The 143662-nt window shown below is 37.5% G+C and overlaps 3 protein-coding genes and 3 long non-coding RNA genes across 7 annotated transcripts; 4 read left to right on the forward strand and 2 right to left on the reverse strand.

Annotated features, from left to right (window-relative positions):
- Nucleotides 1-14969: 14969 nt before the first annotated feature.
- On the forward strand, nt 14970-43862 carry LOC139143664 (uncharacterized). Its single transcript, XR_011554650.1, has 2 exons — nt 14970-15160; nt 43011-43862. It is a non-coding gene; the product is annotated as an uncharacterized lncRNA (long non-coding RNA).
- A 6144-nt stretch (nt 43863-50006) lies between these two features.
- Nucleotides 50007-62560, forward strand: LOC139143665 (uncharacterized). Its single transcript, XM_070714177.1, has 3 exons — nt 50007-51462; nt 58393-58509; nt 59431-62560. The coding sequence occupies exons 1-3, from the start codon at nt 50391-50393 to the stop codon at nt 59604-59606; spliced, it is 1365 nt and encodes a 454-aa protein (XP_070570278.1). The 5' UTR covers nt 50007-50390; the 3' UTR covers nt 59607-62560.
- LOC139143667 (uncharacterized) lies at nt 55838-56843 on the reverse strand. The gene is made up of 2 exons (XR_011554651.1): nt 56663-56843; nt 55838-56094 (listed from the first exon to the last, which is right to left on the reverse strand). It is a non-coding gene; the product is annotated as an uncharacterized lncRNA (long non-coding RNA).
- LOC139143666 (optineurin-like) lies at nt 61600-75085 on the reverse strand. Its single transcript, XM_070714178.1, has 7 exons — nt 74998-75085; nt 73113-73277; nt 71748-71924; nt 71077-71307; nt 64143-64319; nt 63838-64014; nt 61600-62040 (listed from the first exon to the last, which is right to left on the reverse strand). The coding sequence occupies exons 1-7, from the start codon at nt 75025-75027 to the stop codon at nt 61888-61890; spliced, it is 1110 nt and encodes a 369-aa protein (XP_070570279.1). The 5' UTR covers nt 75028-75085; the 3' UTR covers nt 61600-61887.
- An 899-nt stretch (nt 75086-75984) lies between these two features.
- LOC139143668 (uncharacterized) lies at nt 75985-83994 on the forward strand. Its single transcript, XR_011554652.1, has 2 exons — nt 75985-76206; nt 83527-83994. It is a non-coding gene; the product is annotated as an uncharacterized lncRNA (long non-coding RNA).
- Nucleotides 83995-91654: 7660 nt separating this feature from the next.
- LOC139143669 (serine/threonine-protein kinase ULK4-like) lies at nt 91655-121064 on the forward strand. 2 transcript variants are annotated; one of them, XM_070714179.1, is made up of 27 exons: nt 91655-91907; nt 93157-93337; nt 93490-93589; nt 94332-94471; nt 95865-96033; nt 96489-96590; nt 97229-97388; nt 97992-98235; nt 98453-98619; nt 99323-99578; nt 100337-100585; nt 100995-101041; nt 101504-101582; nt 101913-102104; nt 102501-102662; nt 104737-104919; nt 107021-107148; nt 107684-107820; nt 110080-110201; nt 110797-110905; nt 111549-111695; nt 112100-112331; nt 112520-112674; nt 113506-113672; nt 116813-116911; nt 117308-117490; nt 117978-121064. In XM_070714179.1, exons 2-27 carry the CDS (start codon nt 93200-93202, stop codon nt 118134-118136), a joined length of 4026 nt encoding a protein of 1341 aa, XP_070570280.1. In that variant the 5' UTR covers nt 91655-91907; nt 93157-93199; the 3' UTR covers nt 118137-121064. The 2 variants fall into 2 exon arrangements, with proteins under 2 accessions (XP_070570280.1, XP_070570281.1); XM_070714180.1 differs by lacking the exon at nt 102501-102662 and having other exon boundaries at nt 91731-91907.
- Nucleotides 121065-143662: the final 22598 nt, after the last annotated feature.

Genomic DNA, 143662 nt, shown 5'->3' on the forward strand with positions numbered 1-143662 from the left:
TCATGACCTACCTAAAGAAGTCTTCAATATCAAATTTCAAAACAAAATAGGACATGAAAGACGAGACTTGGCCAGAGCTAAATGAACTCTTTTAAAAACTAATCTTTGACTAAATCACTTTTCACTGTGTCTATGAAATTTGTTGAAGCCAAAAATTTATTAAATTGGTCATCAACTTACAGATATAGGCCTATTTTGTGCTTTTTATTTTGAACGTTTGGAAAGGTGAGTCTGCTTGTGTTTGCTGTGATCAGGTGAGTCTGAGTTGCTTTTAACTCTGTTTGGCCTGTCTTAGTTTTAGGCCAAATATGGTTAAATTACATCTCTAACCAATTGTATCATATAATACATGTACACTAAAAGAGCCTGTGTAAAAAGTACTTGATTTCACTGGAATTTGATTTCACTTATTTGATATTTGCTTACACCTTGCAATTATGCAAATGTAACAATGTTTACCAAATTCGTAACAGGAACATCAATTAAAGTAAAATCTGGTGTCAAATCAGTACTTTTCATGGTGCTCTTTTTCTGCCAGGATGACCCTGTCATTCATATGTGCATTCAAAATAACCGTTCGTTCACATACATGTGAACAGTTCAAAATAACCATTCGTTATTCAAAATAACCATTCGTTCACATTTATGTGAATGGCTAGCTGAAATGAATGTGTACTGCCTAACTGCCTATTCCCTATGCACATACAGTTAGCCATGCCAACTAGCCATGTGAATGCTAATTTCACATGGTACTGACAGGCATTCCTGTTCTATAAGCTAGCTGTAGGTGTTACAAGTAGTAAAGCTTGAACATATGTTATTTTGTTTATTATTTATATATTTATTTGTTTGTTATTTATTTCAAGAATGCAAGAATGTTGTTTTCACTAAAGCATATATTAAAAGTTATAAGGATTATATATATGTGTACAACTTTGTACCCATGTAATCTTTCTTTTTTTTCGGGGGGGGGGGGCCACAAAAATTTTGTTGCCGGTGATGGGGGGGGCCACTAAATTTTTTGCTGGTGTTAGGGGGGGGCCTGTAAAAAATTTTGCACCACATATTTTCTCTTCCAGCCCCCCCCCCCCGCCGTTAATTGTGCTCGTTCCCTTAAGTTTATGAAATCGAATTCAGCACGATCGGTGCTTGGTGGTCTCCGTTTTTAAAGTGCACCATTCCTACAGGTGCAGCCAACAAACAATGCACTTTTAAAAAAGTCCTTACTATGATAAGATATATTGTGCATGACAAATAATGTGAACTGACTAATTTTAAGTCAAGAGGGTAATTAACTAGCTGTTCATAATTTGCCCTCCCACAGAAAATTTTTCGACTTACCCTCCCACACTCAAACTTCATTTTTACCCACTCCCCACTTATTTTTGCCTGTTTCCCCTCCCCACTGTGAATTTTTGAAGCTCCCTCGCCCTGTGGCGAAAAAAATCTTGCCAATTTTCCCTGCCCTGGTAACAATTCCCCTCAAAAAGTTTTTCGCCAAGCCCTGTCCCCAGGACAATCAACCGATATCCTCCCTGCCCTACAAAAAAACCCTAAAATTTGCTCCCCTACCACCTAAAAACATGTCCCCTGCCCTAGCAAAATTAAAATTTCCCCTGCCCTCAAAAATTGCTCCAGGAATAGCTTTCTCGATGAATAGTTCCGTCGGCTGCACCTGTTCCTAGTCTGCACTGCGTTCAGTGATACCGAGAAGCGACATCGGACCTGTGTCCCTGCAATTTTTAGTGACCTTTCAAGAGTACACCCCTCACAAAACAAAGTATCGCTCTAAATACATCGTTATCATTGTACATTATACCATATAACGAGAATAAAAATTCGGGCATGACATCTGTGATTTAATTTCAAACTTCAAACTTATACGCATGGAAAGAACGGTAAAATTTCGCACTTGGTTGCAAACACATCTTTGTGGTAAATCACAGTGATATTGGGGAAAGGGTGACGGACATCGTTTTCATTACCAGAAAGTCGCAATGAAATGTTACCGTGGTAACAGAGTGTTGGTAGACAAGTTTGCTACAGATGGGGTCATGTGGATGCGCTATCCAATCATGCGATCTCTAAGTAGGAAGCAATCACACTCAAAGTCCAAGCTGAAATGACAAAATAAAATATTATTGGCTGATAATTTTGTGCAATTATCGTTACCGAGCCCGCCCCAGTACATTTGGTCACGCGGAGACAAATGTTACACCTTAATTCCAACTCGATACAATTATTTCCGCCATAGTATCAAAAGATGCTGCAGCCACACCCCAAATGAAAGGGGAAAATTGGTTATTTGGTATATTGGAAATTGAAAAAACGGAAATAGTGCATTGTTGGAAATGGAGTTTGTCAGAGGGTAATTTTGATGGCCGCAAAGTGCCATCCTCACAGCAGTATATACCTATGTCCTACACTTCAATCTCAGACCAAAGATTTTAAATTTAAAAATGGGTCTAAAAGTTAATAACCAAGATGATGAAACCATTTGAAAATTAAAAATTAGCTTAATTTCGATTTTCTTTTCTGAAGGTGCAAATTGGTTTATTGGTTGGCCGAATTGTGCCCTGGTTTATTATGGTCAGGCAAAAGTCGACATCACACCATAGAGAAACTAAAATTATCGATCGACGACGAAGCAAACTGGCAATTATAATTAAATCAAATTGTATGATTTTGAGATAAGTCTCAGAGAGATTTCCAATCGGGGAAATGTTCCTGAATGACAGATTGGCAGATTTTACGTGTCTACGGGATTTGCAGACTGACTTAGTCTTTTCAATTTTTTTGAAGACCATTTATTTTTCACCACAGAGCTCAGAATGACTGCCGTTTTGAATTTCAAATAACTGTTGATGTGTTTTGCTTCTGGTCCAGAAAGTTGCCAGTATAGTAACTTCTCATTTTTATATCAGAGTGCGAAAGAATATTTGAAAGGCGTACTAATCTGATTATCATGGAGAGGATGTCATTCTGAGCAAGGAGTTCGCGCCTTTTTTTCAGATGGGAAGTATGATTGCCTTCCTAAAGGGCATGTCCACACTTGATTGATTCGAGACCCAAGGAGAAGTATGTGTAAAGTGCATGACACGGAAGGTGTGGTTGCTGACGGCTTCCCCCGATCCAACGAAGCAACTACACGACTTTCACAATTACGTCACCAATACTCAAAAGCAGAATGACATCATCATCGACGCCATTGATCTAGCCAACCAGGTTGAGCGAATCCTCCAAAAAATATTCTGAAGCGGTTGAACTGGCCCAGTATCCCCTAAAAACTATGTTTATGAATATGTTATCTTCCCTCGAAGGTAGAATGCACCTCGTGCATACAGAGTACTCACATATTGATAGGTGAGTTAAAAAGGCAATGTTTTCATGGAATACAAGTGAATATCAATAGTTTGGGAAAGCAAAATCATGCCATGGTCCCTATCACAATGTGCAAATAGTTTTGGGTAAAGTCGAAGCAGTTTAAATTTGTAAACATGTTATGAACTTACTATCGGCACTGCGATTCTAAGTCAACCACGCCTTTATATCGAGGTGACATCAGTAACATTGGACATCACATACGTACAGGTTTTGTTGACAAAATGAACACTTTGCATTTCGGTATGGTTTTATCAGTAGGACAAGAAGCTGTATTGCGTAAACAAAACAAAAATATCCCTGGAAAATACATCAAAAATTACTCCTATATTTTAGCTTTAATTGCAGCGGTGTCTTCAGGTGACTTTTGACAACAAAGTGATTAAAGGGCCAGTAATGCAAACTTTTGATAATTTTTTTTCACTATTTTTGTCTTTAATATCAACTATAATTTCAGTGTAATTCATTGGTCTACACGGCAAAGCATATTGATGTACACAGTATAGTATTCGGCTTGTCAACTCAGCCTGTACGTGAGTAAGCTGCGTTTTTATTGTTTACAAGTGAATTCTGATCAAAATAATGTAAACAATGAAAGTGCATTTAACACGATAGCCATGATATTGACAAGTTAAATAAAAATAATGAAAGAAACGTCAAAAGTTAGCATTACTGGCCCTGTAATATTGAACCTTTGCTGCATGTTTGCAACTTCATTGAAAGTATTATGATAAACATAATGAACAATATTCACCACAGATAAACTCTAAAGGTCATTAAGTATTCAAATAATTAGCTGAAATAAAAATAATTAATTTCTTTGACTGCTGTCATTGTATCACCACTTTATATAGCAAGTGTAATTGCCTTTGGTCAAATCCTTCAAACTATATATTCCAAACTTTAAAAGCTCATTAGATATGCAAACTATAAATTAGCTGACATGAAAACTTAAGTCACTGTGCGAAATGACTCCCAATATTGGCATAACCTGGTATAATCATCAATGTACGTAGCATGTTATGCCAACTTTGATCAAATAAATCCAAGTATATATCCCTAATTAGGAAAGTTCATTAAATACACAAATTAGGAATTGGCTGAAGCAAAAATGCTTAATGCCTTTCAATAATGTTAGCCTACATAATAGTATCTTTAATGTACATCGCAAGTTTCATCAATTTTGGTCATCTATATTCATATATATCCCTAATTTAAAAAATTCATTAAATATGCAAATTAGGAGCTGGATGAAGTAAAAATGCTTAATGTCAATAATGTCGTATCGTAGCATCTTTAATGTACATAGCAAGTTTTGTCAACTTTGGTTTAGTCAATACAGATAAATATCCCTGATTATGAAAGTTCATTAAATATGCAAATAAGGAATTGGCTAAAGTTCAAATGCTTAGTGACTTTCAATAATGTTCTATCATAGTATCTTTAATGTACATAACGACTTTCATCAACTTTGGTCTTGTCGATTAAGATAAATACCCGTAATAAGGAAAGTTCATAAAATATGCAAATTAGGAATTGGCTGATGTAAAAATGCTGAATGACATTTAATAATGTTCTATCATAGTATCTCGCATGTACATAGCAAGTTTCATCAATTTTAATCATGTAACTTCAAATATATATCCTTAATTTCAAAAATTCATTAAATATGCAAATTAGGATTTGGATGAAGTAAAAATGCTTAATGACTTTCAATAATGTTAAATCATAGTATCTTTAATATGAATACCAAGTTTCGTCAATTTTCATGGAGTAAATTCAGATATATACTCCTAATTAGGAAATTTCATCAAACATGCAAATTAGTAATTATCTTTCACGTCACCCCTTAATATCTTTCAAAGCTGATATATCTTGGTGTGATCAACATTTGTAGCGAATCTCATCAAATTGTGTGCAGTCGTTGTCAATATATATCAGCTTTTTTCTAAAATCATTAATTATGCAAATGAGCAAAGAGTAAGAAAGCCACACCCACCAAAAACTAATCAGTTCTTGCCATTTGCAAAATGAATCTATGTACCAGATTTGATTCTGATCTGATGAGCCGTTTTTTGAGATATTGAGTACACAGACAGACAGACAGACAGACAGACAGACAGACATCGCTGAGACATATGCCCACGTGTGTCAACACGTGAGCAAAAAATGCTCTCTGACGTCCCAAACCATTAGGGATGGACCATTAGATCTCGGGAGGTGGGGGTGGTCACGATCAGATTGTGATTGTTTTACAATTGTAAATTTTTGAAAGATTTTTCCCTAGTGAGTCATGATGTGCTGATTTTTTGCTCACGTGTTTACACACGTAAGCATATGTCGCAGCGATGTCTGTCTGTCTACGTGTCTGTGTGTCTGTCTGTGTGTCTGTCTATCTGTCTGTCGGTCTGTCTGTCTGTCTGTCTGTGTGCTCAATATCTCAAAACGGCTCATCAGTTCAGAATCAAATCTGGTACATAGATTCAGTTTGCAAATGGCAAGAACTGATTAGTTTTTGGTGGGTGTGGCTTGCTTACTTTTTGCTCATTTGCATAATTAATGATTTTAGAAAAAACGGCTATACATTGAGAACGACTGCACACAATTTGATGAGATTTGCTACAAATGTTGATCACATCAAGATATATCAGCTGTGCAAGTTATTAACGGGTGACGTGAAAGATAATTACCAATTTGCATATTTGATGAAATCTACTAATTAGGCATATATATCTGAATTTACGCGATCAAAATTGACGAAACTTGGTATGCATATTGAGGATACTATGATTTAACATTACTGAAAGTCAATAAGCATTTTTACTTCATCCAAATCCTAATTTGCATATTTAATGACCTTTTGAAATTAAGGATACATATTTGAATTTACATGACCAAAATTGATGAAACTTGCTATGTACATTAAAGATACTATGATAGAACATTATTAAATGTCATTAAGCATTTTTACTTCAGCCAATTCCTAATTTGCATATTTTATGAACTTTCCTAATGAGGGGTATTTATCTGAATTGACGAGACCACAGTTGACGAAACTGGCTATGTACATTAAAGATACTATGATAGAACATTATTGAAAGTCACTAAGCATTTGAACATTAGCCAATTCCTTATTCTCATATTTAATGAACTTTCATAATCAGGGATATTTATATGTATTGACTAGACCAAAGTTGACGAAACTTGCTATGTACATAAAGATACTAAGATACGACGTTACTGAAAGTCATTAAGCATTTTTACTTCATCCAGCTCCTAATTTGCATATTTAATGAATTTTTGAAATTAGGGATATATATTTGAAGTTACATGACCAAAATTGATGAAACTTACTATGTACATTAAAGATACTATGATAGAACATTACTGAAAGTCATTAAGCATTTTTACTTCATCCAGCTCCTAATTTGCATATTAATGAACTTTGCTAATTAGGGATATATATCTCAATTAACTTGATTTTAGTAATTGAAACTTGCTATATACATCAAAGATACTGTGATACAACATTATTGAAAGTCAAAAGACATTTTTACTTCAGCCAATTCCTAATTTGCATATTAAATGAATTTTCATAATTAGGGATATATATCTGAATTGACTAGATCAAAATTGATGAAACTTGCTATGTACATTAAAGACACTTGAAATTCATTAAGCATTTTCTCTTCAGCCAATTCCTAATTTGCATATTTAATGAACTTTCCTAATTAGGGATATATATCTGAATTGACTCTACCAAAGTTGACAAAACTTGCTACATATATTGAAAACACTATGATAAAACAATATTAATAATCATTAAGCATTTTTACTTAAGCCAATTTCTAATTTACATATTTAATGAACTTTGCTAATTAGGGATATATATCTGAATTGACTGGACCAAAGTTGATGAAACTTGCTATACACATTAAAGATACTATGATATAGCATCATTGAAAGTCATTAAGCAATTTTTCTTCAGCCAATTCCTAATTTGCATTTTCGATGATCTTTCCTCTGAGATTCACTTGATCAAAGTTGGTAAAACATGCTATGTATATTGATTATTATACCAGGTTAAAACAATATCGAAAGTCATTTCACATTTTCATGTCAGCTAATTTATAATTTGCATATCTAATGAGCTTTCACAGTTTGGCATATATGGCTTGAAGGACTTGGCCAACGGTAATTACACTTGCTATATAAAGTGGTGGTACAATGACAGCAGTCAAAGAACTTTAATATTTTCATTTCAGCTAATTACATATTTGTATACTTCATGACCTTTTAGAATTAATCGGTGTTGAATATTGTTCATTATGTTGATCATAATACCTTCAATGAAGTTGAAAACATGTGGCAAAGGTTCAAATTTACACGTAACTGCAATAATAATGAAACACGTGAGCATTTTCAGTTCATATCTGGTTTTCTAAGTAATCTGTCAGATTTATCTTTTTTTTGCATTCTGATTTTATTTTTTATTATTTTGCCAACTTGTCTGAAGATTTTTTTTCTAATTTTTTGCTTTGATTTTTTTTCTGTTTTTGACCACCCCCTCCCAAGATCTAATGGTCCATCCCGTCCCGTCAAGGGCCCAATGGCCGGCCACATCTCGCGTGAACGTATCTGTAATGTCTATGGACCTTATCAATCCAAGGTTCCCGCATTATCTCTTGTTGGCACTGACTGTTAACCTGGTGTTGTATCATTATGGTCCTTTGTTGATTGTGACCAGTGAATTAAACTGTTTAGAGATAAAAGTATAATTAAGGCACCCTGCCTCTTTATTCATCACAGTATCTACCTGATCTGACACTCGTAAAGAAGCGACAAGATTAAAATCCACCGATCACATAATTTGTCGTTTTTGCATATGTCGCAGCGATGTCTGTCTGTCTATCTGTCTGTCTGTCTGTCTGTCTATGTGTCTGTCTGTCTGTCTGTCTGTCTGTCTGTCTGTCTGTTGGTCCGATATCTCAAAAACGGCTGATCAGATCAGAATCAAATCTGGTACATAGATTCAGTTTGCAAATGGCAAGAACTGATTAGTTTTTGGTGGGTCTGGCTTGCATACTTTTTGCTCATTTGCATAATTAATGATTTTAGAAAAAACGGATATACATTAAAAACGACTGCACACAATTTGATGAGATTTGCTACAAATGTTGATCACACCAAGATATATCACAGGGCCTGGCGAGAATTATTAGTGTAGCAGTTATGAATATGACCAATAAATGTCTTCTATTAAACCACTTTTCATTATACAAGCCTTACCTGTGTGTAGTGTGTGCCTATTACTTTACGCTAGCTATCCCTGTATAGTATTTCAAAGAAAACAGTCTATATCTGTTAATTGCCCTCCCTTATCCCCTTCATTAATTTGTTCTGCCGATCACTGACGCGAGGGCTTATCGCCCTGGCCAAATAACTCGTTAGCAGCTCATAAGGTAACACATGGCCTGGCGAGAATTATTAGTGTAGCAGTTATGAATATGACCAATAAATGTCTTCTATTAAACCACTTTTCATAACACAAGCCTTACCTGTGTCTAGTTAGCTCACGTGTGTAAACACGTGGGCTATTGTCATAGCGATGTCTGTCTGTCTGTCCGTGTGTGTGTGTGTGTGTTAGTGTGTGTGTGTGTGTGTCTGTCTGTCTGTTTACACGATAACTCAAAAACGCCTGAACGGATTCAAGTCAGATTTGGTAGACAGGTACCATATGCTACTTGCAAGAACTGATTAGATTTTGGTTAGTGTGGCTTGCATATTAATGAAGTTATGCAATATCGTTTTTTTTCCGTACAATGGTTTCCCTATGGAGACAGTAATGACAGTGTAGACATATATCAAGAAATACTGCACAAATTTTCATGAAACTTTTCATAGATGACAATCTCAGAACATTATGATGATGCTATGAGTGTCATGTCAATTATCTCCTCATTTGCATATTTAATGAACGTTTGTTATTAGTGACATAACTCTGAAATTTCTGCACCAAACTTAATGATACTTGCAACAAATATTGATCTGATATATATCTAATTATACTTAGAAGCGTTGGGCAGTGTCCAGTTTATAAATAGCTCATTTGCATATTTTATGAAGTTTGTAATTAGTCATATAACTCCGATATAACTTCACCAAATGTGATGAAATCTGCTGCAGATACTGATCCGACTGATATCTAACTGTAGTGTAAAGCATTAAGTAGTGTGAAATTAATTAAGGGTTCATTTGCATATTTAATGAACTTTGTAATTAGGTATATAATTCTGAAATTACGGCACCCAAGTCTTTGAAATTGGGTACAGATATTGTTTTGATAAATATCTAATTGTACTGAGAAGCATTTGGCAGTGTCAAGTTAACAAATAGGTCATTTGCATATTTTATGAAGTTTTCTAATTAGTGATATAACTCCAAAATAACTGCACCAAATGTGACGAAATCTGTTGCAGATACTGATCCGACAGATATCTAATTGTGGTGTAGAGCATTTACTTGTGTGAAGTTAATTAAGGGTTTATTTGCATATTTAATGAACTTTGTAATTAGTGATATTACTCCAAAATTACAGCGTTAAATTTGATGAAACTTGCTACAGATGTTGATCTGATAAATATTCAATTGTACTGAGAAGCATTGAACAGTGTCAAGTTAATAATTAGCTCATTTGCATATTTCATGAAGTTTTATAATTAGTCATATAACTCCGAAATAACTGCATCAAATGGGATGAAAACTGCTGCATATACTGATTTGACAGATATCTAACTGTGTTGTAAAGCATTTAGTAGTGTAAAGTTAATTAAGGGTTCATTTGCATATTTAATAAACCTTGTAATTAGGTATATAGCTCTGAAATTACGGCACCAAATTTTGTGAAACGTGCTACAGATATTGATTTGATAAATATTTAATTTTGCTATGAATCATTGAACAGTGTCAAGTTAATATAGGGATTATTTGCATATTTAATGAACTTTGTAATTAGTGACATTACTCTAAAATTACTGCATTAAATTAAATAAAACGTGCTACAAATGTTGATCTGATGGATATCTAATTTTCCCATGAAGCATTGAGCAGTGTCAAGTTAATTAACAGCGTATTTGCATATTAAATGAAGTTTTGTAATTAGTGATTAAAATCTGAGAGTACTGTGCGATGTTAAAAAACCTGCTTCATTTAGTGATAACATATATCTATTGTTCTGTGAAGCGTACTACTATTAATGAACCTGTTGTAAAACACGTGAGCATATTCAGTTCATATCTGGTGTGTGCCTATTACTTTACGCTAGCTATCCCTGTATAGTATTTCAAAGAAAACAGTCTATATCTGTTAATTGCCCTCCCTTATCCCCTTCATTAATTTGTTCTGCCGATCACTGACGCGAGGGCTTATCGCCCTGGCCAAATAACTCGTTAGCAGCTCATAAGGTAGTAGACGGAAAGGGCTGAAACTCTCAGGGTCCGATTTCAAAAAATCTTCATTTTCGAAGGGTTAGGTGACGTAAATTTTCGAAAAAAGTCGGCATCAGCTTTGTACTTAAGCAAGCAAGAACTCTGACTAGTTATTTTCAGGATTCCAATGGCCGAAGACGGAGCACAAGGATCGACTGGTTCTACCAGTCGATGGCATGAGGATGGGAGTAACGCCGGAAGACGGAAGTTGCGACCTTTGACACTATGCTGGCTAATATCTTGTTTACGGGAGCCAGCAAATGGACAAGTTGTAAACAAAATTTGCATACTTCCACAAAAGCTTCGCTTAGTGTCAAGGTCGATTGATATACTATCAGTTAGTCTCCCCACTGTGTTTTAATGCATTAAAATACTCCGGCATCAAAGTTGGGATGTTAAGTTCGTTCAAATTTCCCAGGCTTTCATTTGGTAGACGCAACTAAAACACTAATAAGCCACAAACACTAAAAACACCGTGTGAAGTAATTGCAGTGTTTGCCCCGTGTGTGCAAAGTCGGGTTGATTAAATCATGATTGAATCTAGTGAACATTTCTAAAAAAACACGAATGTTTCTCGGATCGAAATGAACTCGTCTGTCTGTTTATGATTTGACCAAAGGCAGCATAGTGGACGACCATGCAGTTTCACTGCCAATGGCTTGACAGTGATGCCGCGCCTACTCGTGTCTGATCCGCAAAACAGAAAGGATCGCGTTGAATTTTCTAGCAGCAGGCTCAAGTTGGCAACAAGTAAATTGCTTTGTAGAGATTTATCGTGAAGGAAAGCCAACGGGTGTGAGAATGAACACGAATAGAAAACCAATACTATCACTAGGAAAATTCTCATGTCAATGAAAGCAACTCGGATCTACAAGTTACGCATTTGACATGCCTTCTTTTCGTTGTCGATGTTATGAAACACAAAACTGTTTCTTTTGACTCTTTGCAAGTCCCCCACCTTTCTAAAATGTCAACTGTCTGATTTGACCCAAGTAAAATTATTGTAGCTGGAGACATATTTTGGTGAAAATACATTGATTTGTTTGAGATTTTGCTGTGACATCATCGTGAAATAAATGATCGGCAGCGTTCTTTGTGGCGATGGAATAACCACAATTTCGTGGTTAGTTACCACATTCAATAACTTTCCTATTTTAAAGAATGTCCGACAGGTGCACGTGATACACCACGAGAGAGAGAGAGAGAGAGAGAGAGAGAGAGAGAGAGAGAGAGAGAGAGAGAGAGAGGGAGAGAGAGGGGGGGGGTTGTATCCAAGAAGCCGACTATGCTTGTCTTTGTAGTGACTCTCTAGGTTCGTTTATTTTTTTGCCTGTTTTTTTTTGCTTTTCTTTGCAATTTCGCTGGTTTAATTGCTTGTGTTACAGATTCATTGACGTTACTGGATCTTTGCGTTGTTCATTATGTTCGCATCCCTCCTTTGGATAAATGTAACGGAGATGGGTTTCGAATCAAGTATTACGCAAAGAAATGTTTGATTTATATAAGTGATGAACCTTTGAATAAAAAAACGAGAATATTTTGATCCATTTTGACTTTCCCCATTGATCCGGCTCAAAAGTCAAGTAGTAAACCCAGCGATGACTCGTCGTGGAATGATGGATGTTGATGTTTACTTCGGGAAGTGTTTTTGAAATGTTACGAAATTCTATCGGGAAATTAGTAGTTTATACCATGGCTACCTCCATGTTTATACTGAATGCTATATTTTTACGACCATGGTTTATTGTACAAAGGCAAAGGAAGGCATTACAAAACAGAATGGCAGCCTTAATTTCGTTTAAATTCAATTAAATTTCCGTTACCGTTTGCGCGACATCTCCGTCATAAGATCGTCATTGGTCTGTACGTGGTCTGTACACGGTCCTGTCGGCGAGACCGTGGTCTGCATATACACGGAGGTAGAAAGAAAGAGGGACCTCCATGGTCTGTACAATGACTGACGTAGAGAAAGGAGGTATAGCTACACTTGCCTAAGTCTGACGCATCTGTGGCATTTAGATATCAAAACAGAGTAGTAGAATTACAGGAATTGACTTCAGCAGACTGTCGCGTTAGTTGTGAGATGGTCGAGAGATAGGAGCAACACGTACATGTCGCGTAGATCGTGGAGTGTCGTTAGGAAAGCCATGCTATAGCGTCCGCCCGAGAAACTCCAAACGACCAGGGCCACCAGTCCATAATCTTGGAGGTAACATATTACACCTGTACGCTTCATAATCAGTTGATTTTCTCTCACAATGATAAGGAAAGTACTTCATTTGGCCTCAATTTTATTAGACATCAGGGGACAAAATATGTCTTCCTGACTCCAATATGTCCGTATCCATTACTTTACACGGAAATTCAAAGCGGACACCGCGGCACCGTCGCTGCTGAACTACATGTACTTAGAAGATTACGTAATGGCGTTCGCGCATACATGCATACCTAATAGTACACGTTGTTTATTCCTGTTTATCTATGCATACATGCATAAATTAAGTGTCTAGGTACTTTACTCCCATCCTCTTGCCAAGGACCCTGAGAGTTTCAGCCCTTTCCCTTATGAGCTGCTAACGAGTTATTTGGTCAGGGCGATAAGCCCTCGCGTCAGTGATCGGCAGAACAAATTAATGAAGGGGATTAGGGAGGGCAATTAACAGATATAGACTGTTTTCTTTGAAATACTATACAGGGATAGCTAGCGTAAAGTAATAGGCACACACTAGACACAGGTAAGGCTTGTATAAGGAAAAATAGTTTAATACAAGACATTTATTGATCATATTCATAACTGCTACACTAATAATTCTCGCCAGGCCCTGTGGATATATCAGCAGTGGGAAGCATTAAGGGATGACATGAATAGATCAAACTTGGTATGTATATTGAAGATAATATGATTTAACATTCTTGAAAGTCGTTAAGCATTTTAACTTCACCCAATTCTCAATTTGCATATTTAATGAACTATGCTAATTAGGGATATATATTTGAATTGACTGGACCAAAGTTGATGAAACTTGCTACATGTATTGAAGCCACTATGATACAACATTTTTGAAAGTCATTAAGCATTTTTACTTCAGCCAATTCCGAATTTGCATATTTGATGAACTTTTCCAATTAGGGATATAGATCTGAATTAACTTGATTGTAGTTGTTGAAACTTGCTATATACATCAAAGATACTGTGATATAACATTATTGAAAGTCAAAAGACATTTTTACTTCAGCCACAACCTAATTTGAATATTTAATGAATTTTCACAATTAGGGATATTTATCTGCATTGACTTGATCAAAATTGATGGAACTTACTATGTACATTAAAGACACTATAATACAATTATATTATTGAAAAACATTAAGCATTTCCTCTCCAGCCAATTCCTAATTTGCATATTTAATGATCTTTCCTAATTAGAGATATATGTCTGTATTGACTTGATAAAAGTTGACAAAATTTGCTACACATATTGCTGATACTATAATACAACATAATTGACAATCATTAAGCATTTTTACTTAAGCCAATTCCTAATTTACATATTTAATGAACTTTGCTTATTAGGGATATATACCGGGATTTACTTGATCAAAATTGGCAAAACATGCTATGTACATTGACGATTATACCAGGTACTAGGTCAAAACAATATCGAAAGTCATTTCACATTTTCATGTCAGCTAATTTATAATTTGCATATCTAATGAACTTTCACAGCTCGGCATATATGGCTTGAAGGACTTGGCCAACGGTAATTACACTTGCTGGTGATACAATAAGAGCAGTCAAATAACTTTAATATTTTTATTTCATCAAATTACATATTTGTATACTTCATGACCTTTTAGAATTAATCGCGGTGATTATTGTTCATTATGTTGATCATTATAATTTCAATGAAGTTGAAAACATGTGGCAAAGGTTCAAATTTACACATAATTTCAATATATAATGAAACACGTGAGCATTTTCAGTTCATATCTGGTTAACTGACATAGCCTATGATAGCATCGCTTCTACCTCTATGCGAGGTGCAAGGACGACGCCCGCAACTATTAACTTTGGGTCAAACCGTGGTCACTCCACCAAAAACTTGCATGCAGGTATTGATATGCTAATATAATTTGCTGTTCAATGAGGCAAAAGTGCCTTCGTGTTAGTTACTTCTTTAAAGTTCTGACTATAGGTATTCAGACCATGGAGGTAACAAGGCCCGGTACGTAACTAGAACGTTTCTACCCCTTGTCTCAGCAGTGTTACAAGGGCCTGAGGTGATACTGAGGTGAGTCAACCCTCTTCTACTGCTCAAGTTCTCATTGAACAATTGCAAAACCCGTATTCACACGCAATCACCAATTTGTACACAATGTGTCGTCCTTGGCGGCGAGGTTTACGGCAGTTTGACTGAAAAGGGGGCATATTCATCGGGGCGATATTCGAGATGTGGTATATAACAACAAACGTTGGTAAGTGCCGCCATTCGGGATTCTTGGTTGTGCCTGTTGCAGTTGTGACGTTTTCCGTTTTATACGGCCGCCCTTGATTTATATATAGGGATTTACGCAGAATTATTAGGAGCGAGAACAAATGGAATCCTTGAGTTCCTGTTTTCGTTTTTTGTCATTTTCTCGGCATTTGCGTTGACTTTTTTGTTTCCCGGCCCGTCTCCTTCATCTTTGTTCATTCTTCTCATCCCGTTTAGCTTGTTGGTACACTGCTTGATGGCGCCTCTTGGAGATAATTTTTAGCTACTATAGACTATAGTCTATAGAAGCTATTGGAATGGGTATCCGTCCGGCGTCCGTCGTCAGTCTGTATGTATGTATGTATGTATGTATGTATGTATGTATGTATGTATGTATGTATGTCCGTTTGTGAGGCGTCCGTCCACTCAAATATCTTGAGAACCGCAGTACTTACTGATTTGATATTTGTTGTGTAGATGAAAAATATGATTTTGAGAAACTATCTTTTTTAATTTTTTGATATTGTTGAAAATAGGCAAATTAATGCCAAAAAAGGTGTTTTTGGTAAAAAATCTTCTTCTTCATAACCGCTGGTCAGACAGCTTTGTTATTTGGTATACAGGTCCCTAGGGATAACCCAACTTAGATTTGTTCAAATTGTGATGAAATATGCAAATGTGTATTTTTAAGGAATTTTTTTGTCATTTTTGGTCAAAGTTTGACTTACATTGTATGTAATTCTTGTACTGTATAAACCCTATCAATTCACCCAGAAAAAAATAATTAATATGATTTTAAACAATTGAATTAATTAGGAAATCATCAAAGCCAAAATAAATTTAGTGTGGAATTATCAGAAAGTTCAACTTTTTTTGACAGTTCACAGTGAATTGAGGATTAAAACATGTAAAGGCAACTTTCCTGAATCCCAACTTTGATATATTCTGAACCACCATTTATGTTATCTTAAAGAATTTGCTCACAATAGTTTGTCATGACAGGGTGGTCAAATAAATAGAGATAGAGAAAGTTCTAATTTCCATTTATGGTTGACTTGGTAAGGATAAAATAAGATTACTTTTTGAGGAAAAAAAATAGAGTGGTCAATTATAAGAGTGGTCAAAATGATAGGGTTTTTATGTTAAAGCTCTGCTGTAAGATTCCTCATGTGCTATTTATAGCAATTATGCAATCTGTGTAAACAGTGCAATGAAAGTGTAACATGATTCCTTATAATGCTTTTGATGACCTTGAACTGCTTAAGTTTCAAACATTTGTCTCTTCAGTGTGCTTTCTCTGAGTACGTACAGTCTCAACTTATTCAACAGAACTTACTTACAATGTTAATTTGAAAGTTAAAATGTGCTTGGTTAATAGGATGAAAGTACTGATATTAAAAGATAACCAGCTCAAGATTTTTTATAACCTGACAGATATGCTGTTTTTTTATGACGTAAATCTTGATTTAAGCAAGTCTTGTTTACTTTAAGAATGTAATTAACTCTCGTTTATTTGCTATAATAGACTAATATAGTCTGATGAAAAATGCAAATCTGTATTTTTACGGAATTTTTTTCCATTTTTGGTCAGGCCATCCTGAAATGAGCTATCAAAGATATCCACCTTCTTCATCAATACATGTGTCACAAAAGGTTATTCTCTACATACACAGCAGAGCTCTGTCAACTGTTGAGTCGCTTGTTTTTTCAAAACCGCTGGTCAGACAGCTTTAATATTTGGTTTACATGTCCCTAGGATGACCTTAGTGAGATAATTTCATACAGTTAGGAAATACTTAATTTTGTATCCATGTCTATAGTAGCTTCAGGGACTTTGGCCCTATGTTTTATTTTAAGTGTTCGAAGTGCCCACTCTTGAAAATGGCCGATGGTGACGAGCCGAATCCGTGACAAATTGCGACCAACAACGAGATTTCAATAAAGGAATTTGAAAATATATTTTTTGTTGATTTTTCTTGTACTCTAAAAATCTACTGAATATTGAAATATACTCATATTTCTGTTTCCTATTAGTGTGTCATTTCGAAATAAGCATAATTGGTATCACAATAAGGGTGTCTTTTTTGTTGAAAATCCTGGATACCAGTAAGGGGCGTTTTGAAATTTTGCGGAACAATACCAAGCTTTTCCTGTGAGTGTTAAAGAGCCTTCCGCCTGCAAAAATGGTCCGCTACGTACGAGTCAATCATTTATCAAACCAAACGAATGCCTGGGAGAGCTGTTTTCTTCTTGATACGATTAGCGATCAAAGTCCCAACCTGTTGTCAGGGCCTGGTTGGGACGGGGCAAACAAACTGTGACTGTCGACTAGACTATTATCGTTATAGTCTCTCACACATACGGGGTTTTGGTGGTGATGGTGTCGCAAGCGAAGCGCCGAAGGCGCGAGTCGTGAATGCTGAATGCTGCAGGCATAACTGCGAATACCGAAGGCTTGCGCCCAGATAGAGCAAGGGGTATTGCAAGCGATATTCGTCTAAAAGTTATGAATGTGATCAATAAAATGTCATTAATATTAAACTTTTTTCATTATACAAGCCTTACCTGTGTCTAGTGTGTGCCCAGTACTTTACCCTCGCTATCTCTGTATAGCATTTCAAAGAAAACAGTCCATATCTGTTAATTGCCCTCCCTGATCCCCTGCATAGTTCTGCCGATCACCAACGTGAAGGCCTATCGCCTATCGTAGTTCGTCTACTACCTTATGAGCTGTAGCTATGTAGTAATATGTACACACTAGACACAGGTAAGGCTTGTATAATGAAAAAAGTTTAATACATGACTTCTAGGCGAATATTGCTTGCAACACCCTGTGGATATAGCGACCCTTTGACTCAGCTGTGTCCAGCGCTACTGCAGCGAAGAAATGGCGCAAACGACAGTCGACAGTCTCAACAAACTTAACGTTGCTTCGTTATCGAGAGTGTCAGATTTTTTTGGTCCATTTTTAAATTTTAAAGCGGGATCATTACTTTTCGTGCATGCCATGCCTATGGATATCCATGGAGGGGCAAAGATTACCAACGCGTCCTTCAAGTTAGAATAGGGGATGATTAATTGTTTCTCGTTTCGAGCTAATTACCCCAGCATGCGCCATCTTAAACAAGGGTCAGTATATCTTGACGCCAAAGTCTGTTCGATTCGCTGGATAATTTTTTGTACGACGTTTTTTTTACAATGTGATCATTATTTGATTATGTCGAACCACAGTCCCTCGTGGTCGAACTCACTTCTCAGTCTGGGTTGGCGGCTCTACATGTCGTTGCGCAATGTCTACACCAAATTGAAAACAGGAAATAGGCTGCATTTCCTATTTTCAATTGACGTGAGCCTGATAACTAAACTGGACTTAAGTTGACATACATTTCAGTACATGCCTGTAACAGGGTCTGATCAGTACCTGTAATAGTCCCAAAGAAATAACCTCTGTTACAGGACCCTGTAAAATTGATCAGATATCAGGCTTGTATCTGTATCAGGCTTGACATGTACAGTGACGTAATTTCTGAGTGTATCCAGTGCTGTGGCTACATGACTAAAATACTGGTGTACAAACAGTGGTGTGTCAGTGTTGAATTTACAGGGCCTGTTACAGGGTCTGAAAATTTGTCAGATTTCAGGGGTGTATACTTCAGAAAAATGATCCAATTTTGATGCAGAAATGAATACAGGCATTATTGTGTGCACAATAAAAATTATTGACCCTGTTACAGGTCTGTATTCACATTGCTGTGTTCAGTGACTGTCCTGTAAATACAGTGGTGGGACAGGAAGAATTTTCAGGCACTGTCACATCACTGTGTCTACAGCATTATTTATTACACCTCACGTATTATCCAGGTACTGTGATTGGCTGAGCCTTACTCACGTGATATAGAACGAAAAGTGATAGAACATGGCTTAGGTGATATAGCCCTGTCGCGTGCGCTCAGAACACCAGTTCGCGAGATAAGGAGACAGGACGTTTTCATCGCTGTAACGATGTCGGCCCGGCCGACATCGTTGCCACACTTCAAACAGTGGCGGCGCTCTCACTTCCGTTTCACTTCTGTTCTTGTCAGTCTCTTGCTACATAAGCCTGAATATGAACGTATCCTTGTAATGTTAAAGGGACAAAGTCGGCCATTTCTACATAAGTTTGTTTAATGCAACATACTACTTATATTGTTTGACATGTTGAAAGATAATGAATGGGTGACCATGCATATATTTGACCCCGGATTTAGACACGATACATAAACCATGATGACAATGAATTAATGGTCGTGACCATTAAATTTTTTTTGCCATGGCTTCATTACAAATTAGTAAAATCACTGCTAAAATGTAAAATGAAGGCCATATACTCAACGTTTTATATCACTTCGAATGTTAATCAAACGTTGTAGTTTATCTTTTAGGTAAAATTCGTATTGAAATTACTGGACAAGCCCACTACTGAAAAATTCATCCATGCATTCGTTACCTCCAGACTCGACTATTGTAACAGTTTGTTCTATGGTATTTCAAATGACCAACTAAATCGTCTGCAGTCTGTTCATAATGCAGCAGCCCGTCTAGTCACAGATACACATTAATATGACCACATCACTCCTGTTTTTATTGATTTACACTGGTTACCTGTGAAAGCGCGTATTAGTTAATAACTTGTTTTAAGATTGTTAGTGGCGATGCACCGCTTTATTTGAAATATCCAATTGACCTGTATGTAACGACAAGAGATCTACGATTTTCTAAGAAATTGCATGTAACTCCTCCTCACGGCTATTTAATAAGTCTTATGGTCACAGAGCTTTTTCGGTACGTACTCCTTTTCTGTGGAATGCACTGCCTTCAGAAATTCGTTGCACCAGAAATGTTACATCTTTAACAACAACAACTTTATTGTCTTCAGGCCTTCAGCCCATAACATCAATACAGATAAAAGAATTACATAAACATAAACAGATTACACCCACTACGTAAATAATACCAAGGCTTCTTTCCCTAATTCAAAAGCTTGATAGGTAAACTTTGCTAAATTACATATAATTTTACTCATGAAGAGTTTCGTTACATTTCGTAGACCTGGGTTTCTAATTGCCCAATTCGGTAGAAACTGAATCTGTAGATTGTCAGTGGTAAAGATTACATTCGAACAGAAAATGAAATTCACCATCAATAGAAAGAGTAGGCCTATCACAGATTTCACACGAACGTTCTGATCGCACTAAGTATTTACTACAACTTGAACAAGTTTCAATCAATAGTTTGTGACTGGAACAACGTAACTGGGACTGTGACAGTGCCTTTCGATATCTATTGATTTTAATATAAAGAAAATAATTCTTACAAGATGGCTTGTGTTTGATTTGACGAAATAAGTGTAAACGACGTATTCGAGACATCCTCCCACCATTCATGTTGCCAGTTGTTTTTGACTCTGTTCATAAAGGTGATAAAATTTTTTTGTTTATTACCAACACCTTGGCTGACCCACGCATGACCGAAGCCATACCTTAAGAGTATATTTCGTAAATATGTCACCAAGTTAGTTTTCCCTTTTTGATCTCCAACGACTAAAAGCGAGTAAGAATGCTTAGCAATTCTACTATTCGGCATAGACAGAAGTTTCACCCTCCATTCGATGCATCTAACATAGGTAAAAATAAATAGAGGGGTTCCGAATTCTCCAAGTACGGCAACAGTGGGAATGTTACGTTTTACACCAAGGAAACGTTTACAACAATTAGTGTACGGTCTCAATACATGTATACATTTGATATCCCCATAACTCAGCATCATACAGCAAAATCGGAAGTATCATTATGTCAAATTGTGTCCCATTTCTCTCCGAACTTTTTGGTAAAGCGATTATGAATACGGATTTCTTTTGTTTGGTCTGCTAGAGTTTTGGTGGCCTTAAACGAATCATTACGTCCAGAAAATACAATGCCAAGATATTTATAATACGATACAACATCACCTTTTCCCCTTTATAAAACCATTGTTCTGTCTTTTTCAATATCCCACCATTTCAGAAGATTTTTGTTTGTGCAAGATTTACTTTGCTTTTCCATTTATCAGCAAACAAATTGGTAAAATAAGAAGTCTTTGTAGGCCTACTACTGTATCAGCAAACAGAGTTATATCATCCGCATATCCATATAGCAGAAGAATAAAAATATCTTACAATTCTTGTGTTATCTGAACGTCCATGTGACCCGCGTTTTCAACAATACTTTGTAGTTCATTTATGAAAGCAGCGAACAAAAAAGGGGCTAAGGATACATCTCTGTCTTACTCCCATTAGACAATCAAAGTTTTCTGTGATATGCTGACCTGTTCTACTAACATCATTATATATACTATTAAAAGCATTTTACCTTGTACATCATTTGTAGGAGTAACGTAAATAACAGCGTATTGTTTACGGTATCAAATGCTTTAACAAAATCAACAAGAACACAATAAAATCTTCCTCCGTTCCTGCAAAGATATTTCTTGACTATGGAATATAAAGTAAAAATATTATATAAGGTTGAATATCCTTTTTTTGAAACCTGTTTGGCACTCTGACAGTTTTCCTTCTGCCTTGGCCCATTCGTTAATATTTCATTCAAAATAATGGTAAATAATTTGCTAAAGTTGCTTAAAGGCACTGTTTGCGATCCCTTGGATCGTCTTTGTTCTAGTCTGTAAGAGGATTATGGAGGTTTGATAGCCTTTTATTTTCTTTTGAAATTGTAATCTTTTGGGTAAATTTTCTGATGAGACAATCTGGTGCCAACAAAGGCCTTAAAAGCGTGATACCTGTATAATTATTTACATTTAAGTGTCTCCTGAATTATAAAGTGGATCGATAACACCCGTAGTCCACTCCTCTGGAAAACTACCGGAATTAAAGATTAAATGAAAAAGTCTAACAAGGTATGATAGGAGGACATCCTCAGTAGCTTTGAAAAATTCAGCCGGCATTCCATCAAAACCCGGTGTTTTCCTGGCTTTAAGTTACTGAATAGCTTTGTGAATTTTGTCTGCTGTAATAATACTATCTAATATCGAGTTATATTCACTATAGGTGTCGTCCATAGATAAATCAGGGGCTATAGTGTCATCCGACAAAGATTGAAATACTTTTTTAAATACTCAAACCACTGATTTACCGAGATTTCAGAGCTTAAACACTTTGTACTCAATGATTTAAACTTATCACTATAGGAAAAAACTGCGAGAAAGTGACGCTTGACCGGTGAGCTGCGAGAATGCACTCTTTGGTGAGAATAAAGTATGACAACAGATTCTCACCAGTGAAACTGTAAATTCTCACCAAGTACGGTGAGAATGGTAATTTTCACGATGAGAATGTATAATACTCATCACTCATCATTTACTGGTGAGAATCAAGCAGACTCGCTGTTCACCGGTGAGAATTAACCAGACTCGCCGTTCATCGGTGAGAATCAACCAGACTCGCTGTTAACTGGTAAAGTGAACAGCGAGTCTGGCTGATTCTCACCAGTGAACAGCGAGACTCAGTCTACTTGATTCTCACCAGTGAATGGTGAGTCTGGTTGATTCTCACTGGTGAATGATAAGTATGATATATTCTCACCATGCTTGGTGAGAATTTCCAGTCTCACCGGTGAGAATCTGTTATCATACTTTATTCTCACTAAGGAGTGTATTTCTCGCAGCTCAAGTTCTCACTGACTGCGGTGAGAATAACAAGAGACTCTCACCAATTGCGAGAAAGCGTCATTTTCTCGCTCCAGTCTCGCAATGTTTTCCTATAGTGTATCCTACAATGTTTTGCTATATCTACCTTACTTCAGTAGTGACAATTTAATGTTTTCGTGATACTCTTGTTTCTTTTGCATTCAGAAAGCTTTGAATTTACGTTTACTTTCTATGTAATTAGAAAGATCAGACTCTGTATTTCGTAAACGAAAGTTACGAAGATTTTTGTTTTTCACAGACTTCAGCTGTTGACACCACAGGTCAAACTGGCCATGGGGCATGTGTACTGATGAATATTGATGAATTTCGTTGTTCGTATTTCATTTCTTCAGCAACAGATTCAAAATATCACACATATACTTATACGGCTAGAATATCAGAAATATCAAACGCAAAACGTACATTATCCCACATTTCTGAGGCACTCATGCGCTCAATAAAAATATCTTTCAGATAATTTTCATTTAGATTTGACAGCCTTTCGTGTACCCTCATACTCATTTACAGAGGGCTTTTGAAGACTCTATGGAAGACACATATTCACTTCAATGTTTGATATAATCGGTAAAATGATCAGACAGATCAATATCAATAACTGAAAAATATGTTACAGCTCTAAATAAATCAGTAGAGATGATTAAATAATCAACAGCGCTTCACCCATTATTTGAGATACATGTATACTCTCCAGGAATGTCTGGTTCGAAACTTCCATTTACGATATGAATATCAAATATTTTACAAAGTGATAAAAACGACTTACCAAAGTTATTGATGACTTAATTTGTCTTTTGATTGGCGTGGAAAGGTAAATGTATCACAGGAATATGATTCCAATGATAAATAATCAATAGAATCATCTAAAATATTGCAATCCTCAGAAGAGGTTCTTGCATTAAATCTCCTGTTAAAATTTCATTTACATCAGGATAATCAGACAATATATCTGACATTCACTCTTCGAGGAGCACTATTCCGTTTACGTCAAGTAAACTATGGTATATAGTCGAGTATTCTAGTGCAGTGTAAACACAAAGTAAACAATATCTGTAGATGATTTAGAATGAAAGAAATCATTGTGAAACAGTAGTACAATTACATGTTGCAAATTGCATTTCAATTGAGTGACACCGTCTACAATATTATTACTAACATAGACAGCAACTCCCCTGCCTGCGCCCTCGTTTACATCGTTTTACCTTTGGCATATTAAAACCAACGTAACCAGGAATACATAGCATTTCATCAGATCCACTAAGCCAGGTCTCTACAAATCCAAGGATATTGTGATTTGCAATTGTTGATTGAAACTCATCTGCGAAAACCTTAGCCCTCGAATTTTAAGTGTCAGTGTCTTCAAAACATTAGTCGAAATATCAACAGCAGTATTAGAATGGTTTTCACAGATACAAGTTTTAGAGAAGACATCCTTATCATTTTTAGCTCACATTTGGTATACCAATGTGAGGTTATCGTATAAGCTGAATCAGTTCATTTGCATCTGATTTGCATGTCTGTAGATTTGTGGTATGTGCGGATGTATGTCCGTCACACACAAAGGCTCCCATACCGCCAAATCTACCGTCTCAGTATTTGGTGTACAGGTAGATGTAGGGGTTGAGATGTGAATTTGTTCAAATGAACACATCAGTGTCAAAAATGTGCAAATGAGGTAAGAAAAAGTGAAATCCTGCAAATGTGCAGGCCAGTAAGAAACAGGCCAACTCCACTGATCTTGAATCATTTCCTGTCATTGTTTATGAACTGTTACATATTAACAGACCTGATGAAACCATAGACAGTAGAGGGGGGAAGACCGTCTATACTCAAACTAAGAGGGGCTTGTTTCTGCTATGCATGTTGCTAAAGTTGACCTCCAGTACCTAAAGTTTCAGACCTTAATTACTTTTGTCATTCCTGTTTTTCTGGTTTAAATATTTCTTGTTGTTTTTCTGGTTGTACTGTGCAGAAATCATTGTCATAACATCAACATAGAATTTTCCTCCACTGAACAGATAGAAACAACATTTATTGTTGATCATTGGTAACCCATACTGGTATATACCAATTCTGATCAAATTTGAGCGACACCGTATAATTGCGGTATTTTTTATTTTATTACACTTTAGACCTTGGCCTAGACCCTATTTTGATCTACCTTTTGGTTTGATATCATCGTTAACATTGTATCATACACAAACACTTTACCTTCGATAATAATTCTGTCATATAAAGAAAGCCTACATCGTTGGTTGTTTTGCCGGGCTTGTCTAACAATTTCGATAAGTTCTTTCTGATGTTACGAACACGGATATAGAAATCTTCAGCAACAGGGTATTGTGTTTTAGAGTATTCGCATTTCCGTGCAGCTGTTAACACCTGTTCCTTCTATTTAAAACTTGTACACTTGGCAATGATTGGTCGCGGAAGGGAAGGGGTATTAAGCCGATGAGGACGTTCAAAGTCCACACCGTCAATGTTATATTCGTCTTTCAGTAGGGCTTCCACTTTCTCCTCACTATCACCCCAGCTTTCTTTACCGTTTGCAGGCTCAGGAACTCCATAAACAATGAAATCATTGCGTTTTGATTGCGATGTAGTACAGTCGGCTTCAGATTCGAGTTTAAACATCGTGTTCGTAGTTGTTCAGTTTCATACCTGAGTAATTTAACATGTTCACATTTCCGCTGTAGCTCTGACCTGACCTCTATCATTTCAGCTTCAATTTGTCCTATTTTGTTATTTATTTCATCAGAAAGGGATTCTATTTGACCGGAGATAGACAATTTCATAGTACCAAGTTCATCCATTATATCTTTTATCGTATCATCATTTTCTCCGGTTTTGCCGCTGTCAGTGTTCAATTCTTCAAGTGATATCAAGCGACTGCACAGTTCTTGCACCTGGTAGACATTGTCTCTGTAATGCTTAGTTGACTATGGCCCGGGATTAGATTCTATATCGCCACTTAGAATGAGTAATTATCGGAAACAACACATATAAGGCACACGTGAGGGCGTCAGGTAGTTCAATAGAGTGTTTGAAGTATGAATATTTTGAAGAAACTCAAAAAAAAAACACTCTAATTTGAAAAAAGACTGGGGCATGGCTTTTGCAACTATAATGCCCCATTCTCTCAAAAACAATAAAATCTGCCTCCGAAGCCAACCTTTGTCAACATTCCTGTCATATATATTCTAGATAAGTTCAATAGAGTGTTTGAAGTATGAATATATTGAAGAAACTCCAAAAACAACACTCTAATTTAAAAAGAGACAAGGGCATGGCTTTTGCAACTATAATGCCCCATTCTCTCAAAAACAATAAAATCTGCCTCCGAAGCCAACCTTTGTCAACATTCCTGTCATATATATTCTAGATAAGTTCAATAGAGTGTTTGAAGTATGAATATATTGAAGAAACTCCAAAAACAACACTCTAATTTAAAATGAGACAAGGGCATGGCTTTTGCAACTATAATGCCCCATTTCTCTCAAAAATAATAAAATCTGTCTCCGAAGCCCACCTTCGTCAACACTCCTGTCATTTGTTACCTACTTAAGTTCATTAGAGTGTTTGAAGTATTAATACATTGAAGAAACTCCAAAAACAACACTCTAATTTGAAAAGAGACTGGGGCATGGCTTTTGCAACTATAATGCCCCATTCTCTCAAAAACAATAAAATCTGTCTCCAGTGCAAACCTTTGTCAACACTCCTGTCATTTGTTACCAACGTAAGTTCATTAGAGTGTTTGAAGTATGAATATATTGAAGAAATTCCAAAAACAACACTTTAATTTGAAAAGAGACAGGGGTATGGCTCTTGCAACTGTAGTGGCCCAGTCTCTCAAAAACAATAAAATCTGTCTCCAAGCCCACTTTTGTCAACATTTATTTGTATCGTATAGACAAGTTCAATAGAGTGTTCGAAGTAAGAATATATGAAGAAAATCCAAATAGAATCGCCCATTCTCTCAAAAACAATAAAATCAGTCTCCGAAGTTAACATTTGTCAACATTCCTCTAATTTTTATCAGAATGGTGATCTTGGACCTGTTTCCAGGGAACTGTGGGTGAACAGGCTAATCTCTAGAATGTGAATGTCAAAGTCTGTATATTGACTCAAGGATGTTTACTGAAGATTGAAGTGAGCAGATATGAGATAATATGACAAATGCCTAGGGTCGTCTCAAATGTGAGAATCTAAAATATGAAATATGTTATTTTTATCGCTTTTGATGCCTAAAAGAGTATGGAAATCTCTGATACTTCCATTCAGTGCATCCTGCATGTTTCTAGCATCCATCTAACACTCATTTCTATTCCATAATTCATAAAACAGTCCAAAGTGCAGTATTGGTGTACCTTCCAAAAATACACATATGGAAGGCCCCTAAAATAAATTAGTAGAAAAAGAGGGTCAACAATTTCCCATATCTATCTAACCGCTGATTCGTTTGGCACCATTTTGAGGAATCGGAACCTTGAACATGGTCCTAACATCTGTACCAAATATCAACACAGTCTGTTCAGCAGTGTTTGACTTCTTGTCGTTTACGGACAATTTTCACTCTCCGACATCCACTCAACCTCATCACAATAACTTGATGACCTACGGTCATTATGTTAAAAATTATCAAATGTTACCGCTTCTCTCCCCCTACCGCGCAGAACAGCACTCTGAGAATCGATGTAGCACAACGTTATAGCAAGGTCTCATGCCATTGAGGAGGGACCCTGGTTATACCTCAGGTACGTGGAGTTGCCGTGTAGTAGTTTCTCTATCACGGTCCCTCCACAAATGTGGGGACCGTAAGCGTGTCTCTAAGCGTACACGGCAACTCCACTTACCTGTGGGTTTTGCTAGCTTACATTACACTTGCGGTCCGGTGTTAAAGATCGTATACAGTTTTTCGATTTCATGACGTGCAGCTGCTTGGGTAACATTTCGTACACTGAAAAATTGTAACATAACGTGATTCGACAGGATTCCTGAAGAATCAATCAAACGCAGGGAGCGTCGCCTACTACATATACGTCCTCTCAAAACGTAAGGCAGCATGGCAATAATCTGCGCATGCGCCCTGCAACGCTTTAGCCCTGGGCATTATTTTTGCGACCAATGAAAACGGCCTGTCTCCTTATCTCGGGAACTGCCTCTATCCTGTCGCGTGCGCTGATATAGCCTTTATTACACCTCACTCATTCAACGTGCACTGCCATTGGTTAAACACGACTCACGTGACATGTAAAAGAACGTGATGATGCCCTCTGCGAATGTGATGATGCCCTCTGCGAACTTGATGATGCCCTCTGCATTTGATATTCCATGGATGACGTCATTTTACTTACTGCGCATCCTTTCTGCGCAAAAACACATTGTCGTTCGCTTTTTTGCTCACGTGTGAACACGTGAGCATATGTCGCAGCGATGTCTGTCTGTCTGTGTGTCTGTCTGTCTGTCTGTTGGTCCATTTTCTCAAAAACGGCTGAACGTATTTCAGTCAAATTCGGTACACATCTTCAGAATTCAAATGGCTAGAACTGAAAAGGTTTTGGTGGGCGTGGCTTGGATATTAATGAAGTTATGAAAGTTTTAATTTTTCTGTTACGCCGCGTATGACAAGTGAAAACAATCGACTGTTTGAGGGCGCTGTGAAATGTGCTTGTCCAGGTTGGCTACAGCTGGATAGCTCTGGTTTCAACCACGGTCCCTCCGTGTTTCAACCTCGTATTGAACATTAAAAATATGATATTTTATTACTCATTCAACTCACTATTCAAGATAAAATATCGTTTAGCAAATTAGCTTTATCCTTGGTAATTGATTGTTTCCCTCGCTGCTCGATCGCCAGAAATGAGTACATACGTTCTCTACCTAGCCTCATGGCATGGAAGTGCTGATGAATAATAACTTTGGGTCAAAGGTATTGAAGAGTCCAATCAGGTTCGTGCACAGAGTCCAAGGCCATGACCTACTTCATGTACTTCTGCACTGTTTTGATTTTGCTTCGCCAAGAAACGTGTTCGTCATTGTCCATAGAAGTATGTTTGCTCTCCTTTTAGGTTGTTTGTGAACAAATTCCGGGATAGGCCTTGGAATGCATACGATCAGCATCGCGGCAGTGCATGTAGCTAGCCCTACGAGTATGACGAGAGTGTCCGGCTTTGGCTACGCCGCCTCCCACCTCCGGTAGGCGGCGTAGCCAAAGCCGGACACTGTCGCCATACTCGTAGGGCTATGCATGTAGCGTACCATGCTTGTGTAACTGCCGAGCTCAACGTGCATTCACGGTTGATACTCGTGTACAATCATGATGTGTTCAATTCTGATGAAGATTCATAAGTCTTACTTTTGCAGTCTTTTTTCCGTACGATAATCCGACAATACGTGTTACTGTTAGACGAGGTGGCCATTTTATGATAAGTTTCAATACTGCACAGCTACATAGCGTCACTATCGTGTGATCGAGGTACAGCGTTGTTGAACGGGATAAAGAAACTCTGCAGAGGGAGAAACGATCGTTGACATGAACAGTCAATGTACTTCAGCACGTAGTCCGCAGATAGCGGATCGAGAAAATAAACGTGTCCAGTAAATAACGGAATATTTATGTACATTAACTCGATATTAATCAAATTTCCAGCTCATCGCAAAAAAATGTATTGCAAAGATTAATTTGTCACTGACAAATACTGCACTGTATGGAAAAAACAGTCTGTAGAATACTTCAACTTCAAGTGGTATTACCCGAGACAAACACTTGTGTTGTCAATTTTGATTTCATTTCATAAACTTCATACTTCATCGAGTATCGTGTATTTCAGCCTTTGTGAAGCCATTTTATTGATATTTTCAATTTTGTCTTGGCTTTGTTGTGGAACATGTTGAATCGTCTCCGTGGACATGTAGGCAAAAGTGTGACGGGGTCGAAGTGACTTGGGTACCTGGGGCCGACCAAAACCAGTGTGAATTACTGGGGTCAAAGCGGACAGCGGCCGGGATGACGTGTTCCCCAAGCGAGCTACCTTCAGAAGTCTGTTTCATCGCAAAAAACGTCAACTTTTAAAACCCGTCATTTATTTACTGATGTTATTCTCAGCATCACAAACATATACGCCTCTGCTATGTATCACAGCAAATAGTTATATTTGAGCGCCCCGTAAATGGGATCCTCGTTTTTTTGCGAACCCGGAAGTGTGTCTTGCTCAATGCATTTCCTACCCATAGCGAGGGAAACTGCCCGCGTTCCCATGCTCCCATGCACCCTTTTTCAATGCCAGTGCAACGCCATCTGTGCAAAATTTGTGGTGGTATGCTCCCGTGTGATGGAAAACCTCTCTTATTCTAACAATGACGTAGTTGACTTTGGACTTCGATTTCGTAAATGTGATGTCCATGCAGTGAGTTTGGGTTGGCGCGCTTATAATGCAATCTTCGCCCGCCTGCGGTCCGATATCCCGCATTTATTAGCGATATTTATCTGTTTTGACTTGACCAAAGTTGGCAAAACTTGCTATGTACATTAAAGATACTATGATACAAGATTATTGAAAGTCATTTGACATTTTTTTCAGCCAATTCCCAATATGCATATTTAATGAACCTTCCAAATTAGGGATATATACTGGCATTTACTTGATAAAATTTGGCGAAACATGCTGTGTACATTGATCATTATACCAGGTTTATAACAGTATTGAAAGTCATTTTGCATTTTCATGTCAGCTAATTCATAATTTGCATAAATAGCTAACAAGCTTTCACGGTTTGGCATATAGAGCTTGAAGGACTTGACCAAAGGTAATTACACATGTTATATTGTGATACAATGACAGTACTCAAAGAAATTATTATTTTTTATTTCAGCTAATTACATATTTGAATACTTAATGACCTTTAGAATTGATCTGTGGTGAAATTCATTGTGTTGATCATAACACTTTAAATGTAGCAAAGCAATGTAGCAAAGGTTCAAACTTGCACATAAATGCAATATGTAATGAAACACGTGAGCATTTTCAGTTCATATCTGGTTGTACTTTGCAGTTGGCAACTTATGGCTGCGAAACGTCATGCAGAGCTGTCACCGGCACAGTTAGACGATATTTTGATGCAGGTAAACAGCAAACGAACGAAAATGGCAACAAGGAATGCAATTTCTGTGTTCAGCGACTATACAAGCAACAAATTTGGATACGCCACCGAGGAGATCGGCAAACTTTAGCGGCAACCCTAGACTCGGCACTGACAACATTTACGCTGAGGTTCGGACTCAGAAGGCGAACTGTACTCGAAGAAGTCTTTGTGTTTTTGTTTCTTTGCATGTTTGCTTGTTCTGTGTAATAAAAGTAATAACACATGAGAGCTTGGGCAAGATCACGATTTTTTGCCTGCCCTCGGGCTGGTGGTCATGATCGAAATACTGATGATGCCCGAGCCGTATCCCTTGGGCTGGCAATAAATCGTGATCTTGCCCTCGCTCTCATGTGTTATTATTTAAGTCGCGTGCACTGATATAGCCCGCTACCACGTTCTGGAATACCGCGCGTCGTTTCTGCGCGTACGCGTACCACATCATCGATCGCGTACATTTGCTCGGTATTTTCTGTAAAGCAATAGCTTTTGAAAAGATAAAAGAAATTAGCTCGACCTGAAGTAGATGATATTTAGTAAATTAAACGAGAAAAGCTTTAACAACACTATCTTTGATTTTAGACGTTACTTCAACTTCATGTAGCGTTGCGATAGAGCAACACATAGAACGTTTCACTGTGGCGAGTCTCGATCGACACTTGACTGCATTCTAAGCAAAGTTTCAAAAACAAAAGTGTTTGTTCGGTGTAATAAAATTAATAACACACGCCAGCACGGGCATGATCACGATTTGTTGCCCGCCCAAGGGATGGTGCTCATGACGGTAATATTGATGATGCCCGAGCCGAAGCGTGTGTTATTATTTAAATATAGCCATGCCATTGCAGCGCCTGCCTCAGACCTGTACATCAGCCCCTGTCACAGCTTGCTGACACAGGCCTGTGCCACAGGGTTGTGTCAGGGTCTGTACAGGGCCTGTCACTGGGGCAAATGTTTTTGCTGTGTACTCTACACATACTGAAGTCGGGGAATACTCGTCCGAACTTATAACCAGGCGGGCAATAGTTCCAAAAATGTTAGCCAAAACCTGCATCTTTTCCGGTATTAGCGCCAAAAGAGGCATACCATGTGACCGTATATTGGCGAATCACGACAGAGATTTCGGATAAGGTGTAATTAATTCAAGCATGTCTTCTCATCACGCTTTGCGTTTTCTCTTTTCAGACTTTCCATTCATGTCGTAATGGCAACTTTACGGGCGAGGCGTGTGTTGTTATGGGCCCATCCCCGTTCACGATCCACCGTCTTCGAATTGTCCTTGGCGAGTAGACCAGAAACCAAAGTTTTCCATGAATTATATACTCTTGCTCACTACAATAGCAACGACAGACATTCTGGAGATGCAACAGTAAAGTACCCAGGATATACATACAACGATGTGATTGAAACACTGGAATCAGATTATCCTGGAAAGGATGTCATTCTGAGCAACGAGTTTGCGATTTTTTTAGAAGGGAAGTATGATGATCTTCCTAAAGGGTATGTCCACACTTTCTTGATTCGAGACCCAAGGAGAAGTATTCCCAGTATGTGCAAAGTGCATGACACAGTAGGTATGGTTGCTGACAGCTTCCCTCCCACTGGAGGAATGAAGCAACTACACGACCTTCACAGCTACGTCACAAGTACACTGCAGCAGAAAAGTATCATCATCGACTCCACTGATCTTGCCAACCAGCCAGAGAGAATCCTCCGGAAATACTGCGAAGCAACTGAAATCCCATTTTGCGACAGTTACCTCAACTGGGAACCGAACAACATTGGCCATTGGCTAGCGATGTGGAAAGACACGCCACTTGCAGGTTATTTTGTAAACGCTGTGGAAAGTACCCACGTGAAGTCAAATTGTGAAGAAGACGATGACCAGCAAATAGATAATTCCAATTTACAACACCACGGCAAGTTAAACATTGAAGCTGCTCTCCCTTATTACAATGAACTCTTCGAGAAGCGGCTACGACCATAAAAACTGAAGATTAAATGGTAACTACAAAGGCGATGCGTTAGGACCATAAGACTACATTTTAGTCATCTGATAAGAATAATATAAAGCATTCCGGCAAATGAAAATAAAATGCGTCGTTCGCGTTAGCCGATCTTCCCTAATGGAGCCGTCATTCCTTACGGCTTGGGGCAACAGGAGTGGGAGGGAGTTATTCACAAAAATGAAAAAAAACCCAAAAAAACAGGGGGGGGGGGCACTCAAATGTTTTCCCATGTTACAATTGTTCTAAGAATTACCTTACTTACCCCAATATATTCACTGCTTTTAAAGTCGCCTTGTCTTTAAATGTACATGCTGGTATCCAATAATGCAGTGAATATAAATCAAATATCTGGTTTCGAACTGTACTTGCAGTGATATGCTTGCCTTTGTTTTCTGTGTATAGTAAGAGGACACTTGACGAGTTTAAATTTGTATTGATTCAGTGTGTATTAACATAAAACACATCAAAATGTTTGATGCACATCTTTAATCTTAATCCTGCCAGGCAATGTCACTTCCCAGTCCCCATAATTAGTAAAACTGGTATTTTTTAGCCGAATAGAATATCTTAACTAATTGGCATGGTGTGTTATGGAAGGTTTAGTTCAATAAAAGCTATGTTTACAGTATCTACATTTCAGGGGCCTTCGTGACGTTTCTCCTAAAATACGACACCAGAACACTCAATCACGTCTGACCTCCAAAAGATTAGTCGCAACTTTAACCCTTATCCTGCCAAGTTATGTCATAATCAGATCAAGTTGATTAATACTAGTGAACTTTACATTTGTTTTAATGTTGGCCTTACTGAAGTGTTCCACTACATATCAGTATCACCTTGCTTGTAGAGAATACGAACAGAGTTTTGGGAGCTTTTGTTCACCATTATTGGACACGTCTTTTTATTAATTACGAAAGAGTACGCGACTTTGAAGGATGCTTTCTGTTTCAAAGGTGATAAGTATAATTATGAAATATGTAATCTTCCTAATAATCTAGAATCCGCCTCGGGCATAGATATTCAGAGACCATATTTTTACTATCCGTTGCCGTTTTAGTGCTTGTATGTATCCATTTTGAAACTTGTAGACTAAATGAAGTTTTCATCATTTGTTTCTGTGAAAATCGAACACTTAGTTTTTTCGTCACGGTTGTGGACTTAAAAACATCAAACAGTAACCATTTTGAATTTCGAATGTTGGTAAGTTTAGGTAATTATACAGAAAATGATACATTTATTGCAGGTTAATGAACTTCAGAAAAATGAAGATGATATTGACAGTTAAAACTGTTATACACTAATTAGCAACACCGGCAAACAATATTTGGTAGCTGGAGATGTAGCAATAAAAATAGCTTCGCCAAATTTACACGGCATCTATAAATACACCAGATGTACGCCTTTACAAAGACGTCCGATGCGCGTATACGCGTCTATATGGTCAGCTGCGGACACGTGACCTTTTAATATAAAGAACACTATGGAGGTTATATTTTATTTGTTAGAGGTATTGAACTGTAATGTTTACGACTTTTGGATAATTATGTTCATATATTAATTGTCATATTTTACAAGCTTTCGTAAAATTGTTTATGGAAATTGTAGCCCCCCCTTGATCGTTTGATGACTTTTCAATGATCGCGTAAAGAAAGGTCTTCTATCTTTATTAGTGCAAACGTATAATGTCACATTTTAATTAGGTTAAGAAGAGTTGTAATTTTGGAAGGATAACCTTTTACCATAAACGGACACTTCTATGTGAATTGCTGTCAGTATGGAGACATGAGTAATGAACGGATGTTATCTTCAAAGACTGAGAGCCAATGTATCTCGAAGAACTCTCGCTGGTAATACCCGGATTCTCCACCAGATATTATGCAGAATGAGTTACCTCCATAACAAACTCCTATGCCAATATTTTATATAATTCAAGGTGGCGATGTAAAACGTCACACTTGCAGAATACTCACATATTGATGGATGGGTTTTACGAGTGAATAGCATCATTAAAGGCATGCGGACCAGGCACAATGTTGAACTGTATAATATAAAAGTAGTTTGGAAAACGAAATCGTTCATGGTCTCTATCACAATCGGCAAACAGGTTTGAAGAAAGTGAAACGGTTTTGTGTACATGTTTATCAACAGCATTACTATCAGCACTGCGATTCTAAGTCAACTACGCCTTTCTACCGCGGTGACAACAACATTGGAAAACTCATACCAGATGAAAATTCGAATGACTGAAACTTCAAAATTGTGCGCGAAATTAGACTAATCAGAATCAGAGTCCGAGTACAGCTGATCTGCGGTGCTTGAAACGCGGTGGTGCACGGACATCTGGCGAAGGTTGCGTAACTTATGGAAAGCCGTTGGGGACCCCTCGGCAAAAACTCTTTTTCCATTGAAAATGCATTGGTAAAAAACAAAAAAGTTTTGCGTCGAAATAAACGAAAAAATACCCCCCCCCCGGCTACAACATAACTTAAGCGGCGCCGTCAAATTCAAATGCGACTGCAACAACTTTATTTTGCGACAACAAAATATTAGTCAGCGTCAACATTGCTAACACTATGCAATTTTACCTTGGATTAACTGGTCTCAGCGGTAACAATCTATGAGATGTTTAACTATAACGTTGGTGGCGAATGCCTAACCGTGAGTGCGGAAAAAGCAAAAGCTCGTGAGGACGCGAAATCTCTAGCTGCTCATAACCAACATATGGACGTAGAAACTCCATGATAACGATTCCGCACTGAACTGCCATCGCGAAATCGTATATCTTTCGCGGTCGCAAAATCTCTACTCGCTCATTATCCAAACGTGGACGCTGGCAATGTGAAGCCAGTGCTGTAACCTTATCTACTCACGTTGCGGTGGGACAAAACTTACACCGTACCGACGTTGCGGAAAAATAACTACAACTTGAAGCTGCAACAAACTCTACTCTGGTTGCACACAGTCTGTTGCAAAACAGTATACGTAGGATGCGGAAAAATACAATTTGCAATGAGCATGTTTGGTGTGACAAAACTGTATGCTTGTCAGGAAAAAACGATATGCAATTACGGAGTACCTGCGGTGCGACAAACTAGTTCGTTCTGGTGCGACAAAGCAGTAGGCTTATCGTGACGTTGTGCGGACAAAAGTAATATACAAATGAGGAGTCATTTCTGGTGCTGGGGGGGAACGATATGCAAATAAGGAGTCAGTTCTGGTGCGGAAAAAACGAGATGCAAATGGGGAGTATGTGCAGTGCGGAAGAAACTAGTTCGTTCTGGAGTGACAAAACAGTATGCTGACCAGGACTTTGTGCGGACAAAAACATTAAGATGCAAATGAGGAGTATGTTCTGGTGTTGAAAAAGAAGAATATGCAAATTAGGAGTACGTTAAGTGCGACGACCTTTCCTCTGTCACATCGTAGACCCCTCTTTTTAGGGTCTATTGTCACAGTGGCTTGAAGTTGCTATAGATTTTGTGTAGGAAAAGACAGACTGGCCCCCGTCGCTTGGCTTTTCTAGGCAGTAGTTACCTTTTTTCTTTGAATTTACTATTGTCTTTGATATTTTTATGCCCACAGATTTGGAGCAAGCCCCCCCCCCCCAAAAAAAAAAAAATATATATTTATATTACTTTACAATACCCTTTCGTTGCGAAAGAAACTGTAAGCGAGTGAAGAGCGGTGGATTCTAGTAATCAAGTGTATTGGTCTCTGCATAGTTTACTATCGAGCGACTCTCCAATGCACCTATTTTTGTCTGCATATATATAGTACATAAGCTAATTACAGGCTATGAAATCCTGCGTATTCCATACATGCATGTCTTGAATCAGGGTGCAGTAAAATAACTAACAAATTCATGCAAACACAATATGCTTCGTGTGAAAAAGCGTGATGAATGATGTTGACACATCCGTAAATCGGAGATAACCTGATACATGTCATTTACTTCTCTATAGTTGTTAGTACTAACAGTGTACTGAGAGGTATTATTTCAACTGGGCGCTTCCCTCTGTCACAGCCGCTTTGAGTTTCTATAATGTTGTGTAGATAAAGATAGATTCAGGCTTGCTCCCGTCGTTTGGCTTTTTCCGGCAGCATTTTTGATGTTCATATGCCCACAGATTTGGAAAGAGAGTAAAAAGAGTATGATATTACTTTACATGTATGCTATGCTAAATGTGACCGAGGAGAGTTCCTACACAGATGTAAATGGTCAAGTTTGGTCAAACTGAACGATATTAATTTTATTAAACATCAGTTGCGCCTCCATATTTGACCTTTGAACAGCATTGCGATAGATGTCAGCGGTTGGATGTAAAGTGGATTGTCTACATATACATATAACATGCAAATCCCTAGCGCATGCGTAGTGACACAGGTTAGACGCAGAGCGACACTTCGATTTCCTCATCGGAACACTTGCAGCTCACTTTTTGGTAGGATAAAAATAAGGTAAGTAGCATTTCAATATTTTTTGAGATGAAGTTGAATTTACCCTTAAAGTGTCTGGTATCCGTTACTGTATTCATTACACCTATTTCAAGAAGAGACAGTCCTGTTAACCAGTTTTCAAACTTACGTTCTTCTAGTTTAGGACCGGACCGGGCCTTTCCTTTGTCACAGCATAGACCCTCCTTTTAAGGGTCTATTGTCACAGTCGCTTGGAATTGCTATAGATTTTGTGTAGGAGAAGATAGACTGGCCCCTGTCGCTTGGTTTTTCTAGGCAGCAGTTACCTTTCCCCCCTTCAAGTTGCTATTGCTTTTTATTTATATGCCCACAGATTTGGAGCAAGCCAAGTAAAAAGAGTATTTATATTACTTTACCCTGGACACGTACTCCACTCGCTTGTGTCCTCTGTTACGGTGTATGGTATGTTAAGTGTGACCGAGGAGAGTCCCTACACTGATGTATGTGGTCAAGTTTGTCAAACTGAATTAATTTTATGAAGCCTACGCAGTTAAGCTCCAAACAGCTAAGGCAGGGTATTTTTTCAGCACATTTAAATGCATCTTTATTCTTTATTTATTTTCAGCACATCGACGCCCACTGACATTCGTCAATGATTAAAAAACACTGCCTCACAATTATGTAATATAGGGATCACTTGAACACTATTACAAATACATAAGAAAAAACACGGATTATTACTGAGTGTTTACATGGACTGTTTTGGGTTAACCAAGGTAAAACAATTACCAGAGCACGGCATAAATTTTAAGGAAAACCTCAATTAAATTATTTTAGGCTATTCTCAGTAATTTATATTTGACCTCATGAACTTTGAGTGTGCATTATGCGAATTGGAGAAGGGACCATGATATTGCCCTCGCTGTTCAAAGGTCAAACTATGGAGGCGCAACTAATGTTCTATAAACTTATTCCTCTTTCTACCATGCTCCATAGACAAAGCATAGAAGTAAATACAACTTGGACGAAAGAGGATTAATATATTTCAAGCAAACCGTCACTAGATGCAACCAGTCATCTAGTGACGGTTTATTTGTTTGCATTAAGGGGAATGCCTGTGGCATGTACACAATTACAAATATTTGTGGGAAAACACGGATTATTACTGAGTGATTACATAAACGGTTGTTGGTTATATGAAACTTTAGATACTGTGAACGATAAACAAGGTATAAAAAATAAATTTGAAAATAAAAAAAAAAACAATTCAATCATTTGGCCTGTTCTCAGTGGTTAGTTGACCCCGTGAACTTTGAGTGTGCGTCATCAGAACTGCACCCTGCTTCAAGACATGCACGTATGAAATATGTGTATGTACTGAATACAGACAAATCATGAAAATGGGTGCATTGGAACGTCGCTCGATTGTAAACTATACCGAGCCCAATCCACTTGATTACTAGCATTGCACCGCTCCTCACTCGCATACAGTTTCTTCCCCATCAAAAGGGTATTGTGAAGTAATGTCATTACCCTTTTTACTTGGGTTGCTCCAAATCCTTGGGCATATAAATATCAAAAACCATAGTAAATTGAAGGAGAAAAGGTAATTGCTGCCTAGAAAAGCTAAGCGGCGGGGACCAGTCTTTCTTTTCCTACACAAAATTAATAGCAACTCCAAGCGACTGTGACCATAGACCCTAATAGAGAGTCTACGCTGTGACAGAGGAAAGTCCCGGTCCGGTCCTACACTACTATTTATAAAAGGAGAACGTACTAAGTTGGTTTGTCGCCGCACCGAAATACTCCTTATTTGTATATTCTTTTTTCCGCACCAGAACTTACTTCTCATTTGCATCTTAGTTTTTTCCGCTCAAGGTCCTGATCAGCATACTGTTTTATTACACCTCACTCATTCAGCGTGCACTGCCATTGGTTAAACATGACTCACGTGACATGTAAAAGAACGTGATGATGCCCTCTGCGAATGTGATGATGCCCTCTGCGAACTTGATGATGCCCTCTGCATTTGATATTACATGGATGACGTCATTTTACTTACTGCGCTTCCTTTCTGCGCAAAACACATTGTCGTTCGCTTTTTGTACTTTGCAGTTGGCAACTTATGGCTGCGAAACGTCATGCAGAGCTGTCATCGGCACAGTTAGACGATATTTTGATGCAAGTAAACAACAAACGAACGAAAATGGCAACAAGGAATGCAATTTCTGTGTTCAGCGACTATGCAAGCAACAAATTTGGATACGCCACCGAGGAGATCGGCAAACTTTAGCGGCAACCCTAGACTCGGCACTGACAACATTTTACGCTGAGGTCCGGACTCAGAAGGCGAACTGTACTCGAAGAAGTCTTTGTGTTTTTGTTTCTTTGCATGTTTGCTTGTTCGGTGTAATAAAAATAATAACACATGAGAGCTTGGGCAATATCACGATTTTTTGCCTGCCCTCGGGCTGGTGGTCATGATCGAAATACTGATGATGCCCTCGCCTACGGCTCGGCCATCATCAGTATTTCGATCATGACCACCATCCCTTGGGCAGGCAATAAATCGTGATATTGCCCTCGCTCTCATGTGTTATTATTTAATTGTCGCACCAGAACGAACGTTTTTTTTCCCGCACTACTGCACATACTCCTCATTTGCATATTTTTTCCGCACCAGAACTGATTACTCATTTGCATGTCGATTTTTTCCGCACCAGAACTTACTCCTTATTTGCATATTACTTATTTTCCCGCACAACGTCCTCATCAGCATACTATAAAAACTATACTGTTTTGTCGTACCGCAGGTAATTGCTTATCGTTTTTACTCACCATAGCAATCTGACAAGCATACAGTTTTGTCGCATCAAACATGCTCAGCGCATATGGTATTTTTCCGCATCCTACTGTTTTGCAACAGACTGTGTGCAACCAGAGTAGAGTTTGTCGCAGCTTCAACTTGTAGTTTTTTCCGCAACATCTGTACGTTGTAAGTTTTGTCGCGCCGCAACTCTGGGAAATCTAGAACAAATCCTCTAACTTCTCAAAAGCATTCGATTCACTCGAATTGTTTTTTTGAACTATTTACCAAGATTTGTTTCCGACGTCAGTTTGTTCAACACATTAAAACCATCAGAATCGTTGTGAAAGTAGTATTATCAATAACGGTAGAGCTCTCCATAGTTAAAATTACACAGAGGCTTTCATTACGGATGTCCTCTGTCCACCCTTCTGTTTCTTCTCGCAGTTGAAATGCAACATTTGACCGTATGGTACCATCTCATGCTTGACTGAATGAGGTGTGTTATAAAACACATATTGACTGGCCATGAGGGTAACAGCATACGTCTGTACCCCGAGGGACTGAGAGTCACCCCGAATTCGGCCGAGGGAATTAGTCTCTTTTTCGGGATGACTCGCAGGACCAAGGGTTACAGACATATGCTGTTACCCTCATGGCCAGTCAATATGTGTGTACTGTCATGTGATTTCAACGTGCCCACTTCAGGAGCAAAGTCACTTTCTCCGGCCCTGCGCACATGGTCAGGAATTTTAGTCTCGAGGCAAAAAATATCAGACATGTTGAATATTGCCACTCAACGGCACAAAAGGAAGAGACGCAAAAAATTGCCCGCGCATGCACGCACGAGAATAAAATGACTCAGCAAAAACCTCGAATGAAATTTTGCTCACCTAGTTTCTTGTGTGCGGCAGTCTTATCAGTCATTTTGTATGGTGCCGGATTCTTTGCGTGTCGTGACCATTCAAATTTGCGTTCGAATGTGGTGTAGGTTGGTATTGTCTATTAGTAACAATGAAATATTAGTTTGATCAACAAGTCTTTGAAATATAGCTGCTTTTTTACATGTCTTTAATTTCTGAGATATTGCTGTATTTGTTTTCATGAAACTTTGGCAAGTTAGGGACTGGTCAATTTCTTCGGCCTAGGGGTGGATTATTTTTGCGGACGTCAAAAAGTGGCTGACCTCCTCTAAAACAGGGTGATCCCGTTATTCCAACTTTCCCAAAAATGTAACCGAATGATGAAATTCGTGGCTGGTATGATGTATTTAGGCAAGTATGAGCCCGTGTTGAAATTCAAAAACACACTGACACACCTATTGGGCATTTCAAAAAAATTATGACCCCATCACCAAAGGCACAAACAGGGTGACACCCCTGAATCCCTCGTCCCCAGTCCGAAGAAACTGACTAGTCTCTTAGCATGACAAAGGCTTGCTAGAAAAACTTAGCGGGACACATTGAAATAAATTTATAAGCTATAACCATATCCCTGCCCTGTCGCTGAAGGACATGCTGGAGATTTGGGTACAATGCGTGACATGTAAGTGGTTCTACGCTGGTTGAGGAACCGAGGTCTTGTGCGATCAGAACAACTGTCAGGTTTCTCCTGAAAATAGTGTTTCTTCCTTCTATACGTCCTTTAAGATGGGACCTTTACGATGGAACGTTTACTTATAGTTTGGCCCAAGAAGACATATCATGTTCGTGCATGGCAACCACATAAACGTTTATATGAATCAGACAAGCTTAAAGACGCCACATGAAAGGGCTTCTTCCCTGTCTCAACGTGTCTTGGTGCAAGTCTTGGCTGACGTGCTTTTTTCTATATCCTCGCCAGTACTCTAGGGGCCCACATGTGCCTGTTGTCACTGGTCACCTTACAAAATTTGGTACTAGAGAAGAAAATTACCTGAGATTTACCGATATTTGAAATTTAAGGTAGCCGTCATCCCTGTGTTCACTCCATGCGGTAAAAATAAATTTTCGGTTTTGCAAAAACTAAGACTTAAAATATTTCTTACTGAGTCTCCAATAGCTTTAAATTGAGCCCCAACAAGCGGTAGATCAGAAAAGAGTTGTAAAAATTTGAGAGTCAGAATATCTGTCCCCAGGCGCATTCTACCTGCATCACAATGAATATGAGTTAAATATAAAATAATTCACTCAATCATAAATATCGATACATCTCTTTTAAATCATCACGCAAGCTACGATAGACGTGTCACAATCCATTATTCATAATTGACATTATTCTAAAACCATCACGTTACATTGTCATGTTCGCAGATTACCTAATATATAATTCACAAATTCGTCAATGTTCTGATGCTCTGTCAATGTGGAGTCCACGGGCGCTACGTTTATCAACCTGCATGCACGATATTAGGAAAGTCTCGGAGCAGTTAGTTCCCAGCGTAAATGACACACTGATAAAGCGTATTTGCTTACTTACGTTTTCGTGGTTCCGATTTGTGTGAGTAATGCCAGACTTATAGTAACATCATCATTATACTTTGACAGTAATCATACGACCTCTTTCAACCCTTCCTCAGATCGAGAAACTTAGTGGTGATGGAGAACTTACAGCCACGTCGTGTAATCGTGTGGGCTTACCCCCGTACACTTTCCACTGTCTTCGAGTTGTCCTTGGCAAGTAGACGTGAAACTAAAGTATTCCATGAATTGTACACGCTATGCTGTTATTTCGGCGATGATTCAAAGTTCGAAGAGAAAAAAGTGACGGTTTCGGGGCACACATTCGAAGAAACAAAGGCGACATTGGAATCGGATTATCCTGGAAAAGATGTTATTTTGAGCAAGGAGCTAGCTGTTTGCCTGGATGGAAAGTATGATCGCCTGCCTGAAGGATATATCCATACATTCTTGATAAGGGACCCGAGGAGAAGCATCCGAAGTTTATGTAAAGCATACAGCACGGTAGGTGTCTCCACTAGCACGTTCCCTCCAACTGGAGGGGTGAAGCAGCTATACGACCTACACAACTACGTCACCGACACACTGCAGCAGAAAAGCATCGTCATCGACTCAGATGATCTAGCCAATCACCCGGAGAAAATAATTCCGAAATTTTGCGATCTCACTGGAATCCCGTACTGCGACAGCTATTTGAACTGGCAGCCCAACAACGTCGATCATTTTCATATGATTGTGAAGGACACAGAACTTAAAGCCTTCTCTGCTACTGCTGCAGAAAGTTCTCACTTCAAACCAGTCGCTGACAAAGACGGTGGACTTTTCCGACCTGCCGGAGCATGGAAAGTCTGCTATCGAAGCTGCTATGCCCTATTACAACGAACTCTTTAAGGAGCGATTAGAACCGTAATTTCACTTGTTAAAGAAAAATGACAAAGACAGAATGAAATAAAAATCCTTGTTGTAATGTGGTCACAATCTTCAGGCACGAATCCTTTCAGTTCAAATGAGCGCAGAACATATTAGTTACTTTAATTTTTACAAATTCTCGATATATATGCCCGCGTTCTTAAAATCAAATTATACATTCCATTATAGGGAACAAATCTCTGCATCAAAGATCCCTGGGACACAAATGGTAAACATAATAAGAGCTTTTAAGCTTTGTTGAGGCCTAGAAATAAAAAATGTGCATTAAACTTTCCAATAACCAGACCAATGCTGAATCATAGAGTCTGAACCTAACCTACACTTCTTCTACACGTGAGGGAAAATCCCGCGAAATTTGGTAAAAGTTGAAGAGTGATTCATGTCATGCCGTCAAACATGATTACTCACTCCATCTAATCTTGCGCAAGTGTGATGTCTATGTGTTGATGAGGTCACTGGTCTTCGGTGACCGGTTCGGTAAGGGGTTGTACAGGAATGTAGGAATGTAGGAGGTATAAATGTTTTAACTTCTGGTACAGTTTTTGACACTCCATCTTCAGTGATTTTTTTGGCGTCCTGAGTCTTGAAAAGGACGCGCATTCTCTTTATTCCGGATTAGAAACATTATTATCTGTGATTAGCTAATGTTAGAATTTTCTAGAAAGGTTTTAATTTACAAATATAGGGCGACAGAGCGAGCAGACAAGACTTTGGACACTGAACTTAAATCAGGACACTAAGATCGATTTGGAGAAATTTCAATAAACTTTAATGAAGGCATTGCCAGAGGGGACTCCTATAAATTTCTTTTACCTACTGTAATCGCCACACTATTTTTGTAACTTCTTAATTCATTTATGACTGTACCCGATAGTTTCAGTGATTAGACATTAATAAATTTGTTTTACAAGAGGGTAAGTAACTTCACCCACCTTTTCTGTCCTAACATACATAACATGGGAAGGATGCAATCATGGATCGTACACGTGCGTCAGAAGATTTACGAAATGCTTGTGTGGAAGATGAAATGTTGCTGTTTCGGGAAAAGTGCACTTAGTGTTACAATCTTCGGACACTATAATGTTACGACTTTTAACGAATACCATCGAATAAATGACGAAAGTTACGAAGGCCAATCGCGATATTCATCTATTTTCCAAATAGATGGTTAACAGTTCAGACGCAGGGGTGACGTTGCAGTGACTCTGTATGCCTTAGAGCTGTTCGCAGGAAGTATTACTGTTAATATGATCTAAATTTCACCATTAAAGGGGATGAGTCTCCAATGATCAGCATCAAGCGAAAACCCCAAACAAAGCGTAATTACATAAAATCAGGGATATGTACCGTGAAACATCACGGTCAACGTCACTCCTGCGTCCTGACCTTAACCAATCAAACGTGCCACAACGAAAACGTCATGATTGTTAGTAAGCTTATGGTTTCCCGATCGGTTGCGATCGTTTGAATTGCGATGTATGGTCTCAAAACGGGGGGGAGGGGACTTCTTCAAAATGACTAAAAATATCCATGCATCAATGTGATTTCTGAAAAGATGATAAAATTCCGTAACCAACGAGTTACTTGGTACATGAGTGTAACCATTCTCCTTACTTTGGTGGCGTAAACGGAAAGATGAAAACTTTTGTCGTAGATATTTTATTGGGCTGTTTCATACCTTCCTGATGCCCTCTATTTCGTTAGTCTGTTGGACATTGTCCTGCAAATGAACGCCAGTGAGCACGACAGAAGTCAATTGTGATCGTTGGCTTCGTTGCCCGTTGCACCCTTAACGCACACAACGAGGAGAATACTGGTACATCAGAACGAGGCACCAGTTTCATCCGGCCCCGCCTTACCCGTTATTTCTTGGCTTTCCTCTCGCCCTTCTTCCTATAATAATGTTGATGATCAGTGTACAGCCTTTCATTCCTCTAATATATTGTGTTATGTTGACAATAGAATGGACAGAAATGAACCGTTCTCTATGACAGTGGACTTCTTCCCTATCTATTACACTGTGTTTCAGAAGGTTTTAAAACTTCTTCTGTGTTCGTGGGCGTAACTCTAAAAAGGGCATAAGAGAAATTGATTTTTCAAGAAGTTTATATGATTTGGTGGGACCTGAAAATCATTGTTTATAATGTATTGGTACGTAACAGAAAAAAAAAAAGTTTTATCGAAGTGGAATTCACAAAATTGTAATTTTTGACCGAACGCCAGGCTTTTTTTAATATCTCCTGCTGAAAATGAACAAAAGCACGCTCTCACACTTTCCACCACATACACTAAAACATCTCCAAATAAAACCGATAACACAATCGGAAACAAAGCAGCTATCGATTTACTGATAAATTTTACCGAAAAATGTCTCACTCCATTCATGAAAATGGCCTCTTCCATTGACCTGGGTACCGACTGCTTCTTGGCAGATAAGCAAAAAGAACTAACAGTGGCTTGCTCGAGGACACAACGTTGCAGCCATATCCAAAGAAGTGCCTAACTCGTTACACATGACGGGGTACTCTTGCCACTGCAATGAAATAAACTATTTTTGCACTTAATGTATAGAGAGTAATAGTCCAAAATCATAAACCTTTATAATGTTTCCTACACATCGATTTCAATACTGTGGACTAGAAAAAAAACAAAGTCTAGGATACTTTTCATTCATATTCCCATTTTGATTCCTCACGAAGGGTTTGTGTATCTGCTTCCTGAATGCAAATACTATGGCTGTTGTCTAATGACACAAAGTAGGAATTATGGACAAGCGCGAGGTCTTTGTTTAAACCTTGATCCCGTGTTGTCTCACCTGCCAGGAATGCAATTTCCATTCTTCTGATACATTGTGTTCTAGGACTAGCCTTTTAGATTTGCCAAGTAATACAAACATTTGTATTCATAGAATAGAGGAATGACGTCAGGGAATACATTTGAATGATCTCTATGTTCAAAATTTATTTTATTAAACTGAAATAAGGTATTTCGAGTTGGTGGTCATTATTGCCAGTGAAAATCAAGTGACCCCACTTCTTTGTTCCGTGTGAAAAAAGCACAATAAGTCTGTGCGGTTGTCCATTTCCAAGTGACTCCTGAATAGCAATTAAACGCACAGTAAGGTTACTATGCCGGGTGCATTGACCGTCCAAGGTCACTAGGGGGTTTGCCTCTCTAAGGGCCTGGACAAAATTAACAAGGGGAGGGCTGGTGCGGTTTTTAAAACAAAAGGATGCATGAAAAGTATCAACCCTCCCTTGATTGGTTGCACAAAAATGCTGACCCTACCCCTCTCCTTCACAAAAAAATGACATCTCCCCCTCGTATCAAATGATTTGATTTTAATAAGAATGTTTGCAGACGACGTCATCGTTTTCTTAATAATATGCCAAAACAATTTTGATGAGATGTTTGGAAAATTACTTATGCGAGAATGATTAAAGCACTTACTCAAAATGTTACAAGATCCTCTTATTTTCCTTGTCTACACAATCTGTATTGTCGTCAGTCGTCACATCGTAGACAAAACAATTTACATCAGCGCCTTGCACATCCATTGTAGTATTGCTGGATACAAGTGTAATGTGTTGACAATCCAACTGTTAGGCACTGCAATGGAAGGGAAATAGAAATAGAAGGGAAACGAGATTTTAGTCTATTTATAAGATACTAATACATCCAAACATGCAGCATATACGATGTAAACAAAAAAAAGGAAATGAAACACAAACAAGTTACACCAATGTTAGGGCTACATGAATGTATAAGATGGTGGCGAAGATGATGAAGAAGAGGACAGGCTTGAAAGAGAATGAGATAGAGAAGGGGAGAAAGAAGATGGTGATGATATATGGTAAGTGAATATGGTGACCATGGTGACAGTTACAGCAGGGAAAATCTTGAAGAAATTCATGTATTCGATCTCCGTCAGGTATCTCTAATTTCTTCAGATGTGAACTTGGTGTTCAACAAGGTAGCATTCTGTCCCCACTTTTATTTACTTTATTTATCAATGATATAGGTAATGCTCTGGACCATGATTTTGCAGGAGTGCATATAGCAACTGTTAAACTTTTTTTCTTCTGTTTGCCGATGACCTTACTTTATTCAGTACGACTCAAATAGGGCTTCAGAGACTATTGAACAATCTTAGCTTGTATTCTGACAAATGGAAACTTAAGGTTAATATTTCAAAATCCAAAATCATTGTTTTTAGGAAAGCAGGGAGGTTAAAGAATAGTGAAAAATGGTTTTTGAACGGCCAGAAATTGGAGGTGGTTCAAGCTTATAGCTACCTTGGTGTTATGCTTTCTAGCTCTGGCCTGTGGAATCGAGCTCAACAACAGTTGGCAATGCAAGCAACCAAAGCTCTTTTTAATGTCCAAAAAGCTCTTGCTAAATTTCGTTCTCTTGATGTTAAACTGGCTTTAAGATATTTGATGGGAAAATTTTACCAGTTATGATGTATGGAAGTGAAATATGGGGGCTTCATCAAGGGGAACAATTGAAATTGTCCACAACAAATTTTGTCGTTTAACCGTGTTGAAAATCTATCAAAACGCACCAAGTCTCGCAATTAAAGCTGAACTTGGGCGTTTTCCAGTGCGTGTTTTCAGATTGACCAGAGTCATCAAATATTGGTTTAGATTGCTGTCTATGCCACAAAATCGTCTGGCATATCATTGTTACATCTTTCAATATAATGAAGCAGAGAAGAGTAAAGAATGCTGGGCACTTGGGGTTAAAAAGTTACTTTTTTCAGTGGGAATGGGCGAAGCATGGCTCAATCAAGGGGTAGGGTGTGTCAATAGCTTTATCCTCCTTTTTAAACAACGCTGTAAAGATATTAACATCCAAGATTGGCACGCTAGTTTACCTATATTTAGTAAGCTTGACACTTATCGTCTTATCAAATATTCATTTTCTTGTGAGTCATATTTGTCAGTTATCCGGGTACACAAGTTTCGCAGTGCTTTATGTCGTTTTAGACTTTCTGCACATTCTTTACGAATTGAATCTGACAGATATTTAAAAATAAGTCGTTCAGATAGAGTTTGTTGTTAGTGTGATACAAAACGTATTGAAGATGAATATCACTTTTGCCTTATTTGTCCATTATATAAAGAGCTCAGGGCCAAATATTTACCACACAACATTTACACTCATCCGTCAATTGATAAGTTTATTCTGCTATTTCAAATGCAGAATATCACTATTATCCATAATTTATCAAAGTTTATATTTTTTGCAATGAAAAAGCGAGATAGCATACAATCTGTACAATCTGTGATTTTTCCAGATTCTATGTCCAACAATGTGACTGTAAATACCTCAATCGAATAGATGTACTCATCTTATTTATATATATAACAACAGTGTCTTCCAAGATGTACCTATTTTTGATAACTTTTGTATACATTTGGGCTGGAGGCCTATTGTATAAGAATAAAGATTAATAATAATAAATTGATGGCGATGGTCATGTTGTTGACGGTAGCAGTGGCACAGTGATGAAGACTGATTCAGTACTGTTTTCATTCTCTTGTTTGTGTAAAATTGACGAAGACTGATTTGCTTTGTTGATTCATTCTGAACTTAGTAATTTCAGGTTTTCAGTAATTGCCGTAGCAGTGATAAAAACTTTTTCAGTTATTTTGTTTACTAAGCCATATCCTTTATGTTATCCATATGGTATCAAAATACAACATATGTGTTTAGTACAGTACGAAGCAAGGAATCACAAAAAGGTTGTTTTATTGGTACTGAGCAAATTTTATAATTATGTATAATTTTATAATTTTATAGTGTTTATAAAAGATGTCTTATACTTTTAAAAGTTGTGCAAATGTTGTATGTTTTTGAAACTTTATGATGTATTTAAGAGTCCAAATACAGTCAAAACTATAGTTATTATCCTTGTGGATATTTCATAATTTCATCACACTCTTCAAGTCTTTGAAATTGTGCATTCACCTTCACCATGTCATTACACAAAGATTGCTGACCCTTCCCCTGATTCCAGCACGAAATGAAATTGTCCCCCCCCTCAAACTGTTGCATGACTCACCCCTAACTCCATCAGCCCCTCCCTCGTTAATTCTGTCAAGTTCCTTATCAATGCGCTGTTGATATTGATTGACATCTAGGTCTAACTTCTCGGGGGTCAGGCAAGCATAATGTACGATAGGGGGAGTACGCGCGTCGGGGAGTCATGTCACCTGGTTGCAAAATGTGTCATGTGGTTGTTGACCTTATTTGGTTATGTATTTGGATGTCAAAGGTTGTAATGTGTTAGTTACATTCGAGTCTCCTTATTGGATGGAACCTTAGCAAGCCGTAAGAGTGTTTCAAGTCATATCAAATTCGCCACATCACAATTCCCCAAGGTGAACTAGCACGTACATGCATCGTGCTAAATCACGGAGGGTTTGTACGAGGTGCTGGAGGTGCCGCGTCAATGTACTGCCCTCTTGTCCACACAGGCTCCAGGGAACCAATAAGGTTTTGTTCACACTCACCTTGAAGGTAATCACCTCTGTCACAGCCTGCAATTGGTGTACCTTTGAAAGATGACCATAAATCACGCTAGTGCCAAGATGTCGACTGCCGCCATGGGGTACTTGTTGTGTCGGGCTGTTTTGATTCTGGTTTGTTGCGCTAATACTCCCATCACTTTAGCACAGTTTGCAACTCCGTACAACCCACCAAAAGTATGGTGGACGAAGCGAATAACTCCGGATTTCTTCACGGCGGGAAGATTATCTGAACGACAAATCAAATATGCTGCAGAAGCAGGCTTTAAATCTATCGTGTCTGTCTTTGATACCAACGCCCCGGCCTGGATTGGTCATGAATATTTGCCAAGCACCAGTGAAATTCAACAGATGGCGAATGACTTAGTCAAAGTTCGATTTCATGTTCTAGATGTCGTTGATGATAAATTGGATTTGAAAAGTATAGATGAATTCGCAAACGTTGAAGAAGGTCTTCCAAAACCAGTTCTCGTGTTCTGCAATGACACATACACGTCAACATTCATTGTTCTTTTACATCTCGCCCGATCAAAGAAATTGGCGCCAAAAGATGGAGAGCAGTCGAAGGAATTTTACCGAATTGGCAACGCCATGGGTCATCAGTTCGACAGTGATGCAAGCGTGGTACATTTAGTATCCACGGCAACGGGAGAATCACCTGTTTCCATCGTAACCAAGTCACCCGGTGAGCTTGCCAAGTGGCGGGAGTACTGGCCGGCCAAGTTCGTGTCACCGACATTCTTCGATGCCGGACAGGTTTGGAGAAGTCACATTCCTATGATCAAATCAGCCGGATTTGGTGCTGTCATCAACATGAGGCAAGGGAAGACATCCATCATTTCTGGACAACCTTCACAGGAAGAGGTGACTCTTCTCAACATCCCAGCTGGGACGCAGCCGTACTTTAAAGGGAACCGGCAGTTCATCCTTAGATTACTAGAAACACGCATAGATCCGAATAAATCGAAGGGCTACATTTCTCCAAACTCTCCCTGGAATGTTGAACTTCAAAACGAAAACGAATTTGGTGACGAAGTTGGCTACAACGAAGAGTTGGAAAGACAAGCATTCAGAGAAGCTGGCATCCCATATTATCACATTCCAGCGCGTAAGTTGAGCTACTTATTGATTTACCTATTTATTTATTTATTTTATTTTGCAAAAAATAATACAAAAATTAACCAAAAAAACAACAATATCGTGCTTGGATTACAAAGAGAAGTCTAAAGACTCATTTCGACTATGATCAAATTTCGTGCGAGTGCCTTTTAACCTTTATTTAAAATTGTAATTGAAAACTGTATTCCTGATTTTACTTGTTTAAAACTATTCCACACCTGCGAAGCTGAGTACTGAAAAATTGATTGAAATAATTTAACTCCACCTGAGATAAAAACAGAACTATTGCCAAGCCCTGTGTTATGATTGTTTACATTTTGTCTCGTGACAACATTAGATGGCAAGAGAAGACGAAGCTTGCTCTCTCACTATTTTATGCATTAGATTCGGTTTGACATATGCCAGTCTCCACATAAAGTCAACCTAATTTTTCAAAGTAAACAGGTCCAACAGTCTGAGAGGAGGGGGCAAACTGTGGGGGCGCTGTCTATAAAAAATGACGTCATTTTGCCTTCAAAACAAATATGGCGGGAGCCATGTCATCCTGGATACACCGTATTCAAAATACGGACTTGGAATACACTCTCTAGGACTTTGGAATCTCTAATTGATAGGTAATTGTTTTCTCGGATATTTACTTTTGGCGATGAAAGTGATTTACGGCTTGAATAAATTTCAGATACAAGGATTTCGAACTTGTTCAGTCTGACTCGATGGTCCACTAAACTTGTGTTTCCATGTTTGGTCTTGATTACGGAGCAGCTAAGGAGCCTTACATGTTGTGAACAGTCGTGAAACTTTACAGGTCGTGGCACTTATAGGAAAGAAATGCGTGTGCCAATTTTGAACCCCCTAGCTTCATTGGACCAGAATTCGTCCCATACTGTATGGAGGCCGGTCACAGCGCTATAGCGAATCTGTACACACTACACAGTGTAGCTCTGCATGACAGGGCTGTGTGTTACCGGCGTTGTACACGGCCTATGCACAGTGAAGCTTTGATCATTCGCACACGGTTATTTTAACCGTGATTCGCATGAGTTTTTCCTTGCTTGATTAAAACAATCATGGAACATTTCTTCACGCGAATATTGTTAAATACAGTATATAAACCAGGATTAAAATATTGTAGTGATATTTCCGTTCACTGTATTTTTGTGGGTTTTTTTTGCTGCGTTTTCCGATCAGCTGACGCATGTTTTACATTGCAAATATTTGAACCTGATGAACTGCTCAATACATAACTTGTTTAAACCGCCTTTTTTGTTCTTTTTTCTTTCTTATTTTTTTTAATTTTTGTATTTGTATATTTTTAAGGGGGTTCAGTGTGTTGTCTAGACCATGTTTTAAAGATACTGAGCATGCAGAGCTTACTCAACATCACTGTTCTCACAATCCAGTTCATTTTCAACTTCACTAGTACTATTTATTTCATATATGTCTCTTCCTTCCAACTCTACAACATATTCTTCAGGCAGATCATATTCTTCCTCCTCTTCTAAAATTATTTCTACTTCATCATCCTCACTATCTACATTCATTTCCTCTAACAATAACTCATTTGTGGCTTCTAATGTGTCTCTATCAGTGACAGTGTCTTCAGTATTGCTAGCCTTTGTATTTAAACAGTTTCTACAAGTACATCCAGGCCCACACAGAGCGTCATGTTTTTTGCATCTACAGCGTTTTGTTTCACAACCTGTTTTACAAGCACAACCCTTTGTAAATTGATTGACATTAGCCTCTGCAGCAGCAACATTTTCATCACTGTCCTATAGAATTGCCAAATTGTTACCAGTCAATTTAAAGCCATGTTCTGAATATTTTGGGAGTGAAATGACAGAGGTGTGTGCTTGACTCCACAGTTTTGAAATAAAACAAGAGCGAAGCCAGTGATACTGAAGCGCTGTTGCATTTAAAATGCACTCCTCTTCATTTCTTATTCCGAAACATCTCTGAGCGTTCTTTTTTACTTTGTGTTATCAGACAGACAAAATTCCAGAGAACAGGATCAATTTCGTTTACCAATTTTTGAGATCAATAGAAGATAAATTTGGGATTTTCTGGTATTTATCAATAAAGTTTGCTGCTTGAGAGTGAAGTCTGTCTGACAAGTTTTCAGCAACTGAAAACAAGAGAGATATTGTGCTTGGACTTGTTGCAGTCATGTTCCGTGTAAGCTCAGCTCTAAGCGCAGAACAGGCCGTTTCTAAATTATTGACAGTTTTTGACATATTAAAATACTGTTTGTGAAGAATGTCCCTAGTATTTGCACCATATCTTAAAATGAGAGTGCCGTTGTACAATGCCTCCAGATTTCACAGTAGAAAATGAGATGTGGTGGCCATAAATCTTTGCCATTTCCAATTTCAAAAATGTAGCTGACCTCTCAGTGTAAAATTCCAAAGGCCTATCATTATTACCTTTCTCTGTATAAAGTTCTGAGATCTGTTCAATGTAGTGAGACTTTACTTCTGTCAAGAGAAGTGGGCTCTCTATTGACAAGCTTTTTACAGACTAAATGACCTACCCTAGAAATAGCAACTTCTTCGATATCCCCTGAAATTACATCATTGATTTTTTGTTTCAAAGATTCATTTATCTTTATAAGACTATCATTATCAGAAACATGACCATGCTGTTGTTGTTTGAGAGCATTGGTGAAACGATAGAGTTTCATATAACAACACATACATATAGGACTGTCTGATTTCAATGCCAAATTTGGATAATCCCCTTGCTCTCTAAAATTATCGAGCAAGAAAAAAACATCAGGTGGATGTCTAACCTGACCATACAGACACCGATTACACTCAGGCATTACACAATGTACTCTGTGCCGTTTTGCCCATAAGGGATAATGCTCTGCACACAAAGGTGCATGTACTGGTATTTCTATTTCAGGATCATTGACAGCAAAGTTAAACAAAGCCCTAAACAACTGTTTGTCATCTATATTATTTGTTTTAACACTCTCATTGTCACAAACTGTACACTTGCTTTGCGGTCTTCGCCTTAGATCCACATTTTGTGTGGGATCTTTACCTCTAAGTACTGACTGAATGCTTTGTCAAGGACATGATTACATGCATTACAGATACACATGTTAGCAGCTATGGCATAGTTTTTTTCTAACCAAGTCAAGTATCTTTCTTCCTTTTTTGTCTTATGATACCATTTAACTGCAGAAACCTTGCCACATTTACCACAAGGGCCACAATCAGTTTTATCTGGATGAGCTTCCTTGACCCTGGGTTTACCGCCTCCCTTGCCAGAGATGTGCACTCTCACTACACCACCTTTGCTTGGTATTCTGTGTATCAAGGGTCGCCCATTACACAATAGTTTGAAATCATCTTCCTTCATTTTTGTGATTTGTGCAACTCTACGCTTTAATTTTGGAACATGACTTGATTTGAGACGGACTTTGAAATATGGTCTTCACTGATGACTTGTATGACATGCGCAGACATCATATTTATTGATTTCCGTAACTTTGTTTCAATGTCATTGAGTAGAAAATGCTGCTTCCTTTCTGTTGATGCAGTTGCATACATCTGCCAGTGCTTTCTAATCAGTCAGTTGATTCACTACAAACTTGTGTTTCAATTTCATATTTGCTAACGACCTGACACATTTTTACTTATCTGTAAGTCTTTGAACTGATAACAACAAATTCCTGGTTTTGCAAGAAAAGTTTGTTTCCTGTACTTTCTCTTTTTTATGCCTGTATACTAAGTAAACCCTCTTGAGCAATTTGAGCATTTTTATATAGGCTTGCACATGTTTAGCAGTTAACGAGCCTAAGGTAGATGATAAAGGTGTCAGAGTATGTGCTAATTTTTGCAATTTTGTCAGTCGCATAGTGGCCAATTGTTTAATTTTTTTAAGACCAACTGTCAATGGTAATCTACAAACACCAATTTCATAGAACAAGTTGTTTATGTTAAGACTTTTCTTACTGTCACTGTTCAGAAGGATGCTTCTCTTGATTTTTTCGCACATGCGATAAGAATCATTATCAACATGCTTTCTGACCCATAATTTCCCCGACAAACTATCCTTTTCACTCTTACTGAGCTTATCTAGCCGTTTTACCTTCAAGGCCCAAAAATATCCTGTCTGAGACTTCATTCTTACTATGGACAGCCTTAATCTATTTGTAACAATGCCTTCAACTATATTGTTGACTTTGTCAGACAACTCACACTGTATGTCAGAACTGACTAAGTAAGCCGATGAATGAGGAGGAAAGAAGGAAAAACCATATAAAAAGCTCTCCGGAAATAACCACTGATTACCAACCACAATTCACTTTCGTCAGAGCTAATAAAATAAAAATGCACAAGATCAAATACAGAATGTTACTGTTAAACAGCTTTCCCTTGTTTTAATGGCTTCTTGAGCGGAAAACATACAGTCCTTCCACAGAACAGAAACGACGGCTTGAGCGTCAGTCGAAAGAGAGACCCGTGAAGTGTGATAAACTGACTAAAAATCCAATCGCAACTCGACTCTACCGTCAATCAGCGTTAATCAAAAACCTTCACGCCACAAAACACGGCAAGTCTGTCAGATATCTTCAGAAATGTTTTTTCTTCGATGCAAAACGGGTGTAAATCTGAAATAAGGAAAGAAAGACGATTAAAGTTTGCTTCAAGTGGCATACACAGAAACACGTGAAGCCATGTATGCACATTCCATCGATATGTCACGGGAAGGTTTGACGTCTTTTACGGTTGAAATTCATCAAAATATCCCTACAAATAACTCTTTATACACTTCATATAATGAAATACTTTGGATGGTCTACTTTAATTTTTTTAACAACTGAGTGCGCGAAAAGTACGACGATGTCGCACTTGATGTCGTCTAATACAGTACTTGCCCTCGCTAAAAGTAGCTGGTAAAGACCGCCGCCATCTTGGATTTCGATGTCAATTTTCGGCTCACGTTTCTGTGGTCGCTAGTCAAAATTACAGCTTGAACAGAAATATTTTTCAAATAGAACGAATATTTAGATGTAAGTTTCATTGAAAATTGCCATCAATTTGAGAAAATCGTATGGCCCTACAGTTCGTCCCACAATGAAAAATACTCGATCGCAGCTGTGCAGCATTCTCTGTCTGTACGCAAAGGCATACTAATTCGCCGAAATTCCGTCTAAAAAATCACACAGGTCCACATACCTTTGAATAAAACTCATTCGTTTGGTTTCCCTTCGTCTCCGAGGTCTGAAAGTGTTAAAATCAGCAACGAGAAAATGGCCTGATGACGGGCCAACGGACGAGATGCAGTGAACATGTCACGTGACAATTCGAAAGGAAAGCTCATTAACATATTCAAATTTGGCACCCAGTTGTCAGACTGCAATATGTTCCCTGCGGTACATTTTATATTGTGTAGTTTGTAGTCTCTGTTTACTAACAACCTTAAAACCTTGATACCAGTAGGCACAGGCATAATGAAAAAGACAAGTAATGAGGCCATTTGAGAATAGTTTGTTAATACGCACATTCCTGTCCAAAACCTAACGTTTACGAATCAAAAACTTTAAATGGACGTTTGCCTTCTGAATTACCTTTCTGGCCATACTTTCTCCCAATAATCTCTGATCAAAACCTGCACCCAAATAGTCAACGGTGTCATTGGCGACTGCATTGGCATTATAGATTATTTCCAGCCTAGACTGCCTTTTAGGAAATGACTTGAGCAGAACAAAATTGATGCCGTTTTCTCAAGATGTAAATGCAATTTGTCATCCACCAACCACTCATTCAAATTTTGCAACTCTTAGCTTAGTTCGTCTTGTATTTTACCAACATCCTTGCCAGAGACCATCAGTGCCGAGTCATCAGCATACCAAAGAAGTTGACAGTTTACAGCAGTGCACATGTCATTTACATATATAGAACACAGAACGGGACCAAATGTCGACCTTTAGGGCACCCTACAATGATAAGCTTATATAGCCATTCGCGTCAACCATCCGTGTCTGCCAGTCAAATAAAATCTGAACCGATGAACAGCATTGTGACTCACGCCCAACGCTTTAAAGGGAGGGACAATGTATTTCATGCATGATATCTAGATGCATCACGTCAACATAGCTGCAACATTTACGATATTCATTGTTACCAAACATGTTTTAACTTTCATCGATCACCAACGTACCCTAGATACAGTGTTTACATCGATCGTGGGGGTCCCTGGCACCCTTTGAACAGAGTAACAACGACCCCCCTCCCCTTGAGTTTATCTGACAGGATCCCATGATCCACGGTGTCAAAGTCTTTTTGAAGGTCGATAAAGCACTTTACCAGTTTGTTTTCCCGGGTAAATTTGTTTTCTCACAGCTCTCTGATTAATTCCTGCATTCAAGTCTAAATCTCAGAGTTCGTTCCCCTCTGTTTTCCCGCAAGGAGATATCCAGCAACTCCCCGAAAACTAGAAGGTCTGCACAAGCAGCCATATTCAGGACCATTTCGTCAGTCGGTTTGATCATGATACAAAAGAGCCAGACATTTTAGCATCATGTGTCTATTTTTTAATGTTTTGAACCGATATATCGATCATAATACTTTTTTTATTATACCACAAGTGTTACCAGCGTGAGATAGTGATTGAGGTTCCCCGATTGTAGAGTTTTGTTGTTACCATAATCGGTGATGCACAATTATTAAACAAAATCTTTGTTCGCCCATTAATAGTTTGTCGTTCTTTTGTTTTCCATTGAATATTTCATCAAGTAAATAATATTTATATTAGATAAATCTGATAATTGGGTGGGGGCTTTAACCAGTTAATTTCCTGTAGCCAAACAGACTAAATGTTATTAACGGTTTTAAATTCACTAATCCTTTCGGATTCTTGAAATTTATGGTCGTAGAAATACAATTGTACCTTTGTTTTTTTCCAGCTTACCCGTGTGGCACTGACTGTATCAGAATATTCCACACACAAAGAGACAAAATAGCTGAAATAGCCAAACAGTACGGGCGAGTTCTGATGCACTGTAAAATCGGCTATCGCACAGGTGAGAGTAACATACGCGCATTAAGTTAACCTTGGTAAGAACACCACATTATACTACCACCAGAAGGAGAGTGTTTATGTATTTGTGCGGGCATGACTCAGTGACCTTTAGTCATGTTGACAGCGCACTCTTCATTATTTACATACTGTCCACATAATACAAGTGTATGTGTTCCTGGCAGAGGTTAATAGGTCAAAAGACAAATTCGATTCGATTTAGGGACTGTCCGTGTCAGTACCAGGGGAGGGCATTTACCATTTTCGGCGTATTATCTGATAGTTTCTCCGACAATCGCGGAAAGCCTCAAACTAGCTTTCCCTGATACATCTTCCATAGCGGCACAATTATTGCACGTCACCAAACGAGTGTGTTGTAGAGTAATACTATCACGTTTCTTTCGACAAAAACCGATAAATGCACTCATAACTCAAGGAATTGCCATTTGCGCACACAACTGAACAATTGTACGTCGTTGGCTGGCTTCAAACCCCAAAATATGAACATTCAAGAGCCATCTCTGTGTATGGCCCTCACAGAACTTTTTCATTGTATACAATCACTATATAATTGCATACCCTTCATTGAAGATGCGTTATTATCACTTGATTTGTATGCTCAAAATATTGCCATAATAGTATTTTTTATATAATGAATAAATCTATTTTGAAAAACTGAACAGCATATCATAACTAGATGGCTCAGATTATTAAAAAAAACGGATAATCGACACACATAATGTCATTCCATGTTCACAGAGCATCACTCAATTTCACACAGAGGCATGAGCATGTTTCAGTACTGGCGCCAAATGCAGAAAATTTCTTATATCCGATTCGACGTTTTGGTCAGTCATTTTATCTTGGAGATACCAGTTTAAGAAGTCCTCTTGCTTCTTTTTAAAGTGGATCAATTTCTTCACAGGTTTCTTCTCTCTGCTGATGGAAGCATACGTGTCATGCAGGGATTATGATTGGCTGATGGGCCAGGCGCATATTATGGGCTATGACTTTGACTCGGATTACACACGGTCAGATGATGTAGCATTGCAACAGTCCTTACAGTTACCAAGACCCCAGTGCGAACAAGTCAGTGACTGAACCACTGTGCAGTTCACACGCATCTCACTCCTCGTACCGGCAACCATTTGATAGACTACACAAACACAGTAATTTCACTACAAGTTGTTTATTCTGGTAAATTTTTTATAAATGTCCGTGTTTAGTACCCGTGCTCAATAATTAAATAGAATAGTGTACCACACTATTTGACGAAAACATACATTATGATATTTTCAGTATTTGTTTAGAGTAGCTTTAAAGAATCAATGTCAATTTCAGGCAAACTAAGAAATCAGAGAAACTAGAATTTATATTAATGTAGTCATGTAGAAAAAATGCATTATGTCACGGATTTTCGGTAACGGAAATTACGTGTGGGAGGCGATTTTACACGAACTTGCTGCTAAGTTTGTGAATATATTTTTGAACATAAAAAATTAAAGATATAGAGTACATTTTCACAATTTGCTGTAATTAAAACCTAGTTTATTTCTGACATCCCGCCGGACATGGAGAAGACAAAACATAGTTGCCCTGCTGTTGGCATTCCTTGTGAGCTATATGTCAGTACCGCGATTGTGTCCATGTGTCGACATAACGTACACTGATTAGATTTGCGTTGATACTTTTACAATAAATCGGTTTAAGCATTCAGGACAAGTAGTGGGCCCTTCCAAACAAAAAATTCTCTGAAAAGAAAAACACTGAGCTCGTATATACCGTACATTTTCTGAAAACTTAGATATCGGCCAATGCTGTGAATTGCATTTTGCAATGATTCTTTAGATAAGGATCACGTGACACTAAAGTGGCATAACCTCTCAAACATCGTTTTTTCCTTCCCTGTGCAAAAGCTGTGGTCTTTCCGTTCAAAATTATCACGAACGATTGACAGAATTGTGAACTTCACAAGAGTGTCTCAATTTAGGCTATACTAATTTTTTTGTATGTTTGTTTTTGTTACGGACTGTCGGGGATGGGGATCAATCGCCTACTGGATCTAGAACGTAAAACAAAAATTGCAGACACCTTTTGAAAGATCGACACAACAGCTTTTGATCTCATAAAGTTTCATCGGAAACACTGCAGCCTTTGTACAGGAGAAGGGAATGCGATTTTTCAGAGGCTTTGCAAATTGACTGGGACTGTCACGTGATCCTTACGTAAACAATTATTACAAAATACAAATAAAAACATTCGCAAATATTCAGGCTTTCAGAAAATATATGCTTTAAATTGGTTACAAACACAAGTTTTTTGCAGAGAATCCATTGTTCAGAATGGTTCAGTACTTGTCCTGGAAACTTAATTGCGTCAAAATCTTTCAGACATCTCAGGCTCGGATGTACGTTAAAATGAAGTCCTTCGCCTTCTATATGACAATTGCTGTTACCTTTGATAATTATCATATTTTGTGTTCTATAAAGATGTGCTGTTTTCTCCCTCAAAATTTGTTGCAAAAATTAATTTTCCATGCAAATACAACGCATCATGTACAATATGCAAATGTTTAGAAATAAATTTGAGTCCGGATTAAAATGGGGTTGTCATCATTTACCTTCGATAGAATACGCCCAACTGCTGGACTTTGCGCGATCAAATGTCGATCTGGAAGTTTTGGCTTTGATTGAGATACGTTTCAGTGCAGGAGATGGTAGTTTTCTATCGTGTTGAAAATCACCTTCAAGTTTACTTTATATCAGACATTGGTGGTTATCTGATAAATTTGAAGTTGTATTATGTAACGTAATGATGATGAAAGCTTACTTATAAGTTGCATAATTACCTATTTTGAGAAATGCATTTGTTAGAAGTTCTCTCTGCTAAATAATTTGACTTTATCCCAGTGGAAAACTTACCTACTCGAAAAAGCCATCATAGATAATTTTTAATGTTTGCTGGTGCTTTGACTAAGAAATCTTCATAATATTCTCTTTCAAGTTCAAGCATATATACCATGGCTTAACCCCGAAATGTTTAATGAGAGAAGGGGCAAAATACATCAACCTCAACCGGTATTTTGATACCAAAACTGGAGTAAATTCTGTAAACTGTTAGCAAAAGGTAAATGTCTGTGTATAGAAACAAAAAAAGAGTTAATATTCACTGGGGTTCCAAAGTAAATCCTTAAACCAGGAAAGTATTGAAGGGAAAATATTTGTCTATATCTTTTTCTGAGGAAGTTGGAACAATCTTAATATTTTGCAACATCAAAGTTCCCTTAACCAGAACTTGTTTCAAAACGCTTAGGCTAATGCCTTACTATGACTTTATTTCTAATTGTAATCGTTGTTCTTCTATTTTTCCTGTCTTTCCCTTTCTACTGGTTATTTGTGTAGGTATTTAGCTCATCTTGTAGTCGTTGATTTTCTAACTGCAGCAGCATCATCTCCTGATCCATCACTTCCTTGTCGCGAAGGGCCTTCTCTTTGGCTTTCTTCTCCGCCTGGAAGTCAGCATGAAATATGTCAGCCTATAAGACGAAAAAATACAGGAATAAAAATACATAGGTACTGATAAATACCCGGATGTGAACTGCAAATGCTCCTATGTTTTAGTATATGTTGCAATTGTGTGTAAATTGATGCTTTTAACTTTCATTAATTTTGAATGACTGACATGCTGACGTGGAACTGCAAAATGTCTTTCAATATGCATACTTCTTGTTTTGATCACAATTACAGAAAACCTTCATCAAATTTGGTAGTGCCATTGCAGAAATATAAGCAATATTTACAAAGTTCACTTAGTATGCAAATTGTAATACGTCATTTCACGTATAAATATTGTTATACGTTATCATTACCTTTTGATGCGGTATGCATAGCGTCATTTGAAAACAAAAAGTAAATATGAAAATTAGCGATAGCTAAAATACTTCTTAATTCTTTCAAAACTGTAATATTTTTGTGTCATCATTTTGTGTAGCAAATTTAATCGTCGAAGGACTTATACATCCCCAATTGTCGTTCATTAAATGTGCAAATTGTCAAGTGGTGGAATTGTTGGTGTCTTTTACTACTGTAATATCATCAATGTACATAAAAACTTTATGTACTTTCAAGTCTTTCTGCTTTAATTTCACAAATTTTATATGTACATTAAATATGCAAATTTCGAATCAGGTAGTGTTAAAATGCTAAATGACTTTCACTGCTGTTACGTCATTGTGTCATCAGTAGTATACATAGCATGTTTCATCAACTTTATTCAAGTCGTATAGTTTTATATCATTAATTAGGAAAGTTTGTTAAATATGCAATATGCAAATTATAAATAATATGAATTGAAAATCCTCAATGATTTTTACTACTGCAAGTTTTTCCTGTTTTATATACCTAGTAAGGCATTTTGTTGAATGTGCAAATTACGAATTCGCTGACATAAAAATACTCAATTGCTTTTACTACTAGTATATCTTTATATTTTCAATGTATGTTGCATGTTTTCATTAACTTTGTTTGAGTCAATCAAGACATATATCCGTAATTTTGAAAGTTCATCAAATATGCAAATTAGAATTATTTTATAAAATATGTCATTTAATATGGAAATTCGCAATAATTGACATGGAATTGCCAAATGTCTATTTATTTTCTTTGGTAAAGTCCTCCAGATATCTAATTCTAATTGCAAAAGTTCATTGAATATGCAAATAAGCAATGTCATGACGCCAAACGGTAATGATCTTGAAAACTGTCATATGTTTTTATGATCAATATCTGTGCAAAGATTTCTCAGATTTGGTCCTGAGAATATCTGACTTCAGGACAATTATTTATTCAAATTAGCATTCATTATGCAAGCCACACCCACAAAAAACTTGTTAGGTCTTGCTGTTACTAAACAGAATCTATGTGCCAGATTTTATTCAAATCTTATGAGCTGTTCTTCAGATATTCTGCAAACAGGCAGACACTGACAGACGGACTGACGGACAGACAGACAGACAGACAGACAGACAGACAGACATACTGACTGACAGACAGACATCGGTATAGCAACAGCTCTCATGGCTGAACGCGTGAGCTAAAATCTAGTGCATCTGATACCTTGTCCGTTGTTTCATGCTACTGCTGTGATTCTTTTCAATTTTTGTGAACAAAACTTTTCCTTTCATTTCATTGTCTCTCAGATGTTTCAGCAGAGTGCCTGGATGATCAAATAGAAGTGTGCCAAGGATAGAATTACATTTATTTCTGGGTCGAATTTCTGTTGTCAACACTTAGTATAACAATTTGCCGCGATTGTTATAAACATTTGGACCTACCTGAGCGTAGAGCACAGGCATGGTGTCAAGATTTGCTTGGACTGTAACAAGTTCATTCCTCAGTACCTTGATTTCATCGTCCCTATCTCTGATGGCTTCATCTGCAGACGCTAATTGGGCTGTTAAGTTATCGACCATTTCCTCTTTGTCCTGAATAATCATCTGGTCAGCTACTCTCTGAGAACAAAACGGATAATCAAACGGATGTGTGTCAAGGATAGAGTTGCATATATTTTAGGATCGAATTTTAGTTGTCAACAGCTGAGAAAACAATTGCTGTAATTGTTATAAAATGTTGGCCTTACCTGAGCTTGGAGGACGGGTATGGAGTCAAGATTTGCTTGGACAGTGACAAGTTCATTCCTCAGTTCTTTGATTTCATCGTCTTTATCTCTGATAACTTCATCTGCAGACACTAATTGGGATGTCAAGTTGTCGATCATTTCATCTTTGCCCTGAATAATCATTGGATCAGCTACACCCTGAGAACAAAAAAAACGAACATTAGGGCTTTCCTTTTGTGGTGAATAATATTCTAATTTGTTTTCAGAAATCCTCCCATTATCAGTATACACAGAATGATTAATTAAAACAATACAACATCTTTGTGCACAATAATCTACACACAGTAACATTGTGTCAAAAATATATCAGCCTGTAAGATGAAAAAATACGGAAAATAAATACTTTTAAATGAAAAATGATACACATAATACCTTTTCTCATGCTATTATTTTGACTTCCTTTACTGTTTTGTGACAAGGTTGAATGCGCGTCGCGGACAGATATTTGGACTCAAATTTTCCAGTTTTTTCCGATCTACCCCTTGTTGGGGCTCTTGTGGTAACAAAAACTTTTACCGTCTTTGTTTTTGAAAATCGAACATTTTATTTTTCTCCATAGAGTTAACACATGGATGGCGCCATTTTGAATTTCAACTATCGGTAAATCTTTGGTAATTTGTTTCTCGAGTACCAAATTTTCCTCGAGGAAAGTTTGTGTAAAAGTCTATGTCTTTCACTTTTGAGGCGCATACTAGTAGGCGAGCGGCGAATCCACAAAAAGGGCCTTATTTTAGGAGTTTAATGTACCCACCTTACATACGGCCACATCATACGTCATTTGAAAGCTTATTATCTCTACTTTAAGAAAATTGACGATGTGGAGCTGCCAAGTAGGGCCATAACCTCCTAATTTGCATAATTAACAAGGGTACCCAATTTGCATAAATGCGATATAATATTTGAAATTTATTGTTAATTTCTCTAACGATACGTTTAAACTATCGAGTGATATATCAAATTAAAGGTCTTTCCATGTAGAATACAAAATGGATATTCAAAGAGATATTGAAATTGATTATACTGAAATATTTTCATGTTTATATGGAAAACAATATTTTCCCCTTTTGAATAACAATATTTTAAAAATTTAACACATACAGCCAATTCACACAGCCACATCATACGTCATTTGAAAGCTTATTATCTCTACTTCACGAAAATTGACAATTTGGAGCTACCAAATCGGGCCATAACCCCCTAATTTGCATAATAAACACGCATACCCAATTTGCATAAATGCGATATAGTATTATAAATTTATAGTTAACTTTTCTAAACATACGTTTAAACTATCGAGTGATATATCAAATTAAAGGTCTTTCCATGTAGAATACAAAATGGATATTCAAAGAGATATTGAAATTGATTATACTGAAATATTTTCATGTTTATATGGAAAACAATATTTTCCCCTTTTGAATAACAATATTTTAAAAATTTTAACACATACAGCCAATTCACACAGCCACATCATACGTCATTTGAAAGCTTATTATCTCTACTTCACGAAAATTGACAATTTGGAGCTACCAAATCGGGCCATAACCCCCTAATTTGCATAATAAACACGCATACCCAATTTGCATAAATGCGATATAGTATTATAAATTTATAGTTAACTTTTCTAAACATACGTTTAAACTATCGAGTGATATATCAAATGAAAGGTAGTTACATGTAGAATACAAAATGAATATTCAAAGAGATATTAAAATTGATTTCACTGAAATATTTTAATATTTATATGGAAAAAATATTTTCCCCTTTAGAATAACAATATTTTAAAAATGTTAACACATAGAGTCCTATCATACAGCCACATCATACGTCATTTGAAAGCTTATAATATCTACTTGAAGAAAATTGACAATGTGGAGCTATCAAGGAAGGCCGTACCCCTTTATGTCCATAAATTACACTGGTAAGCAATTTGCAGAAATGAGATATGAAATTAGAAAATTCATTGTTAACTATTCTAAACACACTTTTACACTATCGAGTGATATATGGTATTAGCATGTAAAACATAAAATTGATATCAAAAGTGATATTTAAATTAATTTACGGAAATATTTTCATATTTCTGTCGAAATAAATATTTCCTCTTTTTAATAATGGTGTTTTAAAAAATTAACTAAAGTAAGCTTATCAATGCAACAAAAAGATCCACACGAACGACACTATTGTAGTTGTTGAAATGTAGCTCTGTAGCTGAAACAATGTGTCAGAGTAAGCTGCAGTCAAAGTAATGGCATGATTCATGATCCAAATCATTCATGTCATTTCCAGTAAATCTAGTAATTGTAGGAATTCATCATCCTCTTCTTCACCAGCATTGTCATGAGTAAAAGGGTTGCCACAGTTATCGCTGCCTTGGCAGGAACAAAGGTCTGTGCAGGGAAGATTAATTCGACAGCAGACACAATTGGTGACATGTAATAAGAGAAAGCAGCTCCGCAAATCGTTCATATCTTAGTTGTTTGAATTTTTGTATGGTACATGTGTATATTGTAAGTGTATATTATGTTATGTTTGGCCGTTTTATGTATAGTGTTGATTTGCCATGGCGAGACGTAGTCCTAATCTACGTGTTCTGCCCTATGGGGTAGCAAGACTAATGTGACACTGCGATATCCTTTGATGCTACCTTTCGAGAATAGAGTTGTCTTCATCAGTCCTTCATTTTTTTTTGGTGAAACATGTGCACTGATTGAATGATTGTAGGTGTTACCAATCGAGTTGTTCCACTGAAGTTCAGTTTGTTCAAGTACGGAAGCTAGAATGTCTACTGTTCGTTCAGGCTGTATTTGTGTACGCTCATTTGAATCGGAGATCGGACTGTTGTAGGTTTTGTGAAGTTTGGCATCATCGTAACGCTTATATTTCCGTTTCTTATGTATGTGATTAGACTACGCTCACAAATAACGGTGAGAGGCAGAGGAATTCGTGTTGGATTCGAAAATTTTGGGAGATTGTAGAGGGGTACTTGGAGTTTTTGATCTGCATATAGGGGACCTGAAAATGTTTTGGTTCCCTTTTACTTTTTACGATTCCAAGGTTTTGAAATTAATTTAATGAAAATTTAATAACATTTAAATGTCATCCGATTGTCCAAACTTAGTAATACTTAAACAAGATTTAGAATCGTTTGGTTGCATTTCATTACTTTTATCTCGAAAACATCTTGTATTCTCTATTGCCTTGTTGTTGCATGATTGTTCTCATGTATCGTAATGTTTCGCGTTTAACAAGGCCCTTGAATGTTGCCGTTTGGTTTCGTGAACCGCAATGTATCTGTTGGTTTTGTGTGTGTTTTGCAGTCGAGAATGTTCTCTTTGTTCCACCGATGACCTTTATAGATAATGAGGTCTAATGATATGATTTCTTGAGAAGAGCTTTCGAAAATTTGAAAGTATGATGCATTTGTTCATGTTTGATATGAATTCATTAAGCTCGTTTTGAGTTCCAATGAGAATCATACATCGTTTCTGAATCTCAGTCAGAGCGATATTTGTTCAGTGTGTTGCTGAATTATTCTCATTTTGTCTTGTGAAATGATTGTCAACATGTGCAACTATTTTGGGAAGCATTTTTCATGTTATGGGGACAAAAATTAAAATTGAGAGTAAGACCAAAAATATGGCAGATCATACTAGGTGATCCCAAACTTTCTAGTATTGTGAATTTCCTACTGCTTATTGGTAAAAGGTACATTTATATTTGTCGTTGTAAAAAGACCTTGCCTAACTTTACAGCATACAAAGATTTGTGAACTCTATACAAAAAACTGAGTATCACATTGCCTTGAGGAAAGATAAAATTTTGCCCATAATAAAAAGTGGAGAATTTACAGTACTAATATCCACCAAGACCCTAGCACAACAGACATACACAATAATGATGTATGATCACTACTTTATTGATTTCTGTAATGTCTTTTTTTTTTCTCAGAGTTAATGAGACATGTTTTTGAAAATTTTTGATAACTCCAATAAAAACGTTTAAAAAAAAAATGTAATGTTGGGAATTTCTGGTAAAACTGGAGATCTCGTACCGCACCTAAATACATGACGGTAAATTCACTGTTGACTTGAAAGTGTTGTTTTTCATGATCATTTTCAGCATAGCTATCATGTATTTTGTTGTTGGTTGTTTGATTATGCAATCATTTGATGATCTTTCCTTATTTAATGCTCTGTCGACTGATTCCATTGCTTCATTCTGCTGTGTATTAGTGTACATTGAAACAATGTCTAGTGTTACCTATGTCGCATTGGTCGGAACTTTTATTGTCTCAATTTTACGTGTAAAATCAGTCGTATCTTTGATGTATGTTGTTTATTTCTTCACGATTTATTTGAGAAAATAGTCAATGAATTTTGATCTGTGAAAGGTTGGACTGCATCATCCACTTTTTTTTTCTTTGAAATTTTTTTTATTTATGCATCATCCACTTATAATTGGGCGGCCCACGAACTTTCCTCGTGGGCGTCATTTTGTTAACTTGTATTTTTAGCATAAGGTACCAACTTGTAAGTTGTGCTAGTATTTTACTGTTATCTGGAATAATCGCCATGGCTAATTAACACTTTATATAAAACAGCCAAACATAATATACACTGACAATATACACAATATCATACACAAAATGCAAACAACGAAGATATGAACGGTGTGTTGAGTTGCTTTTCCTTCATTATATAACAATAAATACGATAAATGAAATATGGTGCCTTCCGTCTACATATTCCACATAACTGAACTGAAAATACAGATGTAACAGATGTAGTAACCAATGATGCTCCATCAAACAAGATTTCTAGAGAGATTGAAACAAAAATGACATCAATAATACAAAAGGGTCATTCAACACACAGCTATTTATAACAAGATTGGAACTAATTTGGGATAATTGGATGGTGAAGTAATGTCGGTTTAATTTGCAAATTTAAGCTCATCTGCTTTTCTTTTTACTTGTTTTTAAGAGTAACTTGTTATATTTCAACACTCAACTATAGAGCACAAAACACGATTTAGAAAATTTGCAAAATATGAAGACCCAATTATCCCAAATTAGTTCTAATTGGTTTTATGTATTCTTGTTGTTCAGTTATATGGGAATTAGACAGTAAAATGTTCCAGTTTGCGTATCCTTAATAAACAAAAAATCAATTGCAAAACAAATTCAGATATTTATCCCATAACTTTAGCATTATTCGTTATTAGTACTCAATATTTTGAATATTAAAAAGTAGTCAAGATGTTTACGATTTAATTGAAAATATTCAATAAGAATATTTTAACTACACGTTTGGAGTTCATGATTCTATTCTACATGCAAATACCTATCATTTGATATATCACTTGATTGTTGAAAAGTAAGTTTAGAGTACTTTACAATTGATTTTAGTAATTTTATATTGTATTAATGCAAATTAGCTACCCGTGTGCATTATGCAAATTAAATCATTACAGCCCTTTTTGTCAGCTGCATATCGTCATTTTTAATGAGGCAGAGATAATAGGCTTTCAAATAACGTTTGATGTGGTTGTGTGATGCGGTTCTATGTGTTAAAATTATCAAAATATCGTTATTAAAAAGGGGAAAGTGTATTGTACTACATTAGTACGAAAACATTTTAGTAAAATAATTTTAATATCTCTTTGGATATCCATTTTGTATTCTCCGTGCAAATACCTTTCATTTGATATATCAATCGATAGTTTAAAGTATGTTTATAGTAGTAAATAAATTTCTAATTTTATATCGCATTTATGCAAATAGGGTACCCATGTAAATTATGCAAATTAAGGGCCACGTCCGTACTTTACAGCTCCACATTGTCAATTTTCTTGAAGTAGAGATAGTAAACTTTCAAATAACGTATGATGATGCTGTAAGATTTGGCTTTTTGTATTAAATTTTTTTAAATATTGTTATTGAAAAGGGGAAAATATTTTTTCAATATAAATATGACAATATTTCAGTAAAATGAATTTTAATATCTTTTTGGATGTGTTTTTAGTATTCTACATGCAAATACCTTTCATTTGATATATCACTCGATAGTTTAAAAGTATTTTTCGAGTAGTGAATAATAAATATCTAATATTAATCGCATTTATGCAAATTGGGTACCCGTGGGACTTATGCAAATTAGGGGCTACGGCCGTACTTGACAGCTAAATGTTGTCTATTTTCTTCAAGTAGAGATAGTAAGCTTTCAAATGATGTATAATGTGGCTGTATGATGTGGCTGTATGTGTTCAAATTTTTAAAATATTGTTATTCAAAAGGGTAAAATATGTTTTTCAGTATTAATATGAAAATATTTCAGTAAAACCATTTTAGATATCCTTTGGATATCAATTTTGTATTCTACATGCAAATACCTTTCATTTGATATATCACTCAATAGTTTAAAGTATGTTTAGAGTAGTTAACAATGAATTTCCTAACTTTATATCACATTTATGCAAATTGGGTACCCATGTGAATTATGCAAATTAGGGGTTATGGCCCTACTTGGCAGCTCCACATCGTCAATTTCTTAAAGTAGAGATAATAAGCTTTCAAATGACGTATGATGTGGCCGTATGTAGGTGGGTACATTAAGTGTGAAAAATAGGTGAGCCTGCCGCTCGCCTATAGAGCCTTCCCTCTTATTTCATTCGTCCTTTCTGTATTTCGGCAGATTTACTGGGAAATAAAACCGACATGTTTCAAAGCTACGGTTACATGTATATTTAGGGCCAGTCTCGGTTACCCAGACTGCTCTGCGGGGCTCTCAGTCCCGAAGAGCAGTCTGGGTATCCGAGACTAACTTAGGGCAGAATGTCAGGATTTTTAACCAGAGATTAAAGTGTTTTCATCGCTATAATCTGTTGGCCTTACCTGAGCTTGAAGCAGAGTCATGGTGTTCAGTTTTGCTTGAACTGTCATTAGACTATTCCTCATTTCCATTATTTCGTCTTCTTTCTCTGTTTCGACTGTCAGTAATGTATTCCTTAGTTCCTCAATCTTGTCTTCTTGAGCTGCAATGGATTCATCTGCTGATACTAATTGTGCCGTTAAATTCTCGATCCTGGCATCCTTCATCTGGTCCGCCCTAGGGTCAGCTTCATCCTGAGAACAAAATCATTACACGTGCATTTCCCTTTCATTATGACTGACATTCTTTATTTCAATAGAAGCCCACAATTTGTCATTACACATGGCATGATGCAGGTAGATTGTATCTCTTACACAAATGACATACCACAAGTATATCAGCATGTCGGATAAAGATATACAGAAAAAATAAGTTAATAGCAATAAATAAAAACAAGTAAGTTTGACACATTGTTGCATCATGCTTTCATTTTGACTTCTTTTTCTATGTTATGAACAAAACTTTCGAATCTTTCAATTCATATTTTCTTTAGATGTTTCGTATAAATATCTGAGTGTGTGATCAAACCGATATGTGCCTTTATCTAAAGCTAAACGTACCAATAGAGAGCAGAATTTCACTTGTCAACACTTGCAAAAATCTTGCTGTATTTGCTGTAAATGGTTAGCCTCACCTGGGCTTTGAGCATTGTTATGCTGTCCAGTTTTGCTTGAACTGTCGTCAGATTATTCCCTTGTTTCTTGATTTCATCTTCTTTATCTGCAATGGCTTTATCTGCAGACGCTAATTTGGCCTTCAAGTTCACGATCTCGGCATCCTTGTCATGAATTACCCTGGGGTCAGCTCCACCCTGTTATGGCACAGCGATATATTAAAAACAAATTTACTTGAAAACCGAACCTACAGCGAAAAGTTTAAGTTCTAGATTAAAAAGAACGGATCTGATGGCAACGGATCTGATGGAAACTTTCAAAACAATGTGTTAATCTTTAGTACATTTAAGTGAGCACAGCACAGCACTGCTTAGCACAGCAGCTCTTCTTGCCTTAAACTCCTCCACTGGATAACAGTTGATGCAAAGAGAGGAGAGAAGTCCAAGGTTGCATTTTAACAGGAAAGTCAGAAAGTCCTAGTCCAAAGTTACATTTTAGGGACTGGTCAGTTTCTTCGGCCTGGGGGGGGGGGGGGGGGGCTGGTGAATTACTTTTTGCCGACGTCAAAAAATGGCAGATCTCTCCCCCCCCCCCATTCCAACTTTCAAAACCAGGGTGACCCCCCTATTCAAACTTTTGAAAACAGGGTAGCCCCCTGTGCGCAACAAAGGTGAAACAAAAGAGAATATAAATTCAATGATTATATATATATATATATATATATATATATATATATATATATATATATATATATATATATATATATATATATATATATATATATTAAAGTTTCGCACTTGGAGGGACACTGAAAATATGTCTTGTTATTATTAAAGTTACGCGAGCGAAGGGCACGCCGAAAAATGCAAGTGAATGATGAAATGTGTGGCTGTCATGATGCATTTTAAGCTCGTTAGGCAAATTATCGAAATCTACAGAGCACAATAATGAAAGTACAGTTGTTTCGTTAGCAAAATTCATTCACCGCTGCTGTTTAAAGTGGATACTTCCAAGTCTTCTATGGTGATTCTGTAGTAATTTCAATTCTGCGATGTAGTCATTGCATTTGCTAATATCCTTCATGACAGCGCAATGCTTGGTCCTGGCCGCTGATTTTCTATTCGACTACGGTCGCTCAATTTTTTTATTCTGTTCTCTGTTTTTTGGGTGCTAATATGTCTTAGAAAACTACTTTGAAACGCCAGAAAAACATATGTTGATACAACGTAATGGCAATAACCCTGGCCGCAGGCTGTTATCCACACGATTTGGGTACGATTGTGTCTATATTGGGCACTCGCCTAGCGGTTCTCGCCGTAGGTCACGTAAACTCGTGTATACAAACCTTCATCGGGGGTTATTGCTTAATCATTCATATACAGTACCTTTTCAACAGCACATTTTGATCCAAGTCGTTTCTTCAGGTAGCCTATATCAGAATGCAGGGTGACAATAGTTTTTTCAAATCTTGAATTCTTTGTGAGCAGCTCTTTATTGGCTTTCTGTATTTCTTCAATCTGTGACTGTAAATCTTCCGTGGTTGTTTCATCCTGTAGAAGGATTGGATTCTAGAATCAAATGAGTGGCTCAACTTCACATGCATAGGATTCCGTACCATGTTCTTGCAAGATTTTCAAGGATTGTAATTTACAGGTTTTAGCAATGAAAGATCTGTCTTGCTGATTTAAGAGATGACAGAAACGCATTTTGTAGATGTTTTCGTGATGAAGAAAGTGCTCAGTATGGATTCTCGTATTAAGCTTAAGTTTCGAGATTTACCTGGCTTAAGACTTAAACTTTCGCTCAAACTTTTCTGAATGAAACTTTTAATCATTCTCATACCAAATCAACAATAAAAATCGGGGTCACCGTGCAAAGTTGGAACTAGCGAAACAAAATGTCCAAATTGCGATATTTTAAATTCAAAATGGCCGCCATCCCTGTGTTAACTCCATGGGATAAAAAGACAATATTGGATTTTCGAAAAAGTAAGACAGGGAAAGTTTTTCTTTCTCCAAGAGCTTTAAAATGAGCCCCCACAAGTGGTAGATCAGAAAAGAATTGTAGAAATTTGAGACTACGAATATTTGTCATCGGGCGTGTTCCACCTTGAAGCGCCAGTCCTATACCCTGGCCCTGTTTCTCGCGTAAGTGCTTGTTTACATCGTCTAATGTTTATGTGATTTTAATCTATCTTATCTTTGAAAATTGTGTCCTGTTCATTAATTCGTCCAGAAATGTTAAAAGCTGATAAAAAAAACCCTGCCCTTTAACTTCAAAACAGGGCTATCAACAATTTGTATTCAATGTCCGTGATCTATCTTTTTTCACAAATTTGATGTTAATCTGTGTCATTTTATATCATTCGCGTGCACCTTGACCATTTCTTCACCGCATATTGGCTCATCCATGTCATCGAAAACGATGAAAATGGATCAAAGTGTAACACTAAGAGAGTTAAAATGTCTAGATAAGGAATAATGTGTTTCGTGGACGTCGACAGATATTCAGACTCTCAATTGTTTTCCAATACTCATTGGTTTACCATTTTGTCGGGGTTCATTTTAAATCTCGTAGACCAAGGAACATATTAATGGCTTTAGTTTTTTTTTTCGAAAATCGAAATTTATTTTTTTCCATAGCGTTAGGCCTACGGTAGAACGCGCCTCTGGGACAGTCGGACTCTCAAATTTCTACAATTCTTTTCTGATCTACCACTTGTGGGAACTCATTTTAAAGCTCTTAGTTTTTCGAAAATCCAAAATTTAATTTTTCCCCATAGAGTTAACACAGGAATGGCGACCATTTTGAATTTCAAATATAGCAACATGTCGGGTAATTTGTTTCGCTAGTTCCAAACTTTGCACGGTGACCCCCGGTTATTATTGTTGATTTGGTAAGAGAATGCTTGAAAGTTTCATTAAAGTAAGTTTGAGTAAAAGTGCAAGTCTTTCACTTACACTTTCGAGGCGCATACTACCTTAACACAGGGATGGCAGCCATTTTGAATTTCAAATATCGGTAAATGTTAGGTATTAATTTGTTTCTTTAGTACCAAATTTTGCACGGTGACCCCTGATTTTTATTTTTGATTTGGTAAGATAATGGGTGAAAGTGTCATTGAGGACAATTTGAGTAAAAGTTTAAGTCTTTCACTTTCGAGGGGCATAATACCTGAACTGAATGAAAACTACATATGATCTGCTTATGGAACTCATTAAACATTCACTTTACTCCCTCCATACATGAAGTTGCACAACATAATCTTACCTCTTTTAATTTCTCCATCTGTCCTCCCATTTTCCCCTATTGGTGTTGTCCTCTACCATCTGGATTCTGTTCTGGCTTGTTAATACACAGGAGCACAAGGCATTATCAGTCATAGCAAGAGTGTAAAAAAATTAATACATTTATGATTATGAAAACTTAATAAAAATTAAATATTTCTGTCGTTATTGTATACTTACAAAACTTCCCAACTGCACTCGAATCCTGAATGATAATACGTTTTCATGCCAAATTCGCGTAGTTGTTGTAGTACAGACCCTGTTATTAATAAATTTATGATTGTGAATATTCTAGATATATGATGATCAGTATGTTTGCCAAATTCACGCAGTTGTAGCACAGACTCTGAGAAACAGTTACAGCAGCAACAACATCGCCCGGTAACTTGATGCGCGGTCACACAGTACTGCCTTGGCAGACTCTCTGAACAGTAAATAATAACTTATTATTTACTGTTCTGAGAGTCTGCCGGTGCAGTACAGTGACCACACGCATCAAGTTACTGTGCAATGCTACTGCTGCAACTATATTGACCATATTTCTGAGGGTCTGTGCTACAACTGCTTGAGTTCGGCATAAACACTGATCATCAATTAGGATTCGAGTGCTGTAGGGTACTTTAGTAACTGTACAATAATGACAGAAACATTATTTTTTTATTAAGAATATTCGTAATCATAAATATATTATAACAGGGTCTGTAGTATAATTGCGTTAATTGTGAATGAAAACTATATCGTCATTCGAGTGCAGTAGGGTTCTTTTGAAAGTATACAATAATGACAGAAATATATAATTTTTATGGACAGTATTCATAATGATAAATTTATTAATTTTTTTACACTCTTGCTATGACTGATAACGCCTTTTGGTTAATTATTTCTTCCCTGATCACTGCGTTTCACGTGACCAGACCTGACAAGCAGCACGTCACGGTTGGATGCTCCCGGCCCCGCCCCAGCAGTGAAACGGAAGTAAGAGCGCCGCCACTGTTTGGAGTGTGGTGACATGAGTTTATTTTAACCGGACAACTCCGCGCCATTGCAGCACTGCCGTACTCACAAGGGCATATTATTCGTTCAGATCGCGATCACTGGGTAATATGTCTTCTCGACAAGGACCTCGAGCGTTCGGAACAGATGGCAGTGATTTCCAGCACCGAGAACGTGTAGCGGCGCACTATGCCATAAGGTTTGTGTTATACAAATTTTCGATAGCGTTCGAACACACAACGTATGTATCTACAGGCACGCCGCTTCGCAATCGGTACTGTTTCACAGTAACTCTGATTACTGTGAATCAGCACCGATCGCGAAGCGATATGTCACGCAACTTTGCGTACGGCACCCAGTCACCTAGCGAAGACGCCACAGTCAAAACCGCTTGGCTAAATCCCCAGAGTGGTTCACGGACTTTGTCAAGTATGCTGCCACGGAAGTATAGCGGACTGGACCATTATTTTTTAGGGGTGCCTAAAAGTGTCAGGGCCTGAATTTAGCCGTTAGACAACACTTTTGCCAATTATAACTATGTGCAAGTTCAATAAGTCATAAAATTTGTCTTCTCAACACTCTGAACTAAGTACAACAATGTACTAGTTCAAGAAATCCTGCATGGGAACGGGTTATTTATAGTCGTTAAAACTTTCTTGTGTTCATGCACATTGTACAGGTGCTGTAATAGAATGTGTGAAGAAAGGTGCCAAAATGAATAGGTATAATCCACGGCAAAAAAGGGATTCTGTTCGACCACAAAAGTTGTTGTAGAATGTGTGAAGCGGGGTGCCAAACGGCATAAGACATTACAGGACAATAAAATTTGCATGGAGTGAATATGTCTTTCACATCTTCAGAAATGGCACAATTTCTCAAAAGATGGTCACTGGTCTCTTGGCCTTCAGTGCCAGTGGTATTCTTGCAGTAATTGGAAAGAAACAAACTGTCCTATGACTTATTTTTCAATCCTCCAAAAAGTGATATACCATTAAAACAACTACTGCTACAAGCACACTTTGTCTGCTGCTAGTCCCCTTCCATAAGTATGCGTATTCAGTCCCTCACAACCATCGACCACCCCTAAAAAATAATGGTACATTCTGCCGGGTACTTCGTGTGAACATACCCTTCTCCAATTTTCTGACCGGGGATCATCTAAAGCCTGTGGGGGGGTCGAAGCCAGAAAAATGTTTCTAGGAAAAGTGTTCCTAGGAAACGATAAAAGGAAATGTTTTAAACGTATTATAAGACCTTAGGATAGTTTAATGTTGCATAATAAGAGGCTCTCATCAGCCAACAGTCCCAAAAAATGGTAATAGCAAAGTTCTACAAGGTATAGGTACAGTACCTTGCACCGGTGTACAGTTTCAGAAAACGTATTATACGAAAGTTTAATGTAATATTATAAGTGGCTCTCGGCAGCCAACAGTCTCACAAAATGATAATAGCAAAGTTCTACAAGGTATAGGTACAGCACCTCTCACTGGTGTACCGTTTCAGAAAACGTATTAGGCCTATATGATAGTTTAATGTTGTATTATAAGTGGCTTTCGGCAGCCAACAGTCTCACAAAATGATAATAGCAAAGTACTACAAGGTATAGTTACAGTACCTTGCACCGGTGTACGGTTTCAGAAAACTTATTATACAATAGTTTAAAGGTCTGGTGAAATGGTCCCATTCATGTGACTGAATATCTTCCAGGGGGTCAACACTATTACACTCGCAACATAATTGCAACCTAAAAGTACGCGCAAGTGTTAATTTTTTTTTATATTTCTATGCGCGGCTTTCATGGGGTCATTTTGCGACACTCAGGTCACGCCCGCAGCAGGGATCATGGTTGGCCGTCTGTGACGTCACAGGTGTGTTCATTTACATCGAATAGCGGTCAGACGCCGCCTTATCTCTGCCCGGTATCCGCTAACAAAACAGCCTCAGTGTTCGTGCTGCCCATTCGCCACGTTCGTTCGCCAATGCGAATCGAAATCCGAAGTGGCGAAAAAAATCGATCCTAATTCGCCACAGTGGCGAAACTGATTTTTGTTTAAAAAATATGGTAAAATAAAGAAAAAACGTGGGTTTTTTAGTCTTTTGTTTAATCTGCGCTTCTCTCTCGGCGATTCACAAAAACTGTGTCTATTGCGTTCTTTCCGTCGTACATATTTGCAATCGAGCCAAGTCTCGCGAGAGATTTGACGTCATTTAGTCTAGTGTACAACATGCATAAATGGCTCTCGCGAGAATTGAAACTTGACACACGCAATCGAGCCCTCGCGATAAATTTGACGTAATTTTGTCTAGTGTACAGCTAGCCCTGCGTACGATGCTGTGTGTTCCGCTACAGCTAATCGCCCCGCTCACCACATTTAGCTGTAGCGGAACACACAGCATCGTACGCAGGGCTAGTGTACAGCAGGCGTAGGAACGCTCGCTCGCGAGAATTGAAACTTTTGCTATAGGCCTACATAGCAGACATACGCATTTTAATCGAGGCAACAAGGTTCGATGTTGCAGTTGATTTACATTGCGGTCTAGATGTTCTGTGTTGTGCATTTTAATTCCATGTTGAGGGTCGATTTGCATCGCGGTCCAGTCCTCGTGATCCGGTATTCCCCGTTGTTCTTCAATTTAATCGCCGTCCCAACGACGCGTTCCGTGTTGCTGTCGATTTGTATCAGGGAGGACTCTACCTCCATGATTTGTATCGCGATCTCTACGTTCCGTGTTGTTGTTCGTTTTAATGGTAGTCTCAACGTTCAGTGTTGCTGTTCATGCAGCTGATTTGCATCGCGGTCCAAACCTTCCGTGTTGTAGTTCATTTTAATCACTGTCCCTTTTAAGTTTTAAGTTACTGTCGATTTGAATTGCGGTCCCGACGTTCAGACTAGTGCATTTTATAAGTGGCAGTCACAACGTTCAGTGTTGGTGTTCATGCAGTTGATTTGCATTACGGTCCCAACCTTCTGTGTAGCGAGTAGCAAGGCAGGCTCAGCCGAGGGACCGTGGCCGATCGTACGAACCAGAAGAGACAAGCACATTATGGTTCAAACACTCAACACTGAAAAAGTTTACAGTTGAGCCGTTCATGCTCTTGCCGCTGTCACGGCCACCAAAAGAACAAGTCTTCCCATAGTGAAGGAGGACACTGTCCTGATCATGTAAGCGGAAACCCTAGAAGTTACCCCCGTGGGGAGCTTACGGAGGTGTGAAATACTTACTTCCCGTTATGAGATACAGAGTCGGGCAAACTTCGGAAAGCCGAAAAAAGTCGACTGGAGAGGCTCGGGGGACACGTCCACATTGCATTTTTCTTTTGCCATATTTCATAATCACGCGCGCTAAACGAAAAAAGAAATCAATGTAACTGTTTTATAGACCATCAACTGTATTTCTGTGATTTTGCAACATGGGCATTTCACCAGACCTTTAATGTCATATTATAAGTGGCTCTTGGCAGCCAACAGTCTCACAAAATGATAATAACAAAGTACTACAAGGTACAGGTACAGTACCTTGCACCGGTGTACGGTTTCAGAAAACGTATTATACGATATAGCAATACGATATTTACAAGTCACACCACTGTTCCAGTGATGGTGGGCAACAGTGATGAAAGACTGTTGATCAGAAATAGTTATTTTTCACAGACTTTCACATCTTACATTTTGAGTAGTTATTGATCAGTGGCTATGTTGACCCGGAGTTAGACATGCCAACTCTTGGTCTCTTCACCAGCTCCTTCCAAAGTGTTGGACAATGGCATCTTCAGATATCAGCAATGTGGCCTATGCAGATCACTCGATCCAAAATCAATTTAGTTACACACATGCTTAGCTACTTCAAAGATGTCCTCTGTTGACTTTCTGTTAATAGATTCTCTCTTTCTTGCCCAGCACCCACAGAGCTTTGTGGTAATTTGCAAAATTGACCTACTTTTCACAACTAGATCAACACCTTGGCGCACAACTGACACAATAATACTTCATGGGGACTTTGTCACCAATGATGACTTTTAAGTCCGTGTCCGGGGGAGACTTATAGGTTTGGTCATGTCCGTCCGTCTGTTCACGCAGACATCTCAGAGATGCCTGGAGCGATTTCATTCAAACTTGGTACAAGGATCACATTTTATGTCATACATATGCACGTCGTTTTTTTTGTGTGTGTTTGTGTGATCCGATCTAATATGGGCGTGTGACAGACATTTTGTTAAAAAAGCACATCCATGGCCAGAAGTCGGGATTTTTTCATTTTAGACATTTTTACATTTTAGAAGTGCACGTTTGACATGTTAGGTCGGAACTAACGTGACCAAAAAAGCCAAACTTGCAAACCTATCGTGTATCGTGCAGACCCAACATATCTGCACCTATCGTTTCTAAAATGTCTAACGTGTATGTCAGGTCGGAACTAACGTGCCTAAAATGCCAAACGTGCAAACCTATCGTGTATCGTGCCGACCTAACGTGTACGCACCTAACGTGTCTAAAATGTCTAACGTGTATGTCATTTTAGGCTCTCAACATGGGTCAAAATCTATCATGCCAATCGTGCAAACCTATCGTGTAACGTGCAGACCTAACGTTAAAGAACCTACGTCTAACATGTATAGCATTTTAGGGCGTACAAATAAGTCCTATTCTATCATGCCAATCGTGCTAACCTATCGTGTATCGTGCACGCCCAACATGGATGCACCTATCGTGTCTAAAGCGTCTAACGTGTATATCATGACTGTACGATTGACATATGGTACCATTCGACTTATCTGGACATACGCGTTAGGCATGATAGATTTTGACTCGTGGACAACCTAAAATGACATACACGTTAGACATTTTAGACACGTTAGCTCCGTAAATCTTAGGTCGGCACGTTATACGATATGTCTCAAGATTCACGTGATGGCCTACAAACACGGTAAGGTCTAACTCTATCATGCCAATCGTGCAAACCTATCTTGTATCGTGCAGACCTAACGTGTACGCACCTAACGTGTCTAAAATGTCTAACGTGTATGTCATTTTAGGCTCTCAACATGGGTCAAAATCTATCATGCCAATCGTGCAAACCTATCGTGTAACGTGCAAACCTAACGTGTACGGACCTAACGTGTCTAAAATGTCTAACGTGTATATCATGACTGTACCATTCAACTTATCTGGAGACCCTAAAATGACATACACGTTAGACATTTTAGACACGTTAGATCCGTACACGTTGGGTATGCACGATACACGATAGGTTTGCATGATTGCCATGATAGCTCTTGACTCATTTTGAGACCCTCATTGGACATACACGTTTGACATTTTAGACACGTTAGCTCGAGTCTGTCAACGTTAGGTCGGCACGTATACGATATGTCTCATGATTGCCATGAAACAATTCTACTTATGTTGAACCCTAAAATGACGTACACTTTTGACGTCTATAGATACAATGTCTAACGTGTATGTCATTTTAGGTTGTCAACATGACTCAATTTCTATCATGCCAATCGTGCAAACCTATCGTGTATCGTGCAAACCTAACGTGTACGGACCTAACGTGTCTAAAATGTCTAACGTGTATGTCATTTTAGGTTCTCTACATGACTCCAATTTCTATCATGCCAATCATGCAAACCTATCGTGTATCGTGCAAACCTAACGTGTACGGACCTAACGTGTCTAAAATGTCTAACGTGTATGTCATTTTAGGTTTTCCACATGACTCCAATTTCTATCATGCCAATCATGCAAACCTATCGTGTATCGTGCAAACCTAACGTGTACGGACCTAACGTGTCTAAAATGTCTAACGTGTATGTCATTTTAGGCTTTCCACATGACTCCAATTTCTAAAATGCCAATCATGCAAACCTATCGTGTATCGTGCAAACCTAACGTGTACGGACCTAACGTGTCTAAATGTCTAACGTGTATGTCATTTTAGGTTTTCCACATGACTCCAATTTCTATCATGACAATCATGCAAACCTATCGTATATCGTGCAAACCTAACGTGTACGGACCTAACGTGTCTAAAATGTCTAACGTGTATGTCATTTTAGGTTCTCAACATGACTCCAATTTCTATCATGCCAATCATGCAAACCTATCGTGTATCGTGCAAACCTAACGTGTATGGACCTAACGTGTCTAAAATGTCTAACGTGTATGTCATTTAGGTTCTCAACATGACTCCAATTTCTATCATGCCAATCATGCAAACCTATCGTGTATCGTGCAAACCTAACGTGTACGGACCTAACGTGTCTAAAATGTCTAACGTGTATGTCATTTTAGGTTTTCCACATGACTCCAATTTCTATCATTCCACATGACTCCAATTTCTATCATGCCAATCATGCCAACCTATCGTGTATCGTGAAAACCTAACGTGTACGGATCTAACGTGTCTAAAATGTCTAACGTGTATGTCATTTTAGGTTTTCCACATGACTCCAATTTCTATCATGCCAATCATGCAAACCTATCGTGTATCGTGCAAACCTAACGTGTACGGACCTAACGTGTCTAAAATGTCTAACGTGTATGTCATTATAGGTTCTCCACATGACTCCAATTTCTATCATGCCAATCATGCAAACCTATCGTGTATCGTGCAAACCTAACGTGTATGGACCTAACGTGTCTAAAATGTCTAACGTGTATGTCATTTTAGGTTTTCCACATGACTCCAATTTCTATCATGACAATCATGCAAACCTATCGTATATCGTGCAAACCTAACGTGTATGGACCTAACGTGTCTAAAATGTCTAACGTGTATGTCATTTTAGGTTCTCAACATGACTCCAATTTCTATCATGCCAATCATGCAAACCTATCGTGTATCGTGCAAACCTAACGTGTACGGACCTAACGTGTCTAAAATGTCTAACATGTATGTCATTTTAGGTTCTCCACATGACTCCAATTTCTATCATGCCAATCATGCAAACCTATCGTGTATCGTGCAAACCTAACGTGTACGGACCTAACGTGTCTAAAATGTCTAACATGTATGTCATTTTAGGTTTTCCACATGACTCCAATTTCTATCATGCCAATCATGCAAACCTATCGTGTATCGTGCAAACCTAACGTGTACGGACCTAACGTGTCTAAAATGTCTAACGTGTATGTCATTTTAGGTTTTCAACATCGGTCAAAATCTACCATGCCAATCATGCTAACCTATCGTGTATCGTGCAAACCTAACGTGTACGGACCTAACGTGTCTAAAATGTCTAACGTGCAGACTTTTATAGTGTTTAGTCATGCACGTTTGCCTACACGTTTGGGTTCTATAATGTACAATGGCATACAACTGCCCATAGCACGATAGCTTCAACAATGTGAAACGTGCATTTTTACCAACTACTGGCCATAGCTCAAAAAGCAGGGACTATGTCATTGGCAATGATTTTATGCTCTATTTCTAGAGCGACTGCACTAAATTTGATGAAACTTCGTAAACTACTGATCAGTTACCATAGGTTTCTTTCTTTGCTTTATCCATACAGTGCGAAATACAAGACAAGATTGAAGTACAACATCTTGGCCAGTGTCTTGTTGTGTTTTGCAGTGGTTGCTAAGGAGGTGGCAGAGGAACTGTTTCAAGGCAACCCAAACAACGGCTTCATACATCCATGGGAAGTGTTCTGGCTGTGCAGCATTTTACCTTCCATAATTGGAATGATGTCATTGCCAAAAAATAAAGCCTCCTATTTGACTGTTTATATCATCGGGATAATGCCTTTTGGTATTGGTGGGGTAATCTGGGGAGTGATTCATAACTACAAAGATATCCATGGATATGTCAAAGGGACAACGACGTCAGAAACTTTGTTATACTTGCCAGGGTCTCTCATTTTGTTCACCATATTTGGAATTTGCTTGTTATTGTATGGAGTAGGATTGTATCATGCCAATATACTTTTGTCCGCTTGGAATGCCAAGGGAAATAAAAGACAGTAAAGTATACAAGCTAATTTATAGGTTTCAATGTTTCATTTTGAAATTTCAAATGATAGATGAAATAATTATGTGTAATTTCAGCAAAAATGAGATATATATATATATTGGTGCTAAACTTGAAATGTCCAAGTTTCATGATTTTCAACAGATCATTATTATATCATCTTGGGGAACCCAATATTAAATTAGGATTTTTGCAAAATCCAATATGGTGGCCAAGCCACTTGATCGATCCAAACGCCTTTCGCAAATTTTAAAGTGCTTCCACTAACGTAGACAAGGGTAAAATTTTAGTTCAATTGGTGCAACTCTTCTGGAGAAGAAGATCTTTAAAGATTAGATTGGTGTTTTTCGAAAATCCAATATGGCGGCCAAGGTCACGTGACCACACGCGATTTTATATCAAGAAGTTCAGGTTCAGCCCCAAGGCTTAGGCCCCTTATTAAAGCTGCAAGCAGCGTTGGCGGGGCCAAAGCGGTTGCCCTGGTTTCAGGTGCTTGCAATGATGAAAGTATATGCAAAATTTGAGTTTCAAATGATCTTTTGGTTCTTGTATGGAAGAATTCTGAACATCATTTCATGGTAATATAGGTTTTGCTGATAATCACAGTTTTTTCGTGAAAACCGATATGGCCGTTAAACCACGTCACCAATCCAACTGCTGTTCACAAACTTGAAAGTAGTCACTTTAAGAATGACAAGAGTAAAATGTCGGTTCAATCAGCGTGTTGGTTCTGGAGAAGAAGATTTTTAAAGATTAAATTTGGATTTTTGCAAAATCAATGTGGCAAATAAACCACGTGACCGACCCAAATGCCTTTACAAACTTGAAAGTGTCTGGCGCATCTCATCAAAGAATCGGTGCCATTTTGTTCGGCTGAAGAAGAGGAAGGATATATTTACTCTATTGCTTCAAAATTTAGGAATATTCTTTATATTCTTTAAAGTATAGGACCATGGACCTGCTACCTCCATGACAGGACTGACATCAGATTCAGTATATTTTTATGATGGAAATAAACTTCTTTTAAATTGATATGCAGCCCAAGCAAGGGGTTTTCACAGGCGTGTCTTTCTTTGTTTGGAAAAAAAAAACCTAGTCAAAATGAGAGAAACTTTGCTTTGAAAACTGGCCAATCTTTCGTCGCTTTGTCCAGCACCTGGTTACTGCGTAAAAACAAATAGGCCTTCATAGGATTGGAAAAAGCTTTCTCCAGCTTCACTTCCTTGTGTCCATATCGGGGTCCATGTATGCTCCGCACACACTGCCAATGGAAAGGTATAATATAAAGTTGTACCTTGATTATGGCTCTAGTTTCGCTTTACGTAGACTGTTAGACTGTTGATAAAATGTAGACTTTTGACCCCATGGTTTGACTCTAGCCAGTCTATTTTTGACCTATCATTTTGTAGAAACACGTACAGTTTTGACATAAGTTTTTGGCCAGTACTGAAGATTTTTGACCCCTCACCCCCACTTAACCGAAATCTGTAGAGTAATTGGACTTTCCGCAATATAACTGTATCGACTTTGTACTGTACTGTACTGAATTCGGGACTGAAGTTACCTTGAATGTATATACGTACGGACTTCGACAGTCGCTAGTGTCGTTGCGGCCTTTCCTTCGCTAAGTAATGATAACAGTTACAAGTCTGCTTACCTCGAACGGTTCGCCGGGCAAGAGGAAAAATAACGTTCACCACGTGCCGTCGAGCCTTTGACTCTCAGTAATGGAGGGAAAGCTTACACGTCGCACCTATTCTACGGCACTTGCGATGCCGCACTGGATACGTCAGTATTTTAGGCAAAGACGGCAGGAGGAATATCGACAGTCGAGTATGCACGTCGTATCAAACTTCACTGTGCCTGGCTACCGAATCGTGTGACACAATGTTAACGAAGGTCATGAAAAATGCCCCACGCTACACAACTATTATAGGTGCGACAGTTTGTTAGAAATATGAAATGTTTTAGAAAACATTAGCCGAAAGAATACAAATATAGCAAAAAAAAAATACCGTTGCAATGTTTAATTCAACATAGTTAAGAGGTCCAATCATAAAAACAAACAATACGCCCACTGAATGAAACAAAATTCATGAAAACACTTTAATACATCCACAAATTCCGCACCATCACAAACAATACAATCATGACCTTTGACTTCTTCAAAGTGAGGTGAGTGTTCGCATGGTATGTATGGTAAAATAACAGCCCCAAGCCCCCACCCCCACCCCGCCCTTGTGTCGTCTAGACAAATTTTCACAAAACAAATAACATTGGGCATTCCCCGTATAAAAATGCAAGTAATGAGAACAATAGCCAATCAGAAGTAATGGTGCACGCTGTAGCCCATATATCATATGGAGCAGAAGAATTGTCAAAACTGACATATATCAACAACTGACAACAGTATGTGAACATGTCGCAAAACCCTGGAAAATCCTGACAGAATAAAAGTGCTTTCCTGCAAGGCTCATATTTTATGATTGAACTTACGGAAAGAACCGAAGTCCATTGTTCTCTACGAGAGAGACGTCGTCTTTATTTGGTGGTTGTTTGGCTGAATTCTTGTTAGAAAGAAATTTTGGTGGGAAAACTGTAGGTGATCCCAGGATAAAGCATTATATAAACGGGGATGGAGTTGACGATCCAGACATTTAGTGGCAATGGGCGATTCCTTGTCTCAGTAGAGCAAGGGTAGACTTATCAGCTAAAATAAACAAAAAAATTGTGGAAAAACAATAAGCTGTTACCAACAAGTAGAGTGACGATTATTGTACCACTCAACATGTCAGCATACATTATTAGCATGTTATTTTGATAAATCTCTATAACTTTTTGTTGTTATACCCAGTATCAGGACACAGTTTCCCCCAAAGCATTTGTGAATTTAATATGCTTCTTACAATTAAATTACACAACGCTGCTACTCATTTAATTACATGTAAAATTATGTCTTGTATACCTACTATCTTTTGGAAGTTTTTCATCTAACAGTAGTAACAGACTGAAAGATCCGTCGCTCGAGGAGGCCGTAGAGAGCGCGCCCTCGAGCGACGGATCTTCCAGTCTATGGTGGTAATAACCAAACTCATAAAAATATTCAACGCATAATAAACTTACCACTCTTAACGTCAATAGGCGTGATGTATGTGCGGTCGTGGGATTGCATAGTTCAGAAAAGATCTAGGAAAGTCAATTAGTACACCGATAGTTATGGATATTGTGTAGCATGATATCTTAACGATGAGGTATGGGCTTATTGTCGTTTGGCGCATATGAACAACACCGAGCCAAATCTTCCTTATGAAAGCAATAAGGTTTTCTTAGGGAGTCAACCAGCGCTCATAAAAATTGTACCTATTGATTATCTTTATTTCTAAAATTGTTTACTTGGGGCCAAAGACTTTCGACTTTGTCTGTCCTTTCATCCATCTAATGTACTACGCCTGAAAAGGAATACTCCCCTTTGAAGAAAATAAACTTTGAAAAATCGGTGAATTTGCAATAGTTTGTCACAGCCTGCACAAACAACGGCAGTTTCGCCGCAAGTCATATATTCTGGTAAAGATGTCGTAGACGGCTGTGTTCACTTGCATTTGCTGGCCATAATTCCCGTAGAGCATTTACAAAAGTAAGAAATACTCCCCATGCAACCGGGCATTTTCAACTGGAAGATCGTTTGTGTAAGTCACGTCTGATGTGTTCTACAAGAAAATTTATGTAAATGTGAATATTTTACATATCAGAGTGGGTTTGATATAACCTGTTCTGACACGGTTTAGGCAACAAGACAGAAAATAGACATCTGGCTTACATACTGTCCTAAATTAAGTTATGCGATTATTGATATTAGGGACCGTTCAGTTTTTATGGCCTGGGGCGGCAAAATCTTGTCGCCGGTGTTCAAAAAAATATAGACCCCCCTGCATTTTTCGTGAAAAAATAATGACCTCCCCCTTTGTCAGATGAAAAAATTTGACGAAACCCCCCCCCCCCCCCGCTGAAAAATAACCAAAACCCATATGTCAAATTTACCCGCACGGTTTGGATTTGAACTCCGGTACGCGGCGCACTTTATTCGTGTAGCAGAGATGGCAGTGCACAAACTTCTCAGCCACATCCATGCAAACGTCTGTTAATTAGGACGACTGTAAGGCAATTTTTAAATTCATTTCCATAGACAACTTATGTCCATGGACATTGTATAAAGTAAACTTTATTGGAGTGGTTCGCCAAAGGCAGCTCTCCGGCTAAGAGGGTCGATCATGGCCATGGCATAAAGTGAACTTTATTGTAGGTATTATGTTTTTGAAAATGTGGTGACCCCCCTTTCCTACCAGTGAAAAAGCGATGACCCCCCTTCGCGGATTCCAAAATTACGATGACCCCCCCCCCTGGATTTTGCCGGGTCCCCCGGCCGTAAAACTTGAACGGTCCCTTAGTTGTGACCCAACCTAGTTTATTTCTGATATACCGTCAGACATTGAATAATAGACAAAAATATTTGCGTTCCCCAGCTGTTGACTGTCCTTGATACCTGTATGCTACTGACTCGATTCTTGCAGTTTGTTGTGTCTATACATGCATGTACTGGTGGGGCGTTGATAGGTCTGCGTCAAAGTTGAGATGTTGGCTGAAGATTGCTTAGGCTAAGCACTAGCGAGCATTTGAAACAACTCATGCAATGACGGTATCTTCGAGTCAACTTGATAAAACACGATTGGAACTAATTTGGGATAATTGGATCTTCATATTTTTCAAATTTCTCAAAAATGTTAGGTGCCCTATAGCTGAATGTCTCAATATTACAATTTACTCATAAAAACAAGTGTAATGTAAAAAGAAAGGCAGATGAGCTTACATTTGTAGATTTTAAAGACATTACTTCACCATCCAATTATCCCAAATTACTTCCAATCGTGTTAAGTATTCCTGTTGTAAGTTATTTTGTAATCATGAAAACTTCTAACGAGAAGTTCAGAAGTAATAATTATGTAGTGTAATTGTGTAAAGTGAGCAATAACTAAGATATCACATTTATCAGATAATCATCAATGAATGATAACGTTAATGGTGGAACAAGAAGATGATTTTCAAATAATGAAAATCCACCGCCCCCTGCACTAAAACGTATCTCAACCAAGCGAAGACCTGGCGGATCGATATTAGGTCGACCGGGCTCAGCCTTTCTCTGAAACGAGCCAGCACACGTTCGATGTTACTGTTTTCAAGAAGGAATATGAAAGCCAACTTTTCTGTTGAACAAAAATAATGGATACATCAAAAGTTACGGCCATTGTCGTATAGATGACGATTAAAAGTACTTCAGCCCCGGCGTTCTAATTTTCTTAAAACTTTTGTTAAAGATTCGGATCAACAATTTTGCCGGTTGGTCGGTCGAATTGTAATTGTGAGTTCGTTTTCTTTTCTGTCTCCTACGCCCCGTTTAGCATGTTTTTGTAAGAATGTGTTTAGTATGATAGACTTACAACATATACTTTCTGCATATCTGTTCGTAATTACCGATAATGTTTGCAAACTAAAAATGACAATTTGCCATCCTAATTGTAATTAGGATTGCAAGTAAAGTAATTCGGCTCTGTTAGGCCGATCTCTTCTCAATTATATTCCGAACCTCCGATCCTGAACAATTTATTTTAAAATGGAACACATTAAAGTTTACCGTTTTCTTAGGGTCTAAATGGAAAAAAACCAACCAAGCGAAGGAACAAACAAACAAACAAACAAACAAACAAACAAACAATAGGTAATGGGACATGAATAAATAACTGAATAACCGCCTTGTTTCAGGAGAGACACACGTCCCTGAATTTTGACGCAAGGGATATTTATCTGATTTCAGCCGTAATTAACGCCAGAACAATCCTATTTTTAGTGTCAGTTACTTCTTTCACGAAATGATTTATTTATTTATTTAACTTTATTTACTGTCGATAACATGTTCGGCCAATTAGGCCGATCTTCCACAAGGTCGACATTAACAATTTACAGAATGACAGAGGAAAAAAATACAAGTACTAATACAAGCAACAAACCAGTAAAAAATCAGGTCAAGAAAATAACAGCAATTAAGACAATGAGACAACTAACACTACAATAAAACATAAGGCAAGAACATATCACACCCGATCCATGAGAAATTTATACAATTGCAACTTGAAAGATCTCAGATTTGGGTTTTTTTCAAAGATGAGGGGAGTTCATTCAAAAGGACAGCACCAGATGCATTTCCTCGTCAAACCTATGTATCATTTATGTCATATGTCAAATCAAAGCGCGTACGATGACCGAGTATTTAATAACTGACAAGTTTTTCGGGTAAAAGTGAGTTTTTTCATACCGTACACCTCCAGGCCTAGGTAAGAAATATTAGCAAAGCGTACGGTCCATATCGTCAGGATGGAATTCTAGATAGCTAAGCTACGAAGTCCCACCTATGAGATGTAAAACACAGATAGTTGATGACAAAAGCTAGATTGTCAAGACGCAATTTTGACGATTTTTCCCGTCATACATGGCGTTTCACCATGGCGGCCTAGGATAACGTCGATGCGAAGGCAGCAGTCGTGGTAAGTTTTTACCGTTATTTTTAGTTTTGAAGTGAGAAATCGTGAAAAAATGTATCGCCTTCCGGGTCAAATATCATGGAAAATGCCCTCGTGAAGTATTTTTGTCGAACGTTTGGTATTTTTAGAGAAGATAGATGTTAATTGCGGACTGCTGTGGGTCTGCTAAGCAGATCTGTGCGATATCCATAGAAAACCACGTGCGTATCAGTACAAGTATGGTACACGGTATGGTACAAGGCTTTATACCAACACTCGCAGATGAGCAGAATTTGATGATCTAAGCAGATCTGTGCGATATCCATAGAAAACCACGTGCGTATCAGTACAAGTATGGTACACGGTATGGTACAAGGCTTTATACCAACTCATCGCACAGATCTGCTGGTAGACCCACAGCAGTCCGCAGTTAACATCTATCTTCTCTAAAAATACCAAACGTTCGACAAAAATACTTCACGAGGGCATTTTCCATGATATTTGACCCGGAAGGCGATACATTTTTTCACGATTTCTCACTTCAAAACTAAAAATAACGGTAAAAACTTACCACGACTGCTGCCTTCGCATCGACGTTATCCTAGGCCGCCATGGTGAAACGCCATGTATGACGGGAAAAATCGTCAAAATTGCGTCTTGACAACCTAGCTTTTGTCATCAACTATCTGTGTTTTACATCTCATAGGTGGGACTTCGTAGCTTAGCTATCTAGAATTCCATCCTGACGATATGGACCGTACGCTTTGCTAATATTTCTTACCTAGGCCTGACCTCACTTGAATAGAAGCTCATACCGCAACAACAGAGTGCAAATTCACCCCAGTGAAAATTGAAAGTTACATAGATTTTTGGCTTTTTCCACCCTGTACTCAAACAGTGGCTCAAACAGTGGAAAATTTTTAGTGACGTGCGTTGTGCACTTTGTTAGATCATGGATGTACAAAAATAGAATTTTGTACATCCACGGTTAGATCAGCGTTGCATGTTGCAACAAATAGCACGCCCCCTACGCCCGGTCCGGCTGTCAACTCAACTTTAGTCATTCGTTCGTTTGTTCCATTTATTTACTCCACTGCTGCATGTCAAAGCAAGTATGACAGGCAGCGTCTTGTCTGAGCAGTGAAACGAAACATTTCGTGTTTTTTATTGAACTTGCGAGAAGCCTGCAAATTTCTTTTGCAAACCTAGCTGCGGACAAGTAAAACGAACGGTTCTGTTCCAAAAATTCAACGGAAGAATTGCACTTTTTCCGAAAAGCAGACGTCGTATCGATCGTGACTGGACGTAAACAATCATGGCGAGGCAAGCTGCCGTCACTTTACGTACTTGACAGGTGAGTGTGTTTTCCCAGCATCTGTTGAGATATTTGGTATCATACGATACCAGCATGTAGTGTAGTATACATCTGCCGTGGCATAGGAATTCAATTCGCGAGTTATCATATCGGTCACATTGTAGCAAAGCGAATCAGTACCGTTGATGAAGCTGCTCTCACTTGGGACATCACACAGGCGTTATGTGGACCGGGTAGTTTCACTGTAGCCTGGCACAGTCCCTCCACACACGACGTCCTGGATAGTCTAGCTACGTATCGGAATGTCGGAACGTAGCCTAACTCTACACCAAAACTACCCGGTCCACACATCGCCTGTGGGACATCAGCCAACCGCTGATGCGGCGCGGTGGCGTTGTCCTCGACCTTTTCCTCGGTGAATTTGAATGCAAGATCAAAATTTGTACAAATATATAGCTAAATACCAGGGAAAGCAAAGAAGTACAGCTGCAGCTAGCTCAGCCAACTACCTATGCAGTGTTACTTCTGTAGTCTGTTATTCTTATCATGTACAAATTAATCCTCTTTCTACCAGGCTCCATAGACAAACCATAGAAATAAATACCATTTTGGAGAAAGAGGATTAGCCAGTGACTGTGGGAGTTTTGGACATTGTACCTCCAGCTATGCTGTGGAATTATTGTGAGGTGCAGGTGAAAACTACCCCCCACCTAGGCACAAAAATTTTTACTGCTATTTTCTGAGAGCGGAAGACCGTATCAAAGTGCACTGCTTGCCCAAAGGCAAGCACAGACCGAATAATGACTCTATTTACTTGTTGTGTGCAATCAGCGAGACAAAACACAAATAGTGCGTTTGTAGAACTTGAAATGCACGTATGCACTTTATCCTGCTTGTCATACCAATTAACTCTAAAGTGCAAATGTCAGATGTTATTAAAGAACAACATGCCTTGTGTATGTCTAAAATATACAACAACTACTTGGCTGCTCAACCTGTCGCCGTAACCATTTTTCATTAGCATGGTTTTCCCTTTGCTTCAGTGGAGCAGAAAATGTTATGCTCTGTGAATGATGTATGCAGTTTTGGTGAAATCTCTGGGTCAGTTATGAGCTCAGAAGCTTTTTACAATGGTGTATGCTTAACCTTTCTGAGGTAAAATGCCTATTCACATGCCAATGTTTTATGCAAAGTCTTCAATCATCCGAGCGATTTTGAAATGTCAACCTCTCAGAAACTGTAGACCCAAGGGTCTGTGCTGAAACAAACCACTTTTCTGTTCCAACAGGTTGGCTGCATATCTCTCTCGCACAGAGTGATTTTGTTTGAAGATGGAGAACTTTGTCCTGTACGATGAGATCGGTAAAGGCAAACATTCCATTGTGTATAAAGGGAGAAGGAAAGGCACGATAACGTTTGTTGCCATTCACTGTATTGAAAAGGCAAAGAGACCGCAGATTACTAACAGGGTAAGTAAAAATAGACGACAGCAGTACTGTAAAGCAGTGAAAACAAGTCTTTTTGACCACTGTTCAGTTTTCCATGCATACTTTTATGAATGAATGTTGTGATTTGTTTGACTCTATTGATTTGAATAAGTTCTCTGTGTTTACTTTGACAGGTGAGGCTAACTCATGAGTTGGACCATACCAATATTGTGAAATTTTATGAGTGGTATGAGACGACAAACCATCTCTGGTTGGTGGTAGAGTTGTGTACAGGTAAAGTTCAATTTTTATGTCAATGTAATGTGGTTTAGAATGAAAATGATCTATCTAGTATATAGTTACTCATTCATGAGAGTAGGAGATTTATTATTCTCTCAGTTTGGAGACAGGATTTGTTGTTCAAGAGATTGATCATTTTCATTATCATTGATTCACCCAATGCCATTATTGTCAGTGGTGAGTGTGGACCTGTTCACGAGGATTTGGGTAAATACTTTAAACTTATGTATGCCAAGGTGAAATTTCATGTATTTCCATCTGATGTTTTAATTAGCTCCCATAATCTTTTTCTCTGATTTTCCTCTGTGGAGATACGACTTTGCCCTAGAAAACTGGGATTTGCACTGAACCATGATGGTTAAAAGGCTTGGGTTAACCTCATTATTTGGGCTGCGTGTTCTATTCCTTGTCAAATGCTTGTCTGTCACAGAGAAAGGTACAATATAGAAAGTGGAGACACAGTGTGTCTGTCTCCACTTTCTGGATTGTACCTTTCTCAATACCCGCTAAGAAAGCTCTGTTTTGGCTGTGGCTTCTTTCAGCAAAATGTCCATTTTTACACAATCACCTGTGCTATTTTAATTATATCATCTCTCTTTGAAACTCATACCTTGATAATGTAAAAAAGCACATGCAATGACCAAGGCTTATTTTTATGCTACATCAAAAGTACAGTACTGTACTTTCATTTACATATTGTTGAATTCAACAATTATTTTTTTTTACTTTTTTTAAGGTGGAAGTCTAGAAACACTAATAACACAAGATGAACACTTGCCAGAGGAAGCTGTGCGTAAATTTGGCCTTGACATGGTTAGAGGTCTTCATTACATGCACTCACTCGGAATAATTTACTGTGATCTCAGGCCGTCAAAGGTATGCTTTGTGTTAATGGTACCTAAATTGCAAAAAGAAACAGATTTCTGATAAATTATTTTCTGATATTGACATACTGAATAGACTCTGGCATGACTTGTTCAGGGAACTTGCAGATTTGGTGACATAACTATTGCAAAGTATACATTTTTACCGAGGGGATTCAGACAGGAAGGGCTCGATACCTGCAATTGCTCCTGCAATTGCTCCATGTAAGTATTTGTCACCACAGAGTGACCTGTAAGCTGAATTGATGCACCGAGGACTCATGAAAGACCCCTTTGACACAAGAAAATTTGACTTTCTGCATGTACTGATATTGGGCTGACGACAGAAATTTCCATAAATTCCTTGATTGACTTGGAGAGCTAAGAAATGTCATCAGTTAAAGAAGACACTGCTTATTAGCCATTGTCTGGCATTGATGATGGAAGATTAAGTCACAGAGCCTGGAGCAAGTACAGATCATAATAGTCTCCACTCTATGAAAGTATGAAGCAAGCAAGCTCCAGGGTCTATGATTGAACAAACTCCCTTTTGTGGTTTGGCTTTGCAAAACTCAGTGTTTGAATTCACAAAGGGCCATCACAGGCCAAACTTTTCATTCTGTAGTGCTGTCATTTTGTCTAAGAAAGGCATTTGATGTTCAAATTTTTCAAAACAGGACAAGGCAGTGAGTGTACCGAGTGCTCAGTACATTCTGAATCTTGCTGATTTGGGTCTCTGAAACTCAGTCTTGAAAATAGAAACATCACAGGAACTTCATTCATGAATTAACACTATTTTAGTGCCAGTTGACAAAATGAACGCTGACACTGTAAGCTTCCTAGCATCTCTTTCAAGTTTTCCCAAGTGAAAGTAAGTTTTGTAAATGTCATGTTCTTATTAAATAGATGGCTTTGCGCACAAGTATAAGGATTTCTCAAAGTGTTCCCCGGATGTGGTATGTTCATTTCATAGCACATTTGCTGGATGGTAGATGAATAAAAGTGTGAAATGGGCACGACTTACAAGTTTGACAAGTCTACATGTTCACCTTTCTGCACATTGCCTGTGTATACAAATTAATAAAGTATTTCACAACTTCCCTGATAACAACCAAGAGACAGGGTCTCTATTTGCATAACATGGTGAGCTTGTTCTGGGGAGAACCATTTCAATTTTGTTCATGGTCTGCCATCCATGCTTTGAATATGAATAGGGTCCATACTACAAATGTACCTCCTACTGTGCATTCCACAACCGTCAACTGTGTCTTACCTTGTGCTAGGCCTGGCAGCAAAATGTTCTCTCTGATGCTTTGGGTCTGGCAGCAAAATTGGTCTAGCTGATGTATCATCCATAGAGCCCTTTACATGTAACTGATAAGAAATGTCATGTTTATTGGTCACAGATTCTGCTGGATGGCACTGGTATCCTGAAATTTGATGACTTCAGTCTTGCCAAGGTGGAGGATGAAGACTTAGAAGAACTGTTTCAGCAGTTTGAGGGTGACTCTGGCGGTAGTTCTGATTCTGGTGGTGGTGACGATGACAAAGAAAGGAAACGCAGAAAATATATGGGTAGGTCTTCATCAACAGTCATCACATTTGTGGAAAAATTTTAGTTGGAAAATGGCTTGTAGTGCAGAATAACTTGTAAATTTGTTTGATTTATAAGGGGATAGTTGTTGTGGATTCTAATAGAAATGTCATTGATTTAAACTGTGTGTGGTATTTTGTATATATGATGCTGCCAGTCACTGAATTTTCATAACTTTTTATGATGAAAGTACAAGATTGTCAGATATTTTTCACAATCAAAATGAGAGAAGTAGTGTTAGCATTTTAGCTTTGGGGTAGCATTTGCAATGTTATGAAACTTTGTATTTTATCTCATTTCATTTGGTATACCAGTACCCGTTGATATCAGTAGATCGATATGATTTTGGGAATAAAATGAATGTTATGAAGGAAAATAGCAGCAATGAATGAGTATCAAAACACTGACCAATTGACCAACTGTGGTTTTCTTTTAGGTTCACCTATCTATGCAGCGCCTGAAGTTCTGCAAGGTGGTGATCACACAATGGCCAGTGATTTCTGGTCTCTTGGTTGTATGCTGTATGAATTGTACACAGGTAAATCTTACCATGTTTTACCCTAGGATCTGAAAGATACACTTTTGTAACTCATGAAGTCTTCTCAATCTTGAGCAAACATTTATTTCTTTATGACATATAAAATATCTAGTGCAACACAGAAAATAGGGAAAAAAGGATATTATTTGCTTGACATGATATCAAGACTATCAAGCATTTCAAATGGTTCCAACCCTGAAAAATATTTGAAAACCGTCTTACCAGTACTTTGTTTTGAACTCTGAAGCTAGCGCTGAATTAATTTACTCATGCAGATATCAGATTGATATAAGTGAAGAATGAAAGAAAATTCAAACTTTTTCTGTTTTTGACTCAGTTTCAAGATTGGTCATATTTATTAGATCATGTATATCTTAGTTTATTTGGCTGATGTTATGAAAATAATGTTTTTATTGCACACTAAAATCATTGCCAATGAATTACCATGAGTTTTGTGTATACTTTTTGCCAATCCGTTCAATTTCCATGCTCAGCCATTATCGACCAAGCTTGATGACACCATGTAACTGTTATTAAGGCAGGGAACCTTCCATATTGATGTGTTAACTGACCAGTGTTATTGCTTGGAAGGCTGTTCTCCATTGTATTCCAATTCTGTATAATGATTGTTTCCCTAGGGAGACCACCTTTCATGGCTGAGTTGTTCTCTGATCTGCTTGATCACATCATCAACAAAGACTTTCCAGCACCCAAAGTTAGGGGTTCCAGGATGTCAAAACCCTCGGCAGACTTCTCTGATTTGTTGAATAATCTGATGAAAAAGAATCCGGAGGAAAGGTGGGTATAGCCGTTGTTTTAGTAACTCTTGTTTGATTGTACTGACATTGAAAATAGTTATAGAATTCAGTGTTTTTAAATTTGAATGAAAAAGATTCTGTACTGTCCAAACACACTGAGCAGATAAAAAAGTTATGTATTGATTCACTGATTGTGATCCAGTATACATACTTTTTACTGCATAGTTCAAATGAAAGATCATGATGGTGAACTGATGCATCAATGCCCTTCAATTATCAATTACTCACTGGTACCTTGTCAGATGCTGTATAATTGGATTGACATTGGACTTGCTGTGTCAGCACACAAGCCAGTGTACTTCTTGCATTGTAGGGGTCCATCAGTATCAAATCAATAACAACTCTGAAACAACAGAATGATATGCACTGAGGCAGTGTAGATGGCAAAAGTATAATGACTTCACCTGGCTTTGCCTACCAGTGTCACCCCCAAAGATTTGATACACTCCAACATTTTCAACTGTGCAGGTTTACCGCCTAACAGGAAAATAGGGATGGGGTTGAGTTAATAACCATCATACATGTATGTATATTTGGTACCTGTCATACCTCAGTGATGATGCTGAAATTTTCTTTTTGATAGAATTGACTGGAATAAACTGGTCTACCATCCATTCTGGAAAGGTGCATTAGTTCACCCTGATGACAAGGACAAAGCAACAGCAGAGGCTGGTGCAGAAGATGGTGACAATATAGAGGAACCAACAGTGACAGCCACGTCCATGTCGGCCTCAGTGATGTCTGCTACAGGTACATTGCAGGGATCCACACTGGTCAGTACAGCAGCCTCCGCAACCTTGAACACCAACACAGCCTCTAATTTGAAGGTAACCTTGTTCTTTGAATCACAAGGAATTCCTATGTATCATCAGTATATTGCATATGACAATACCACATAAGCGATTATTGACACCCTAGATTTAAACCTAACCTTTTCTGAAGCCACGTAGTTCTCTTTTGTATGGTACTCTGCATGAATGATGCCTTACAGATATAAAATAAGTGACGATTCTTAATGTGTGTGCTTTCTCAATAATCTCACAGAAGTACAACATTGTTGAGTTGTCTCCTGACAAAATGAGTGCAGCAGAGAGATCTCTCAGTCGGAGTCAACAATTTAAAACAGGTCTAGAGAAAGGACAGAGTGACGTCACAAGACCTCAGACATCACCGGAGGTGGCAGATATCAAGCAGGCTGTCTTTAGTCTGAGGTTAGTCTAATGTGGTGTGTTTTAAGATGTTTCCATTTCAAACAGGAAACCAGGGAATGGTATTACTGCTGTATAATAAAGAATGATACTGAACCTAGAACACCAAATGCAAAGTGAATATAGCCTATCCCTGTTGGCATCCATTCATGTCTAAATGATTGGTACATGTAGCTCCAACATGATTTAGACTACCTCATAAACAACAAATTTACCACTCAAACGTTTCATAGCTGCCAATTATGATTCTCATTTCAAGAAGTTGAATGTCTTTGCAGAATTTTTCGTGTATTATAAAAGATATGATTACGAGTAACACTACCAATCATAAGTTATGGTAAACTTAAAATTAAATTTAGATATTTCACAGCAGACGTTTTCATCAAGTACTGATGTAAACTGGAAAGACAACAAATCAAACTGTATTTGACATATAGGATGTACCGTAGTTTTAGCATCAACTTCAATGGACATTTTGTCCATATTCAGCTCAATGCTACACATTGTAGATTGCTTTCATTTTACAGTATTGTTAGATTGAGATTTTGGAGGATAATGTCTTGATTTAAATTTCATGACAAAATTCTGTTGAAATCTGTTCACAGAAAAATCTGTGCTTTTTGTAATATGGTAGTATGATGGCACTTTATCTGGTGTACAGTATTGGTCAGAGCTTACCATAGTTATATTTTGGCTTTGTCATCAGTTCACGGCCAAGAACCACACAGAATACCACCTATGACGGTGACACCAGAGGGTTTAAAACCAGTGCATACAGCAAAACTGATGTGAAGAAGTCCAGGAAGACAGAGAAATCAACAGATATGCAAAGCAGTCAGGCAGCATCTACCAGATCAACTGTCAGAGACAGAAAGGTTTCAGAAAGCCAAAATTCTGAAATGAAAGAACTTATTTTCACTGTGTGGGATTTGACAACTACCCAGATTATAGATAATCCCAAGGTAAGAATTATTGTGCCAGGAAATTATCAGCTCATGTCACTCATCTTTGTAAACCTCTCATTTGTTTTGTCAACAGTCTCTGTGCTGGTGACTTTTTCATGGATTGCATGTTGATGATGATGTCATCAGGACAGTAATCTGTCAAAGTGCAATTGATGATGTCAGCATTAATCGTGTCCACAACTCTGTCATCTATCAGTGTGCTGCTGATGATGATGATATTATCAGTCCCTCACCTTGCTGACTTTCTCATTTGTAGACACGCTGAAGATATCATCAGTTCTTGCGCTAATCAATCTGTGGTAATGACAAATGAATCTTTGTCTCAAGTTCATCAGTCTTTCTTGATGATGATTTCTGTATCACTCAAAATTTAAATTTCTTTATTAATCTTTAAATGGTGAATTATGGCATCGCTAGCCATGCAATGAAGATATTGACAAAATAAACATTTGCCATCAATGTGACACATTTTGCAGACCTCAAGATTCAGGAGTCTGATTTCCTACTACAAATTCATACAAAACACGGTCTATCTTCTTTTTTAATAGTCAATCACTTTCCCATTCATCTTTCCTCTGTGCATAACACAGTTGCAGTGGTCATGTTTTTTACATTGAAGGAAATACAAACATTATGTACAATTGCAGAGGAGTATGGCAGGCTGGTTTTGAAACAAATATTTAATGTCTTATAAACTATGTTATAATCTGTTACAAGCAAACTTTACTCAATATTCCTGTTTGTTCTTTGATTAGATTCAGAAACCAACATCATTGAAGTGGGACAACAAAGCCCTCCCATTGCAAGCACCCACGGTTGAGAAACTGAAGAAGATGAAACCAGAAGAGATTGAAGATCTCATGAACACCCTGGCTGATACATTGTCCAAAGCTGTCAATGACAAGACAGCTAGCAGTCAGCGGATGCGAATACAGCTGTTGACGTACATCGCAGCTCTGTGCAATGATAGTACATTGGCTGCATATGCTATCAAGTCAAGACTGGTAAGTCAGTGCAGAAGAATGTAAAGAGTGCTTTGGTGAACATGATTCACTGACATGTATCTTTATTTAATGACTCTTCTGCAGCAAAGTTAAAAATTATTGCCTTATAAACTCACATGCGCAGATGTGTGTAATATGGACAATACCAGGATTTCCAATAAAAGTTTGTCGTAATTTGTATGAGAAATGATATTTGGTTATGAGGTGTAAGTGGTTTCCTTATGCTTTAATACATGAAATGTAGCTGTCATAAAATATAATATAAATTTATATTGATAGCATAGAGTTGTCAATTTTAGTCTAAATTTGAAAGCCTCAGTGATGGCAGTTGTCATAATATGACATGTACCTACATGTACTTGTACACCCCTATATTACTGATGCCAGTGATTTGATCATGTTATTTCAGGTGTCAGCCTTACAACAACAGTTGAAATCACCACAGCACCTGGAAATGTAAGTACTAGATACCAGAATGATCCTGTATCTCCGTTAGTCTGGAATCTGCTGTACATCATGTGTGTAGGTTCAACCACGGCATTTTCCAAAGTAGAGGTGAACCAAAATTCACCAAATTTTAGTACATAACCATGATATTTTATTTCAAAATGGATGGACCTACATGCAAGTAAATAGGGGTGATAGCATGTTACAATTTACATCATCTTTTCCCACCCACCCTCACAGTGCATCTACAGAGAATCTTTTCTAATTTGGGGATGAGAATGTGATGTTTGTAGTTGATCATAGTGATAATGATGATGGCTATTATCATTGTGATAATAGAGATGATAATGATGATGATGATGATTGTGATAATAGAGGTGGTGGTGATGATGTTAATGATGATGATGATGATGATGATGATGATGATGCTCATAATGATGATTATAATGATGGTGATTATATTTCTTGCAGACGCTGTAAAGCAGCAAGACCACTAGGTTTAATGGCACACAATATCATAGAACTGGATGAAGAGCTGAGTCTCACAGAGGTAAGTTTGTTGTGGGTTAAAGATATCAATTTAACACAACTGGTGCATTGTCATATACTGTCACTTTGATATGATAATAAGTGAAAAACAGAACTTTTGATTTCGGACAAAAAAAGCAGAAATGGATTGTTATCATAGAATCTTGCCTTTCACTCCACTGAGAATCATTATGTTGCACAGCAAAATCCTACCGATATTTGTTTATGTTATTTATTGTATTGGCCTCTGTAAAAATATTGTTCTTAGCATTATGATATCGATAGTAAACTTTCTACTGATTCAGAATTCACACAATAGTGGAAATATGTGTGATGTCTGTTCTCATCACAGGTCATTACAGCTATCACTGAGGTGATACGGGACAATTTCCGCAATGGAAAACTGAAACAAGCAGCACTGCCAGCACTGGGAGAGTTTTTAAACCTGATAGCCATGCAGGAAGAACAGAAAGGCCATGAAGTGGACGCATGGACAGTACCGTCAGCTTCATACACTATGATTGCAAGGTGTCTCAGAGAAGGGGTAAGGTTACCTCTACATGATTTTGGATCAGTATAAAACAATTTAGAGTATTTAATCCATGCAATAGTTTGTAATTTTACAACCTGTATCAATATAACTCCAGCGAAACTGCAGTCTAATGTTGTAGTGTAGCATAGATTCTTTGTTTTATAATTTCATTTGTGTTGACATCTACTGATCTGCAGACTCATTGAGGAGCATGTTACCAGCCTCAGTGTTCTATACAGCCTTGGAAAAATTAACATATGAATAGACTGCTCAGAAAACAGGGATGGCCCACCCCTCAAAATCTCCCTGTGCTAAAAAGATTGGAGGTGATTGACCTCAGATTGCGTATCACTTGCCTGAAAATTGAACTGAAGTCTGTATCTTACATGTGTGTAATTCGCTTTTCAGGAAGATGCTGTTGTTCAACACTATGCAGCTAAAATTATAGAGAGTGTTGCCACGACAACTGGCCTGCATGCACAGAAACTGTCCACCAATGAAACTGGCCTGTTGCTATGGTATCTTTTCAATCATTCCACCGCTGATGTTCTCAAAATCACTGCCATATCTGTAAGTGAATATTTGATGACAATCTGCCTTTGATCAATTCATAGACAGTGCTCTCACATTTATCTGTGTAATTCAGGTGTTACTAGCTATCATCTACTAGATCTTTCAATTAATTATTACAGTACAAGATGAGGTTATTAGTCCCCACGGACACCGTCCGGGGGGACTTATAGGTTTGGTCATGTCCGTGCGTGCGTCCGTGCGTGCGTGCGTCCGTGCGTCCGTCCGTTCACGCAGATATCTCTGAGATGCCTGGAGCGATTTCATTCAAACTTGATACAAGGATTACTTCATATGGCATACAGATGCACGTCAATTTGTTTTGTGATACGATCCAATATGGCCGCCAGGCGGCCATTTTATTACGATTTTTTCATGTACAGAGCCATAACTCAGGCATGTTCCAACCGATTTTATTCAAAGTTGGTACAAGGACATTGACCAATGTCATACAGATGCACGTCAATTTGTTTTGTGATACGATCCAATATGGCCGCCAGGCGGCCATTTTATTACGATTTTTTCATGTACAGAGCCATTACTCAGGCATGTTTCGACCGATTTTATTCAGAGTTGGTACAAGGACATTGACCAATGTCATAGATATGCACATCAATTTGTTTTGTGATACGATCCAATATGGCCGCCAGGCGGCCATTTTATTACGATTTTTTCATGTACAGAGCCATTACTCAGGCATGTTTTGACCGATTTATTCAGAGTTGGTACAAGGACATTGACCAATGTCATAGATATGCATGTCAATTTGTTTTGTGATACGATCCATATGGCCGCCAGGCGGCCATTTTATTACGATTTTTTCATGTACAGAGCCATTACTCAGGCATGTTTTGACCGATTTTATTCAGAGTTGGTACAAGGACATTGACCAATGTCATAGATATGCATGTCAATTTGTTTTGTGATACGATCCAATATGGCCGCCAGGCGGCCATTTTATTACGATTTTTTCATGTACAGAGCCATAACTCAGGCATATCTCAACCGATTTTATTCAAAGTTGGTACAAGGACATTGACCTATGTCATACATATGCACGTCAATCTGTTTTGTGATACGATCCAATATGGCCGCCAGGCGGCCATTTTATTACGATTTTTTCATGTACAGAGCCATTTCTCAGGCATATCCGCATGTTTTGACCTATTTTATTCAAAGTTGGTACAAGGACATCGACCAATGTCATAGCTATGCACATCAATTTGTTTTGTGATGCGATCCAATATGGCCGCTGTGCGACCATTTTGTTACGATTTTTTTCATGTCCTGAACCATAACTCAGACATGTATCAAGCGAATTCATTCAAAAGTATTTTTATCACAGACCTAATGAAGAGGACTCTATCCTCTTTGAGGACCTGTAATCAAAATACTGATTAACAAGTGGGGACTGTGTCATCAACGATGACTTGTTGACTGTAAATTAGATTGACATGGGTCACACTTTTCCACAGCTGAAAACATGATCGAGTTTTGAACATAGGTATATGTCCACAATGTTAAAGCTTTGCAATTGCTTTGGTTGAGTGACAATTTTTAGCTCATATTTGGTACGGTATATGTATAAATACCAAAAAGAGCTTATATTTTAATGAGTTGACTTCAAAACTAATCTCATTCTACAGTGTGAATACAGACATTATTGACAGGAATTCAGTCCTGTAGATTGAAGTCCTACCCCTACTGTATGTTTTGATGATGGAAGTGATAGTGATCCTAACTTGTGTTTATAAAGCTATCTGACGGACATTACATTTCATGGACTCAGATTTACATGAGTAGCTATTGGTACACCTTTGTACGGGCTTGCTTTGTTTAAATGTCTGTAGTCTAGAACAATATGATTATTTATTCTGATGACTTCCTCATTACATTTCATCACAGTCTTAGTATCTTGTTGTTGAATTGTTGATGAAAATTTGCAAGACGTGATATACAATTTGTGAAACTTGGTTACCCAATAATTGCTAGTCTGGGAAGTCAGAAATACTGGTCTTCTTATTGGTTTTGAAAATGAAAAGCCTCATCTTAAAATTTACATTTTGCTTTGCAGGCATTATCCCGGATAACCAGACACTCTGCAAGTATATTCCAGAGCGTGATAGACAAAGTGGGTCTGCCAAGTTCATTGGAAGCCCTCGGTGTCAGTATCTCCAGAGTTCAGCAGGCTGTGGTCACTATGTTTGCAGCATTGCTATCAGAGGGAACACACCTGCAGAAATTCTTGCAAGACAAGGTCAGTACATTGACTCAGCTAGTGGAGCTTTCACAAGCATTGCTGGGAAAGACAAAGTTATTGTATATTTCAACCATGAATCAACTGAAATTTTTGTGATGCTAAAAAACAAAGCCAGCAAATGAATATTGTTGTAAATGATATTTTTGTGTGCGATAGGCAGAAACCCAACTGATTTTGTTGTAACAGACACTTAAAGATGAAATTCCTGTCAATGTACAGTTTTCAGACTGTTCAATTTTATCATCCCTGGTGCAGTGCATGAAAGTTTCTCAGCATGTCTTGTAAGCATTATAAAGCTTATATGTGTTCAAGATATTTTTACAAAGTAGAATTTTGTCAAAGTGGCATGTCAGAATTAAATACATATTTGATTTGTTTTGGCATTAAATTAAATTTATGAAATTTATTCTGATGAGATTTAATTAAGTTACAGTCTTTATCAATTATTTTCTAGTTGTTTCCCAGTTTCTTATGTGCATGTCCGGCTTGTTTATTTGTGCCCTGAAAATGATTACTAACTTTGTGCTGCGATGATAACATTATTCATTTCTGATCTTTACTATGCATGTTCATTACACAATACATGTGGCAACTATTTGTTACTAACCGTGGTTTGGTTTGGTTTGGTTGTGATTGAAACTGACAGAAACAGAAGGTAACAGCTGCCTCTTTGTCTTCCCTGTCCTCTTCCTCTTTTCTTCCACATTGTTTTCATTTCTAATTCTCAATTATTCCTTTTCTGTCATTCTGTTGTGTTTGTGTTTTCTCCATAACACTCTGTGTATGCATGTGTTACTCAGTGGAAATGTGAAAGTATTTGTGAATATATTGTGAGTGTTCTCTAATAGTTAGAAGGCTATCAGTAGGATGTGACTTTTCACCATCTTGTCAATGGTCAAACATTTTTATACAAGTTATAATTGTCGATTAATCCAAAAAATAGCTAAGATGATTTTATCAAAATATATGAGAAAAGGTACCGCCCCAAATAGTAAGATGTTTATCCAAAATGAGGTGGTGCTTAGGGTATGTACATCATAGTCAAGTCAGGCACTAGGGTAAACCATTCCACAACATTCAGGTTCTCAGAGGGCAAGTGCATGTACAATGTTTTAACTAAGGATTAGGAACAGTTGGTATGATTTGGGAACCCAAGTAACATTTCTGATGTCTAGAACTAGATCATTTGATACGACAACTGGAACCCTGGTTCAGTTTCTTGGCATCCCAGGTAAAATTTACCAGAGTACTGCCTGTGAGAACAAAAAGCACTACTACAGTACATGCAAGAAAATATTTTCACCAAAACTAAGTAATCTGGAAGAAAGTTCAGGGTCAGACAAATTGGCAACACATATAATCCTGTATTATCTACCATAGACTGGTAATAAGAGTAGGTCTATGTGTTTCGTCTAGCCACTTCCATGGTTGTTGATAGAGTTATTGCACTAGTTTGATAGTGATGCACTGTATCAGAGATACAATGTATGGTAGAGCATGTGATTGTGCTGTGTCATTGTCTTTGTGTATGTCTGTATTGTTGTCAAACATGTAACCTAGTCACTGTTGAGTCATGTCATCTGAGTACTAGCATTGCATGTCAGTTATAGAATTGCAGGTGATGGAATAATGTAATACATGACGTTTGTATTTGAAGACAGTGGTACTTGTGACTTTGTTTTAAAGTAAAATTACCTTTGAACTATAATGGCCACATTTCATAAAATCTATGTGCAAACAATCTAAAAACACAACTGGGTTGTGTTGCAGCCTAGACTCTAGTCTTTTTCTGGGATCTGTGGTTGTACTGACACATTAGGGATGTTACATTACATGTCTGGTCATGGTTTTACAACAATCTGAAAACAACAAAACTTCCTTCTTCACATTGTTTTCTGTGAATGTAATGAGCACTTCCAAATGAAGAAGTAATATCACGATATTGTTGAGTGTAATAACTACTTGTACCTGGTGGCATTTTCATTGCTTGTTCCTGAGATCACTTTGACTTATCACAAAAAGTACAATCATATGGAAAAATACCTTCAGCTTAAGCAATACAAATGTTTAAATTTTGCCCCTTGTTTTGCTCATGCAGGAATTGGTACAACGCATCATGCGATTGCTGGAGAGTCCATCCATTGTTGTCAGGTCTAAAGCATTCATCACCATTCTTCAGATTATACAGAGTAACCCTGAAATGCTGCTGATGTGTTGCCAGTCAAGGTCAGTAAACCTTGCTACTACAAAGTGTACACTCAGAGTGACAATGACAAACTTCTCAAATATTTACTCAAAATATATCATCTCAGCATCTGCAAAAATCACACAGTACGTTCATACTGAAATACTTGATGTGCTGATTCTAAATGACATTCCATTTCAATAATCATTAATTGATAATAGTTATATTATAGCTTTGTCAATACCAGTGAATTTTGTTGACGTCATCCCCCAAGATTATTCCTGATAAAATATCCAATTTTCCAGTACTGTAGACCCAGATGTTTTCTTCATCTATAAATTCCCTTGCATTGCCAAAAGTATAAAATAATAGTGATAATGTACCCCCTCTTGGGCCACAATGGACCCAAGCAAACTTTTCATTCCATAATCTACTCGGCTTCACTTCATACATTATGTTATATTGTACAGTTTCCTTTCATCAATTATGGTCTAGGAGGGGGTATATTATTGTGTAAATAATTTTTGTGCAACATAAATTACAACCATGGGTTTTTTCAATGCTGTTTCTTCACAGATTAGTGATGTACATAGAGAGAGACAGTCGTAAACAGAGTTCATCCAAGACAGACAACCAAGCCATGTGGGACTACTTAATGAAATGTCTTGATTTACTGACCAATCACATGATAGATACAGTACCTATAATATTTAGTAAGTGGAATGTTTTTAAAGTCAATCTTTCAGGAAATAACAACAATCAATACATTTCCTGAAATTATCTGTTCATGACACAAGTGTCTTACCACCTACCTTCTTTCATCCATCCATGCAATTACCAGGGAATTCTTTATGTTCTAGATATGTAACAAACTTTAAAAACCTATTTGTAATGTAGTTTTTGTTTTTAATGTCAATACAGTTTCTTGTTCTACTCCCCAAAGCATGTTGACATGTACAGTGTCAGTGGTCGCGCTTACTTTCGGAGTTCTGCGTCCCTATGGATGCAATGTAGCCAAAATATGCGTCCATTGCTATTTTGATTGCGTCCCGACTAATTTGCATATTAACTAGACTCAATTTGGTGACGTTCTTCTTGAACAGTTTTTCACGTCGTAAAGGTCACGATAAGGTCAATCACCCAGTTGTTCATGGTAACAAATGTTCAACGTGCTTAATGTGCAAAATTAACAGTTCGAATCTTGCAAGTAATTTATCTCAGTATTTTTTCTTCTTTCGTTTCTTTTCGTTAATATTGATATCGAAGTCCTGTAGTGCTGGACCGTGTATGCTTATTAGCATTAAATCATCGACATGATTATCGGAGAGACGGCTGCGTCGAGCACATTTTATGCGATTCTGGGTACTAAAACCCCTTTCACACGGTACACTTGTAACAGGGATAACCAATGCTATTGACGCGAGAACTGCGTAATCGGGAAATATGTCGGCATAATCGGTTGTGAGCACACGGCAGGCATCCTCAAAAGAACGAACTCCATGACCCCGAAGTGTACGCTTGACTGCGAGGAACTCATTGCGTAGATTGCCGCCATTCAGTAATGGCTCTACCTCAACTCCCGTCGCGTCCTGTTTTGGCTGCCCGTAAAACACTGAAAGTCGTTCAAGAAAGTCGTCCACGGTCTTTTTCATACTTGACTGAAGTGGCTTGTGTTTCACTGCGTCGATATGATCGTGTGTCCAGAATGACGTACTAAAGCTGAGCGTTGCATGTCGCTACATCCTACGGCACTAGTATAGGAATTTGTTTTTACCACTACTTTTGCACAGTGAACAAAACATCCTGTCTTCACTTTTCCCGTCAATAACGGCGGTCTTGTTCAGTAACCATGGAAATTCCCTCTCCCACTCCGATCTATATTTTCGCTTACTCGATTTAGCTGGCGTAGTGCTCGAGTCGGGAGTCACATTACCGTGTTCAACGGCTGCGGCAATACTTGAAGTTTCTCACTCGGAGTCGCAGTAGTTTTCATCACAAGTTTCTCCCGTTTCGCGACCAGCTGTTGAACATTTTTCACCTGATGAACCGGAGTTTGTGAATTTGAACCGGAACAGGGTTGACTGTTTACGAGAACTCATGTCTGCTGAGGACGACGACGTACAAACGGTGTGATCACACTGTAATGAGTGATTGATATTTGAAATTTCGCAACCGTTTGAGGATTTCATTTTTAGAAAGTGTCAAAATTGTCAACCAATGAGAAAAAGGGAAACAACGAAAAATGTCGCAACTCTTATCAATCAAAATGAGCACAGAGACGGTTTTGATTAAACTCGATACGCTCCAAATTGTTTCATGTTTATTTTAGTGAAAGCGTTACCACTGGTAACTGTCAATCACCCTCGCGGCCGGCCGTCTTTGTATAATCACACGTGCAGTTGTTGAGCACCCCCACTGGACGCTAATGCGTCCCATTGGACGCAGATGCCATCAAAACTGCGTCCACAAGCTTGCTATTTGCGTCAAATACGCACAATTATGCGTCAAACGCGACCACTGAGTGTTCAATTTAGCATGTACACGCATGGACTGCATTGCTATTGTTGACGAGTGAATTCTGGTCCAGACCAGAATTCATATGTAAACAATAATAACTTGCATTGTACATACATACAGTAGATGCTGCATTGATAAGCCAAACAGTTGGCATTCCTTAACACATTTTAGATACTGGAACAAGAATTTGCAACTGACATACAAGATAAAGACAGTAAAAAAGCATCAAAAGTTGCAGCTAATGGCCCTTTATCATACTAACAGGGTGTCACCTTCTTTCCCATGATAGACCGCTATCCACCTTATCCAAAGTGTTAGTGTAAGTTGTATGTATAATAATAAACTTTGAAATATATTTGTATAGGCCATGCTGAACTACATCCATAAATTTCTACAGTGTTGTCTTCGTTTTCTGTATTCACTTTCTATAATGTGATATGTTTTCATTTCTTCAGATGATGTATTAGAATCTTTGAATGCAGTACAGGGTAGAAAACATCCATCCACAGTCCAAGCCAAGAGTTTAAAGACCCATCTTCCATTACTTCCAGTTCAGTTACATCTTGTTACAAGTCAGGTCAGTGTCATTACCTTTCACAGTTACATGTACTATTTTGAGAACTTTATTGGTAGCAAGTTACATTTCACTGACAAAATCAGATGAAACAAAGAATTTCTATGAATGCCATATGTTTCAGACCCCCTCAATAATTCCAAGTCACCCCTCGTAATTGTGGTAAGGAGGTTAGGGGGCACAATGTCCCTTTTAGTGTACCATCTGGGATGGCACACTGCCAAGCATAACTTCTTCTTGACCCAGAATTGTTAAAGGATATCATCTGAGTGTGTATCCAACCTCAGAGATACATTGTACACATCAAATAGTTTTCATTAAAACCTAGTAGTATAAAGAGTTGATCAAATCAGTTCAACAAACATCGTTCTGTATGTTTGTGTAATTAAGATGAGATCAACTCGTTTATGAATTCATCTTTTTTTCGTTCAGACTATGGCATTGATTATCTGTACTAGGTCTATATCAGTTACAACCCCTGCTCAACTCTTCCTTGCCTCATCATGAAATGAAGCAATCTTGCTGTTATTTGTAGCCTTTCACATGCAAAGTAACGTGCATGAAGTAATGTTCATGTCACTTTCTTGCCTTGCTACAGATATTCCGACCACGTATTGTGAATGAAGGGTTCATGTCCGACATTGGAGCATTGCTGACTCACATCAAGTCCATTGATTCCGGTGAAACAAGTATTGAACCAGCCATAGGTTAGTGCAGAACATGCCGTCATATTCCAAGTTGAAGCTACATCAAAATTACTAGCCTCGCAGTAGACATCATGTCAAATCAATTTGTATCAGCTACAAATTCCAATACAGTTTTGTTACTGACATTATTGTAACAACACTGTTTATGAGAGTCACGTATATGTTGACAAAGGGTTTAAAAAAATTTTCGTTCATCAACTGTTTCACCCCCATTTCCCTGTGCACTTGTATGCTCAATCTATGAGAACAATGGGGATGTACCATCTCTAGTGATGACCCTTTCACCACAGTGGTATGGCCCAAACCTGTTGTTATCAATGGTGAGTGTGGACCTCTTTATATGGAATGGGCGTAAACAGGTGAAGCTGTAGGATCTAATAGAAACTTTCCTAAATATCTCTTTCCAGTGTTTTTGTTTAGTTAAACTTTATGTACTGATACTGGTACTCCAGAACACATTTGTTTTGAATGTGAAACATCATTAATGTATGTTTATGTATTTTCAAAGTTGTTAAATTGAATCATTGGATTACAAGTGAAGTTCTCAGAAAGTGTCAGCATGTAGTTGTTGCCAGTGTGACGGACATTTATTTTGTTGTCCTGAGTTAGTAAATTACTTCTTCCTCTTTGTGTTTGTGATCAGGTGCAGTAGGAACAGAGGATCTGATCAACACAACACTATCAGTACTTGAGGCCATCACACAGCATCCAAATATACTTATGGATTACCACAATGCTGTAGCAGAGACTGTTCTGCCGCCGTTAGCAGCGCTGGTCACCAGTGACAATGGTATTGGTTTGACAAGCCCTTATTTTGACATTCTTAGACATTTTCATAACTATGCATGCATGTAGCAGTTTGAAATAAGACATTGTTGGACTGGGCATATTTGTAGCAATATAAAAAATTCCTTTTTTTACATCTAGGTATTTGGTAGTAATACATTTGTGTTAATGTATAGCAGTATTTACGTGAACCTCTCAAACACATAAAGTGGGTGGCTCCCATTTCAGCTGAGAATAATTCATTTTTCAATACTACGCATTTCTCACATTTTTGTACAGTAATAAAAATCTGGCTGGTAGTTAAAAATAAATCTAGCATTGAACTACTGACGACATTGAATTTACTCGAGCATTTCCTATGGGCAAATAAACCCTGTATTGTACTTATATTTCTTTCATATCTTGTAGGTGATACGAGAACACTGTGCCTGAGACTGTTTTCAGAAATTTCATCGCTGTTCTTGAATCATGAACACCTGGCACAGGAAACAAGTGCAGCCAATAGTAAAATAGTGGATGACATCATCGGCCAGCAGTTACTACCACAGTATGAACAGATACTCTTAGATCAAGACCCTCTTCCATCGTATGGATTGAAGTTATTGCTGGCCTTGATTGAAAGGAGTCCATCATATATCAAGTGAGTCTTTCATTCATTAACAAACAGTTCTCACATCTATGACAAAGAAACTGTATTGTATATGGATATGATATTTGCTTCTTCACAATAGACAGGGACTCCTGGAATTTAATATTAATATATGTTAATACAATAAAATAATTGGAAAATAATAAGATTTGTTAAAATTAATGTGTTGATGTTTTCAGAGACATCCAAGACTTGATGTTGATTCCTGTGTTATTTCAAGTACTGGTGGATCACCAGAATGTTCCTACCAGCAGTGCTATGAGAAATATCTTAGCTATACTACACACCATGGTGACACACAAAGAAACCAACATGAAGCTACTCTATGAACAAGGTCTGTATTCAAATGTTCTGCAGGAAAACATAGTATCTGATAAAACGTGATGCAAAGAGTTTCTATTATTACATATGTACCACAGTTTACTTGCATCGAAGCGCGCGCGTACTACTCAGTATCGGGCATTGCACTGCAGTGCAAATACCGAAAACATTATTCCATACCTGCATGCAAATGAATAGAACAGCGCATGATCCTTGTCAAACTATTTAAAATGTGTTCGCTTGTGTTTTTAGTTCCTTTGTTTTCTCGATAAAATAAACACGGGGAAACATATGTAATAATAACAGAACCCCATGGCAAGCGAGCAAGCTTGCCGTACCTGGGGTATTTGCACGCGTGTTTGCGTTGAATCCGGCTGTCCTTTCACTCGCTGCGCTCGTGAAAGCACAACCGCCAGATCCCCCGCAAACACTCTCTCGCCATGGGGTTCTGTCATATTCCTACCATCTTCAGTGACCCAATACTTTTCTTCATCACAATTATGAATCATTGTATCTATATACAATTCATGTATTGACAATATGCAAAATCAAGCATTATAAATAGATCATTGAAAAGTATGCTTGAATACACATACTGAATTATGAATGACTGTGTCAAATTATAAATGATTGTGTCATTCAACTGTGTTACATGTTGCACTAAATTATTCAAGTTGACAGATGTAGCGTGTACCCCTCCAGATAATGAATACCAATTATGGAATAATTTAAAGATACTATGCTTTCTTTAGACAAGAATTATCCGGACTTACCATCAATATGTTAAGTTTCTATGACTTTTCAAGTTTCACAATTTTTTTATTTCTGACGTTTTTCTGTGCAGGTTTTGTTGAACACATCTGTAACATCTTCTATCAAGCCATGAAACTCTACTCAGAGATGGACGATAAGACAGATACCAAGACGCTGACTCTTCTTCTGATGTCACTCCTTGACCTACTTCTTGCTCTTCTCAAGTATGTCTCCAATGTTGTCAGGCAGGTTTTACAGGTGAGTAGGAAATCTTGTCTTTTTTTCTGCTTTTAGCATAAACAGTGCAGCTGAATTCTTTTACCAAATACAGTACATTAACTTGATGACATGCCATTTGTAAATCATTTTTTAAGACTCAGCATTCTATGTGTTTCATCTTTGTTTGTTATTTCATCTTTTCATAAGGCCACTTAAAGAAAATTCTTTGTTTGCCATCATTGAATCTTGAAAACCTACCAGCCAACCAGGGAAAAAAACACACATAGACAGTGTTGTCCTTAAATTCAAAAGTAGCCGGGTAATTTAAGAAAGTAGACGGGTGGACTGCGAGGAAGCGAAGCGAGCGAGCGGCGAGTGAGCGTAGCGAACGAGGGGGGAGAGCGCGAGAGGGGGTGTCCCCCTGTCGCAAGGCGAAAAATGAAATTTTTGAGTGGAAATGGTGTTCTCTGGTGACATCTGAGGTGACATATAGCTGAGACTGAAACAGTACTTTTGTTGTGTGTCTCAGACGTGGCTCACATACAACAAAACAAACAAACATGATTTTGTTTTGTTGTATTATTTATGACACACTTATGGTTTTATTTGCAGTGAAGATGTAACATATAATCTTAAATCACCCGCTGTCTGCTCATTTCATTGCTCATTTCCCATTCTTCATTACCACATAGTAGTTTCCCAAAAACCATCAAACTCATTCTATTCTAATCAAAACACATTCGCTTTTCTTAAGAACAACATCGGTAAGATAATTCACTGTAACAGTGTTCGCATTTACGAAAAAAATGCGTATATAGAAAACTCATAACAATGAAAAAATTCGTAGAGAGTCGATCGCATTGGATTGAGTCTCTACGCATTTTTTCATTGTTATGAGTTTTACGCAAACGGTTGCGAAAGCACTCTCCGCGACTGAGCTTAGGCGACAACAAGACGAGATGAGTGCCCGCTTAACATTAAATTTTTTGCAACATTTCTGTCAATCACTCATTTTATGTGGAAAGTTTCAGATTCTCTGAGTGTAGTCTTAAAAATCGCTGTCCCCAAATTTGATCAAAGCAGATATGCAGCAAGGCGTCGGAAGGAAACAACTCTAATTTCTTTCAAATTTGCTCCACGAGTCCGTGAAAAAAATGATTCAGAGGGTCCATCGAAAGACACTATCGGGCAACCCAACATGGAGAAGCGCAGTGAAATTGAACCCATGCCGGAATCCACGACGTATTGTCCAGGGGATCAGCGCCAAGGTGAAGCCGTGAGCCGTGATGCGTCGATGATGCGCCGGTCGGCAACGGTCGGCAACACACATGCCTGTCACCGTGGATTCTATTACTTTAAAATAATCAATGAAAAAAATACCAATTCAAATAAACAGTTGCTTCTAAAAAAATCAGTTCTAGCTCATTTTTTTAAATCCAGAAAATTCGTCGGTATTGCTCTGAGAATAACTTGATTTGTGGAGAAGATCATATACTCGTAGTGACCGTGACGTTGGCAGCCAGCGCGGCGGCGGAAAACTAGCTGCAGTCTCATGAACTTCGAATCGTCGATCAAAATCACATCTTTTCGGCGCTTTTTTCTCACAAATTCAGCGAAATTGAAGTTTTTCATACGTAAACTAAAGATCTTTTTGGAATCAAGTATACCTTTCGAACGGGCTTTCTTCGGGTAAAATATTCCATTGGCAAGGTGCCAGTGGCCGACGCCACATTTCTTTTTGACGCCATCGTTAAAAATCATGACCTGAGATGACCTTCATACTAATCAAACCAATTACACTGCTCGTAACAAAGACAGCACCATAGGCGCGTCCATCAGCCAATCACACTATTTAACAAATAAAAGATCGGGCTCAAAAAGCCACAAACGGGTATTTAGAAACTGTTTTATGTTTGTGCAGTTCCATGCGGGGAAAGAGGTCGCGAATCTGTTAATTGTACGTGTGCCGTCAATGAAACATCTTGCAGTGCAATCCCGAAATTACAGGTCTATAAAATAATCTAATGACGTTAAAGTAGCCGGAAAAAATGCAAAACAGCCGGGTTATTTACCCGGCACCCGGCTTCTAAGGACAACACTGCATAGATAAAAACACAAGTGTATTGACATAAGCTCAGTTTTAATTTGGTTTCTTTTAGAAAAATAATATTTTATTTGTAATAGTGTTAACATTGTGTGTGTTTTCCTAATTTTCGCTGAAACCTATCAGCACACAGATGGTAAACAAAGAATTTTATTTAGCGCACCTAAGTTTTAAATCAGTAGTTGTGATCTTACTTACGTCATTGCCTGCCATGTTCCTCTGCCACGCCCTGCTCAAGGTAATGGACCTGACCATGCGAGGACAGGTAGACATAGAAACAAGTACAAATTTTTACCTAGATTCTCCCTAAAATATATAAACATGGTGATTTCCACAGGCTTTGCTTCATGGTAATAGTATGTGTCACAATGGTGTGTGCTAAACCATCTTAAGTTACAGTAATTTTTATGCAAATTTCCATTGCTTTCACTCAAAAAGATTTTCTAGGTGTCAATTTTAAATTCTAGGTGTTCATTTTAAAACTCTTGGTGTAAGAAAACTTTTCACTGACATAGTTTTTTGAAAATCAAAAATTTTCTTCCTCCGTGGAGTTAACACTGGGATGGCGGCCATTTTGAATTTCAAATATTGGTAAATCTTGAGTAATTTATTTCTCTAGTTCAAAAAGTTACACAGTGACCCCCGATTTTTATTCTTTATTTTGAAAGAGAATGATTGAAGTACTTTTTGAGGACATTTTGAGCAAAAGTTTGAGTCTTTCACTTTCAAGGCGCATACTACCTTAAGCTGGTATGACTGATAGTTCAACTAGCATGCCACTTGTACATGCACATTCACCATACAGCTAAAAAAACAGCCATACAAAATTACCCTTTGTATGTTTTCATTGATGTTTCCGACTGATAGCATCATAACTGATGACTGTCTTCACTAAAGCCTGTCAAGTCAGTTGCTTTTGTGAAATGGATCAATTAACTATGATTAGTGTCATGTTCTACAATGGGAACAATTTGATATAGTTCATGTAAAAAAACACACTGACACACTCACATCAGTGAATGCAATTAAAGTAATTAAATGATAGTTTTTACGATCTGCTGTATTTTTCACACAGACAAAGAAAGGCGGAGGTGAAGCGGACACCCAGGGAGCTGAACTGCTGCTTCTGACAAGCAAACCATTTGTAGAATTGACAGCACATCTTATTCACCTGGTAAGTCAGGGAAACACCCTACCGTCTTTGATAATATTTGAGGCAATGTTTTCATGTGCTGTGGATGTTAAACAAACTTGATGAGTCTTTAGAAAATCTGAGAAAATATCTGGGGAGTTCATTTGTAATTTTGTGCCATTAGGTGTATGTAGTGTGGAAATTTTGAAACCCAATTTAGTTTTTCTGTTAGCTCAGCCATTTGTACTGATACGTTCGGAGAAAGGCAGATTTACAAGAATTTTCCTGACAGTCCTGAACACAGTATCAGATCTGGTCACTAACAATCTCATCTGTAAAAAATACAAGGTATTCTTGAGTAATTATTTCAAAAAAATATTTTCTGTAAAAGCAAAACAAAATCTGTCATATAAAATTTTGTTTGACTTTTCTTTGTAGTTATGTCATGAAGACAAAGACATCCAGAATCAAGCCTGCAATGGTCTGTCTCTGATGGCACAGCTTTTCGGCGGTGAACACAACGATGTCATGTCAATAGAAAGTATTGAGTGTATGGCCATAGCACTGCCAAAATTTGATGCCAAGAAACAAAAACTGTTGCTAAGAGTCATCAAACGAGCCGTGAGTAATCTGATATACAAATAACTTGATTCATTACCAGGAATAATTTATTACTGCACAAATGTATTATTCAATCGTTTTAGAAATTCCAATTTCTCTTTATGATAAATTGTTTTCTTTTATTGCTACTTTTACTAATTGAAAAAGTATTTTCCAGTTTTAATTTCCTGTCCGTGCAAATAAGTAGTCGTATACTTTATTACAGGCGTGTTTCAACATGCCATTATATATGTACATAGAGGTCAATTTTAACAAGGTTCAGTGATGCCTGGTCCTAGTTCTGCTGTATTGCACAATATATTATACAAATTCTTGCAAAATAATTTCTCTATATTTAACAATTTCATGATACTTGCATCTTACCATAATATTTAGGAATTTCCTGAGAGTCCTGATTGGCTTATTGACTTGCACAACAGGTTTTGTCAACCAATATGGAGGTGCCATTCAGCATCATGCGTTCTTCTTTTGTTTTTGTCTCCTCCAGGTGTCGGCTGACAAACAGAACCTAGCCATCATGAGAGAGAAAGGTCAAGTCTTGATCAAAAGCATAGTGGAGTTGTCACAAACAGCCAGCTCTCATGCAGACGTAGCGGTGTCGTCACTGGCTGCTGATATTCTGAAAACTATCGGAGTCAAACTTTAGGCCTTCATTTCCCCTCCATTTACTGGTACACAGATCAAGCCCCACCATCGGAAACAATGGAATTGGCCCAAACCATAGTCATGAAAAAAGATTGAAAGAGAAATCGTCCACTTTTATGTATTATTTCAGTATGCCCTTGATATTTGCATGCTATCAGATATTTTTATACAAAGCAGATATGCTGAAAACTTTACTTTTTAACTAGTGTAAGATTTGGTCGTAACCTATAAAGATTTATATGTAAATTTTGATAAAATTTATTGCCTCAAAAAAACAAACTACTTAAAAACAGAGTAAACTACATTATCCACATCTAATATAACTATGCATTTACTTATTCTTGAGTTATCACTTCAGCATTTGTGTGTCAACATTTATTCATTAGTTTACTATTATTTGCAGATTTCATGAGATACGGTAATTCCAAACTTGACAGAACTGCCAATATTTCTATGACTAATTCATATTAACACTTCACTCATTGGCTGTCTCCTTCCCTCACTCTTTATCTCTCTGATTCTGAGTGCAGGCCAACACAAACTGACAACTCCTCAAAACCCCTCCAGAATTTTGCTCACTATTTGAAACCACAGCTACTCACCCCAGTTCTCATTTTATCAGTCCAATCACATCATTGAAAACGATTACTTTATACCAAACATTGATGGCAAAACAGTTTTGAGTTATTGTCGTAATATTTGCATACAAACCACTCATTAATTAAAGTGGTATTTTCGTTTTGTAATACCATTGAAACATGTTATGCTAAGACAAATGGCCTATGTTTGACTGTGTAATTATGTGTGGATTATGCAAAATTCGTACAATACAGATGAGGTTTATTTTTGGAGAAATTTTTAATCATGTAGCTCAAGGTATTGTTAGTTTTGAAGGTCAATGTTTGTCACTGGGACACATGTAAGCTGTGCTAATGAGTTCAGATGCTTTTGAAATCTACTGATCATGTGGCATTGCACGATGTCATTGTACACTCCTAGGTTCTTTATGATTCCGCAAAATAGTACAAATTAGAGCAATAAAAATCTTTGGAGAGCGTCCACTCCAAATCAGAAGTGGCCGTTAATTGTTAGATTGGAAGGGTCATGCCCCGAAACCATCCCATGTTTTCTTGATTTTGCTGTTTCTTCACATAATTGCAGTTCCAAATGTCCGCCATTGTAATTTCAATTAAATGTTTTAAAAAATGTTATTAAAACACAGTGCCACTTTAATACACTTTCCACAAATGAATACCAATATTTTGTGTATCATTCATTGCATTTAGAAACATCTAATGTTCCATACCTTACATCAATTTCATGCAAAGTGTAATGACTATTGTTTGAGTATGCTGTTAAATGACAGAGTGACTTATTAATGGACTTGTTCAGTTTGCCCAGAATCATGCACTGTATACTTGATGGGATCACATCGTTGGCTCACTTTATACCGTCATTGAATCACTGAGTACCGTCATCACACGGCTTGAAGTTTTGTGGAAAAGCCTCACACATTAAAAAAGCTAATTAGTATATCAAGTTTGGCAAAAATTCACCGTAATGTCATCTTTACCTAAAATATGCACTCACACATAACTAAAGCTTCATAAGCTGTGTCTTTTGGCTATTTTTTCAGAACTTTTATTTTGTGGTTTCCCTACACTTTCTGCATTGAATCTCTAAACTGTAATTCAATGCTAAGTATTTAGCATATCAACACAACCTGTATGAGTATAATCTGCATTGTTATTTTTGAAATTTGTATTCAAGTCCGGACTAGAATTCATTTGTTAACAATAAACAATGATCACTACATACGTACAAGCTGTGTTGACAAGAAGAATACTCGATATTTCAGCATGACAAACGGATTAGGGTCAGACATGGTAGTTGATATACAGAAGCAGAATTCCTGTTTATTCAGAGCCTCCAATTTACCTTTGTGATATGCTTGCCTCAACCCTACTGTACATTCATGCCATTGATCCAGCTCATTTGTCTACAAGTTTACTTCAATAGTGTGCATTTAGAGATTGTAAAGTTCAGTTTGTGGAAAAGCCAAGTTTGTCTACCAGATGAGCAATAATGAAATCTTTGTTGATTGAAACTGTATACGCTAGCTGTCACAGTATTGCATACTTTTGGGAATTTACTGTGCATACTTACAATTAGAAGTCAAATGCTGTATGTTCAAATGTTGTCATTGTTAGTTTGTACACCATCAATGTACTGGTTGCATGATGCTTTTTGCACCAGGGTGAGTAACATCTGGCATTGGCAGCTGATGTGACCCTTGAAGATACATTTGTCGCGGATTGGAACACAAGGCACCAAACTCTTATTCGGATCATGAACTGTATTACGTACTGGACAATGTGTTATGATATGTATACAACAGAACACGTTTTTTTCAAATGCGTATGCAGAGTTTTTAAACAGACAAAACAATGCATTGTGGGATAATTAGAAAAGGGTCTATGGATCGGTCTAAGAGATAAATAGCAATCCTGAGGAATATTGTGTCTATATAACAATAAACAACTTACCTAAGGGGTATGTTTCTTTGTACTGATGATGAGAAGCACCCTTAGACACGTGCAAACAGATGACCACCAAAGGGATTTGATCAACTTTTCTTCAGGTTTGTCGATGAAATTTTTTTAACAACAAACTCATCCATTTTACACTCTGTACCATGAAAATAAATTGTGTTGAACTTTTTTGAAAATCGCCATGACACATCTGCTTTACAATTTGTAAGTTAATTAGTGTTGCCTTCATTGCTTTTGGCGCATGATAAAATACCCTTTGTACTATGTATATGAGCCATAGACTGTGTCCTTCTCTTCATTCAATCATTGTAGCCCTTCTGTTGTTAAATGATCAATTTTTGTGGAAAATAAACCTTGATATATGGTTTGATCAGATATTCCCTGACATGTGGTGTTTTCTTTATAAAATATATGCGCTATCACGATATGGCATATATATGTGTCATGCAATCAAGATATCTTATACATCCACTGTGTTGTCCACAAAGTCGCGGGTAAAGTACAGGAAAAGAAAACAGTCAAGCTGTTGTAGTTTGAGGCGGTAATGTCACTGTTAAACTCTTTAGAAGTCACAGCTTAAGGTAGAACATGCCTAGGGGACATATTCGGACTCTCAAACTTTCACAATTCTTTTCTGATATACCACTTGTGGTGGTTCATTTTAAAGCTCTTAGTGTAAGAAAACTTTTCACTGGCTTAGTTTTTTGAAATGCAAACATTTATTTTTCTCCATAGAGTTAAACAGGGATGGCAGCCATTTTGAATTTAAATATTGGTAAATCTTGAGTAATTTGTTTCTCTAGTACCAAACTTTGAACAGTGCTTCCCAATTTTTATTCTTGATTTTGAAAGTGAATGGTTGAAAGATTAAAGTTTGAGCAAAAGTTTAAGTCTTTCACTTTCGAGGTGCATAAGACCTTAATTCGGTGCATTTTTTGGATGCTGTCAGTTCCCTGATGTTAAATGTATGGCCATTTAGATTAAGTATAAGAAAATGTGAAAACGATCGTGTTTAGATTTGAAAATTGAAAAGGTTTGTTTGATACATTGGTTAAGGTTTAGGTGTGGTCAACAATATTAACTTTACTCAGGGAATCTTTCAACCATTTTCTTTCAAGAATGAAAATCGGGGGTCACCAAATTCTGGTACTAGAGAAACAAATTACTCAAAATGTACTGATATTTAAAATTCAAAATGGCTGCCGTCCTGTGTTAAATCTACGAAGAAAAATAAAAATTTTCGATTTTCGAATAAATTAAGAAAGTAAAAAGTTACTTACACCAAGTTACTTACACCAAGAGCTTTAAAATGACCCCATAAGTGGTAGATCAGAAGAGAATTGTGAAATTTAGAGAGTTGGAATATCTGTTTAAGAGATGCATTCTACCTTAACAGTTGCAGGCCTGACTTTCTGGTAACTTATCAGAGCTGCCCCTATCTGAAACATTTTGAAGTGAATGAATCATACAAGAAATATAATTTTAAAACTTTTTATTCAGTGAAAGCAAATATGACAATAAGTCATATGTGACAAGTCATGATGTTTAGTAAGGCTGCCAACAGCTTAGACAACTGCAAGTTTTTGTACTTATGCAAAGTTTTATTTCTTGTCGGATACAGTGTGCCAGACTTTCACAAACTTCTTAGCCAAAACAAGAAACACAGGATACCGATGCTGAAGTTTCAGTTCCCTTCTTGCGAAACCCATAGGAAAAAAGTGTTTAATTTTAATCTGGAAAATGCGACTTTACAGCAAAATTAAACATGATCATGTCTGCCTGAAAATGAACTCAATCATGCAATCATGGTACTGAGTTTTGTGCTTTTGGTCACCTGGTGATTTTCATCAATTTGAAAATGTTTTAAAAAAACAGGCTATTAAAGTCGGTCAAGGGAGAATGAAAGACGGCAGTCATCGCTGAAGGTAGGTGCTTTCTGATTTTCTTGCAACTACAGACAATAGTATAAAGGCCAAAGAAAAAAAAGATCGTTTCTGGTCACCGCGCGTGTCATTTCAAAACCTGCGCGTCATGGCTTTTTTGGGGTTCACGTACTCAGTACAGGTATCCTTGATATCCCTGTTTGCATGTCCAAAAATGCTAAAAAGAAAACGGAAGTATTATGCAGCCAGTAATAAAAGAGAATAACTGTTGTATCAATTGTGCCAAACCAGCATTGTTAGGAATAAAAAAGAAAGAAAAAAAGAAAACAAAAGGTAAACCGCATCGCCGCATCACTTATGCAGAATGTCAAGGACCAGAAACAATTTTTTTTTTTGCCTAATACGACGGGTAAAATAGTGCGTTGCTTTAAAATTGGAAATTGCAATATCGTTCAAATTTTATTTTGTATTCCACCTTTCTCAAAATCTTTCTTTCTTTCAAAGAATTATTTATTCTTTGTACTGCAGACTGTGGAGACTGCAACTAACTCCATAACTCATCAGAGTTACTTGGTCTCTGCAAATTTGAATCTATTGTAAAAGAGCGTATGTAGGCTTATCGCAGTAATTAGTTAAAAGGGCAACAGCAGCACTATACAGGTATGGTGGCGCACTTCTGTTTTGATGGCCACCTGGGTAAAAATAAAGTGATTCACTACTGTAAAAGGTGACGGAATTCCTAAAGGATAACCCAAGGACAATCGCGTTAATTTGCTCAGGTTCTCTTTGCTTTGTAGTAGTCTGAATTTTGCATAATTCTACGAAAAAGAGGCCATGGCAACAAAAATAGCATTTGCGTGTTCCTGGACAGATGAGGTATTTCTAGACTTGGGGGGGGGGAGGATTTTCGATGACAAACACAAGTTTACAACGAACTCAATGGGAATATCATTGTTAATCATGGCTACAGGGCTTTGCCTTGAAGGCAGATGACTGAAAACAGTGCAATGAAGTAACTTTTCCCCAAATTGCTATAATGTCCGTGGAGTTTTTTATTGTTTTTGAAGATCAGTTGGAAATGTTTTGATTGTCACTGTCGACAGCAAACTGACCAGACTTTGGCTCAGTGTGCGGGCCCACACCTAACAACACTGCCCAAGTGTGTACAGCCCACAGATTATATTCAATCCTGATATGAGGTTGTGGTGGCAATGACTGTGTCACTGATTGACCCGATGGTAACAATAAACACTTATTCTAATTTATATGCCTGACTCCATCAGCTAGACCTGCTCCAAGTCTGTTTGGGCATATAAGGTAAACTGAAGGAATAAGCAGACTCACATCAGTCGTAGCTAGGCCGTTGCGTAGATTGTGAGTGAAGAGCGATGCCACGCTGCGCCCGTAGCTGCTGCCGAGAAAAGCCAAGCAATTGTGGGCCAGTCTATCCATCAGAGAACGCCAAAAAGGTGATTTCTTAAGATACCGTCCTTGGTAAATAAAAGGAAAAATATTGTGATGTCTTTCAAACCATTTTTCTGATTTCAGCATGCAGAATAGAATGGTTATTTTTCTCCATGTTTCATCTTATAACAGAACGGTTATCATGTCATTCAAGACTGGCTACTCCACACTATGATTTCCATATCACTATAGTGATAACCCATGGATGGATAACCTAAGGTATTGATAATGTGACAGTTATATATGTAATATTATCCATATCAGTAATTCACTCGTTATTTTTATTTTATCATCTTTCAAATGTTTATCTGTCAAATAAAAAAGCAATACACAATGCAATTTACGAGCGCCCTCCTGTCCCCCTGGGATGCGATGAACGAAACGCTTCGCGGAGCCGGTAGCGGAGCGCAGGCGTACGCGCTATCGCTAGCCTTCTACTCAAATGTCAACATCGGGTAACATGGCTGCAACTCCCCTCGTAAATGCATCGTGACGAGCATATAATGAAAGCTGACCGACATAATTCCACGTGTTGCCAGTATTACATAAGCTTCTGTTGACGATAGATGCTTGAAAGTTTGTCATCGGTTATCGTTAGAAATCAGCGTCGAAGTTGCAGTGTTCCGGCTACCGTAGTAGGTAAACGCTGTTGTTCGGAGATCACTGCACCGCGCATCACTGTGGGGCTCTGTAGTCATTGAGTTCGGTATCTATTGTTGTGCTAAGGTGCGAGTGCAACCCAGGACGAGCACCGGGACCCACTACTCCACAGCTGATGCTGTCCTTTTCAACAGCTCGTCAATTCATCAGTACCTCAGGGCGTGGTTTATGTTTTACCAACTGCACGAGTCGACTGAACTCGTTCATACGATGTGTACCTGGTAGTTTCACCGCAGAACGCAGTAGTACCGTACGTAGCGACCTAACACTTGAGCGGGACCAGGGTTTGAGTACAACCCCCGCTTCCGACCACAGTGTCGGTAACATCAGAAATCTGAGGGGAATTTGAACGATTGTCCGCTACCCAGCTTCGATACAAGGATATAGGTGACCTCAGGTATAAGGGGATACAAAGGTCGGTTGGTTCATAAGGTGTGAGCCGGATTTTTATCGCTCGGATGTGTGAACTTGCCAGACGTATTCTGTATAGCGCACTGTCGTGGAGTTCAAGTTGGGTCACGCATTCAAAAGCGAGGACGTTTTCAAATAAAGGTAAGACAATTATCGTAATTAGCATGTCAACACATAAACATTGGGAAAGGCAAGATGCTCCAGAGCGCCGGTTCAAAACCCTTTACGAAATTTTTGGCTGCTCTTTCCTCAGTTTTCGTTTCCAGTCAGCTGTAGTTTCCGTGTCGTTCGGAAACACTTGTAATACGCGTATTGTTTGCTGACTACATTGTATTTGATAGGATTGTTAGGTATATTGTTGACAGTAGCCAGTGGTACTACTAGTATATTATTAGCAGACAGGGTGTGGCCTGATCAAATGCTTTCTACAAACATCTGACAACAGTGACGCCTACTTGGACTTTGCATTTTGTTTCATGGCTGCTGAGGCAAATAATCCCACGAGATAGAAAACACAAACGAAGGCGTTGATGAAAAAATATTCTCTGAGACCAGAGAGTAATATTACGCCCCTATATCCTTTTGGCAAGGCAACAGCTTGAGGCAGCATGTTAGAACTTCTCACAATTTTTCACAGAAAGGCAACTGTAAAGCTCCCAAGTATTTTTTTGACATTGATTGCCAAGTCACAGCAAGAATTTATGCTTTGATGTGAACAAGCACTGAAATATTGACAACAAATTTAATAAAATACAACAACTTGGCATGAAATGGCATCGTGCAGAGCATTCATAGCTGATGAAGGGGGGGACATGGCCCCCCCCTCCCCCCCCAAAAAAAATCAATAGGTGAAAAGTAATGGCAAGGATTCCTACAGTTTTTTACAATTCTACCTTTAACTTTAACATAAATATAAATATTAATTTTACACAATCCTTTGCATTACACCAGCAAAAAGGGCAAAGGTTAAGTTTGATAGCCCCCAATAATGTAAAGAGCTCCTAATGCAAACAGCTACATTGTAATGGAGCATTCAGTTTTTATGGCCTGGGGGGGGGGGGGCGGCAAAATCTTGTCGCCGGTGTTCAAAAAAAATATAGACCCCCTGCATTTTCGTGAAAAAAGATGACCCCCTTTGTCAGATGAAAAATCTGATGACCCCCCCCCCCCCACTGAAAAATAACCAAAACCATATGTCAAATTTACCCGCATGGTTTGGATTTGAACTCCAGTACGCGGCACACTTTATTCGTGTAGCAGAGATGCCAGTGCACAAACTTCTCAGCCACATCCATTGAAACGTCTGTTAATTAGGACGACTGTAAGGCAATTTTTAACTTCATTTCCATAGACAACTTATGTCCATGGACATTGTATAAGTAAACTTATTGGAGTGGTTCGCCAAAGGCAACCCTCCGGTTAGAGGGTCATGGGCCATTACGTAAAGTCAATTTATTTTTAGTGGGCCACCAAAGGTGGCCGGCCAGTAAAGAGGGTGATCATGGCCATCGCATGAAGTAAACCTAATTGGAGTGGGCCGCCAAAGGCGTCTGCCCGTTAAAGAGGGTCATGGTTAATACATAATGTATATTTATTGTAGTGGGCGCCGAAGGCTGCCCCCCCGCCGGTAAAGAGGGTCGATCATGGCCATGTCATAAAGTGAACTTTATTGTGGTATTATGTTTTTGAAAGGTGGTGACCCCCCTTTCCTACCAGTGAAAAAGCGATGACCCCCCCTTTGCGGATTCCAAAATTACGATGACCCCCCCCCCCCCCCCCGGATTTTGCCGCCCTCCCCCCCCCCCCCGCCATAAAAACTGAACGGTCCCTAAAATGAAAAAAATGCTTGCTGTTTCACATTCAAGAAGACTCAATGTGAGCAGTTTTAGTTCAAACATTGAACCCTGCTATTTACATCAGAACAATGACAAATTTGCAAACTTTTACTGTTAATTTGATATCAAGAATCAATATTCACCAATCAATTAATTTAAAGACCATAGCTTTTTATTGCTGTATGGCCCAGAGGAAAGCCCTTGTGCTGTGTCATAAATATTATCCTGTTTTATTTTTAACTTTAGTTCCGCTTGTCCAATAGGTGATTGATAGCTGACTGCAATTCTCTGGTGTCATCAGAAGGTTTTAATGTACACACACAGTTTTTTACTTTGTGTTTGTGTAGGATGGGGTCAGTTGTATTCTTTTGTTTTGTTGTTTTCTAGGTATGTCTTCAACTAGGCTTTGTATAAATGTATAAAATCACACTTTAAAACACTGTGTTGGAAAAACCTGGTTGTCAATCTTTGGAGTCGTTGTTTTGCATGACACCCTTAAGAAATGTTGATTGTTGTACAAATTGCTTTTCCCACCTGTGTTTGCTTTAATAACCCTTTGAGTGCTGTAATTTTTCCTACTGAAATTTTAGTCAACATTTTACCAATTTTTATGAATTTTTCTGTAATTCTTTGATAATTTTGGACCAAATGGACATCATATTTGATTGGCTAGTTTTTTTATCAAAAATTTGGGAAAAATCTGAAAAAAAAAAAATAAAAAGGAAACAAAAATTGACTGATATATTTACAAGTTGGATACGTTGAGTTTTTAGATATAGACGTATAAACTACATGTGAAAGGTTCACAAACCAAATATTTACAACTATTTCAAAAGAACCACTGAGGTATGTAATCTAACCAGGAAACCAGGAAATAGATTACTGTTTCTATGGTAAGCAATACCTTCAAACTATTATTTAAAAAATGTACACTGTGCATTTTTTGGAAGTCAATCAGTTTGGGTCTTTATTCGTCAAGATTTACATTGTCAAATTATTACATGTGGGTAACTCACATTTCTAGTTTAAAATTTGTTTCATAACCTGTGATACAAAAGAAGCTGAATACTCTTGTCTGGAACTTTTCTTAGTCTTAAGTTATCTATAAGTTTAGTATTTATAGGTGTGATAAACTGAACATTCTATAGATAAAGCTGTTATTCACGTCAGTCTGCAGTTATCTTTTATCTGAAAAATGGCAAATTAGTAATTATATAATCATGAACACTATTGTCTCAGGGTTGACTGACAGAACTTTAGAGAGGTGGTCAAAAATGGAAGAAGAAATCAGCTGAATAAAAACTACAAAAAAAATTGCTCAAATGTTATGCATGGGATGGTTAGACAAAAATGATACAGGGAATTTTTAAATTGAAAAGTCAGCATACTACATCTAATATCTGAAAGAAGTTGTCAAATTTTTTAGCACAACAGAATTTTCATAACAGCATTCTGACCCCCCTTTCATGATCCCCTATATGATGAGAGTATGACAAGAAATACTGTGTTTCATAACAATAGCAGATATTCATATATAAATTTAAGATCACATGTATGTCAGAGACTGTCATCCTTTCATACAATCATTATATATGGTAGAATTGCCATCGGGGAAAGTATGATTCAAAATTTATTTTTGGTTTCAAGTCAATTTTTTTTTATTTGAAGTAAGTTTTTCACTCAGGAATAATCACTTTTGTATCTTCATGCAGCAAATATGAAAATTGAAGTCTTTAACTGGTTTATTGATATGTTTCCATTAAATAGACTGACAGTAGGGTTGTACAAAAAGTTATGGATGTTGGACATTTAAAGACTCATACTTGATGGATTCTTCAATATTTTTCTTCTCTAAAAAATTATATCTTACTTTATAAAAAAATCATGATTTATGCCCAGACTACAACTCATCCATACTGCCAGCATGCCTGTAATGTCCAGTGTTATTGTTGACATTTGAATTCTAGTCCAGAATTCATGAGTTAACAATGACATTGCATTATCATACACACAATATAATTCATTATGTTTGTAATGGAAATACTGTATTTCAACATACTTAGGATAAAAGAATAATAAACACTACTTTCATTGAACAAATAATTGGAAAATGTTATTTAAAGCAACAATTCTAGTTCCTTTATAATTTGATTGCTCATAAATTGTGATCATATAGATATGAATATAGCTTGTTTGTAGTTATATGACCCATGTTATTTAAAGCTTATGAATATGCCATCTTTCATTCAAGGTCCTGTATTGTTAAGAATGATGACTCTTGTACCGTAGTACCATTTTCTTTAAGCAGCATATTATGTAATACCATTTAGTTTCCTTTCTTGTCAATATTGATCAACTCTTAAAACAGCACTGAATGAAAAATGCCTGTTTAACAACCCTTCGAGTGCCAAAGTCAATTTTGTCACCATTATATAATGCAGACAACTTTTTTCAGATTCAGACAATATTTTTTCAGATTTTTTCATAACTTTTTAGAAAAAACTGTAGCCAACAAAAAGTTGTGTCCCTTTAGTCCAAAATTATCAAAACAATTACAGAAAGATTCGTAAAAATTGGTGAAATGTTGCACTAACATTTTGGTGGGAAAAATTACAGCACTCAAAGGGCTACTGCATGCTCTTATCCCTTAGTCAGTCAATTGTTTTGAGATTTTTGCTAAAATTTTGATAAAAAAGTGTAGCCAATGAAATGTAATGTAAATTTTGTCAAAAATTATCAGAAAAAATTCCGAAAAATTCATGAAAATTAGTAAAATGTTGCACTAAAATTTTGGTGGGAAAAATTACAGCACTCAAAGCATTACATGTTTGACTTTCATTTGTCATTTGTGTTTAATAATTCCTAGGTAAAATATGTAAAGGTATAATGGGAAATAACAGGAAGTCTTGCGCATGCCTTTTAATACAGGATTTAGTGAGTCAGCTTTGATTAAGTTTTTTGTTTGTAGTGATGGATGAGGGAATTAGCTTTTTCACAGGAGGTAAAAAGTTCTTATTAATCAGACAAAGTATTTAATATAGCTTGATAGATTAATTTAGGGATTTTTGTGTGCAACAGGAAGTTTTGGAAATGCTTGTTCAATATTTAATATGTCAGGTTTGATTTTAGTTCCTTGAGATTTTTGAGATTAAAAGCTTTGTTGTGCCAACATGGCATGTGCAAGTAATATTACTTTTGTACAATGTCAGCACTATGTGATGTGAACTTCAAAACATGCACCAGGGTAGCTCAGTGACATGTTTCCCTTGAATTTTCATTGATGTCTGTTTGAAATGCCAAAGGTTAATGGTCATGCATCTATGCCATTCTGATTACCAGATAAATTTGTGGTAAATGATAGTTGGATCACAGTTGTACGATAGAGATGTTGGGTGTGGTATTTTATACATCGTATTGCGTGAGCAGAGTTTATGGGTGTGTCTGGCAAAGTCATAGTGGTACCTGTAGGTATACTATACTTGATGGGTGTGTAGTCCCTACTTGACTGTACAAAAGTCAAGACCAAAAGAAAGCCCTTCGAATTTGGTTCCATCTTTTTATCTTTACAGTAAACGATAACAAGTCAACTGTAACAAAGTGTGTTCACCTCTTCCGGGAAATCAAGTGTATTTCTGAAATATCTCCAGAATTGCATGTGAAAAGATATGAGTTACATAAGGCCAAAAAAAAGAAAGAAATGTTTCTGGTCAGGTCTTTCTTTAGAAAAATGGTGCGGTGACGCGCATTTTATTGTTTTTAATTTTTATTTTTTTTCCCCTCAAGGGAGGGAGGAGGGTCAGTTTTATAGTTTTATCAATATAGTCTTCATATACTGTTCATGCAGTCACTGATCATGCCCCCCAAAGAATTCTCTCTTTCTCTTCAGCCATTTTGGTTTGGTGTCAGTCACGGCCGCCGGCCACAAATAGAAAAAAAAAGGGGGACGCGCTGCTGTTCAAGTGACGCGCGCGCTGACCATAAACATTTCTTTTTTTTGGCCTTATAGTTATTTTATGAAGTAACTTTTATCATAATTTATTTGACACTGTGCTTGAGATGTTGGTATCATTGTAATATTTTTAGGTGTGAATTGTGCAGAAGACTATACCTGTATCATAAAGAATACAGGTCTTTCAGGTTGACCATTTACACTTGCACACACGTTTTCTTCTAAAGTATACACAGAGTTTGTTGATAAGCAAGACATGTCATGTATGTATTGGTGGCTTCTATTGACTAATTTGTAAACACAGGAAGTAATTTGAGGAGTGATACTGAAGATATTTGAGTGTCTGTGTTTATCTGTGTGTGTTTGTGTATGTGTATATGTGTGTTTAGGGACAGACCATTAGATCTAGTGGGGGTGGTCCCAATCAGATTCAATATTGTTTTTTTTACAATTGTAAATTTTTCAAAATTTTTTCCCAAGTGAGTCATGATGTGCTAATTTTTTTTCTAGGTAAAATGTCAGATTTATCTTTTTTTGCGTTCTGATTTTATTTTTTTTTATTTTGCACACTAGTCTGAAGATTTTCCCCCAAATTTTTGGCTTTGAAATTGCAAGTTTTTATTCTGTTTTGACCACCCCCTCCCAAGATCTAATGGTCCATCCTTAGAGGCATGTATTTAAGTTGAAATCCTACGAGCTGTAACTTTGATGAATTTTTCCAGTTTCTTGTTCTGCACCCCAAATCTTGTCAAAGTGTCTGGTGTTCACTCTGCCTGCACAGCTTGTATATGTGTGATGTGCAATGTTATTTTTGATGACTATATTCTAGGTTTGGCTGAAATTCATTTGTCAACAACAACATTGAATATATTGTACATGGTGTCTGGTGTTTGTAATAAAGCTAGTGCTTTGCATTGCAACATATTATACCAGAGAGTCAGCCAAACTGTGAAAATTTTACATCCTTGAGTGATATATTGCAAGTATGATGAGAAGATTTACATAGGCCAGTTAGAAATCAATACGCTTGCATAACCCGAGGGTTGTGACAGCAAACACACACACACCCACTCAATCATCATCAAGTATAAAGGATTCTGAACAATCTTCCCTGAAAGTAATCTCTAGCTAATTGAAGGCAAACATTTCATTCGTTTACAATAGCAGGGGCAAATATTGATCAATACCTGTATTATGCTGGATGTTGGAATATTATGTTGTCCTGTATGGTAATGTAATTAACCACTGACTGTGTACATATTGACCTATTAGAAACTTGTCATTACAAAAATTAAGTACAGACAGTCACAGTGCAAGAAAAACCCAAAGTTGAAACGTGACCTGTATTATATGCAAGGTGTTGTATGAAATAGTTAATCTTAACAGAGTCTAATTGTTGCCTTGGAAACAGGCGATAAAGTATCGTGTTGTATGGTAATTCTGGTATGCCAGCAATTTTCTCTTTGATTAAACTTTGTCAGAAATTGTTGTTCCGCTTCAGATTCAAGTAGATTATGGGATATGTGAAGTCCGGCTTCCAAAGATAATCTTCCAGGTGATGCATTAATGAGAGGCTTTGGGCAGAGGTTGTTTGGGATAAAGTTCAATTAAGGACTGTTTTGATAAGGTTTTGGGTTTGGTGTGTGTATTTTGTGCAGTTTTCCTGATGTTACAGACAATGTCAGTCAAGATGCATATCATTATTGACAGCTGCTTGCTAATCAGAGTTGAATATTCAATATTGGACATTTTAATACTGGTTTTAGGATAATAAATTGGCAGTTTTACACTCCCTCTCTTAACTTTATATAGCTTTTATTGAGAGTGAATATTGATTTCCATTTTAGAAAATGTCATTGGTACCATTGGAATAAATGTTCGTGACAGCACCTGCAAGACATTAAAAGGGTAAAATAGAAAATCAAAGATCTTTCACATCATTTGAATAATTTTCACAAAAATTGAAAATAGCTAGCTATCCATGATGGTATCAAACACTGCTAACAAACCAAAATATTTGCGATGGAAACTATAATGAAACGTTTTGTACAAAGTCATGAAATTGCAGTATCTGGAAAATCATTTTGTACACTTTTAAATCATTGCAATCACTGGCGATAATTTAATACAAGATTTATTGTGTAATACAATAACGCAGTGTTGCTGTTTTCATTACCGTAACGCAATAGGAATTTATCAACATCTCTAATTCTTTGAAGTTTGTATAATTTTGAGGATAATTTCGCATATGGTTCTACACCAGTTTAGACAGCAAAGAACACATATAAGTACCATTATATGTTCTCAATTTTGTAAAAATCCCTTAGCAGTCTGTTATAATAGTTTTACTGATTTTCATAGAAATTCTATAGGATTCCCGTGGGAAGAACTTTTACAAAGGGAAATAACATATTATTCCTTTCCCAGCGAAAAATTCATGAGGAAATTTAAAAAACTGAGCTGTATCATTTGATGTTTTAATGAATGCTAATCATATTTGAATTCATCCGAGTTTTCATTGATTCGAGTTTTCGTTGATCAACCCCTTTCGTTGATCAGTACTCTTCCAATTGCATCCCAAGTTGCAATGACAATGTGGTGTAGACCAGTCGATGGTAAAATGGAAGTAAATGGCATATGGTTAAATTTCAATGTTTTCTTTAGCTTGAGGAGTTGAAGTGCATATAAAGTGAATAAAAAAAGATGTAAAAGTTCTCTCAGGTACCGACATATCACAAGTCAATTACTCTTCTGGGTAATTTCTATTCTAATGCAAGCGCCTTTTAATGACACTTGAGTATTGGTTCCGGTGGGAAAATATCACAGTTCCACATTGTGGAATCCGTACTGACCCTAGATACTGACCAAATATCTGTAAGTGCTCTTTTATTGTGCTATTCACACTGACCTACATAAAACCATCTGGATGGTTGATTCCAAGTCACATAGAATTCTTTTGTTGCCATCATGTCTCACTCACATACACAGACATGATAATCCCTTTCCTTTTTGAGGTAGAATGTACTTCAGAGACAGATATTTGGACTCTGGAATTTTATAATGCTGTTTGGTCTACCGCGTGTAGGGGCTTATTTTGAAGCTCATGAAATAGGTGAAGTTGTCACTAGCCTATTTTGTGAAAAGTGACAAATATTTTTCCAAATGTATAAAAATGCAAAGGTGGAAGTCATTTTGAATTTTAAGATTCAGTAAATTTAACATGTTTTCCGTACTACCAAATTTTGCACAGTGACCCCCCCAATTTTAATTCTTGATTTGGTACTTTGGTTTAAAGTTTTCTTTTTGAAAGTTTGTGGAAAAGTTTAAGTCTTTCTTTTTTGAGGTACAATTTAGTGCTTCATAGTTTGGGAAATTTTGTTAAAACTTGCACACTGTGTTTAAAATTCAGTTCACCACAGTCGTCAGATCCAACAGTCCTTTCTGGTATTAATTCAATATTTTGTCAGTCTTTTTACCATTATTTTTCACCAGAGCTCATCAAAAGCTAGATTTATTTGGTCAAAAGAACATTTATCACAGAATAAAGAGTCTTCGTGCACCAAACGAGACATTATTTGACGTGACCATACAGGAGTTGATAGGAACAAAGGAATCAAATTTGCCATGTGTCACTGTTTTCATAGCGAAATGCCAATTCATGGCTCGCAATCAATTGTACCTGGGAGGAGTTGGGTTAAAGGTCGTATAAATCAGACGCCAAAGAATGTTTCGCATGTGGGATGCATGGTATTGCAATCGACCTTCGAACCCACTAATTTTTTGACATACCCACTTCATACGAGTAGATCGGTGCCTTGCCAAATTTGCAAAAACAGAAAATTCAGAGGTGTGGCTATTTAATTGAACATGTAAATAGGTCAGGGCAGTGTAATTAATCTCTTGATATACATACAGTATAGGCAGCTATGCTATACACATCCACTGGCAGTAACGTTATAATGCTGCGACTTCCTGCTAGAAGTACCTGGTCTCTATGATATTTCCTGAGTGTATGGATCGTGCACATACATACCGGTATTAGCCATCAATTTTGACTCCATTTACTGCGTTTTTCAATCAGACTCTAATGTACCGGTATTGTATGTTAGTTGCATTTCTAGAGTACCTGCAGTCAATGATATTCTAAGCTTTTATAGTTAAGGTAGTTCGCGCCCTGAAAGTGAAAGACTTAAACTTTCGCTCTAACTTTCCTTTAGGAATCTTTCAACTATTCTCTTTCAAAATCAAGAATAAAAATCGGGGGTCATTGTGCAAATTTTGGACCCAGGGAAACAAATAACTCAAGATTTACCAATATTTAAAATTCAAAATGGCCACCAACCCTGTGTTAACTCTGTGGAGAGAAATAATACTTTTGAATTTCGAAAAACTAAGCAGATGAAAAGTTTACTTACACCAAGAGCTTTAAAATGAGCCGCCACAAGTGGTCGATCAGAAAAGAATTGTAAAAGTTTGAGAGTCCAAATTAGTGTCCCCAAGGTGCATATAACCTTCTTCTGTCTATTGCTTGTATGTGAACTCCTAAAGGAATTCCGTGGTTTTGGCTTATTACCATCTTCAGAGTAGAGAATAAAGTATCTATGACAGAAAATGACAGGTACTACACGCATGGCAAAAAAGTGAGGGTATTTGATATACCAGCTCTGCACGGAACCACACCTTCTACTGTCCATTATTGCTGTAGTCACTCCCATGAAATGCCCTCAAAATTTGCTTTCTTAAAAGTAGAGAAACCCAGCTACCTATTTCCTTTCCTACTGTACATTTTCAAGTCAGGAATTATTGGACAGGCAATATGAAAACAATTATGTTTACTTTTTCTGTACGCTGTGAATTTTATTTAACACTCCTCTGATGAAAACACCATCATGAATATTGAGGAATATCTAAAACATGACAATTGTGAAAGTTACAGGTATCTTGTACGGACATTTACGGGCAGCATTTGCATTGGTAAAATAATTTATGAATAATTTTGGAATATAAAATTGAACAAAACATAAATACAAAGCCATAAATTAAACATTTCATTTTAGTTTTATGCAAACTATACCAAGTGCCCAAAATATGAAATTGACTGCAGCTAATTATTTGTCTACTTATTCTTTCAATAATTTGCATGGGTTTATGACAGTTCTAATTATTCCCACAAATAAATTTTACAACTGTGGCTTGTATGGCAGTTTAATTACAAAAGGTCGCAAAAGGTAAATGTTTTGAAAGTAAAGCAGTTTCAGTTTTATTAAGATTCTTAAATCTGAAAAACTTTTAATTTTCTTTCTATGCTATCATGGCAATTAAATGTGCACCTTTATGTCTATGTTTATGTTTGCCCAGGGATATACAACAATAGATCTATTTTTCTACATCCATGGTTTGAATTGCCAAAAGCTACAAAAGCTCATGACATTGTCAAACGGTCAACAGAAAATCTCTCATCTCAATACTTTTACCTTTGGTATAGATGTTATTATTCTAAAAACATGACCATCCAACCAAAACGATTTTATTTTCAATATTATTGAGAATGATTGATCTGATGTTGATTATTGACCTGATATTAATAGAAAACAATGTCAAGAGATTGGTACTTTTGAAACAGAACAAGAGGACTTTGACAGTATTTCTTACTTCATTGAACTTTTGAAGCTCTAGCCTGGATCTGTTGATTGACCAATGATGACCTCTTTCAGGGACGCCAATTACAATACTCATTCACCGTTGATTCTAATGGTAATGGTGTTTAATTTAAACATGTAATGAATTATTAGAGCAGCTATTCAATGGAAAGCTAATAATAACACCACATGATAGCTGTACACTAAGTAATATCTCAGTGACCTTTTCAGAATGCAACCACTGAACATCTAGCTCCTGTGCTCTCATTTTGTGCCCTATCATAAAACAAAACAATACCATGTTTTGTATCCTTGACGTACCAGTATGTGTTTACATTGACTTATTACATCACAAGCTCACCTTCTATCCTGTAACTCTTACAATAATCATTTCCCTAATTGTAAACAGGACATTCATAACTAAAATCAAAATAATCATGAAAAAAGAATACAGGTAGAAAAATGCACACACACACACACACACACACACACACACACACACACACACATATATATATATATATATATATATATATATATATATATATATATATATATATATATATATATGTGTGTGTGTTAATTTCAAGAATTATATGTATGTTGTTAATTTCAAGAATTTTCTATAGTAAACATATTATCATAAATATGTATGTATGTGTTTTTTTATATACAGTGTATGCTATTTTCAATAAATATGTCTCTGTATTCATAGCTATAATATAGATCTGATACATGTGTATGTGTTGTTCATATCTTTAAAAACATCCATGCACCCAAAATTCATTCCATAGCACTCGTGCTGTGTGTCGTGTCTGTTGCTTCCTTCTGAAAATGTTCATTGTGATGTACCAGTCATAACAGAAAGGTTATTGGAGGGCCATTCAAAAACACAGCTGGTTCGACCTACTATAATATTGTGAACATATAACCACAATTGTCCTCTTTGGTAAATGAAAGTTTGTAGCACGGTTACTGTAGCATTGCCAATGAGCTATCATACATGAATACAGTTGAACAATGGGACCAGTAAATCAGGTGTTGATGCTAGGTACACCCATTGAGCATTTCACAATAAAGGCATGCACTGGCACAACATCTGGCCCCCTCCACCCCAACATGACTCATCGTAACCAAGCCATTTCCCAGCCATAACGCCTGCATGAATTTCTCATACATGAAAAAATATACACCCACTTCCATAATACACAGTGCTTTTTATTCAAATAATGAGAAAGTTGTACATAATTTATTATTTCATTGCTGATTTGGGCCTGTAAAGTATAATCTTTTGGGGAATAATTGTTAGACCACTGTGATAAAAATCCTCATTCGTGCTATAATGATTATGTTTAATTATTCAGTAACCCAACAATGCAGTAATTTCTGTCTTCCTGGCGTTTTTATTCTCAACCCATCCGGTCACTCTAATTTGTCCATTAATCCACTATTCTGACAGGACCTACAACAACGACACAATATGTTTCATCATGATGCCAAATATTGTTTTATAGACCTCATTGCCTTATAAATGCCAGCAGGTTTGCAAGCTGGAGCATTGCATCATTTCCTTCATATACTTTAATTTAGCTATAGAATCATCATTGCCACCACACACACACACGTATCTTATATGACAATTTCTAATCAACTTGCACTTTTTTCCATTGAATTAAAACACCATATTTAGCCCATTGATTACCTTGCATGCCAGAAATTTCCATTGCAATAATGAATTGCTTTTTACTTGAGTGCTTGAAAATTCTACAGAAACATCTACGTGTCTCCAATCTTTGCTAGATAACATTGGCAACAGTAGCAAAACTCTGAAGTCATAATTTTATGGGCAATATGAAATCAGTTCTACACTACAGTTAGATCAACATGATTGTTTAATGAATCAATTTATTAAAAAATATTTTACATTTTAGATGTCAAGTTTTAACTGAAGTATTTAAAACAAAATGGTTATAAGTTAATTATTATTTCTGGCTATACAGTTGATCCAATTCAGCACTCAAAATAGATGTCTTCCATGAGAAAATCTCAAAGCCTGCCAGCTCCTTATAGTATAGAGATACATCCATAGAGTACATTCATTATGTATGTGGTAGATAGATGCACCTAATCCTTTAGGATCTATATCCCATAATGATGTATCAGTACTGGGTATGCTCATCCGATACTTCCTGTCCTTCCAATTTACTCATAATACCACTGTACATGTTTTCATGGCAGATTAACTTAATCTCCCTCTAAGAGCTTCACAGATTACGTCAGTATGACCATACGTTTTGTGACAGATGTTTTTCATTGATGTCATTTTTACCCACCGAGCAATACCACTCAATGTATAATTCAACAATGTAGACCTACAGTATTATTAGAAATTCATATTCTTTGCATAATAGTTTTCTCAATCTCTACAAACACTGCAAGTATCTTGGTGACTTTAGGGTGACCAGTTAAAGATTTAAAATATTTGTCGATTCAAAAATTTACATATGTTATTCTATGCATTGGTCACTCTATCAAGGCACTTTAAGCAAGATTGATTATAATTTTTACCTTCAAAAAGATAATACTTGCACATCAATTATATTTTTTGCGTATTATGTTGCCTTTCTTTTTTATGAATATTAAGCAACTAATAATCAAGAAAAATGTTCATTTAACAGGGTGCAGCTGTTTGTCAGTATGAATATTTTCTTTGTATGTAGCCACGGTGCTATGTTACATTTGCAGACAGGTTAAAGGGAGGCAATCATCAGAACTGCACATGTGCAACTTTCTTGTTTACAAACAATGTATTTCATGCACTGTATGGATGCATCATGTCAACATAACTGCAACATTTAAATTTTACGATGTACATTATGACAGACATGTTTTACTTTCATCAATCGCCAATGTACCTTGGATGCAGTATTTACATTGGTCGTAGGGGGCCCTAGCGACTTTTGTTTGAGCGCAGTTCCGACGACTGCCTCCCTTTAATATAGGCAACTGTGGTTTGTCCTCAGAACACCTAGATATACCGGTACCTTTAATACCAGAATACACTCCTGATGTCCCTGTGTAACTTTTTTCAATAGAAATAACAGTTAACCCAAAATAATAATTAAGTAGCTTTTTGAAAAAGTTATTTTGATAACTAAATTATTGAAGCATTCGCGTTATGCCAACAAATCAGGTTTTCACAGGGATGTCTTTTTGCTGCTCAACAGTCCAGTATGCTTTCAACTGGCAGAATCTGTCTTTTACCTGCATAATAATTGCTCACCCTGAAATAAAAAAATCTTGTAACAACTATGAAATCAAAAAATAAATTCCTTTTCAACATGTTATTTTATCAACATGTTATGTATGGATACAACCTAGCCAATATGGGTGACTTTTATATAAGTTTGATTTGAATTTATTAATTTAATAATTTCTCATCATGAAATGCATAACAGAATTTTAAGAAAATCGTTAGTTTCATTACCGGCTGCTGAAAATCAAATCATGTTTTATTTACGGGAAAGACTGTTGCTATAGTAACCTGCCAATCTTCTGAATGCAAATTGACAGTGACTGTGAATAATTTTAAAATGATTTCTTCATTTTAGCTGTCAGAACCAGATACCTGTAAAGTGATAGTATTCCAAGGAATTCATTTGATGTACCAGCGCTTAGTGTCTGCAAGATTTACCTTGGAGAGAATCCCTTTTGTTGTAACAGCGTATGGTATATTCAATTGATGTGCTATATTGTTGTTTTCCTGTTAACCTGGATATGATTTTCCGTTTGAAATTAAAATCCAGGGTTCCTGTTTGTCTCTTCGGTGAAGAGGGATTTTTTGCCGTTGACTGCATCATGCAATTCACTTTTTGTCATCAAAGTGCACAACTGTCTTGAGTGTATGTATCCATCTATACCTATACTGATTCCTCTTACTTACTATTTCCTTCTGTATTGAGTACTGTATGACCAAAATAGGAAAAGCTTTTGTTTCACATTCTCATGGATTTTAATGTAGACTATGGCAATCACCTCAGGGAAACTTTTACCTCCACATGCACTTAAAAATAGTATAGGCTTGCTGCATGCAACATAAAATAACTGTTTTGTGTATTTTTGTCAATCTAATAAATAAAAAAACACACATTCCTCGCCTCTGTTTTTACCAAAGACCTGCAGAGCTTTGAACAAAAATATGAACTCGGGCATCTGAAAGAGTTGTCAGTTCAGCATATGAGTTGATATTATACTGTGGTGCCAGTAGCTCAGTTTACAGGCTTACATTTCAAATAAGGATTAAGTTCAGTAAATTGCTGTATGGCTTTCTGTTGGCAGTTCATTACCGCAAGGCCATTAGAACTAATATTACAAGATTATGTGATTTTATCGTCATTGCTGTATTTCCATAGCAACCAAGGCAATCAAGACCAATTTTTCTTCCATTTTTAGACCACCTCTATGAAGTGTATCACGATTTCATGAAATATTAAGACAGTGACTTCTTTGGATTGATTGCATAAATCTGCACTTTCAGAGACTGTTTATGCCAAATTAATCTGTAGCTTATGTTTACGTGGTCTGTGGATCTAATGCATAGGCTATGCTAATGAGACCCAATTTATAAATTGAATCCGCTACCTTGCTATTAGAATCACAACAACATTGGTATGATATTTCCATCTGCACTTTTCCAGAACTTGAAGTTACCTGAAATGAATAAATAAAGAAATAAGTGAATCAATCAATCAATCAATTATTAATTGATCTATCAGGTCATTGTTGGGTACTTTTTAACAATTTTATCGAAATTAAATTTTTCCATGTATGGAGTTTTGAGTCTATCGAGAAGCGTGTGGTAGGATCTTATTCTAAGAAATGCAGACTGAATGTATATTATATCTGTGTACTTAATCGCCGATACCACATGTTATATTTGGGCATTCATTTGTCTTGGAGCTCATAATACAACACATGGACTTTCGACCTTAATAAGAAAAGTTTTACATCACATCTGCTGGCCAACGTAGCTATTCTAATAAACTTTTCTCTGTAAAAATTAAGAGTTTGTACACAAACCATAAAGTCCAGAATTATACCAGCTTTGAAACAGCTGTGCTCAGTGAATACCGCTAGTTTTCAATCGGGTTCGAACCCACAACATACGGCATCAGTGGCCTAGTTTTGTACAATATGTTACAGAATGTATATTGTCGTTTCGATCCATACATGTAACTAAAACTTTCATGCGGAATGTATAGTTACTGATAATTTACGTCCTGATCATGCACACACTGAGACTGGCAGCCATCATGGCATCTGCAGCCACTGTCCCATATCCATTTACTAAGCATTTAAATTGTGATGAACAAGATACATGTACAAGCATGCATTCATCATGACGTTGATATACCGGTACATGTACTATTAATGACCTAGTGTCCTATCCAAACATGGACAAAATACAGTTTTATCTCTGCAAATGATAACTGTCTGTGAAGACATCTACCTTTCCTCAAGGTCCCTCCACAAAGGACCATGCTCTCCTTGAAGAAATATCATGTTACAAATTACGCTTTTATGCTTTTCACAACTGTCATGCATCACATACAGCTTATCACTTTATTGGAAATTTCACAGTAGTGCTCCCACATTTTCTCATGGGCATCCACCCATGTGAGATACATGTATATTTACTTTACATGCAGTTGAGCATACCCATACTTACTGGTACATACATTCATACATACATGTATATACAGAGACAGACATGAGATAAAGGGAAATACATACCGACATACAGACTTACACACTCACTAAGTTCCCTTCAAGTATTAATCCCTCCTGAGATTTCATCAACAGCGTTTCTTTTCAAAGCTGTTACTTACGTTATTTGATCCTAATCCTAGTCTAATCCGAGTCTATTGTAAAGTCCTTGTTCACTAAATGTTCCGCCAGTCCATTCTATGCCAGAGCTAATGGGAGATTTAGAGTAACCATGGCAACATTTATTTAATGTGGTAATCTTGTCATCATCCCCAATTGATATTGTATTTGCATATGTCACCGCTATGAAATAAACTTTCTATAGAATATTTGCAGATTCTCCGAGCCAGGGAGTTATATTTTCTGAAATCAGTTATTTCAGAAAAATCCATGGATGATGCTTTTCATTATCAAGAGAAAATAAAATTTGATGACAGAGGTGTCTTCGTAGATTTTCCACTACAAATTTAAAAATCCTTCAATGATGGATTTTGACATCAACCTTCAAAGCATCTGGGCAAAAACATCATGGAGATTAATTCCCTCTCATGGGATGGTTGAAAGCCGATTAGTAGTAGGAGAATTCCATGAAAGATAATGGTTTATGTCCAATTTAGAATTTGAAATGATGGCTTACGTTCGATTTAGAGTTCTATTGCAGAGTCAAACAGTGAAGCATTGAACAGTGTTTTTTGATTGACTACAATTAAGTGAAGAAATGCGGGAATTATTTGCTGTAATTTTCAACCATAGAAGTTTCTTCTGTCTATGTCACAATTTGCTGTAAATGGGACAGATGCCATAAATTTGTGACATACTGTACTTTGTGACATACCATAGCTTGTGACATATTGTCTTCTGTGACATACCATACTCTGTGACATGCTGTCATAATATACTCTGTCACATACACTCAGGGAAATACCCTACTCTGTCACATACCCTACTCTGTCACATACCCTACTCTGTCTCATACCATACTCTATGGCACACCATTCTCTGTCACATTCCATACTCTGTGACATGCCGTACTCTGTGACATGCTGTACTCTGTGACGCGCCATACCTTTTGTGACACGCCGCACTCTGTGACATGCTGTACTCTGTGACGCGCCATACCTTTTGTGACACGCCGCACTCTGTGACATGCTGTGACATCGTAGTTCAGGTTTTATCAATATAGAGCCAGTTATATTTACAGTAGCTGTACAATTTGTAAAAAATTGGAAAGCTGGAAACAGCAATTCAGCAAGATATCGTAAGTTTTTTGCTCACATTTGGTGTACCAATTGTGAGGTTATCGTATAAGCTGAATCAGTTCATTTGCATCTGATTTGCATGTCTGTATGTCTGTATATTTGTGGGTAT

This window comes from Ptychodera flava, chromosome 11 (genome assembly GCF_041260155.1).
Source record: "Ptychodera flava strain L36383 chromosome 11, AS_Pfla_20210202, whole genome shotgun sequence".
NCBI classification, from domain to species: Eukaryota; Metazoa; Hemichordata; class Enteropneusta; family Ptychoderidae; genus Ptychodera; species Ptychodera flava.

Bases quoted from the DNA above. Each gene is read 5' to 3' on its own strand.
- LOC139143665 (XM_070714177.1), top strand. From the start codon at position 50,391: ATGACCATAAATCACGCTAGTGCCAAGATGTCGACTGCCGCCATGGGG. The intron at 51,463-58,392 runs GTAAGTTGAGCT...GTTTTTTTCCAG, and splicing joins ATATTATCACATTCCAGCGC to CTTACCCGTGTGGCACTGAC. The intron at 58,510-59,430 runs GTGAGAGTAACA...ATTTCTTCACAG, and splicing joins TAAAATCGGCTATCGCACAG to GTTTCTTCTCTCTGCTGATG.
- LOC139143666 (XM_070714178.1), bottom strand. From the start codon at position 75,027: ATGGGAGGACAGATGGAGAAATTAAAAGAG. The intron at 73,278-74,997 runs GTAAGATTATGT...ATCCTTCTACAG, and splicing joins AGATGGAGAAATTAAAAGAG to GATGAAACAACCACGGAAGA. The intron at 71,925-73,112 runs GTACTGTATATG...GTGCCATAACAG, and splicing joins CAAAATGTGCTGTTGAAAAG to GGTGGAGCTGACCCCAGGGT.
- LOC139143669 (XM_070714179.1), top strand. From the start codon at position 93,200: ATGGAGAACTTTGTCCTGTACGATGAGATCGGTAAAGGCAAACATTCC. The intron at 98,620-99,322 runs GTTAGTCTAATG...CTTTGTCATCAG, and splicing joins CAGGCTGTCTTTAGTCTGAG to TTCACGGCCAAGAACCACAC. The intron at 107,149-107,683 runs GTCAGTAAACCT...GTTTCTTCACAG, and splicing joins CTGATGTGTTGCCAGTCAAG to ATTAGTGATGTACATAGAGA.